This window comes from Cajanus cajan, chromosome 1, assembly GCF_000230855.2.
Source record: "Cajanus cajan strain Asha chromosome 1, NIPB_CcT2T_4, whole genome shotgun sequence".
NCBI lineage: Eukaryota > Viridiplantae > Streptophyta > Magnoliopsida > Fabales > Fabaceae > Cajanus > Cajanus cajan.
Window position 1 is genome coordinate 18,136,346 of NC_138517.1, and position 126,210 is coordinate 18,262,555.

General features: G+C 35.6%; 6 protein-coding genes, 5 long non-coding RNA genes and 1 pseudogene across 13 annotated transcripts; 8 read left to right on the forward strand and 4 right to left on the reverse strand.

The window, feature by feature from the left end:
* Window positions 1-12,943: 12,943 nt before the first annotated feature.
* Window positions 12,944-13,389, forward strand: LOC145950864 (uncharacterized). Its single transcript, XM_083062714.1, has 2 exons — window positions 12,944-12,955; window positions 13,024-13,389. The coding sequence occupies exons 1-2, from the start codon at window positions 12,944-12,946 to the stop codon at window positions 13,387-13,389; spliced, it is 378 nt and encodes a 125-aa protein (XP_082918840.1).
* Window positions 13,390-23,920: 10,531 nt separating this feature from the next.
* On the forward strand, window positions 23,921-27,688 carry LOC145958604 (ABC transporter C family member 10-like; annotated as a pseudogene). Its single transcript, XR_014434353.1, has 4 exons — window positions 23,921-24,247; window positions 26,535-26,598; window positions 26,672-26,909; window positions 27,309-27,688. The product of XR_014434353.1 is annotated as an ABC transporter C family member 10-like (transcript).
* A 17,774-nt stretch (window positions 27,689-45,462) lies between these two features.
* Window positions 45,463-47,392, reverse strand: LOC145958607 (uncharacterized). Its single transcript, XR_014434354.1, has 2 exons — window positions 46,699-47,392; window positions 45,463-45,637 (listed from the first exon to the last, which is right to left on the reverse strand). It is a non-coding gene; the product is annotated as an uncharacterized LOC145958607 (long non-coding RNA).
* Window positions 47,393-50,909: 3,517 nt separating this feature from the next.
* On the forward strand, window positions 50,910-52,301 carry LOC145953902 (uncharacterized). The gene is made up of 2 exons (XR_014431128.1): window positions 50,910-51,217; window positions 52,095-52,301. It is a non-coding gene; the product is annotated as an uncharacterized LOC145953902 (long non-coding RNA).
* A 714-nt stretch (window positions 52,302-53,015) lies between these two features.
* Window positions 53,016-54,038, forward strand: LOC145950884 (uncharacterized). The gene is made up of 2 exons (XM_083062745.1): window positions 53,016-53,237; window positions 53,364-54,038. Exons 1-2 carry the CDS (start codon window positions 53,016-53,018, stop codon window positions 54,036-54,038), a joined length of 897 nt encoding a protein of 298 aa, XP_082918871.1.
* Window positions 54,039-54,849: 811 nt separating this feature from the next.
* On the forward strand, window positions 54,850-56,086 carry LOC145953903 (uncharacterized). The gene is made up of 2 exons (XR_014431129.1): window positions 54,850-55,002; window positions 55,880-56,086. It is a non-coding gene; the product is annotated as an uncharacterized LOC145953903 (long non-coding RNA).
* A 714-nt stretch (window positions 56,087-56,800) lies between these two features.
* LOC145950897 (uncharacterized) lies at window positions 56,801-57,823 on the forward strand. Its single transcript, XM_083062786.1, has 2 exons — window positions 56,801-57,022; window positions 57,149-57,823. The coding sequence occupies exons 1-2, from the start codon at window positions 56,801-56,803 to the stop codon at window positions 57,821-57,823; spliced, it is 897 nt and encodes a 298-aa protein (XP_082918912.1).
* Window positions 57,824-58,634: 811 nt separating this feature from the next.
* Window positions 58,635-59,871, forward strand: LOC145953904 (uncharacterized). Its single transcript, XR_014431130.1, has 2 exons — window positions 58,635-58,787; window positions 59,665-59,871. It is a non-coding gene; the product is annotated as an uncharacterized LOC145953904 (long non-coding RNA).
* A 2,944-nt stretch (window positions 59,872-62,815) lies between these two features.
* Window positions 62,816-64,745, reverse strand: LOC145958610 (uncharacterized). Its single transcript, XR_014434355.1, has 2 exons — window positions 64,052-64,745; window positions 62,816-62,990 (listed from the first exon to the last, which is right to left on the reverse strand). It is a non-coding gene; the product is annotated as an uncharacterized LOC145958610 (long non-coding RNA).
* Window positions 64,746-79,265: 14,520 nt separating this feature from the next.
* Window positions 79,266-79,870, forward strand: LOC145950922 (uncharacterized). Its single transcript, XM_083062879.1, has 2 exons — window positions 79,266-79,279; window positions 79,378-79,870. The coding sequence occupies exons 1-2, from the start codon at window positions 79,266-79,268 to the stop codon at window positions 79,868-79,870; spliced, it is 507 nt and encodes a 168-aa protein (XP_082919005.1).
* Window positions 79,871-87,241: 7,371 nt separating this feature from the next.
* On the reverse strand, window positions 87,242-91,483 carry LOC145958615 (receptor-like protein EIX2). Of its 2 annotated transcripts, none has more exons than XM_083076123.1 (2): window positions 87,993-91,483; window positions 87,242-87,516 (listed from the first exon to the last, which is right to left on the reverse strand). In XM_083076123.1, the coding sequence occupies exon 1, from the start codon at window positions 91,377-91,379 to the stop codon at window positions 88,002-88,004; it is 3,378 nt and encodes a 1,125-aa protein (XP_082932249.1). In that variant the 5' UTR covers window positions 91,380-91,483; the 3' UTR covers window positions 87,242-87,516; window positions 87,993-88,001. The 2 variants fall into 2 exon arrangements, with proteins under 2 accessions (XP_082932249.1, XP_082932246.1); XM_083076120.1 differs by having other exon boundaries at window positions 87,242-87,475; window positions 87,993-91,481.
* Window positions 91,484-101,285: 9,802 nt separating this feature from the next.
* Window positions 101,286-104,176, reverse strand: LOC109788435 (uncharacterized). Its single transcript, XM_083062936.1, has 2 exons — window positions 104,068-104,176; window positions 101,286-102,148 (listed from the first exon to the last, which is right to left on the reverse strand). The coding sequence occupies exons 1-2, from the start codon at window positions 104,174-104,176 to the stop codon at window positions 101,286-101,288; spliced, it is 972 nt and encodes a 323-aa protein (XP_082919062.1).
* Window positions 104,177-126,210: the final 22,034 nt, after the last annotated feature.

The window sequence follows — 126,210 nt, forward strand, 5'->3', positions numbered from 1 at the left end:
CCCTTTTTTTCCTCAATTCTCTACTTGAATACCTGCATATACAAAAGAAACCAAAATGAGAACAATTATATGCAATGATACAAAGAATGGAAGAATTTGATCATTAAATCTTGTATAAGTCTCATCCAAAAAGAGGTAAAATTGAGACTTAACAATTAGTCAGTTAATCTATTATTTCTAAATCAACTATAGAGTCAAAGTTTGTAGCTCTAGAGATGATTGATACTAAGGTTGAGTGGGTTGAGAAACTTATTGGTAATCATTCCTTTAGGAAAGAAACCAACCTTACCAGTGTTAATACATTTTGAAAACCAACTAACAATAGTTATAACTAAGAATAAATCTTACAATGGAAAAAATAGACATATATAATAGAGACATCATACGGTAAAGCAACTGCTAAAAGATGAAATAAGTTTCATTGATTTTGTGAAGTTAGAAGGAAATTTAGTAGATCCTTTGACTAAACCCTTAGTAAGGAAAATGATCTTAGAAATGTTGAGAGGAATGAGACTTAAGCCACTTGAAAACAAATAATGATGGTAATCTAACCTTTGTAATTGGAGGTCCCCGAAAGAAGACTTAATAGGAAAAACAAGTAATTTTGTTAGTTCTGCTAGCACTAAAATTGATTATAAATCCATTTTGGTCCCTCCTTATGATGTGAGAAAGTGCTAGATATTACATTATTGAGAGGATAAGTTTTATAGTTAAGTTTTATGCGAATATGAGAAAGCTTAACAAAATAAAACTTTTAATGAATTTCATATCCTTTATGGGTGGTCTATGAATTATAGTATACATTTGACAAAATTATCTACATGAGTGTCAAGTGTAGCCACTTGTATAAGATTCTAATGAGATCTCTAAAACACTCATGAATACCAGGCAGGTGCATGGCCTAAAAGCCCAACATAGCGATAATGACAAGAATTGTGGGGGTGTATTGTGATTGGTTAACCTCTAACACATGTCTAAAGTTTATGGCTCAATAGTTTGCTACACTGAAAATATTATGTGTTATGTTTTATGAGTTCAATAGTTCAACAACTTAAAACACCAGATTTGATGCATTACATCCTATAAAAGAACCTAGAGTTTTTATCTTTCTTCTTTAAAATGTTTTCCTTACCTTTTGTAATATGTGGAGATTGTTGTATATAAGGTGTTACAAAAGGAAGAAGTCCCACATTGGCTAGTATTGCCTTTAGAGAATGGTTTATATATCAAGTTGTGATATAGGCATTCAAAGAGGCTAGCAAGAATGGTGAGGCTTGTTATTGAAGAGAACAAGCCAATTCGCACATTTCGCTAGATATAACCTCCATACCATAATCACACATTTCGCTAGTTATTGAAGAGAACTGCAAATTGGTTTAACGTCCCAATTCGCAGTTCTGGAACACTCAAATTTGTGCACTGGTTTTGCTGTTTTACTGATCTATGGATTTCCACGTTCTGGTAAGATTTCATGTTTCATTGGTTTTTCAACTTCCAAGCTTTCTCATGTTTCCCAATACTTGTGATGCACGTCCATTCGGTTTTCAGGGCAGAAAAAACTGAATGCGCCCTTAAGTTTTCAAGGAAGGAAAAACTATTAATTATGTATTTTGTTTTTATTTCTACAATATTTTCTATTCGTTATTTTTCTTTTATAGGCATAATTTTAAAAATTAGATCGATTATCAAATCAGTTAAAGTACTAAATTAATAAGTTAGAGGTTGAATCGATGAGTCATTAATTGAATCACATGATCTAGTTTATATTAATTTTTTAAAAAATATTTGTTATATATATCTCTCATACTTATAAATTTTAATAAAATCATATTATATTTTAAAGAATTCTCCAAAAAATATATAATCACATTCACTTGGATTCAATTCCTATCTTATTCAAAATCATCTTTATTTTCATTTTGTATGAAAAAATACATGAGAAAGTTACATGTTGAATTATATAAATTAATACAAATTAAAAATATAAACACTATATGAATATATAATATACTTGTAATTGATGTCACAAAATAATACATGTAATATGTGTATATGTATTATATTGTTATATATATAGTTTAGAATTTAGGGTTTAGATTTTAGGATTTAAGGTTTAAGTAGCTTATATAATAATTAAACTTATTAGTGCAAAGGTTGATAAGTCTCTATTCATGCCCAAGGAACATGGGTTCAATTCTCATGTGGTGTGTTCTCTTTATTTTCTTTTTAAAAGAATCTCCGATGATTGAATCGGTCGGATTCACTGGTTCAACCAAAATATCGATTCATGATACTGTTATCTAACAAGTCAAATACATGCTCGGATCGGTTGGGTTGTTGATTCCTAGTTCGACCGATTGGTCCATATCAGTTTTTAAAACACTATATGAATATTTTAATTGTTAGCAACTTTTTTTATAAATGTAATAGTTTTGTTTCATCTATATCTATATATAAAAAGAGTACATAAGTTTATAACCATTTTTTTTTCTCCACATTTTCTACATGTTTCTATCATTAAATTTTTAAATAAGAAAAGATAATATTACAAATTAACCACTTATATAACCACTTAAATAAGTTAACTACCTCTAATCACTCAAATTTTCTAATTTTTAAACATCTGTATTACGTAACCTCAATTTTTATTTATTTTAAAATTTTTAAATAAAATATAAAGATATGGAGTGTTTCCACTCCACTAATCTTTTAACTAAAATAACAAAATTTTTTGTTTATAATTTGGATAACTACAATGAATTTTATTTATAGTCTGTAAATTTTAATATTAATTTATATAATAGAGTATAAATTTAAACAATGTATTGAAGCGTATGAATACCCCATGTACCAATACTTCATAAGGTTGCATACCGTGTATCATACTTGTACCAAGTACCAAAGTGTATTGTGAATTATGTGACTATGCATCATATATGATAAAGGGAGTACTTTTTGAATCGGGTATAACTCCCATAGTCAACAAAACTTTCACTGCAAATATGTTTAAACTAGATATAACCATTATAGATGACAAAAATTCCTCTTAAATTTATTTTAGATAAATTAAAATAAAAATTCATAATGTGGTCTAAAACGGTAAGGAGTTTGAAATGAAAAAGACATTAGAAAAGAGAAAAAAATTATTTAGATTTCTAAATTAAAAAAAGATAGAATAGATATCCTTTTTATATAGTAGTATAAATTTAACACAATTGTATCCAAAATTAAACTCAATACTATCCGTTAAAACAATGTCTTACTAGTTAATCCATGTAATTAGTGGTGTACCGACCAAATAAATGAACTTAGGCAAATACATATATTACTGAGGTGGTACTTTAAAACAAACTCGACAAGTTAACAATGCAGATGAGGTCCCAGGTATAATTTTTATACACTACAAGAAAAATTATTATTATCTATGGAATATTATTCATGAAATTTTTTCTACAGATAATTTTTAGTTATTTACAGAATATTATTTACAGAATTTTTTCTGTAGATAATGTTTGGTTATCTACGGAATATTACTTACGAAATTTGTTATTTACGGAATATTACTTACGAAACTTTTTTTCGTAAATAATGTTTAGTTATCTACGGAATATTATCTACGAAATTAGTTATGTACGGAATATTACCTACGGAATTAGTTATCTACAGAATATTACCTATGTATTTTTTTTCGTAGATAATGTTTAGTTATCAACGGAATATTACCTATGGAATTAGTTATCTAAGAAATATTATCTATGAAATTAGTTATCTACAGAATATTACCTATGGAATTTTTTTCGTAGATAATGTTTAGTTATCTACAGAATATTACTTACAGAATTAGTTATCTACAGAATATTACTTACAGAATTCGTTATCTACAGAATATTACTTACGGAATTTTTTCTGTAGATAATTTTTTAGTTATCTAAGTAATGTAAATAATATTTGGTAAAAAATAAATATTATTAAAAATTGTCATTTTAAATTTTTTATTTTTATAAATTAACAATGATAAAAAATAACATACTAATATTTGGTTTTAAATTTGATATGAAAATATTATGATATAAAACAAGAATAAATACATTTTTTGAATTTTATATCATAGATTTAAGATGAATAAATATATTAAGTTAATTAATATAATTTATTTAAAATGTTAAAATTTAATTTATAAAATAATTTTTAAAAGAAAAGGGTTATAATAATACCGATGTAACTTTTACTAAGTATTACACCGCTGAATAACTTTATATTAAATGTGAATTTTATAAATTCAACCGATAGATTGAATGTTTTTTACTCTTAGCTCGTATATACAAAATTTTATATCAATTCAAGATGATTTGATACTTCATTCTGGTAAAAAAAAATTCATGTAATATATACATTTCAAAATATATTAAAATATGAACACTTTGATTACCTTCAAGTTGTTGTTCAATTTTAACAAAATTTGATATAAACATATAAAGTGATATGAACTTTCAATCTAACAGTTGGATTTACAAAATTCACATTTAATATAAAGTTATTGAGCGGTGTAATACTTAGTAAAAGTTACACCAGTGTTATTATAACGCTTGTGATTTTAAAATATATAAATTATTATTTAAACTTTTAAATTTATAATAAATAATTTAAATTGTATCATAATATTAATTTTAAATAGAAATAAGTAGATTGTTAATTATACAAGTAAGTATATATATATATATATATATAAATATATAAATAAAGATTAATTAAATATAATATAATTATTATTATTGGTAATATAATTATTATATATATTTTTATATTTTTATAGCGGTCTGAACATACCAAAATGAGAGGGATCCAAAAATAATATAAGTACGTATGAGATTGTATAGTTGAAGATATTAAATGAATTAATTTGTATTTCTAATGCTGACAACATGCATCTGCTTTTCGGTAGCTTATCTCATCAGAACTCTATAGTTAAGCGTGCTTGACTTGGAGTAATATATAGGAATGAGTGACCTTTTGGAAAGATTCCTAGAAAATGTGTAGTAAGGATAAAATACGTTGAAAAGTGAAGTGTCATGAAATAACATCCTTGAGAAGCCAAATATGAGGGTTGTTACATTAATAAATTTATTAAAATTAAACAAAAATTTTCTGAAAGTTATCTACAGATAAAATCTGTAGATAACAACTATCATGGGCTATCTATGGAAAAATTTCCATAGATAACATTATCTACAGAAAAAATCCATAGATAACTTTTATGGGTTATCTACGAAAAAATTTCCGTAAATAATGTTACCTACAAAAAAATTTATGTAGGTAATGTTATTACCTACCGAAATTTTTTCATAGGTAACGTTATCTACGACCTTATTATTACCTACAAATTTGTTTCCGTAGATAATTAACACTTACCTATAGATTTTCATGCTTATCTACAAATTTCTTCTGTAGATAATAATTTTTCTTGTAGTAATCTGTTAAATGAACCTCAAGTCAATATCTTGGAAGATGCTAATAATGTAGACTTGATCTCCTTGCCACCACCTGGACATAATCCCAATAATGCAGATAAATGCAAACATTGTCATTATCATAGAAATTATGGTCACATGGTAGAAGAATGTTGGACGCTAAAGAATCAAATTGAAGAATTGATTCAGGCAGGACAACTCAACCATTATATCCAATGATCTCAATCATATCAAGGTGGTTATCGAGGTTGAGGCTGAGCTCGCGGGTGCAATAGAGGTTTGCAAATTTAGCCAAACCAGTCCTCAAGAGTTTGTTAGATCACTAATAACACAAAGCCACAAATATGTGAGCAAGATAAAGAAGGTACCCATCTCCGTGGTGTAATTAACATCATTGCTAGAGGATTTACAGAAGAGGGGAGCAACCAACTTGGTCCAGAAGAAGAATCTATAAAATATTAATAATGTCAGTTCCACATCAACTACTCCCATCTGATCTACATTGTCGATCACATTCATTGACAATGACTACGTTGGTATCAGCCTAAACCAAGATGATCCAATGGTGATTGCAGTGGAATTGACTAATTAACGGGTGCATAAAACCTTAATTGATTAAGGAAGTTCGGTTGATGTGTTTCATTGGCCAACGTTCTTGAAGTTGGACATTCCAAATACTTTTATCCAATCGTACATAGAACCTTTAATTGGTTTTGTGGGTGAACAAGTGCATATTCGTGGCTCTGTGGAAATGTTGACAACTTTTGGGCCACCACCCAACGCACAAAGAATCATGGTCAGATACTTGTTGGTTGAGACTAACACGTCTGTTGAGTGTCCTTTTTTGTATGTTTTGCACTCAACTTTTGGCAATCTTTATATATAATTGTAGATAATATATATGTATTTCACCCCTTTAATTTATAGAATTAAGTCATACTATAAGAGTAGAGGAGTAGTAGCAATCTTAATGAATTTTCTCATTTTGTGCAGGATCTTTTGGCTAGGCAGAGATCCACAGCCATAGCTGTGGATCTGGAGCTCGAGCTGTGGAAGTCTGGGAAGGATTTAGAGGTCCAGAGACTTGCAGCTATAACTGTGGTTCTGCAGCTATAGCTGTAGAAATCTGGAGTGCTCATTTTCGGTTCCAGAGACTTGAAGCTACAGCTGCAGGGTCCAAGGCTTGAGCGTTGAGGCTTGGGAAATCAAGAGAAGCCACAGAGACTCACAGCCATGGCTGTGGTTCCACAGCTACAGCTCAGGAAGTTGCTTAATAATGAAGGAGTCTCCACAGCCATGGCTGCAGAGCTACAGCTGCAGCGCCAGAAGTTACTTCACCTTGAAGGATTCTCCATAGCCATAGCTGTGGTTCTACAGCTGCAGCGGTGGAGTTAAAAATTTCACTTTTTGCCCAATTTTAGAGCTGATATAAAAGGGAAAAAGGAGGAGAACCTGAAAACGGAATACAGAGCACGAATTTAACAGAGAAAAACAGGGGAAAAGCTTGTGAAGAAGGAAGAACGAAGGAAGAACAGAGACTTGGAAGCTGGATCCTTTGGGAACGAAGATCAACTCCATTTCTTCATCCTTTGCTTTGTAATTTCTTCTTTTCAGTCTTTGATTCTGTAATGGCCATGGGTGGCTAAACTTCTTAAGGATTGGTTAGATGTAACTACTAACTCCTCTTCTTCTTAAATATATGCATTTTGATCTCATTATTTGTGTATTGATTCTTCGCTTAACGCTTATATCGGCTTGATCAACCGTTGTATGAATTTTGGCTTTTGAATCCAGTTGGAAAACGCTTTCGAAAACCCGAACTGAATCTTGCACCTAATCACTTCTTGTTCTAGGAATAGACTTGATTTGGTTAGTCACATTGTTCAAGTTATTGTTCTTAATGCGAAGTGTTAGATTCAAAACATTGAGGAATCATGTTTTGAGCTTAATGACTTTAGGATTCAACCTTGAGGAATCTTGTTGGATTATTTAATGAACGTGGAAATAATGAAATTAGAATTGCATTTATGTTAAGAAGATCTATGAGTTAGCAAGTGCATCTGAGCCAATCCTTGTTTCTTAATCATTGTCTTTACTACATTTGCTTTATTGTGTTGTTTGAATCTGTTTTCACTCAATTGAATTTTTAAACTCATTCTCTTTTAAATCATTTGAGCGAGAATTACTAAACACGCAAATCCCTAAGGACGATCTTTAAATACTACTTCGAAACTTGGTTCACTTGCCAAGTGATAGGTTTGCGAAAATCTTCATCAAGTTTCTGGCACCGTTGCCGGGGATTTGGTGCTATTTAGTAATTCTTAATCTTGTGATTTTGTAATTGTATAGATAATTCATTTTGTGAATATTTATAATATATAGATATTTGTCTTGTTGTGTTTTGTGGACTTACCTTGCTGTGCAGACTTCTTTAAAAGTGTATGCGAGGAAAAACTCCAGCCGAAGAATTGCATTTTAACCCTGAAATTGAAAGAACGGCAAGGAGAAACAACAGTAGAACAAGAAGGCTGAGACAGTTAGAGAGAATCCAAAAATAACAGCAAGATCTTCTGAGTTCTTCTACTTCATCAAATCAACCACACTTCGAAACAGAAATGGCTGAAGAGGGAACAGGTGGACCAGGTAGGCAGCCAAGAAGAACCCTAGGTGATTATGCACAACAACATGGTCCTAGGCATTTCTCTAGCATTGCAGCTCCAAATACTTCTAGGGCAATGGAGATGAAGCCTGCCTTCCTTACCTTGGTTAACTCACAACAATTTGCTGGCCTTGATCATGAAGACCCATACTCACACCTTTCAAATTTCTATGAGTTATGTGGAACAATGGGAATACCTAAAGGTGATGAGGAAGCTGTATATTTGAGGTTGTTTCCCTTCTCTTTAACAGGAAAAGCTAAAGTTTGGTTACAATCTCACCCAAATCAGAGTTTGACAAGCTGGGGTGATGTGGAAAACAAGTTTGTGAACAGATTCTATCCATCATCCAAGTATATTAAGGCCAAGTCAGAAATTACTACTTTCAGGCAAGGTGCAGATGAACCATTTTGTGAAGCCTGGAAAGATTTAAGTCATTGCTTAGGAAATGTCCTAACCACGGGTTTGAAGATATAGCTCAACTCAATTTCTTTGTGAATGGAATCAAGCCTGAGGTGAAGATGTTGTTGGATGCTGCAGCTGGTGGCACTATGATGACTGTGAGTCCAGAGGAAGCCACTCAAATCATAGAATCTCTGGCATCTTCTGATCACCAAGCAGAGCATGGGAGACACCAATCTCATAAAAGAGGAGTTCTTGATCTTAGCACTAATGATGCAATCCTTGCTCAGAATAAATTGTTGTCCCAACAGATTGAAGTATTGACTAAGCAGATGGCCAAGATTCCACAACAGCTTCATGCTATTGCTTCTTCTTCAAATCAACCAAATCCTTCTCTAAAATGTGATTTTTGTGGAGGAGATCATTCCAATGGTCACTGTGCAGAAATTCCAAATGAAGAAGAGGTCAACTATGTGGGGAACCAATAGAAAGGAGGTAATTTTAATTCCCGTAATTATAATACTAATAATTATATGCAGGGAAATCAAGGTTGGAGAAACAACAACAACAACCAAGGATATGGATGGAGGAATGAAGCTGGACCATCCAATAGGCCACCACAACAACAACAGCAACACCAGCCTGCTTATCCTTCTATGCATGAAAGAACCAGCAAGTTGGAGGATACTCTGAACCAGTTCATGCAGGTGTCTATGAACAACCAGAAGAATACAAAGGCATCTATCAAGAACTTGGAGGTGCAGGTGGGTCAGCTAGCTAAACAATTAGCTGACATGTCTGGAGGACCATTCTCAGCCAATACCAAGACCAACCCTAAAGAGCATTGCAAGGCCATAACAACAAGAAGTGGGAAGGTAGTTGGTGCAGATGTTGGAGTGAGTGAGAATAATGAGGGTGTTGAGAATGAGGGAGAAAATAATGAATTGAAGAAGAATGAGGAAAAAAACAATAAGAGTAAGAATGTAAATAATGAGAAAATAAGAGAGAAAAATGAAGCTGAGAAGGAGAAGAATAAAAAGAAGGGCAAGGAAGTTAATTCTGCTGTTCCTGTAAAGAACTTACCTTACCCTCATGCTCCTTCCAAGAAAGAAAAAGAAAGGCAGTTCTTGAGATTTCTGGATATCATAAAGAAGCTCCAGATTAATATTCCTTTCACTGAAGCCATGGAGCAAATGCCCACATATGCTAGGTTCATGAAGGAATTGTTAACTAAGAAAAGGAGAATTCTTGAAGAACAGACTGTGGAGCTTGAAGTAGGATGCAGTGCCATTATACAGAAGTCTCTACCTCAGAAGTCCAGAGATCCAGGCAGTTTCACTCTCCCTGTATCAATTGGTAATCTGTCAGTGGGTAAGGCACTCTTAGATCTTGGAGCCAGTATTAATTTGATGCCTTTATCCATGTTGAAAAAGATAGGAGAAGTGGAAGTGAGACCTACAAGAATGACCTTACAGTTGGCAGACAGATCAATTAAGCTTCCACATGGCATAGTGGAAGATATGATCGTGAAGGTCGACAAGTTCATGTTCCCAGTTGATTTTGTAGTGATGGACATGGAGGAAGATTTGGAAGTTCCATTGATTCTGGGAAGACCTTTCATGAAGACAGCTAGAGTTATCATAGGCATGGATGATGGAAAGCTGAAGGTGAGAGTTCAAGATGAAGAGGTGAATTTCAATGTTTTTGAAGCAATGAAGTTTCCCAAAGGCAATAAGGATTGTTTCAGAATTGATGTGTTAGATGATGTGTATTTGGAAACTCAAAGCAATTTCAAGAATTCATCACCATTGGAAAAAGCTTTGTCCATGTTTGATGATGAGTTGGATAAAGTTATAGATAAGGAAGTTCAGGATGTGATTGATGCATTGAACAAAGGTGAAAGTTCATCAACCAATGTTCAGTCAAAGGAAGAACTGAAGAAGGAGGTGAAAGATCAAGCAGTGAAGTTGGAATTGAAACAATTGCCACCACAGTTAAAGTATGTTTTCTTAGAAGAAAATGGTGGGAAGCCAATCATAATTAGCAGCCAGCTTTCAAAAGAGCAAGAGGATAGTTTGATTCAAGTGATAAAAGCCAATGAAGGTGCTATTGGTTGGACCCTATCTGATTTGAAAGGGATTAGTCCTTCTTATTGTATGCACAAGATTCATATGGAGCAGGATTACAAGCCAGTAGCCCAACCTCAGAGATGTTTGAATCCAACTATGAAAGAAGTGGTGAGAAAGGAAGTTACCAAGTTACTTGAGGTTGGTATGATTTATCCAATTTCTGACAGTGCTTGGGTTAGCCCTGTGCAAGTTGTGCCTAAGAAAGGAGGTATGACTGTGATTTATAATGATAAGAATGAACTGATTCCCACTCGTACTGTGACTGGGTGGAGGATGTGCATAGACTACAGGAAGCTGAACCAAGTCACAAGAAAAGATCACTACCCATTGCCTTTCATGGATCAAATGCTTGAAAGGTTAGCAAGGCAAGCTTATTATTGTTTTCTGGATGGTTACTCAGGGTACAATCAAATTGTTGTGGATCCAGAAGACCAAGAGAAGACAGCTTTTACTTGTCCCTTTGGTGTATTCGCATACAGGAAGATGCCATTTGGGTTGTGTAATGCACCAGCTACTTTTCAGCGTTGTATGTTTGCAATCTTCTCTGATTTGGTGGAGCAATGCATAGAAATCTTCATGGATGATTTCTCCGTGTTCGGCTCGTCTTTTGAAATTTGTTTGAACAATCTCAACACTGTACTCAGGCGGTGTGTAGAGACTAACTTGGTGCTGAACTGGGAGAAATGTCACTTCATGGTCAGAGAAGGCATTGTTCTTGGCCACAAGGTCTCTCAGAAGGGCATAGAGGTAGATCCAGCCAAGGTTGATATCATCTCAAAGTTGCCACCACCAATCAATGTGAAGGGGATTAGAAGTTTCTTGGGGCATGCAGGATTTTATAGAAGATTTATCAAAGATTTCTCCAAGATAGCTAAGCCTCTTAGTAACCTTCTTCTTAAAAATAACAAGTTTGATTTTGATCATGATTGTTTACAAGCTTTTGAATTGTTAAAAAGCAAACTTGTTTCAGCCCCTATAATCACTGCTCCTGATTGGAAACTTGATTTTGAATTAATGTGTGATGCGAGTGATTATGCTATAGGAGCTGCTTTGGGCCAAAGGAAGGATAAAATTTTTCATGTTATTCACTATGCAAGTAAGGTGTTGAATGAAAATCAAATTAACTATGCAACTACTGAAAAAGAGTTACTTGCCATAGTGTATGCACTAGAAAAATTTCGCTCTTACCTTGTGGGTTCAAAGATCACTGTTTACACTGACCATGCTGCTATCAAGTATTTGTTGACAAAGGCAGATTCAAAGCCAAGATTGATCCGGTGGATTCTTCTGCTACAAGAGTTTGATTTAGAAATCAAGGATAAGAAGGGGTGTGAGAATCATGTTGCTGATCACCTATCTAGACTTGTCAATGAGGAGGTGACCAGTCAAGAAGAAGAAATCTTAGAAGAATTTCCAGATGAGAAGTTGTTTGCAGTAAGTGAAAGACCCTGGTTTGCTGATATGGCAAACTATAAAGCAGCAGGGGTTATTCTGGAAGAATACAACTGGCAACAAAAGAAGAAGTTCTTCAGAGATTCTCACTACTATGTATGGGATGATCCATATCTGTTCAAGATAGGTGCTGATGGCTTGCTAAGGAGATGTGTCTTTGGGGCTGAGATTAGAGATATTCTCTGGCATTGTCATAACTCACCCTATGGTGGACATTACAATGGTGAAAGAACAACAGCAAAGGTTCTCCAATCTGGATTTTATTGGCCAACCTTGTTCAGAGATGCATACGAACATTGTAAGAGTTGTGATAAGTGTCAAAGAACAGGGACAGTTTCCAAGAGACATGAGTTACCCCTGCAAAACATCTTAGAAGTGGAAGTTTTTTATTGTTGGGGAATTCATTTCATTGGGCCTTTGCCATCATCTTTTGGGAATGAGTATATCCTTGTGGCAGTTGATTACGTTTCAAAATGGGTAGAGGCTAGTGCTGTGCAAAAAGCTGATGCCAGAACTGTCATAAAAGTTTTGAAGAAAAATATTTTTTGCAGGTTTGGATCACCAAGGGTACTAATTAGTGATGGTGGATCTCACTTTTGCAATGCCCAATTGAAGAAAGTTCTGGAACACTACAAGGTCAGGCACAAGGTCGCTACACCGTATCATCCTCAAACCAATGGGCAGGCTGAGGTATCCAACAGAGAATTGAAGAGGATTCTGGAGAAGACAGTGGCCAGTTCTAGGAAGGATTGGGCCTTGAAGCTAGATGACACACTATAGGCCTATAGGACTGCATTCAAGTCTCCTATTGGGTTCTCACCATTTCAACTTGTCTATGGTAAGGCCTGTCATTTGCCGGTGGAATTGGAACACAAAGCATTTTGGGCTTTGAAGGCCTTAAATTATGATCTGAAGGCAGCAGGGGAAAAAAGGAAGCTTCAGTTGCATGAATTGGAAGAACTGAGGTTGCAAGCCTATGAGTCTTCTAAGTCCTACAAGCATAAAGCCAAGATATATCATGACAAGAAGATTCTAAATAGGAACTTCCAACCTGGCCATCAGGTATTACTGTTCAATTCCAGGTTGAAACTCTTCCCTGGGAAGCTCAAATCTAAGTGGTCAGGTCCTTTCTCAATTAAGTCTGTCAAATCCTATGGAGCCATTGAACTTGAAGATCCTGTTTCTGGAAGGACTTGGTTAGTTAATGGTCAGAGGCTCAAGCATTATTTGGGTGGTGAGGTTGAGAGATTCACCACCAGCACACATTTGAAGGAGCCATGAACAAACAGGATTGTCAAGCTAAAGACATTAAATTAGCATGTTCTTGTTTTAATTTTTGTTTTAGATTCTGAGTTTTAGTTTGAATAGTGAGTAGTTAAGAGTTTTTGTTCATAGATTGCTTGATTTCAGTGCGGATGTTGTTTGATGACTTGCATGTTGTGGAATGTGGTAACATTGCTGATTTAGTTTAGGTTATGTTGTGTTTTGTGTGTTAGGATATAATAAGTTATTTTGGTGCCTTCTTGCAGGTGGTGCAGCTTTTGGGTTTTAAGTTTTAAATATCATAATACTTAGTGTGTAATAGTAGAGATTTTGAGGTGTTTGTTTTTGTTGACTAATTTCATGTTAATGATTGGTGTTTAGTAGGTAATAATATTGCAGTATATTGGTACTATTGGAATCTTAAGACTCACTTAGCTTTATCCTTGGTTTTGAGGACATTGGTAGTTGATAGAAATGCTATGTAACAATGGACAGTTTGAGAATGTGAGGTACAATGAATCTGGTTTTCGTGTTTAAGACTTCAAGTTTTGTGCTTTAGCAATGAATGATATCTATATGTTCTCAATGGGCTTTAAGAAGGAGTGATTTTCAGCTTAGAATTGCAATTCTAAGTCCCAGCGCTGCAGCTCTGAGGCCAACGCTTTAGCGCCAAGTCTCTGGAGCCCTCAATTAAGCTCAAAAAGTCCAGCGCTGGAGCGCCAGGCTCCACAGCCATGGTGCCAACTCTCTGTTTGAGCAAATTACATTTTGAAAGTCCACAGCTGAAGCCCCAGGACCACGGCCATAGCGCCAACTCTCTGGTCCAGTTTGTGATACATTCTAATGCCACAGCTCCAGCGCCAGGCTTCACAGCCATAGCGCCAAGTCCCTGGAGCTCCCCTTTGATTTTGAAACTCCACAGCTCAAGCGCCACAACCCACAGCTAAGGCGCCAACTCTCTGTTGGTTAATTTTGTGTCTAAAATTTCACAGCTCCAGCGCCAGTTTCCATGGCTTAAGCGCCAAGTCTCTGCCAAGCTCTTTATGTGATTTAAATTCCCAGCGCTGGAGCGCCAGTTTCCATGGCTTTAGCGCCAAGTCTCTGGAGATCACCCTTGATCTCAAAATTCCACAGCTGCAGCGCCAAATTCTACAGCTAAGGCGCTAACTTTCTGTTCTACCATCAATTGCTTATGATTCTTCCAGCGCTCAAGCGCCCAATTCCAGCGCTATAGCGCCAACTCTTTGGACCATAGGGAGAGATGTTTCAACTCCAGCGCTCAAGCGCTGGCTTTCACAACTGAATCGCCAAGTCTCTGGCGCCAATTCTGAAACCTTGGTACTCAAGTTGCATGATAAAACTGAACCATTCTCTCTCCACCCCTTCATTTCTCTTTTCTCCCACACACGAAACCCCCCAATCTCCCCACTCTTCATCTTCCTCCTCACATTCTCTCTATAAAGTTTCCAATTTGAGGCATCAAGGTTCCATTTTTCCTCAACCATTTCACCCAAAAATACCAAAGCATCCATCTTTTTGCTAAGATATCAAGGTAAAAGTTTTCATCTTTCTTCCTCCTTCACAATGCTCTTCGTGTTTGTGTGCTTCTCATCTTCTTGAATTCTTTTCTTAATCATCTTCTCAATTTTTGAACTTTTTGATTGGCTTGAAGTACACAAGTGTGAAAAGCACGAATTTTGGTGATTGAATCTTTAATGTAATACATGCATGAGCTCTCAAATTTCGTGCTTGCTTTGTGTTTGATAAAATGCTTGAATGAGAAGGGTTTTCAATTTAAATGCCAAATGCACATTATTCTTATATGGTCATGAATTTTATGAAGCTTTTATGAACTATTCATCTCACATGAACAACATGCACATCCCTCATGCATATTCATCATTTTTGGGTTCTTTGATCATCATGAAAATACAATGTGGAATTGATTTTCTTCTTGAACTGAAAAGTTTAGATGGAGGGTTGTTTTGGTGTGCATGAATGGCTAATTCTCATCTCTGCCTGTTATGTGTTGACAAAATGCTCAAGTCAAAAATGATCTCATTTTTCAAGCAAAATAACCTCTGTGGTGGGTTTCAATGTGTGGCATGCGTTGTGCGTAAGTGATCATGTGTGTAAATTTCAGGCATGCATTGTATACAATTTTAAAGCTAAATGAAATATATTGAGCCTCATGTAGTGGAATGATAGCAATATCTCTTTTGCCCCTTGAAAAATTTTCTGAATCACTTGTGTGCTAACATGGTTGCAAGCATGGTTTGATTTTTCAGATGGTTCGTTCAAGAGGGGCAGGTTCAGGCAGAAGTTCTAAAGCTACTCATGAGATCTCATCTGATAGAAAAAGAAAGAAAGTGGTCACTTCCTCACCAACTTCATCAGCCACCCCTTCTAAGGACGAAGAAGCACCACCCTCACCTCAGCCAACCAGAAAGTTCACTTTTCTGCCAAGCCGATTTCGCACCAGGCACAAGCAACAAAGATTTTTGGATCTAGAAGGCCGCCAGATTATAGCTGAACGTCCAGTGGTTGAAATGCTTCCTCTATTAGATTTCTCGCATGAATATCAAAGGAGGAAGTGGACCAAACTTGGTGAGCCAGAAGAAAAATATAATGAAAGCATCATCCGAGAGTTCTTTGCTAATGCCTTTCCTATCCGACCTGACTGCAAGGATAGAGTCTCATGGGTGAGAGGCAAAATCATTCCTTATGATCCAGTGGCCATTAACACCTACTTGGAAACTGAGTATACTATCCCAGAACAAGATGATTATAGGAAACTCATGAGGACAGCTATGGATGAAGAAATGTCGACTTTGATGCTTGAGACTTTGAGCCTGCCTGGAAGCCAATATCAAACAGGCACCAAGAGCTAGCCTACACACATTCTTCGAGCTGATCTGAAATCACTTGTGCGGTTATGGCAAGCCTTCCTCTACAACAATGTCGTCCCACTCACGCACACCTCTGACATAACCATCTCTAAGGCAAAGCTAATTTTTTGTATACTGCTGCAGAAGGATGTGGACATAGCAACTCTAATATCAAATGAAATTCACGCTATTGTCCTTTCTAAGCCTTCTAAATCTGGTGCTGTTAGACCCCTAGCTTTCCCTGGACTGATTACAGGTTTGTGCAAAGCTAAAGGAGTGGTGATTCCTCAGCCGCTGGTTCCAATTAGGAGGAAGATAGATCATTTGTTTGTCAATGCTCGTTGCTATAATCAACGAGAGTTTCCTCGGGCTTCTCGTAGATCACGCCCACCACCTACCCAAACCCCACCACCAGCTCCCTCACCTCCAGTTCCACCAACTGGATCCTTTGATTTATCTGACATGCAGGCTTGTATGATGCAACAATTTCAGCGCATGGAGGAGCAGCACCAGTTGGAAATGGCTCATCTCCGCCATGTCCAACTTCAACAAGCTGCCAATCATCGAGGGCAGGTGGCTTTGCATTCTTATTTTTACCACTACACTCAGAATCAGGCGAGTACCGGTGAAAGCTTATATCCTTGGCCTACACCGGAGCAATTTCAAGATGTTATTCTGTGGCCTGGGGACAGTCCTGTCTTTTCAGGAGGAGGTGGTGAGCAGCATGAGCAACCTCATGTAGGTGAACAGGGACAGCGGACTGATGCTGAAATTGAACAAGAAGGAAATGATGGAGCAGAGGATAGTGAAAAAGGATTTGGAGATGAAGGGTCGTTGTCACCCACATTCTGAGCTCATTTTTGAGGAAGCAGAGTTTATTTTAAATTCATGCAATTTTAAATTTCTGTCAATTTAAATTCCAGTTATTTAAATTTCTGTTAATCGTTTAAACTGTGGTGGTTTGTTTGTTTTGGGATTAGATGTTTAAACTTTTGGTATTTTGGTTGAATAGCATATTGGTGCAATTGTTAATGTGAATTTGGGATACTAACTGTTTTGTTAGGAGCTTGCACTGTAGTGACTCTAAGAGCAGTAGTGTATATATATAAAAAAAAAAAAAAAAAAAAAAAAAAAAAAAAAAATTGTAAATAGATATATATAATTATATATATAGATATTTTTTGGGAAACATTGAAAATTATTCTTGAGAGGCAGTAAATGAGATGGCTTTTAGATCAACAAAAAGGAAAAGTATGTCTTTTAATTCACTCAAGAATGGTTTGTTTTGTGGCTTATTTTGAGGTTGCACTCATTCAACTTTATTTGATCATGAAATTGTGAGTTATTTGATTAGCATGGCATGAAAAATCATTAATTGAACATTTAGCCAAGCTGGTGAGTGAGAGAGACCAAACAGTGCATATATTATATACATTTCCACTTTTGAGAGCCATCATCATGGTATATCTGTTTGTATTGGTTGAATCTTGAATGATTGTTCTTGTGAGAAGTTTTGGACAGGATCAAGGCATTGTAACCATTCCCTGTGCATAATTGAATTCCTTTAAGCCTAGAACCAAACAGCCAGCCATAATTGAATCCATTTTTCAAAACCTGTTTGAGCTTTAACCTTCAAATCACCTTAAACCTTTCCCAAATACCAACTCATCACCCTAACCAAAACTTTTGAGAGTGAAATGAAAATGAATTGGGAATTAAGTTGGGGTAGTTTGTGAGAGTTGGCAAGTTGAGAGAAAATGGAGAAAGTAAGCCAATGCAATTTGAAGGGAAGAATCACCTCTCTATCATGTTTTTCTGCTTATAGTCAAGTGTGCTTGTTAGTTTCATTTTACCATTATCCTGTATTCATGATCTCAAAAAAAAAATCAGATTAAATCAAAAGAAATAAACAAGCACTTGGATAAATAGTTTTAAAAGAGAGGGGGGTCTCTTAAAATTTAGGCAGCAAATTTTGAGGAAAAAGGGTATGTAATTAGAGGAAGATTTTGGGCTGAGAGATTTGGTTGGAGTTGAATATTAAGAGTGAACAAGGTGGAATGTTTGGGTCATTTTCATTTTACTCTCTTAAGTTTAAACCTTGTTAATCTGAAAAACCACGTCCCCTTGTTAACCAAACCTCAGTAGAACCCTAAAAAAGTCCTTGTGATCTTTAATTTTCTCTCAAAGAGCAGTAATGAAGAGATGATATCAATGCTTATGTTCATAGAAATGATGAGTGGAATTGAGAGAAACACTTACCCTGGAGAGTCATTCTTATGAGAGCTTGTTCAATTGTTGGTTTGTAATGTTTGTGTTATGATTGAGCTTGCAATCTTTTTGGTTAAGCATGATTGATATGTGGGCACCTCAGTGAGTTGAAAATGGTTTGTGATAGTGAATTGATTGAATACTTGCCTTATTGTTGATCCAGAAGAAATCTCATGATGGGAAATATCTTTTTGGTTTTGATTGGTATCTTGTTAGGGACCAACAAGAGATTAAGTTGGGGTAGTTGTTGAGTGTCCTTTTTTGTATGTTTTGCACTCAACTTTTGGCAATCTTTATATATAATTGTAGATAATATATATGTATTTCACCCCTTTAATTTATAGAATTAAGTCATACTATAAGAGTAGAGGAGTAGTAGCAATCTTAATGAATTTTCTCATTTTGTGCAGGATCTTTTGGCTAGGCAGAGATCCAAAGCCATAGCTGTGGATCTGGAGCTCGAGCTATGGAAGTCTGGGAAGGATTTAGAGGTCCAGAGACTTGCAGCTATAGCTGTGGTTCTGCAGCTATAGCTGTAGAAATCTGGAGTGCTCATTTTCGGTTCTAGAGACTTGAAGCTACAGCTGCAGGGTCCAAGGCTTGAGCGTTGAGGCTTGGGAAATCAAGAGAAGCCACAGAGACTCACAGCCATGGCTGTGGTTCCACAGCTACAGCTCAGGAAGTTGCTTAATAATGAAGGAGTCTCCACAGTCATGGCTGCAGAGCTACAGCTGCAGCGCCAGAAGTTACTTCACCTTGAAGGATTCTCCATAGCCATAGCTGTGGTTCTACAGCTGCAGTGGTGGAGTTAAAAATTTCACTTTTTGCCCAGTTTTAGAGCTGATATAAAAGGGAAAAAGGAGGAGAACCTGAAAACGGAATACAGAGCACGAATTTAACAGGGAAAAACAGGGGAAAAGCTTGTGAAGAAGGAAGAACGAAGGAAGAACAGAGACTTGGAAGTTGGATCCTTTGGGAACGAAGATCAACTCCATTTCTTCATCCTTTGCTTTGTAATTTCTTCTTTTCACTCTTTGATTCTGTAATGGCCATGGGTGGCTAAACTTCTTAAGGATTGGTTAGATGTAACTACTAACTCCTCTTCTTCTTAAATATATGCATTTTGATCTCATTATTTGTGTATTGATTCTTCGCTTAACGCTTATATCGGCTTGATCAACCGTTGTATGAATTTTGGCTTTTGAATCCAGTTGGAAAACACTTTCGAAAACCCGAACTGAATCTTGCACCTAATCACTTCTTGTTCTAGGAATAGACTTGATTTGGTTAGTCACATTGTTCAAGTTATTGTTCTTAATGCGAAGTGTTAGATTCAAAACATTGAGGAATCATGTTTTGAGCTTAATGACTTTAGGATTCAACCTTGAGGAATCTTGTTGGATTATTTAATGAACGTGGAAATAATGAAATTAGAATTGCATTTATGTTAAGAAGATCTATGAGTTAGCAAGTGCATCTGAGCCAATCCTTGTTTCTTAATCATTGTCTTTACTACATTTGCTTTATTGTGTTGTTTGAATCTGTTTTCACTCAATTGAATTTTTAAACTCATTCTCTTTTAAATCATTTGAGCGAGAATTACTAAACACGCAAATCCCTGAGGACGATCTTTAAATACTACTTCGAAACTTGGTTCACTTGCCAAGTGATAGGTTTGCGAAAATCTTCATCAACGTCCTATAACATGCTTATAAGATGACAAACATTGAACCAACTCGAGGTTGTGGTATCAATGACTCATCTAACCATGAAGTTCCCAGGCACAAATGGAAGAATAATCTCCATAAAGGCTAACAAAAACCCTACTTGGCAATGTTACGTAGAAAACTTGAAAGTTTCACCTCCAAGTCCTAGCATCGAGCTAATGACTCAACCTCCACCAATGATGGCTCATGTTGCTAACATCGCTAACAAAAAGGTAAGTTGGAAGTAACAAAGATTTTATACCTGGAGTAATAGACAAGAGACAGATTGATGCTCTTCAAAGTATCAACAATGGAAGGAGAAGGATAAGAACAGACAACAAATAAGGAAGAAAGGAAGGAGGTGCGACACGCAAGGGCGTAAATGTGAACAAAGTAAGGACACTGACAATGATTTGTGTTGGCCAAATACATATATTATTGAGGTGGTATGTTGAGACAAACTCGACCATGTAAATCACCAATAACATCGTATGACACATTAACAATGAGGTTTAGTCAAATGGTAGTTCAGTTACATGATAATCAAGACATGATAATTGTGACGATTATCTTATAAAAAATGGATGCCCAATCACAATTAAGGAGAGAGGTATGCATAATATAATACCAAAGAGATATCACGAACACATTAGATAGACTTGATTAGATTGACATGATCGTCAAAATCCTTTTTGCAGATACCTTCCCAGTCTGAAATGGAGAGAGAAAATCTTTCCTTTTGATGTCGGATTATGAGAAGAAGGAAGAATCTCCCTGGAGAGCTATTCCCGGTAAGAACAAGTGGTATTTCCATGATTGGTTTCACGTTATTAAGTTTTATTTTTATTTCAGAATATTAATAATTTTTTAAAATTAGTAGAATCTTTGAAGTACCGACACTTCAATTTGCTTTCATGTATTCATATTCGTATCTGATACGTATCCGATATGATACTATTGGATACTTCACCGATATGTGTCAATGAAATATCTTAGCCCTTAAAAATATTATGAAAATTTTATTCAATTCCGATACTCTCAGATACATCACCAATATTTATTGGTGATACGTATCGATAAAATATTTAAATTTTTGAAAAATTATGAAATATCCATTACAAATAAATAAGATATATAAACATGTTTAATATAGAAACATAGAAATATGGGTCCTTGATGAACTGTAAATGAAAATTGTCTTCTATATAGATAATTTTAAGAAAGGAATGAAATTGGTAATATTATTTCTTTTTGTAAATAATAAAAAGTAATTTATGATGAAATGATTTATAATTTATTTATTTTTAGTAATGTACAATAAGTATATTTTTAATTTGAATTTACAAAATAGCAATTATATATTTAATATTTATGAATTTTGATTAAAATTACAAGTACACAATTATTATATTATATGAACACTGATATATATACGATGACACGTATCTTATGCGAGAAATTAAAATCTGTCATGCAAAATTTTATGCGAGACCTCGTGGTGTGGCAATGCTGTCATCGTCCAACAGTTTCTATGTATCAGCAAACATTATTTTTGCTTCTTCTTCTTTCAACTCTTGGCTTCATTTTCACGTCCCACTACGTTGTCTTCCAAGTTCCAACGGCAAGAACAATATAAGAACACAAAAAATTGACACTCAAGTTTGTTTTTAGTAACACGGTCAACAACCTTTCGGTTTACTATAAGAGAAAACCACGTTTTAAGTTAAAAACACAAAACAAGTGCGTTGAAATTCCACTTTTCCCACCCATTATTCATTATTCATCCGGGTTTCGTGTTAAACTGCCGTAAGTTTCTTTTTTGTTTATCATTATTACATGTTTGTTCCATTCTATATTTTTCAATGCTTTCACTGTCAGTGTCATGTTTATTATAATGAGTTAAACTATGATTTATTTTTCCTAGTACACCCAATAACATTATACAGTGTCCGGGTAAAATTCAACAACATGAAGTGGTCGTTCGTACTTTTTTTTTTTTTTTTTTCAACTCATCTTTGTCCTCTAATTGCTGTCTTACTCTCTTCTTTAGATGTTACTAGTTGGGAGTTGCTTTACAGAGCCAATTCTTTTTTTTGAAGCATTTATTGCCATTTAATGTTCACAACATCTCCTTTTGGTGGGTGCCTATTTTTTCTCTTTCAAATCTATTGGATAATAGACAATTCTGTTTGACACAAATATGAACATAATAAAATTACTAGTTAAATTAAAATAATTCTACGCTAATTGATCTACTCACACATTGCTGATCTTTATCAGGTGCTTATATAGCGTTGCTATAGATTTTTGGGAGCATTTTATGTTCCTATTTTTAGATATTAAAATAAAATGTCACACTATTTTTATTTTACAACAGAACATGAACTTCAAAGTTGTTTTCTCAAACCAAATTAATTTTGATTGTTATGGAAAGGTTATAATTAACTATTTGGTTTAGTTTTCTTTTTACGTGTTACAAGTAAAAACTATCGCCGGCTTGCTAATTACTAATGACTAATTTCGTTGGACAAATCTAACTGATTATGTTTGATAGAATTTTCCTTCTCGAATTTATTATTTTCTATGATGAAATTCAAGCTCAATCTAGCTCCACTCGTACTAAAATAATGTTGATTATTTGGTTCAGTTTATTTTTAAGAAATAATCATTTCTTGTAGTAAAAACCACTTTTACTCTGAAATTATCTCAATCAAACGAGCGCGACATAAAATCAGCTTTTCTTTTTCTACGTTACTCAATGTTTTAGATATATTTTCTCTGTTTTTTTTATTTATAAGAATTTTCTCTCTCAAAATAAGCATCGTCATGTTTGCTAATTGCTGGTGTTTGGTATATGAACCTTCACCAGAGTCTACTATGTAGCTATTAATTATTTAAGCTGTTTAGAAGAATTAGCACTTATCATGATATCAAAACGTTTCTGTATAAGAGGAAGTAATTAAGTTTGGTACTTGCGACTTCCCTTTTTTTGCTCTTGAATTTTTACATAATTAAGTTTCATACAAGTCCGAAAGGTTCTAGTATAAGTGAGTTCCATCAACAATCTCCAAACCAGCGACTCAAGCTTTTGGTAGAGTTGATCTTATTCTGCTTAGTGAGGACCCCCTTTTTTGGTTCATGTTTTTTATTTTATAATTTTTTTGACCAATGTTATCTTAATAAAGACATAATTTGATTGTCCTTCATGCATGTCAGAGGTTGAGCCGCCAAGAGAACCTTCAATGATGGAAAATTTTTGGAGCATGCTTTGTGGGGATTCTGATTGTGCTGGAACTGGAGGAAAGCCACCTTTCTGTTATGATTTCAAATTTTTAAAAGATCCTTCTACATGCACCAATCAGTTCTTGGTCATTTTCTTTGATGTGCTACTACTGATCACACTGGCATGCATTTTGATCCATAAATCTTTCTTAAGACCATTTCAGGGTCAGTTTCAGGTTGAAATATATTCAAACATGCAGCTGATTTCAGCCATAACCAATGGCTCTTTGGGGTTGTTGCATTTGTGCTTAGGCATTTGGGTTATAGAGGAGAAGTTAAGGAAAAGCCACATTATTCTTCCTCCTCATTTGTGAAACACGGGTGGCAAAAAGTGCAATTAATCCTCTTTAAAATGTATATCATAATGTTGAAAAATGACCTCTCAAATGAACTGCATATATAATTTGGCTGTTTATTCCAAGACAGATACGATACAGGCCCAATGGACCACTTATACTCCATGGAATCACATGCACATTCAAAGCAGGCCACAAGATTGGAATTGTTGGCAAGACAGGCAGTGGGAAGTCCACTCTTATAGCTGCTTTATTTCGTCTTGTGGAGCCAGCTGGTGGAAAAATTGTAGTTGATGGCATAGACATCTCTTCTATTGGCCTTCATGATTTGAGGTCACGTTTTGGTGTTATACCTCAGGATCCTACCCTTTTTAATGGGACAGTTAGATACAATTTGGACCCTCTATCTCAACACTCTCATCAAGACATATGGGAGGTAAAACTTTGTGACATTCTATTTATCTTTGCTTTGTGTTGGAACTCAAGAAGAATTAGAAGGCTTAAACTCATATATTTTATTCATACTTGTAACCTTTTAAATACATAATTGAAAGTTGATACAAATTCTGCTCATAAACATAAAATTAAATGACAAATATAATGACTCATAAAAGTGTAACAGCACCTATAATTTCTATAATTAAAAAATCATAACCGTAGGAATTCTAATAATATTCCATTAATATGAAATAAACTCAAATAATAGATGTTGATTCAGATTCTCAACACTCCTCCTTGAATCAGTAGCTATTAACTCGAAGTTTCCCTCTCAAGTTCTCAAACTTTCCTTTTGGAAGTGCCTTTGTGAAGATGTCTGCCAATTGATATTCTGTTATTCAATCTAACTCTTCCTGTCTTTGAATACTATTTATTGGAATTTGTCATATCAAATACATCTTGCTTAAAAGTGTGACCAAATCTTTCATGTCAAACATTACTCTTATCAATTTTAGCAATAAAATCATGATCTTCAATCAAATCAAATTTCAAATAAAAACCGTTTTTGGTCATCTCAATCTTTGCAATCTCTAAACCATGTTCATCCATGATAAAACAATAATTCTCTTTAAAAGAGACTCCATAACCATTCCTTAGCATTTGTGGAACACTAAGAACATTTTGATCCAATTTTGGAATGTAGAGAACATCTTTAACAATTATCATACCTTTCTTGGTTGCAATAGAAATTGTACCTTTTCCATTGGCTTGTACAATTTCACCATTTCCCATCTTGACTTTTGGCTTAATTGATTTGTCAATGGAGGTAAAAAATGATAAATATTTAGTCATGTGACTAGTGCAACCATTGTCAATGAGCCAAGTATTCAATTCATGTGAATTGAATTCTTGAGATGCCATAAATAAATACTCATCTTCATCATCATTTTTTTCTTCAACCACATTTGCCTGTTTTTCTAGTTGTTGTTCAGGCTGATTCTTCTTTAATTTGCAATACTTTTCACTATGACCATTTTTATTGCAAAAATTACAGTGAAAAAGTGGTTTATTTTTAAACCAACAATCTTCTTTAGAATGGTTGGTTCTTTGACAATGAAAACAAGGCAAAAAATTTCCTTTTCTCGAAGAACCTTCATCTTTTCCTTTGTTCTTATTGAAAGTTCGTGACTTTCCAAAATTCCTTCCATTGTGCTTTGCTCGAAAGGCACCTTCAACAGCTTCATCACTTCTAATGGAGACTCTTTGCTCTTGTGCGTGAAGTTTGCTGGTCAATTCAGTAATTGTGAGAGTTTGCAAATCACAAGACTCTTCAATTGCAGAAATCTTGGCTTCAAATCTTTCAGGCACCGAAACCATGATTTTCTCGACAACCTTTTGATCTATAAATGATGTTTCACCAAGAAGTCGCATTTGGTTCACAACATCCATTAATCTGCCAGAATAATCTTTGACAGATTCATTATCCTTCATCTTCATCAATTCAAATTCTCTCTTCAATGTGAGAAGTCTAACAGATTTGACTCTGCTACTGCCTTCAAATTCATCTTGAATCTTGTCCCACACCTGTTTAGGTGTTTCCAAATCCATGATTTTAGTAAAAATATGATCTGCAAGTCCTGCATGTAGACAAGTGATGGCTTTATCTTTCTTCAGCTTCTCCTCCTCATAAGCTTTGATTTGTGCAATGGTTGGATTTTCTCTCAATGGTGGTGGATCAGCTTCAGAAATTACAACATTCCATAAGCCTTGAGATCTTAAAACAAATTTCATCTTGACGGCCCAAATATGATAATTTTCACCATTAAACATTGGAATTGCATGTGAATTGGTGGAAGTAGACATCCTTGCACCAAAAATTGTTTAAACAATAAATCACTCAATTTTGTGTTTGCATTCAACCTCAATGTGTTTAGCGCTCAATAAACTTTTTCTCACAGCCCATAAGAAGCAAGTTCTTGATACCACTTGTTGGAATTCAAGAAGAATTAGAAGGCTTAAACTCATATATTTTATTCATACATGTAACCTTTTAAATACATAATTGAAAGTTGATACAAATTCTGCTCATAAACATAAAATTAAATGACAAATATAATGACTCATAAAAGTGTAACAGCACCTATAATTCCTATAATTAAAAAATCATAACCGTAGGAATTCTAATAATGCTCCATTAATATGAAATAAACTCAAATAATAGATGCTGATTCAGATTCTCAACACTTTGCATAGCAAATGTATCCTAATTGTTGCTCAATATGAAGGTTCTCGTGAAGTGTCAGTTGCCAGAAGCTGTCCAAGAGAAAGAAGAAGGATTAAACTCATCAGGTACATATTCATCATTATAGGAACTATATATGTCACCAATATTAATAATAACTAGTAACAAATTGTTAAACAGTTGTTGAAGATGGATCAAACTGGAGCATGGGACAAAGGCAATTATTTTGTTTGGGGCGTGCGCTTCTAAGGAGAAGTAATATTAGTGTTGGATGAAGCAACTGCATCAATCGACAATGCAACTGATTTGATTCTGCAGAAAACCATTAGGACTGAGTTTGCCGATTGTACTGTGATCACAGTAGCACACAGGATACCAACTGTGATGGATTGCACTATGGTTCTTTCGATCAGTGATGGTAATTGCATTTTTTACAATTGACAACCCCTTTATCTGGTCCAACAAAAAATTTTCAGACTAATTCATAACTCTGTTTTCATTTTCTTATGTTAATACCTAATCAAACTATACTTTCCTCAATATGAGGACAAGTTAAAGAGTGCAAATAGTGCAGTTCATATATTCCTAACTGGAATTCTATAGCACTTGGTTTGACACACCATACATAGCCATGTTGTTTGGAAGAGGACATTCATCTAGTAAAAGGCTAATATAATAAACATTAAGGTAGTTGATTTAATGATACCAAGTAAATTATGATGTAATTGATTTTCACATCGAGTTTTCTTAGAAATAAAGAGTGTATATTTTATCATTTACTTGTTTTCTTCATTGAAAGGTATACTTTTATTGACAGGCAAATTGGTGGAGTATGATGAACCAATGAGCTTGATGAAGAATGAAGGATCGCTATCAAGCAGCTTGTCAATGAATACTGGTCTCATTTTCAATCTGCAGAATCACATTAATGCTGCAAAATGTTGCTTTTTTGACAACTTTGTTGTCTATCTTACCTAGTAAAAGGGTAATATAATAAAGAATAAGGTTGTGTATGAGCTGCATTGGAAGATTTTGTCTTAGACAAGTCCTTACTAATGAAATGGTTTATAATCGTCGGATTATAAGATTCACATTGCAATACGCTATTTCCTACTTCTAGATGTGTGATGTAACTATCAAATATACAATCATATTTGTCGACTTCAATTTTAAAACGTACTCGTTAAGGATCTAAAATCATTCCGGTCAGAGTTGTGCAATAAGAAAATGTTAAGAACAGTACCATTAGAATCATTAGAATTGAAGAGTTAAGTGACCCTTAAAAGAACCTTAGAAATACGTTTCCAAATAAATACAAACTAGACCTTCATTTATGCGTTTATGCTTGCTTTAAATACATGATTAAATTCCACGTGATTTCTTCAAAATTCACACTATACACATGCCTTTTTAAAGCCCATAGAGATACACGTATTTTAATCGATTAAAAACAAAGTTACTGTAGAAAATAAAATGGTAGAGATTTTTTTTTGGTAGAAAATAAAATGGTAGAGATTATTTTTTGGGGGAAGTATATACTCCTATACCATAAATTAGTATTTACAAATATTAAAGAAAATTATTTTTCTTACTTAATTATAAGATTTTCAGCATGTTTAATTTGACTCCCTATCTGATAGTTGAGTTGGTATCTTTTATGTACTATTTGTACTCTTCTAAAAAAGAAAAAAACTACCTTTTTTACTCTTAAAAAAGGAAAACAAGTTGTAAAGCAAGATTATAACTCTCTTGAGTCTCTCATCTAGACATTATAAGCACTTATTTTCTTCTCAAGTATATTTCACACATCGTCTTTGTAATTGGACAAAAAAACATATATCTTTTGGCTATTCTCTTTTTATTTTATGTCAACGTGATTTTTTTAATTGGTTATCCAATTTAATTTTTCAAAATATGTTATTGATACGAGGTATTCATCATCATAAACACTAACCACTACAAGAAAACGGAGAATAAACGGTGAAAAATAAGCGTCAGCCAATAGCTACGCAAATAGTGTCAAAAAAGCCGACGCTATTTTAAAATGTAGCGTCAGCTTTTCCGACGCTAAACTTAAAATATTTAATTTAAATTTATTTTAAGTTTAGTGTCGGAAAAGCCGACGCTATTCTTTAAATATAGCGTCGATTTTTCCGACACTAACTTAATTTAAATTTAAATTAAGTTAGTGTCAGAAAAATCGACGCTATATTTAAAGAATAGCGTCGGCTTTTCCGACACTAAACTTAAAATAAATTTAAATTAAATATTTTAAGTTTAGCGTCGGAAAAGCCGACGCTATATTTAAATAATATACGTGTTTCAAAAGAGATAAAGATAATTTTTTCAATGTTATATACGAATAATGTTCTAGTACACTTGGTTATCAAGTTCACTTAAGACCTCAAGGTTCACGGATCGAGTCCCAGGAATGCTAAAAATACGAACGAATAGATGATAAGCGAGAAAATAAGATAAAGAAAAAAATAAAATAAATTTTGTGTCAACATAGTGTCGGCTTAACCGACAATAAAAAATTAAAATAAATAAATTTGTTAGTGACGGCTTAGCCGACACAAAAAAAATTGTGTCGACTTATTTAGCGTCGGCCAAAAACCGACGAATAACCGACAATATTACATCGGTTTTTATGATTTAGAGTCGGCTTTTGACCGACTCTAAATTAAAACATTCTTGTAGTGAACTAATCTCTATTGGAAATTATGAACAGGCATAAAGTGAAAATTCTCTTCTTAATATAATTCAATTCAATGTAAAAATACTTTTACTACAATTTTAATTATTTATTATAAATCTAAAATATAATTTATATATTAAAATTGATAAATATAAAAATAAATATGACTTATATATTTTTAGTCCCTCAAATTTAAAATAAATTTAATTTTAATATCTCAAATTTAGTATTAGTCTTTTTAATCTTTGTAATTTATGAAAAAATCTTATTTTAGTTCTTATACTCAAATTTTATTAAGAAATTTGTCAAATATTATTGTATAAAATATATTTATCTCTGTTAATAAAACATCACATTTTATATTGCATAACTATCTGAATTTATAGATATGTTATTAATGATTAAAGAACTAAAACAAGATTTTTAAAAATTAACGAGACTAAAATATAAATTTTAAATTTGAGAGACAAAAATAAAATTACCTTAAACTTGAAGAGTTAAAAATATATTTAACAATAAATATTTTTTACTCATGATAAAATATTAGTTACGATGTCTAACTCTCAATTATAATGTACATCCACAAATGGTGATTAAATTAATAATCTTTGAAAGTAATATATTTAATATTTCAAAGTTCTTCACTCTATACTGTTGGAGAACATGCAAGACATGCAAAACAAACTTTTTAAATTGATCACTGTAGCTGTTCATATACTGTTTGCATTAAATAAGTCATTATGCAAATTTACAAACACTGAAACATTACCTTTTGTTTTTAACTCTTTGTCTTTTGTCCCTGGATTCTCAACCTGTCGCCATCCCCTCACCGTTCCGTGAAAACATTGTATTTTTAATATTAAATTGTTTAATATGAACCTAATTTTCATGCATAGTCAATGCTAAGATTTTTGTACTCACAAACTAATATAACAATAAGTCTAGATATATATGACTTGTAAAATAATTAATAGAAAAAAGTTAACAATTTTATCAAACATAGTATGATATAATTAAATAATATTATTTTTTATATATTGTCGATGTATTTAAATTAAATTATATTCATATTCAATAGTATAATAAATAAAACAATATTTTCATAAACTTAATCAACCTTTTTATATTAAATACGCCTTTTTTGTGTAAGAACTTTTTAAATAATTTTTCTTCGAATTTTTAAAGATTCGTTTAAGTTTTTATCTAATTTAGTTGTTTATAATAATTATTTATAAATTAAATTTTAATATTTTTAAAAAAATTATCAATAAATAAAAATAATATTATTTCATAACAAATTATTCATCATAATCAAAAATATAATTTATATGTTTAAAAATATTTAATTTATACAAATTTTATATATAATTTATATAACATAGTATTTATTGGTATATATAATTGAGGCTTAAATGAATTTTTGGTCTCTCATATATAATAGTTGTTGTAACACCCGGTTTTCATACCTATATTAATAATATTTTAGAAATTATTTCCGTATATTAATATATTTATTTTAGAGTTTTAATATTATTTAATTAATTATATGATCTCTATTTTATTTATGAAACATGATTTATTATTATTATTTTTAATTAGTGAAGCACGAGACATTTTATAAAATATAAATCCGTCGGAAATTTCTTATTTTTAATTATTATTTTTAATTTCTTATTTTAATTTATTATTTTTAATTTCTTATATATATTTGTAGTATTAAAAATTTTATATATCTTTTAAAGGTATAAATATATATTATAATAACTTATTACAAGTTTTTTATATCTACGATTAGTATTAAAGATGAAAATAAATTAGGTCACACTTTCTTTTATTATAATTTAGTTGGTTTGAACCTAACTTTCTTTAAAAATATATATTTTAAGTACGACTTATTTATCTATCATAGACATTTTTTAAATGTTTGGGTAAAACTACAATCATAAAGACTTATTTTATAATAATTTAACACTATTAAAAATATAAAATAAATATGTTAAATTTTATAAAAATAAAGTTTAATTTATTTATGATATAAATATGTTTTTAATATCTAATATATATTTTTAGATGATAATTTATTTTAAATTATATCCTATAATAACAATTCTAAATGAAACATAAATCTTATGATTTTTCTTATTTTGATTTTTTTAATCAATGTATACAATTTTACTATTTTGATTTTTTCGATCAACATATACAATAAATAAAAAACACAAAAGATAAACATGTATGCTAAAAATTTTATTTTATCAAAAAATTATTTATTTTAATATATTACATTATATATGTGAATTTTAAGACATATATATATATATATATACATATAAATATTATAATTAAACATTTTTTAAAAATTAATTCATTATTAAGAAAAATTTTTTATCACATGAGAATTAATTTCTGTGACACCCTTACTACCCCAACACATATATAATATAATTTAATTAAGAAGAATAAACTTTCAAAGGGTTCGTAAAAGGGTTCACATAAAACTTCAAAACTGTTCTTTCTTCAATATAAGAAAATGACTGAAAATTAAAACTTGAAAGGTAAAATTTAAGAGTTTACAATTTTAAAATCATTTATTACAATACCAAATCCATATAAATATTTTGTCCTAGAAATCTTCTGCCCCGATGTCACACTATCAGAGCATTCCCATAATTAACTGTTGGCATTTTATGCCACTCGTAGCCGGATCTTCTTCACCTAAAATATCCACAGTTTATACGGTAAGAAAAGAAAATATCTATATGCAAAGTACATACAAACACATCACAATATAATCTCTTCATAATTCATTATTTAATAATATATATATATATATATATATATATATATATATATATATATATCAATCATTCATCATCTTCACATCTCAATTCACATTTAACATATCTCATTTCACATACATATCTCAATCCATCATAATCCACACCAATTATACAATTTACAACATCATTTCCATATCCATAATTCATGTAAATCTTACAAGTAACAATATCATATCCACATCCATAATTCACACCAATCTTACAATTAACAATATCATATCCACATCCATAATTCACACCAATCTTACAATTAACACTATGCCAAGACCTCGCCACATCTAACACAAGTGATACAGGTTAATTGCTTCCCACACCAAACCAAGGTCACGCCCTCCCTGTAGCATCACTTACCCAGGGGCCGTGCCATCCTTAGTCATTAAGGAGTACGCTCGTCCCTGAAGCATCACCTACCCAGGGTTCGTATCATCCCTGATCATCCGGGAGTACGCTCGTCCCTGAAACATCAACTACCCAGGGTTCGTATCATCCTTGATCATCCGGGAGTACGCTCGTCCCTGAAGCATCAACTACCAGGGTTCGTATCATCTTTGATCCTTTAGTGTGAGGAACCACAATCACATTACAATCCACACAATCTCTTGCAATTAACCATATGTCAGGGCTGCCATAATTGACATAAGTGGTGTGTGTTTTAACTGTCTTACTCATCCCACACCGTGCTAGGGTCACGCCCTCCCTGTAGCACCACTTACCCAGGGGCCGTGCCATCCCTAGTCACTGATGTGAGGCACGACAATCACAATCATAATCACATTCGTACAACATCTCATCTCATAATTCAAATTCACATCACGTACACAATTCCACCTCACATACACAACAGATAAGCCCAACAAAATAAAGGTTTACACACCCCTCAAGTAATTCACATCAAGATCATTCATTCTTATAAATCAATACAATAATAACATTCATAAATTAATATAATTTTAACACCAACAATGAAACCCCCAATTGTTCTAAAACCTAACTCACAGGCACTTTTCTACAATTTCGTTCTCCCTCTCAGATCATCATTCTTACAAATTAAATATGTATTTCTAATTCTCAACACATACAAAATCTACTAGGATCATCAATTTCTCAAACAGAAATATTCCAATTTTCCCAAAACCTAGATTACAGGCACTTTTCTATAATTTCGTTCTCTCTCCCAGAGCATCATTTTTACAAATAAATCATACATTCATAATCCTAAATTCATATAGAATCACATAAAACCAAGAATTCTCCAAATAGAAATAATTATAAAATTAGGGTTCTTCCTCTACCCAACTCTACATATAAATAATTCCCTTTTCCCCCGTACCTAGATAAATAGGAACTATGGCATAACCTCCACCTCTCTTTCCTTAAATAGGAACGGGAACTAAAACTGGGGCAGAACCTCATCCTCTTGGTCTTCGGAGAGAAGTAGAGGAAAGGAAGAGAGAACAGAAGAGAAGAGAGAGTGATAATGAGAGGTGTAAAGAAATGAGAGGATTTGATGCCTATTTATAGGATTTTTTGCCCACCTACCACTACAGCCCGTTCCAAAATCAGAACGGCCCGTTCTGGGCCCTTCAAACCTACGAAAGTTTTTCAACTGGAATGGCCCGTTCCAAAACTGAAACGGCCCGTTCTAAAACTCAGCAGAACGGCCCGTTCTCCCTCTGGAACGGCCTGTTCTACAAGGAGAACGCCCCGTTCTCCAAGCAGAACGACCCGTTCTACTTGGAGAACGGCCCGTTCCAAGCTCATTTTGAAGCAACGCAGAATAACATATTTACATCCTTTGGAACGGCCCGTTCCACCTATGGAACGACCCGTTCTGGTAACCAAAAATACCGCTAAACTTTTAATAAATTTACGAAAATACCCATAATAATAATAAAAAAATTGGGATGTTACAATTTCCTTCAAAAATTTGACAGATATCAAATAAATAAACATTTTTTCTGAATCTATATATTTATTTTATTAGAATATAATTTTTATTTTTTAAAATATATTATTTTTTTAGATAAAAAATTATGTATATGTCAAATAGTAGTGGGGGCAAGTGCCCCACTATTCCAAAGGTGCATCTGTCCCTGTATATATATGTATGTATATATATATATGTGTATATAATATAGGGGGTTATAATTATACCGATGTAACTTTTACTAAGTATTATGCAGCTCTATAACTTTATATTAAATGTTAATTTTGTAAATCCAACTATTAAATTGAAAGTTCATATTACTTTATACATGTATATCAAATTTTGTTAAAATTGAACAACAATTGGAAGGTAATTCAAGTGTTCATATTTTATAATTACAATGGTGTAAATTTTACTAAGTGTTACACCGCTCAATAACTTTATATTAAATGTGAATTTTGTAAATTCAACCGTTAAATTGAAAATTGTAACACCCTCTACCCCAACATTAATACACAATAAATATTAACAAAATTTTTTTTCCTTTTTCTTTTTGAGTAAATAAAACCTTTCATAGTTTGATAACATCTTTCATGGATAAAATAATTGTCTCAAATATCATAAGGTAGAAGATTCACATTCGTAATTCAGAAATCATAGAAAGTCATCATGTAAGTATTAAAATTCAAGAGATCATATAAAAGGAAAATATAGATTAATTCCAGCAAAGGTGGCAGTGCCTCCTAGTTAGGAATTAATTTATAACTTTCAAATCATGTAATAAAAATAATATGACAAAGATGTACATTTTGGTTTTTTATCATGAACATTCAAAATTACAAAAGAAAAGAAAACTAAGGCTTTTAAAACAATAATATCCCAACTAAGCCTAGCTATGCCCGATGTCACATCCTATCAGAGCATGCATAACTGAAGCCTTAAGCCTCATCACCAACATCCTCATGATGATGATCACCTGCAACATAATTTAAACATATACAAGAACAACAAGGGAGTGAGAAACATCTCACTCAGTTTCAGGTGAAGAAATAGAGGTTAGATAGCACACACACGCACAACAAATATAAGTCACATGTAAATAATACACATAAATAATCAATATCACATATATACTCATTTATCATACTATGATGTCATGGACTCGACTCATAAATGCATGCATGTGGCGCCATAAGTGTAACACCCTAGTTTTCAAAATGGTTATTATTACTATTATTATTATTATTATGTGGTATTTGGTCATAAATTGGTGGTTATATTTTACTTCAATTGTAGATAATTTACACTCCATTTATGCTTAGAAAGATATGTGTGTTGTTGGGCTTAATTAGATAGTTGTAAACTTTCTTTTCAATAAAACCGTTTTTCGCTGGGCTGATTGGCAAGCCTCGGTGTTTAGGGCATAACTTGGGCTGTGATGGTCCAAATGATGCAAAATTGGTGTCAATGGAAATCTAAGAGAAAAACGCACAACTTTTACAGAAATAGCCATTTGCAAAATCGGTCGTTTAGGAGGTCAAAATTGGAATTTGATTGATACAATTGTTTCTCGCTGGACTGATTGGCAAGCCTCGGTTTGTGGGGTATAACTTGGTCGGTGGTTGTTCAAATGATACAAACTTGGTGGCTATGGAAAGATAAGAGAAAATCCTACAACTTTCATGAAGGAAATATTTTCAGATTCGGCTGTCTATAAGGTCCAAATCAGTAGCTAAAGTCGGTGAGGAAAAGAACATGGCACCCTCCATTAATTCACACCAACTCCATTAATTCATCCCACCAACTTTAATAATTCATCTCACTAATTCATTCCACTTAGTTTTGTCTAAGATTTTTTCATTATTTTCCATTTTTTTAATGTGTCTTGAAGGCTATAAATAGCCCTTCACTTCTCCATTGCAAACCATCCCTCAATTCTCATTCTCTCTTCTCTTATACTCTCTTCTTCTCCTCTTCTTCTCTTTGAAGACCTAGAGGAATCCATAGGAGGTGGTTCTATCCTAGTAGAAGGAGTCTAGAGGAGGAAGCTCTTCTTTAGTTTCAGCGCTTGTCATCCAGGTAAGGGGGGGAGTGAGAAATATCGCTCTGGGTGTGGGATTGTATGCTGGGTAGTGGGATTGGCCCCCAATCCTGTGTTTGTTGTATGTTATATTGTTTGTATGTTCTAATTGCTTGGTTAATATGTGTGTATGAATAGAAATTCTGTTGAGATTATGATTGTGAAAGTTATGAATATGATATGATAATGTGAATGTGATGTTTCTAATGATATGATGTGATGATGAAATATGATGTGAAATGACATGAGATATGATTGACCATGAGATAGATAATGTGATAATGTGACAATGAGATATGAAATGTGATAAAGAGAAATGACCATGGAAAGTGATAAAGTGATATGAGAATGCATAGAGTCTTGTTTGACATGCATCATTTGCATAAAGTGATAAGGGTACGATATGGAATACGCCGCCAGAGAAGGCCCCCTAGTGTAAAAGCTGTGGGGATCAGTCCTTGGGGATGGCTCGGTTTGGAAGTCCCAGTCTCGCCCATTGTGTGCATGGGATGTATCTTGCGCGGCTTAGCTATCCCGACGAGACTCTGGTAGTATGTCCTTCTAGTGAGAGTGCGCAGAGGTTGTGTCCCGGCATGTACTCCTAGACTACTCTTTGTGTATTGCTAGCGGCAATATACTACGTGATAAGTGACTGGCGCCACATGCATGATAAAATGTAGTCCGTGTCCATACATGTGTCTTTTGATATTATATGACAAATGGATATGCCTTGAATGAGTAAGATGTGATATTGTTAATCTATGTTATATATGTTTTGTTTGTGTTTGGCTATCTAGTATATATATTCCTACACTGTGAGCCGAGTGAGATGTTTTCTCACTCCCTTTTTCTTTGTGTTGTTTTTCTTTAACCGTTATACAGGTGATTATCAGCATGAGGCTGAGGATGTTGGTGGTGAAGCTTAGGCTTCTTTATGGGCTATGCTCTGATAGGACATGTGACATCGGGGTATAGATAAGATTAGATTAGGTTGTTAATGTTATTTTAAATTACTTTGAAAACTTTGAGATTTATTTCTTTGTAATTTCCGCTGATTATGTTTGTTAAAAATGTGATACTCTTTAAACATGTTTGATTATTAAAGTTATATTATTTAAATTTATTGATTTATGATATGCGGGGTAGAGGGTGTCACATTTAGTGGTATCAGAGCAAGTCGATCTAATCGACCGTGAGTTATGAGTCTACTATGCTTGTTTGGTAGATTAATAATGTGATGAGTTGATTGATGTGCTAATATGATGATTGATTATGTTGTGTGCATTGTGTTCTCAGGATTTGTTTGATAGACATGATATAATTTGATGATGCTATTTTTGATTGCTCTTTTCATAATTGCTTATTTGTTTGATACTTCTTGCTTACGTAAGAAGTAGTGGTTGAGTAGTATCACTCGTATGGTGAGCTTATGTACCAATAGTACGGATAAAGCCTATTGAGACCTTAGAATTAGGAGAGACATTAATTTGTCAAAAGTTTACGATTAATGAAATTTAGGAATCTATAGTAGTAGCGATTGAATCCAAGGAGGTTGTATATGAGAATTGGAGTTTTGATATTTTGATGAGAGGTTGAAACGTTCCTTGAGTATTGGTGCTTCATGTTAACTTTTATGGTTTAGGTAATATGTGAATATTATTCTCTAAGTCCTTTGCACTAAATATGTGAGCTGTTTTGGTCTAGGATTGTAATGGAAAGCTTGAATATGAGTTTAAGGTGGAAAGGAGTGAGTTTGGAATGGTTGAGGTATTTTGTGAAATGTTAGTACACTATTGCTGTATAATATGGGGATTATTTTCGTTAAAATTTTGTTGTGCCTGTATGAGTATCATATTGACAGAATCAGATTTTATGGTCTTCACAAAAGTAGTAGCTTTGGACGTTATCTTTCTAATGGAACTGGAATCAGGTAAAACGGAGGTATAGAACTCTAGTTATAGCTACTTTGGTGATCAAAGGTCTAGTTATAAGCGCTGAATATATCTGCTGCGGTTTTTGAAATTTGTAGCTAAGAAGATGATCTTTTTAGAATTCTATGTCTTCGTAGGAGTTGTAGCTTATTCTCTTATCTTTATTTTGAGATAGGTTTGAGATCATTTGAATAAGTATAACTCTCTAGGTATCATTTTCTTTAAACATTGTTGAAGGGATATGTATGGTTTCATGATATTTTTGAATCGTTAGGCAATGCAAGGATAAGAATTGATTTTGTTTTGGGGTGTTTGCATAAGGATTGAGAGGTTGTTTAAAGGTTGTATAATGCTATGTGATAAAGTTTGTTCATGTACATGCTTATCGATGGTATATTTGAAGGTTTAAAGTTGGTATTCTAATATGATTTAGTAAGCATGTATGTTGATATGTGGATAGATTACCTTAGGGATCAATTGGTGAATGTCGTGTGGTTAGTGAGATTGATCTTAGGGTGTGATATGATCATATTGTAGTTGAAGGTGGAGATATATTCAAGACGGTTGTATGTTAAGTATTACTATTTTATTTTATCTTATTTGTTGATTGATTGATTGATTTATTTATTATTTTTATTGTATAAGATAAGTTTTCTAGTTCTTGTAAATTCCAGTTAAGGTAAACATGGATATGTCTCAGGTAGAAGTTGTATTTAAGTGGGGAGATATCTAAGCCAATTAGTGAAGATAAGAGTTTTATGATGTTAGCTTATTATTATTGGAGATTTATTGAAGGAATTTCTAAGATAGCTTTGCCCTTAACTACATTCACTAAGAGGAGTATTGTCTTTATGTGGGATAGTAAGTATGAGAGTAGTTCCAACTCTTAAGGCAAGATTGACTAGTGTTAATACTACTAGATTTTAGTAAGTCTTTTGTGGAACATAGTTATGTTTCTAAGATAAGATTGGATAGAGTGTGGATGCAAGAAGGAACAGATAAGTAGCTTATGATTCTAGAAAATTGAGAATTTATGAGAAGGAATTACCTTACCCATGACCTTGATTTGAAGACATTACCTATATGATTCTAAGCTTGAGGTATTTAGCGATCATAAGAGTTTTAAATATCTATTGACCAAAAGAGATAGTTAGAAATTTTTAAGGAATAAGATTTTGATCTTACTGGTTATTTGGCCAAAGCCATTGTGGTAACCAATGTTTTGAGTAGGAAACCTTTATATTTTTCCTTATGATTAGAAAGAAGGATCTTTTTAGGGATTTAAGTCTGACTTGTGAGATTACTCCTAGTGGTGAAAAACTAGGTGTGACTCGAGTAACAAGTGGATCATTGAGATAAATTGGAGAAATACAATTAGTTGATTCATATTGGTAACAAGATATGAGACTATAGAATAAGGTGATGGATAGGGGTTTGAATTGGTTGAAGATGGAGCAGTAAAATTAGTGATTTGATATGTATAACATGCTTAGGTGCTTGATCTTTACAGATGATCATAGAAGTAATATCAATATTATGACAGATGCCTTGATTACGATGATCACTAATATATTTAAGGATTGGATTTGATTGGAGAATTTAGGGACTTATGATTGATGTGTGAGACTACCTTTAGGAACATTGAATTGACTATGGTTGAAAATAACTAGTGAATTAATGGATGAGATTAGAATCTTTTCTAGTGAACCAAGTGGAAAAGATTAGTAGGAATATGATTAAAATTTAAAAAAAAAAAAAAAAAAAAAAAAAAAAAAAAAAATTGGAATTGATGTTGTTTTGAGGTGCAAGAATAAATTTGGGTGCTTAGTAATCTTGAAATTAGAAAGATGATCTTAAAGGGAGGACACAAGAGTACTCTTAGCATCCATTTAAGAGCCACTAAGATGTACCAAGACCTTAGGAAAATATTCCAGTGGCCTAAGATAGAAGAATTTGTGTATGCTTGCTTAGTATGTTAGAAGGCTAAGGGAGAACATCAGAAACCTTCAGGTTTACTGCAACCTTTAGATGTGCCTGTGTGGAAATGAGATAGCATCTCGATGGATTTTGTAGTAGGATTAGCTAGGACATGGAAGAACTTGGATGATTATATGGGTCATTGTGGATAGATTAACTAAGTCTGCCCATTTTATTCCCATTAACATTAGATACCCTTTGGAAAGGTTAACCAAGTTGTACATAGGTGAGATTGTAAGGTTGCATGGGGTTCCTACTAGTATAGTTTCGGATAGAGATCCTAGGTTCACCTCTAGATTTTGGGATGGCACCCTATGAGGCTTTGTATGGTAGGAGATGTAGAACACCTTTGTGTTGGGCAGAATCTGGAGAGAGTGCCATATTAGGAATTGAAATAGTTCAACAAACTACTGAAAAGGTTAGGACAATCCAAAAGAAAATGAGAGCATCACAGAGTAGGCAGAAGAGCTACCATGATAAAAGAAGGAAAGACCTTGAGTTTAAAGAAGGAGATCATGTATTCCTTAAAGTAACTCCTTGGACTGGAATTGGTAGAGCACTTAAATCTCGCAAGCTTACTCTACGATTCATTGGTCCCTACCAGATCCTTAAGAGAATTGGTGATGTAGCTTTCCAAATTGCGTTACCTCCATCCCTATCAAATCTTCATGATGTCTTTCATGTTTCTCAACCTAGAAAATACATTCATCTCATATTGTGGAATCCGACAACATTCAGTTAAAGGATAACCTCACCTATGAGACTATACCTTTGAGGATTGAGGATAAGAGGGTAAAGAAACTAAGAGGTAAGGAAATTCTTTTAGTCAAGGCTATTTGGGGAGGAAACTTTGAAGAAGGCGCTATATGGAAACTAGAAAGCAAGGGGAGAGAAGATTATCCATTCCTGTTTTCAGGTAAATTTCGAGGACGAAATTTCTTAAAGGAGGGGAGAATTGTAACACCCTAGTTTTCAAAATGGTTATTATTACTATTATTATTATTATTATGTGGTATTTGGTCATAAATTGGTGGTTATATTTTACTTCAATTGTAGATAATTTACACTCCATTTATGCTTAGAAAGATATGTGTGTTGTTGGGCTTAATTAGATAGTTGTAAACTTTCTTTTCAATAAAACCGTTTTTCGCTGGGCTGATTGGCAAGCCTCGGTGTTTAGGGCATAACTTGGGCTGTGATGGTCCAAATGATGCAAAATTGGTGTCAATGGAAATCTAAGAGAAAAACGCACAACTTTTACAGAAATAGCCATTTGCAAAATCGGTCGTTTAGGAGGTCAAAATTGGAATTTGATTGATACAATTGTTTCTCGCTGGACTGATTGGCAAGCCTCGGTTTGTGGGGTATAACGTGGTCGGTGGTTGTTCAAATGATACAAACTTGGTGGCTATGGAAAGATAAGAGAAAATCCTACAACTTTCATGAAGGAAATATTTTCAGATTCGGCTGTCTATAAGGTCCAAATCAGTAGCTAAAGTCGGTGAGGAAAAGAACATGGCACCCTCCATTAATTCACACCAACTCCATTAATTCATCCCACCAACTTTAATAATTCATCTCACTAATTCATTCCACTTAGTTTTGTCTAAGATTTTTTCATTATTTTCCATTTTTTTAATGTGTCTTGAAGGCTATAAATAGCCCTTCACTTCTCCATTGCAAACCATCCCTCAATTCTCATTCTCTCTTCTCTTATACTCTCTTCTTCTCCTCTTCTTCTCTTTGAAGACCTAGAGGAATCCATAGGAGGTGGTTCTATCCTAGTAGAAGGAGTCTAGAGGAGGAAGCTCTTCTTTAGTTTCAGCGCTTGTCATCCAGGTAAGGGGGGGAGTGAGAAATATCGCTCTGGGTGTGGGATTGTATGCTGGGTAGTGGGATTGGCCCCCAATCCTGTGTTTGTTGTATGTTATATTGTTTGTATGTTCTAATTGCTTGGTTAATATGTGTGTATGAATAGAAATTCTGTTGAGATTATGATTGTGAAAGTTATGAATATGATATGATAATGTGAATGTGATGTTTCTAATGATATGATGTGATGATGAAATATGATGTGAAATGACATGAGATATGATTGACCATGAGATAGATAATGTGATAATGTGACAATGAGATATGAAATGTGATAAAGAGAAATGACCATGGAAAGTGATAAAGTGATATGAGAATGCATAGAGTCTTGTTTGACATGCATCATTTGCATAAAGTGATAAGGGTACGATATGGAATACGCCGCCAGAGAAGGCCCCCTAGTGTAAAAGCTGTGGGGATCAGTCCTTGGGGATGGCTCGGTTTGGAAGTCCCAGTCTCGCCCATTGTGTGCATGGGATGTATCTTGCGCGGCTTAGCTATCCCGACGAGACTCTGGTAGTATGTCCTTCTAGTGAGAGTGCGCAGAGGTTGTGTCCCGGCATGTACTCCTAGACTACTCTTTGTGTATTGCTAGCGGCAATATACTACGTGATAAGTGACTGGCGCCACATGCATGATAAAATGTAGTCCGTGTCCATACATGTGTCTTTTGATATTATATGACAAATGGATATGCCTTGAATGAGTAAGATGTGATATTGTTAATCTATGTTATATATGTTTTGTTTGTGTTTGGCTATCTAGTATATATATTCCTACACTGTGAGCCGAGTGAGATGTTTTCTCACTCCCTTTTTCTTTGTGTTGTTTTTCTTTAACCGTTATACAGGTGATTATCAGCATGAGGCTGAGGATGTTGGTGGTGAAGCTTAGGCTTCTTTATGGGCTATGCTCTGATAGGACATGTGACATCGGGGTATAGATAAGATTAGATTAGGTTGTTAATGTTATTTTAAATTACTTTGAAAACTTTGAGATTTATTTCTTTGTAATTTCCGCTGATTATGTTTGTTAAAAATGTGATACTCTTTAAACATGTTTGATTATTAAAGTTATATTATTTAAATTTATTGATTTATGATATGCGGGGTAGAGGGTGTCACAATAAGGAAGTTTCACAATTCATCAATAGTGACCCTAAGGCACACCTGGTTACATCACTGGTGACCCTAAGGTACACCTTGTTAGCATGTTACAATTGTCGGTGACCCTAAGGTACACCTTATTAGCATGTTACAACTGTCGGTGACCCTAAGGTACACCTTGTTAGCATGTTACAACTGTCTGTGACCCTAAGGTACACCTTGTTAGCATGTTACAACTGTGGGTGACCCTAAGGTACACCTTGTGAGCATCACCAGTATGCGGCCTCAGCGGCACACCTAGAGTAATATATGCATATGATGCATGTCATACATTCATTATTTCATTGACTCAACATTTGACTTATTACAGAATTTCATTTAGTACATCATGTCATCATTTTTCATATTCTTATAATCACAGCTTGTCTCAATAGTCCATTCTTAGGTCTCATGTCATTTGTCCATATTTTACATGGTCATGTCATAAATACTCCTCATAAGGTCCGCACAGGAATTCACAGAGATCCACAGAAAACATTCTTATTCATATTAAAACTCATTTATTTTTAACATTAATTTCATATTCATTATTACTTCCAACAAGGAACAAAGTAGAGCAAATAGAAAGTAAAACAGAACAACAAGCAAGGGATTGGGGGCCAATCCGACAATCAAACAATCCAACAATTATCCCCACACCCCCGAGCGAGGTTTCTCACTCCCCCCTTACTTGGATAAGCGGAGCTGAAACTAGAGCAGGACCTCCTCCTCTAGATTCCCCCTTTCTCTCCCTCTATTTCTTTCTCTTTCTCTCTCTCTCTTTCTTTCTCTCTCTCTCTCTCTAAGATTTTCACCTTTTCACTAAGTTATAAATTTTTTCACCCTCCTGTCCCTATTTATAGGCATCCTGGTGTACCCGGGACGGCCCGTACTGATTTCGGAATGGCCCGTTCTGGATCCTTCGAATATATGCAAATTTTTCAACTGGAACGGGCCGTTCCAAAATGAGAACGGCCCATTTTCAAAAAGCAGAACGACCCGTTCTAAAATTAGAACGGCCCGTTCTGGGGTCCATGTTAACACGTATTGACCATAGTTGGAACGTCCCATTTCCAACTAAGGTTTTTAGGCAAATTTAGAACCTTGGAACGGCCCGTTTCCCTTTAGGAACGGCCCGTTCTGGGAAAACCCAAATAGGCCTTTTTACATATTTGGAGCGGCCCGTTTCACTTTTGGAACGGCCCGTTCTGCTACCTCAAAACCAGTATATTTTCTTTGTTTGGAACTGCCCGTTCAACTTTTGGAATAGTCCGTTCCGGCGTAAAAAAAAAAAACAGAATTTTATAAAACTTTCACAAATAATTTAAATTGTTACAAACCTCTAAAATATTCTATAAAAACCTCTTTACTTAACTAAAATAACTATAAAAATAATCTTCATAAATATATAAAAATAGATAATAATTGATATTGTAATAGTAGAAATTCCGGGGTGTTACAAAAATCTTTTACTCTTAAATCATATATACAAAATATTATATTAATCGAAGATGATTTCTTATAAAACAAAATTAAATCTGTCAGAAATTTATATTTTCGATGAGAAAATTTTTGTAGGAAAAGCTATATTATTGATAGAATATTTCAGACAAATTTATATTTGTCGAAAATGTAAGAACTGGTTTTAAATTTTATATGAAAAATATTATGATATAATTAGATAAGATTTTAAGTTAGTATTTTATTAATGGTTGATACTTAAAAAATAAAACATGGATAAATAAATTTTTTGAATTTTATATGTTTGATTTAAGATAACTTACAAAATAACACTTGGTAAAGTTATTCCGCTCAATAACGCATGGTGTATGTTGAATTTCATCGATCCAATTAATTGTTAATTTAAAAGTTATTAAATTTTACTAATAATTAATATAAAAAAATTAATTAGTTTTGGAATAAATTATTTGCTAATTAACAATATAATTGAAACATTAATTATTTTAAATTATTTAACTAAAATCTTATTGACAATTTACTATATGATCTTAATATTTTGGTATAACTAATATCTGGTTTTAAATTTGATATGAGAATATTATATATAATTAGATAAGATTTTAAGTTAGTATTTTATTAATAGTTGATAATTAGAAAAAAAATAAGGATAAATATATTTTTTAAATTTTATATGTTTGATTTAAGGTAAATAAATATATTAAATTAATTAATAATTTATTGAAAATATTAAAATTTAATTTATAAGTATGTAATAAATAAATATTTATAATTTTATAAATTATATTATCATTATAAATTATAAAATTAAATAATTTTAATTATAATTTTAAATAGAAATAAGTAGATGTTAATTATAAAAGTAAGTACATATAAATAAATAATAATTAAATATATTATTATTATTATTATTATTATTTGTGACACCCTTACTACCCCAACATGTATATTGTAATAAATCTTTTTATGTTACAGTAAAAGGGTTCACATAAATAACTTCAACAACTACAATAATTGAAATATCAAACATAAAACACAAGATTCTTTACAAATTGTTTTCAAAATAATATTACAGTACCAAATTCACATAAATATTTCATCCTAAAAATCCTTTGCCCTGATGTCACAATATCAGAGCATTTCCCAAAATAAAACAGTTGGCATTCTAGATGCCATTCGTAGCCGGATCTTCTCCACCTAAAATATCCACAATTTATACGGTGAGAAAAGAAGATATCTATATGCAAAGTACATCCAAACACACCATGTTAAAATCTCATCATATTTCTTTATTTAATAAATTATTTACGATCATGTATCATAGTTTATCAATTCATCATAATCCACTTAGATTTTATAATTAACAAAATCATTTATACTTTTTTTCATTCACATCATTAAAACAATTATTTCACCATTCATAACTCATGTCAATCTCAACATCATCAATAATTCGTGCCAATCTCAACAATTAACACTATGCCAAGGCCTCGCCACATCTGACACAAGTGATACAGGTTAATTGCCTCACTCAACCCACACCAGACCAGGGGTCACGCCCTCCCTGTAGCATCACTTACCCAGGGGCCGTGCCGTCCCTCGCCATTTTGGTGTGAGGAAACACAATCACATTACAATCAATACAATCTCTTGCAATTAACCCTATGCCAGGGCTGCCATAAACGACATAAATGGTGGTGTTAACTGTCTTACTCATCCCATACCATGCTAGGGTCACGCCCTCCCTGTAGCACCACTTACCCAGGGGCCGTGCCGTCCCTAGTCATCGATGTGAGACACCACAATCACAATCAAAATCACATTCATACATCCTTTCATCTTATAACTCAAATTCATATCACGTACGCAATTCCATATCACATAGATAACAGATAAGCTCAATATAATAGGGTTTACATACCCCTCAAGCAATTCACATCAATATCATTAATTCTTAACAAGTAATATAACAATAACTTTCATTAATATAATAATCAATAGAATAATTAATATAAACAGTAAAACCCCTCATTATTCCAAAATCTAGCTCACCGCATTTTCCTTACAATTCATTCTTCTTCACAGATCATCATTCCTACACTTAGGCATATTTATAAACCTCAACACAGATAATTCTAATAGAACCAATAATTATCCAAATCAAATAAGTGTAAAATCAATCATAATCCTAAGGAATTCTTCCTCTACCCAATTCCCTCATGTACTATACATATAAATAATCCCCTTTTCCCCCGTACCTGGATGAATAGTAACTTGAGCAGAACCTCCTCTTCTTTTTCCTTAAACGGTAGTCAAAATTCGGGCAGAACTTTCTCTCCTTAAATCGAGACCGGAACTAGGGTAGAACCTCCACCCCCTAAGCTCCTTCCATCAACAGCAGGAAGTAGAGAGAGAAAGAAAAGAGAGAAGGGAGAGAAGATGAGAGGTGTGAGGATTTGAGAGGGAGGAGGGGCCTTTTTATAGGCATTTTCGCGGACCTATCCGGAACGGCCGTTCCGAAAAGTGGAACGCCCGTTCTGGACCCTTCAAATCTACGCAAAATTTTCAACTGGAACGGCCCGTTCTGAAATCAGAACGGCCCGTTCCAAAACCCAGCAGAACGCCCCGTTCTCCTTCTGGAACGGCCCGTTCTGCAAGGAGAACGCCCCGTTCTCCTTCTGGAACGGCCCGTTCTGCAAGGAGAACGACCCGTTCTCCTTTGGAGAACGGCCCGTTCTGGGCCCGTTCTGGACGTCCCAAAAATACACAATTTTATCATTTGGAACGGCCCGTTCCACATTTGGAACGACCCGTTCCAGAAACCAAAAATACCCCAAAAACTTTAACAAAATTACGAGAATGCCATTTATAATAAGTTTACAAAAATACCCTCATTCCTTTATTAAAATTACGAAAATACCATTACTAATTACGAAAATGCCATTAATACAAAAATACTCTTTATAAAAAATTGGGGTGTTACATTATTATTATTATTATTATTCGTAATATTAAATTATTATATATTATTATTATAGTACAAATATGAGATTGTATATTTGAGGATGACTTAGATGAATTAATTTGTACATGTTATACTGACAACAAACATATACATTTCGGTAGCTTACTCATCAGAACTTCACAGTTAAGCGAGCTTGACCTGGAGTAGTAGAGGGATGGGTGACCTTCTGGGAAGTTTCCCAGAAATTGCACAAGTACGGATAAAACACGCTAAACAGTGAAATATTGTGAAATAGAACCCTTGAGAGGCCAAATATGAGGGTTGTTACATTAATAAATTTATTAAAATTAAAAAAAATTATAATTTTCGATGAAAAATTCTATCGAAAATTTCTGACGGATTTTTTCGTCGAAAATTTCTGACAGAATTTTTCGACGGATATTTCTGTCAAAAATTTCAGACAGAATTTTTTGACAGAATTTTCTGTCGAAAAAATTGTTTCCATCGGAAATCAGCATTTTTCTTGTAGTGTATATTAAATACGTCTTTTTTGTGTAAGAACTTTTTAAAGAATTTTTCTTCGAATTTTTAAAGATTCTTTTAAGTTTTTATCTAATTTAGTTGTTTATAATAATTATTTATAAATTAAATTTTAATATTTTAAAAAAAATTATCAATAAATAAAAATAATATTGTTTCATAATATAAATTATTTATCATAATCAAAAATATAATTTATATGTTTAAAAATATTTAATTTATACAAATTTTATATATAATTTATATAACATAGTATTTATTGGTATATATAATTGAGGCTTAAATGAATTTTTGGTCTCTCATATATAATAGTTTTTGTAACACCCTGGTTTTCATACCTATATTAATAATATTTTAGAAATTATTTTGTATATTAATATATTTATTTTAGATTTTTAATATTATTTAATTAATTATATGATCTCTATTTTATTTATGAAACATGATTGATTATTATTATTATTTTTAATTAGTGAAGCACGAGACATTTTATAAAATGTATTTTATTAATATGTATGCTTATGTTTATGTTGATTATTAAAGAGAGTATATTTTAATTATTATTTATTTTTATGAGAAGGGAAGGAGGGACGTGGAGGTCTTTTGATATTTATTATTAATATTTATTTTATTAATTGAGAAAAAAAAGGGTTATGAGAGGTTATCAGAGGTTACCAAATCATTTCATGTATTCACTTCTTCCTGACTCATTTTCTTTCTATGCTTCTGAAGACCATGGAGAACCTGAAGAAGAGAACCAACCGGATTTTGCTCGTGTTTCATCTTTTGTTCATTAAGGTAAGGGAGGAGTGAGAAACCTCACTTGGGAGTGTGGGAGTAATTTTTGGGTAGCAGGATTGGCCCCCAATCCCTTACCTGATGCATGCTCTAGGAACAGGCAGATTATGAAAGTTTTATGTTTTAATATTTGAGTTTTTTGTTGGGTTTTTGGTTGGATGTCATGCATGAATATGTGTTTGATTTTGAATATGGATTCGTGATATGGATTCGTGACAAGAATAGGGGTATGATCTTTTGACAAGATTTTGAGGTAGTTTACATAAAATTGAATATGGATTCGTGATATGGGTGTTATTTGAAGTGTTTTTACCGATTGAATACTATAATTACATGTTTGGTTATGACATACGCAGGATTTCACAAAATTAAGTAATGCAAGTTCGCGTTGGGGCACCGATCGTAGTTCTTAGTGTCGGACGCAATTTTTAAGTCGGGCGTAGTTTTTTTAAGCTGGGCACAAATTTTTAAGCCGAGCGCAGGAAAGCTTTGTCGAGGGGATTTCTCCGCTTTAGGCGCAGGATTTAATTTTCCAGACGCACTCAGGGCGCGTCGAGCGTGATGCTCCATTTTTGGTGCGGCATTTAATGCGCCAAGCGCAAGTTGGGGCATGCCAGGCGTGATCCCGATGATGTTTTACATGTTTTATGTATTGTTTGAAGGTGCAAATTGTGTGGGAATTACCTTATTACTATGCTGACGTAAGTGATGTGTTTTATGAGCATGATAAGGACAAGAATCTCAAAATGATGATCTTATGAGTATGATTATGAGAAATGTGAAATGTGAACAAGTGACATGAGACATGAAAGTCCTTGAAAAGTAAAATATTGAGTCCATGAGTTTGTGAATGTGTGACATGCATCATATGCATTTATGTGACGGGGTATGATATGTAGTACATCATTAGGGAAGGCCCTCCAAGTGTAAAGCATCTTGGAGGAGTCCTAGGGGATAGTGCAATTTGGAAGGCCTAATTATGCCTGTTTGTGTGCATGAGATGTATCTTGTGCGGCTTCGCTATCTCGACAAGACCCTAGTAGTACATCCTTATAGTTGAGAGTGCACGGTTGAGCCGGCATGTACTCCTAGACTACTCCAGGTATGTTGCTTTGGCAACATAACACGTGATATGTGATTATGAGACATGTGACTGGCGCCACATGCATGCACTACTAGAAAAACATTGTTTAACATCGCTATATCTACATCGGTTCCAATAGAAACGATGTAAATAAGAAACACGGTGGCAGTTTTGTAAATAAATAAAAGATGTAAACATATTTACATCGCTTTTGTGGAGAAATGATGTAGATGTGAAAAATTCTACATCGGTTTTGTCATTGACCGATGTAGAAATGGAATCACAAAATTATTCTACATCGGGTTTACATCTAACCGATGTAGAAGTGAAGGAAAATTTTTCATCACACGCAACTAAACCTTTGATAAGTGCCTTACTAATATGATTAAATATGCATTTCAGACACTTATCTAGCACAGTTTTTGTACATATTGATATAAATTTTGGTCTATATACTTCGAATCAAAGAGGGATTTTTGATTTATGTTAGTACAAGGATTGATGAAGCTTTTGATCCAATTTTGTGTTTATTTTGTAGGTTTTGAAATTTGAAGGAAAATGGCTCAACCACTCAAAAGCGCTAAGCGGATTCAAGCTAGAGAGCTCAACAAATGCAACCAAGGAGAGGCGCTCAGCCACTCCAAGGCGCTCAGCGGATTTGGCCCTAGAAGAGAAGGAGTGCTCTCTGCCTCCAAGGCGCTCAGCCACTACCATCTGCGGAGCGGATTTGGTCCAGGAAAAAGAATGTTCTCTGCCTCGTAGGCGCTCAGCGGATTTGAGGTGCCCAGCCCTTTTGAATGCTTAGCAGTGAAGGATTCTAAGGCGCTCAGCGGATCCAAGGGGCTCAGCCCTTTAGGTTACTTCAAGGGGCTTAGCCTGACCCCTGTTCACTAAAACAGTCATATCTGGCGTTATAGACCTCATTTTTCGGTTATTCCAAAACGAATGAAAAGATAACATACAAGGCTACAACTTTCATGCAGACCACTTGACCAAATTCCGCCATCTAGAAGGTCCAAATCATCGTGCTTAAGAACGTGTCCACTAAACCATCCTCCAGCACCACTAATTCTTCCACTAACTCCACCAACTCCACTAATTCTTCCACCAACTCCACTAATTCATTTCATATTACTCCACTAAGCCCATTTTCCTTATATTTTAATGTGTTATGAAGGCTATAAATAGTCCTTCACTTCTCCATTGCAAACCATCCCTCATTTCTCATTCTCTCTTCTCTTATACTCTCTTCTTTCCCTCTTCTTCTCTTTGAAGACCAAGGGAAATCCAGAGGAGGAGGTTCTGTCCTAGTTTTAGCTCCGGTCCCTGTTTAGACGAAAGGAGCCTTGGGGAGACAGCTGTGATATAGCCTCAGTTTCTGCTTATCCAGGTACGGGGGAAAAGGGGATTATTTATATGTAGAGTACATGAGGGAATTGGGTAGAGAAAGAATTTCTTAGGATTATGATTAATTTTATAATTATATTAGTTCTATTGAAATTATATTTGAGGTTTATAGATATGCCAAATTGTAGGAATTATGATCTGGGAAGAAAGAAGAAATTATAAATGTTGTAAACTAGATTTTGGAATAATTATGAGTTTCATTGTTATATTAAATTGATTATTTTATTGATTATTATAATTTATGAATATTATTGCTATATTACTCGTTAAGAATGGATGATCTTGATGTGAATTGCTTGAGGGGTGTGTAAATCCTCATTTTGTTGGGCTTATCTGTTGTGTATGTGATGTGGAATTGTGTACGTGATGTGAATTTAAGTTATGCAATGAGAAGTGTGGAATGTGAATGAGATGTGAATGAGATATGATTGTGGTACTGATGACCAGGGGTGAGCACGGCCCTAAGCTGATGGGTAGCGTGACCTTGGCACAGTGTTATGTCTGGGGTGAGCACGGCCCTAGGCTACTAAAAAGGGTAGCGTGACCTTGGCACAGTGTTATGTCAGGGGTGAGCACGGCCCTAGGCTGGAAAAAGGGGTAGCGTGACCTTGACACAGTGAAATTTGTGTGCATTATGAATGAATTGTAATGTTCAAGTGGATTATGATGGATTGATGTAATTGTGAATTGAGATGTGAAGATGATGAATGGTTGATAAATTATGATACATATATATAGATAAATGCTTATGAATATTTTATTAAATAATGAGTTAGGATGAGATTATATTATGATGTGTTTGTATGTACTTTGCATATAGATATTTTCTTTTCTCACCGTATAAACTGTGGATATTTTAGGTGAAGAAGATCCAGCTACGATTGGCATCTAGGATGCCAACAGTTAAAATTCTGGGAACGCTCTGATAGTGTGACATCGGGGCAGATGATTTCTAGGATGAAATATTTGTGTATTTGGTACTGTAATATTATTTTGAAAACAATTTGTAAAACTCTTGTGTTTTATGATTTATATCTCTATTAATGTGATTGTCGAATTTTTTTTCATGTGAACCCTTTTACCAACTTAGAAAATTTAACCTTCTTAAATGTATTATAATTTTCGATGTATGTGTTGGGGTAGTAAGGGTGTCACATTTAGTGGTATCAGAGCAGGCCGATCCAATCGGCCGTGAGTTATGAGTCTACTATGCTTGTTTGGTAGATTATTAATGTGATGAGTTGATTGATGTGCTAATGAGATGATTAATTATGTTCTTATTTATTTATTTGTGTGCATTGTATTCTCAGGATTTGTCTGATAGACATGATATAATTTGATGATGCTATTTTTGATTGATCTTTTCATAATTGCTTATTTGTTTGATATTTTTTTTTTACGTAAAAAGACCTTAGATTTGGATGATTTAAGAGTTTACGGTTAATGGAATTTAGGAATCTATAGTAGTAAGCAATTGAATCAAAGGTGGTTGTATCTGAGAATTGGAGTTTTGATATTTTGATGAGAGATTGGAATGTTCCTTGAGTATTGGTGCTTGCATGTTAACTTTATGGTTTAGGTAGTATGTAAATTTTATTCTCTAAGTCCTTTGTGAGCTGTTTTGGTCTAAGATTGTAATGGAAAGCTTGAATATGAGTTTAAGGTGGAAAGAAGTGAGTTTGGAATGGTTAAGGTATTTTGTGAAATGTTAGTACACTAATGCTAGTATGATGATTCCTTATGTCTGTTGTTTATTTGATTGTGTACTATTTTCTTAGATTATGGCTGGTAGGAATGATCGTGCCATTGCTGATGCTCTTCAAGCATTAGCACAAGCTGTAAGTAACAACTATAGGACTGAAATCGCTCCTAATTGGTTAGAGCGATTTCAACGAAATAATCCACCTACTTTCCAAGGAGGATATGACCCAGATGTTGCGATGAATTGGCTAATGGAAATCGAAAAGATTTTCAATGCCATGGAGTGTCCTTTCACTCAGAAAGTGAGGTTGGCTACCTTCATGTTGACCGCTGATGCCCATTTTTGGTGGGAAGGAGCACTTCAAAGGATAATTAATGGAGAAATGCAATTAAATTGGGACAACTTCAAGAGGGTTTTTCTTGAGAAGTATTTCCCGGATGATGTAAGAAGCCAGAAGGAAGTTGAATTTCTTGAACTAAAGCAAGGGAATGACACAGTGGCAGAGTATGCTGCAAAATTTGATGCCTTGGTTCGCTACTGTACTCATTACCATGGTGAGGATGGCGAAAGGGCTAAGTGTATTAAGTTCGTGAATGGCCTTCGCCCTGAGATAAAAACAGCAATCAATTATCAAGAAATTTATCACTACCCGACTCTTGTCAACAAGAGTAGAATTTACGACTGTGACAATCGTGCACGTGCTGACTATTACAAGGGAGCTGGAGGTCCTATGCGTACCACAGATTCTAGTGCTTTAGGTAAAAGTAAACCTTACACCAAGTCTACTGGGGATTCAAGTTCTAAGGTGAATAATCAAGATTTGGTGCAACGAAAGAGTCAATCTCCAATGGTTGGACAAACATCAAGAGGGGGAAGTGAGGGTTCTGTTCCACGCGATAATTGCTTCAACTGTGGGAAGCCAGGTCATAAGGCATATGAGTGTTGGGTACCAAGAGTGATAACATGTTACAACTGTTACGAGAAGGGACACAAAGCTCAGGAGTGCCCCAAGAATAAGAAAGAAACAACAGAGGTTGAAGGGAGCGCTAGCAAGTCTAGAGCCACAGGAAGAGTATTTGCCTTGAGTGGTGTTGTATCATAGTCAAACCTCTTCGTTTCGGAAATTCGAGGACGAATTTCTTAAAAGGGGGGAAGTATTGTAACATCCCAATTTTTAAAATGGTAATTACTATTATTATTATTATTACATGGTATTTGGTCATAATTTGAGGATTATCTTTTACTTCAATTGTAGCTAATTTACACTCCATTTATGATTAATTGTAGGTTTTAGAAAGATAGGTGTGTTAATGGGCTTAATTAGATAGTTGTAAACTTTCTTTTTGTTAAAATCGTTTTCGCTGGGCTGACTGGCAAGCCTATGTTTTTGGGGCATAACTCGGTCTGTGGTTGTCCAAATGATACAAACTTTATATCAATGGAAAGCTAAGAGAAAATACTATAACTTTTATGAAGAAACCATTTTCAAATTCCTTCATCTACCATGTTAAATATTCTAAAAACCGCAACATATTTAACTCACGCTGGCAGCCTGACCCCTGTTCACTAAAACAGTCATATCTGGCGTTATAGACCTCATTTTTCGGTTATTCCAAAACGAATGAAAAGATAACATACAAGGCTACAACTTTAATGCAGACCACTTGACCAAATTCCGCCATCTAGAAGGTCCAAATCATCGTGCTTAAGAACGTGTCCACTAAACCATCCTCCAGCACCACTAATTCTTCCACTAACTCCACCAACTCCACTAATTCTTCCACCAACTCCACTAATTCATTTCATATTACTCCACTAAGCCCATTTTCCTTATATTTTAATGTGTTATGAAGGCTATAAATAGTCCTTCACTTCTCCATTGCAAACCATCCCTCATTTCTCATTCTCTCTTCTCTTATGCTCTCTTCTTTCCCTCTTCTTCTCTTTGAAGACCAAGGGAAATCCAGAGGAGGAGGTTCTGTCCTAGTTTTAGCTCCGGTCCCTGTTTAGACGAAAGGAGCCTTGGGGAGACAGCTGTGATATAGCCTCAGTTTCTGCTTATCCAGGTACGGGGGAAAAGGGGATTATTTATATGTAGAGTACATGAGGGAATTGGGTAGAGAAAGAATTTCTTAGGATTATGATTAATTTTATAATTATATTAGTTCTATTGAAATTATATTTGAGGTTTATAGATATGCCAAATTGTAGGAATTATGATCTGGGAAGAAAGAAGAAATTATAAATGTTGTAAACTAGATTTTGGAATAATTATGAGTTTCATTGTTATATTAAATTGATTATTTTATTGATTATTATAATTTATGAATATTATTGCTATATTACTCGTTAAGAATGGATGATCTTGATGTGAATTGCTTGAGGGGTGTGTAAATCCTCATTTTGTTGGGCTTATCTGTTGTGTATGTGATGTGGAATTGTGTACGTGATGTGAATTTAAGTTATGCAATGAGAAGTGTGGAATGTGAATGAGATGTGAATGAGATATGATTGTGGTACTGATGACCAGGGGTGAGCACGGCCCTAAGCTGATGGGTAGCGTGACCTTGGCACAGTGTTATGTCTGGGGTGAGCACGGCCCTAGGCTACTAAAAAGGGTAGCGTGACCTTGGCACAGTGTTATGTCAGGGGTGAGCACGGCCCTAGGCTGGAAAAAGGGGTAGCGTGACCTTGACACAGTGAAATTTGTGTGGATTATGAATGAATTGTAATGTTCAAGTGGATTATGATGGATTGATGTAATTGTGAATTGAGATGTGAAGATGATGAATGGTTGATAAATTATGATACATATATATAGATAAATGCTTATGAATATTTTATTAAATAATGAGTTAGGATGAGATTATATTATGATGTGTTTGTATGTACTTTGCATATAGATATTTTCTTTTCTCACCGTATAAACTGTGGATATTTTAGGTGAAGAAGATCCAGCTACGATTGGCATCTAGGATGCCAACAGTTAAAATTCTGGGAACGCTCTGATAGTGTGACATCGGGGCAGATGATTTCTAGGATGAAATATTTGTGTATTTGGTACTGTAATATTATTTTGAAAACAATTTGTAAAACTCTTGTGTTTTATGATTTATATCTCTATTAATGTGATTGTCGAATTTTTTTTCATGTGAACCCTTTTACCAACTTAGAAAATTTAACCTTCTTAAATGTATTATAATTTTCGATGTATGTGTTGGGGTAGTAAGGGTGTCACATTTAGTGGTATCAGAGCAGGCCGATCCAATCGGCCGTGAGTTATGAGTCTACTATGCTTGTTTGGTAGATTATTAATGTGATGAGTTGATTGATGTGCTAATGAGATGATTAATTATGTTCTTATTTATTTATTTGTGTGCATTGTATTCTCAGGATTTGTCTGATAGACATGATATAATTTGATGATGCTATTTTTGATTGATCTTTTCATAATTGCTTATTTGTTTGATATTTTTTTTTTACGTAAAAAGACCTTAGATTTGGATGATTTAAGAGTTTACGGTTAATGGAATTTAGGAATCTATAGTAGTAAGCAATTGAATCAAAGGTGGTTGTATCTGAGAATTGGAGTTTTGATATTTTGATGAGAGATTGGAATGTTCCTTGAGTATTGGTGCTTGCATGTTAACTTTATGGTTTAGGTAGTATGTAAATTTTATTCTCTAAGTCCTTTGTGAGCTGTTTTGGTCTAAGATTGTAATGGAAAGCTTGAATATGAGTTTAAGGTGGAAAGAAGTGAGTTTGGAATGGTTAAGGTATTTTGTGAAATGTTAGTACACTAATGCTAGTATGATGATTCCTTATGTCTGTTGTTTATTTGATTGTGTACTATTTTCTTAGATTATGGCTGGTAGGAATGATCGTGCCATTGCTGATGCTCTTCAAGCATTAGCACAAGCTGTAAGTAACAACTATAGGACTGAAATCGCTCCTAATTGGTTAGAGCGATTTCAACGAAATAATCCACCTACTTTCCAAGGAGGATATGACCCAGATGTTGCGATGAATTGGCTAATGGAAATCGAAAAGATTTTCAATGCCATGGAGTGTCCTTTCACTCAGAAAGTGAGGTTGGCTACCTTCATGTTGACCGCTGATGCCCATTTTTGGTGGGAAGGAGCACTTCAAAGGATAATTAATGGAGAAATGCAATTAAATTGGGACAACTTCAAGAGGGTTTTTCTTGAGAAGTATTTCCCGGATGATGTAAGAAGCCAGAAGGAAGTTGAATTTCTTGAACTAAAGCAAGGGAATGACACAGTGGCAGAGTATGCTGCAAAATTTGATGCCTTGGTTCGCTACTGTACTCATTACCATGGTGAGGATGGCGAAAGGGCTAAGTGTATTAAGTTCGTGAATGGCCTTCGCCCTGAGATAAAAACAGCAATCAATTATCAAGAAATTTATCACTACCCGACTCTTGTCAACAAGAGTAGAATTTACGACTGTGACAATCGTGCACGTGCTGACTATTACAAGGGAGCTGGAGGTCCTATGCGTACCACAGATTCTAGTGCTTTAGGTAAAAGTAAACCTTACACCAAGTCTACTGGGGATTCAAGTTCTAAGGTGAATAATCAAGATTTGGTGCAACGAAAGAGTCAATCTCCAATGGTTGGACAAACATCAAGAGGGGGAAGTGAGGGTTCTGTTCCACGCGATAATTGCTTCAACTGTGGGAAGCCAGGTCATAAGGCATATGAGTGTTGGGTACCAAGAGTGATAACATGTTACAACTGTTACGAGAAGGGACACAAAGCTCAGGAGTGCCCCAAGAATAAGAAAGAAACAACAGAGGTTGAAGGGAGCGCTAGCAAGTCTAGAGCCACAGGAAGAGTATTTGCCTTGAGTGGTGTTGTATCATAGTCAAACCTCTTCGTTTCGGAAATTCGAGGACGAATTTCTTAAAAGGGGGGAAGTATTGTAACATCCCAATTTTTAAAATGGTAATTACTATTATTATTATTATTACATGGTATTTGGTCATAATTTGAGGATTATCTTTTACTTCAATTGTAGCTAATTTACACTCCATTTATGATTAATTGTAGGTTTTAGAAAGATAGGTGTGTTAATGGACTTAATTAGATAGTTGTAAACTTTCTTTTTGTTAAAATCGTTTTCGCTGGGCTGACTGGCAAGCCTCGGTTTTTGGGGCATAACTCGGTCTGTGGTTGTCCAAATGATACAAACTTTATATCAATGGAAAGCTAAGAGAAAATACTATAACTTTTATGAAGAAACCATTTTCAAATTCCTTCATCTACCATGTTAAATATTCTAAAAACCGCAACATATTTAACTCACGCTGGCAGCCTGACCCCTGTTCACTAAAACAGTCATATCTGGCGTTATAGACCTCATTTTTCGGTTATTCCAAAACGAATGAAAAGATAACATACAAGGCTACAACTTTCATGCAGACCACTTGACCAAATTCCGCCATCTAGAAGGTCCAAATCATCGTGCTTAAGAACGTGTCCACTAAACCATCCTCCAGCACCACTAATTCTTCCACTAACTCCACCAACTCCACTAATTCTTCCACCAACTCCACTAATTCATTTCATATTACTCCACTAAGCCCATTTTCCTTATATTTTAATGTGTTATGAAGGCTATAAATAGTCCTTCACTTCTCCATTGCAAACCATCCCTCATTTCTCATTCTCTCTTCTCTTATGCTCTCTTCTTTCCCTCTTCTTCTCTTTGAAGACCAAGGGAAATCCAGAGGAGGAGGTTCTGTCCTAGTTTTAGCTCCGGTCCCTGTTTAGACGAAAGGAGCCTTGGGGAGACAGCTGTGATATAGCCTCAGTTTCTGCTTATCCAGGTACGGGGGAAAAGGGGATTATTTATATGTAGAGTACATGAGGGAATTGGGTAGAGAAAGAATTTCTTAGGATTATGATTAATTTTATAATTATATTAGTTCTATTGAAATTATATTTGAGGTTTATAGATATGCCAAATTGTAGGAATTATGATCTGGGAAGAAAGAAGAAATTATAAATGTTGTAAACTAGATTTTGGAATAATTATGAGTTTCATTGTTATATTAAATTGATTATTTTATTGATTATTATAATTTATGAATATTATTGCTATATTACTCGTTAAGAATGGATGATCTTGATGTGAATTGCTTGAGGGGTGTGTAAATCCTCATTTTGTTGGGCTTATCTGTTGTGTATGTGATGTGGAATTGTGTACGTGATGTGAATTTAAGTTATGCAATGAGAAGTGTGGAATGTGAATGAGATGTGAATGAGATATGATTGTGGTACTGATGACCAGGGGTGAGCACGGCCCTAAGCTGATGGGTAGCGTGACCTTGGCACAGTGTTATGTCTGGGGTGAGCACGGCCCTAGGCTACTAAAAAGGGTAGCGTGACCTTGGCACAGTGTTATGTCAGGGGTGAGCACGGCCCTAGGCTGGAAAAAGGGGTAGCGTGACCTTGACACAGTGAAATTTGTGTGGATTATGAATGAATTGTAATGTTCAAGTGGATTATGATGGATTGATGTAATTGTGAATTGAGATGTGAAGATGATGAATGGTTGATAAATTATGATACATATATATAGATAAATGCTTATGAATATTTTATTAAATAATGAGTTAGGATGAGATTATATTATGATGTGTTTGTATGTACTTTGCATATAGATATTTTCTTTTCTCACCGTATAAACTGTGGATATTTTAGGTGAAGAAGATCCAGCTACGATTGGCATCTAGGATGCCAACAGTTAAAATTCTGGGAACGCTCTGATAGTGTGACATCGGGGCAGATGATTTCTAGGATGAAATATTTGTGTATTTGGTACTGTAATATTATTTTGAAAACAATTTGTAAAACTCTTGTGTTTTATGATTTATATCTCTATTAATGTGATTGTCGAATTTTTTTTCATGTGAACCCTTTTACCAACTTAGAAAATTTAACCTTCTTAAATGTATTATAATTTTCGATGTATGTGTTGGGGTAGTAAGGGTGTCACACAAATTGGTTCTTGCTCCTCAAAACAACATTGATTTCTACTCAAAAATGGTTATCTATACTTCTACCAATCTTCTCCACTTGGTTCTAAGAAAAGACCTGACTCCTAAGCTTCCCTAATCTCATCCATTAATTCACTAGTTACTTTCAACATAATCAATTCAATGCCCCTAAGGATAATCTCACACATCAAGCATAAGTCTCTAAATTCTTCAATCAAATCCAATCCTTAAATAATCAAAAAAATATTATATCAGTGATCATCATAATCAAAGCATCTGTCACAATATTGATATTACTTCTATGATCATCTCTAAAAATTAAGCACCTAAGCGTTAGTTCACTTCGTATGCATATGAAATCTCTAATTTCACCACTCCATTTACACCCAAGTTACTCTTATTCATCACTTTATCCTATAGCCTCATATCTTGTTACCACAATGAATCAAATAATTATGCTTCTCCAATTTCTTTCAACGATCCACTTGTTTCTCAATTCCTATTTAATCTCACTACTAAAGGTAACTTTATAATCCTATCATAAGTCTCTAATTTGAGTCAAAAGGATTCATCTTTCTAATCATGAGGGAAGATAAATATAAAGATTTTCTACACAAAACTTCGGTCACCACAATAGCTTTATTCAATTAACAACTAAGTTTGAAATATTAATCCTCCAGAATTTAAACTATCTCCTTAGTCACGTAACTAACTGCTTCAGTCAACAAATAATTAAGGCTCTAACGATCAATAAATACCTCAAGCTTTGAATAGTGTCTCCAAAATCTTAGTATAAATATTAAAGCTGCTAACTCAAGGTTATGGATAAGAAAATTTCTCTCATGAATTTTCAATTGCCTAAAATTATACCCTATTATCTTTCCTTCTGACCACAACACTCTTCCCGAACCTATCTATAGAAGCATAATTATATACCTCAAAAGTCTTACTAAAATTTATTAGTATTAAAACTAATCAATTTTTCCTTAAGAGTTTGAAAACCACCTTCTCATTTGTTATCCCATACAAAGGTAACTCTTTCCTAGTCAATCCAATCAATGTAATAGTAAGCCACACAGGGAAGTAAGCGACGAAATGATTTGGGTAGTTAAAATAAACATAGGTCCAGGAATTTATGATATAGGTTAACGTTTCAAACTACTATTGAACTCAGGGGTAGGCAAAAGATAACTTAGTGAAATGAAACATCTTAGTAGCTAGAGGAAAAGAAAGCAAAAGCGATTCCTGAAGTAGATGCGAGTGAAATGAGAGCAGCCTAAACACTCTCTTAAGCACAACTTCTACCTTAGGTAGCTCTATATTATACCTTCGCAAGAAATTACATGGCCTAAAATTTCTCACCTCATACAATCCAAATTCATACTTAGACAATCTAGTCTAAATCTATATTGAATATATCTTTACACTTAATTCTAATATGATGATCTCACATTCTAAGGTCAAAACCTCTTATTAACACAAACATCCACTAATCGATTCATAAGGTCATTTATTCTCATACCCACATACATGCATATCAAATCACATATATCATCCCTAAGCATGTATGAATTGATCACCATGAACCAATCATTTCATTTTAATCAACCTTTCAATGACTAAACCTCAAAACATCACCAAATCCATTTTTATCCTTGTAATGCCTAAAATCTCATAAACATCATGATAACATATATCTACCTTCAACAACTGTCAAAGTAAATGACACATAGAATTATACTCATCCAAATGATCTCAAACCTATCTCAAAAGAAAGCTAAATGAATAAGCTACAACTCTTATGAAGACATAAGATTTCCAAAAAAAAAAAATCATCTCCTTAGCCAAAGATTCAAAAATCACCACAAATAAATTCAGCGCTTACAACTAAATTTTTAATCACCAAGGCAGTCATAACTGAAGTGTTTCATCTTATTCCAGTTCTATTGGAAAGATAATCTCCCAAGCCACAACTTTCATGAAGACCACATAATTTAATTCTGTTAATACGATACTCATACTGGCACAACAACTGCAACGAAAATATCCCCTATACCCTACAATAATAGTGTACTAACATACCACAAAATACCTCAACCATTCCAAACTTTCTCCTTTCCACTTTAAAATCATATTCAAGCTTTCCTAAATCAAAACAGCTCACATATTCAGTACTAAAGACTTTAGAGAGTAAGATTCACATTCTACCCAAAACCATTAAAAGGTTAACAGGCAAGTATCAACACTCAAGGAAATTACCAACGTTCCAATCAAAATATCAAAACTCCTATTCTCAGGTACAACCTCCTTGGAATCAATCGCTACCTCTATAGATTCTAGAAATTCCATTAATCGTAATCTCTTAGTACACTCGACAAAATAATGTATCACCCAAGGTTATAATAGTTCTAGTTGGTTAGCAAAATACCTTATCTTTTACCACTACTAGTACCTATGCTCACAACACGAGCAATTCCACCCAACCACTACTTCTTATATAAGCAAGAAGTACCAAAACAATTAAGCAATCCTGAGAATAACAAGAGTAATCAAAAATAGCATCATCAATTTATATCACATCTATAAGATAAATCCTAAGAACACAATGCACACAAGTAAATAAACAAAATCAATCATCACATCAGCACATCAATAAGTTACATTCAAATCATCACATAACTCATCTACCAAACAAGCATAGTAGACTCATAACTCACGGCTGATAGAATCGATCTGCTCTGATACCACTAAATGTGACACCCTTACTACCCCAACATGTATATTGTAATAAATCTTTTTATGTTACAGTAAAAGGGTTCACATAAATAACTTCAACAACTACAATAATTGAAATATCAAACATAAAACACAAGATTCTTTACAAATTGTTTTCAAAATAATATTACAGTACCAAATTCACATAAATATTTCATCCTAAAAATCCTTTGCCCTGATGTCACAATATCAGAGCATTTCCCAAAATAAAACAGTTGGCATTCTAGATGCCATTCGTAGCCGGATCTTCTCCACCTAAAATATCCACAATTTATACGGTGAGAAAAGAAGATATCTATATGCAAAGTACATCCAAACACACCATGTTAAAATCTCATCATATTTCTTTATTTAATAAATTATTTACGATCATGTATCATAGTTTATCAATTCATCATAATCCACTTAGATTTTATAATTAACAAAATCATTTATACTTTTTTTCATTCACATCATTAAAACAATTATTTCACCATTCATAACTCATGTCAATCTCAACATCATCAATAATTCGTGCCAATCTCAACAATTAACACTATGCCAAGGCCTCGCCACATCTGACACAAGTGATACAGGTTAATTGCCTCACTCAACCCACACCAGACCAGGGGTCACGCCCTCCCTGTAGCATCACTTACCCAGGGGCCGTGCCGTCCCTCGCCATTTTGGTGTGAGGAAACACAATCACATTACAATCAATACAATCTCTTGCAATTAACCCTATGCCAGGGCTGCCATAAACGACATAAATGGTGGTGTTAACTGTCTTACTCATCCCATACCATGCTAGGGTCACGCCCTCCCTGTAGCACCACTTACCCAGGGGCCGTGCCGTCCCTAGTCATCGATGTGAGACACCACAATCACAATCAAAATCACATTCATACATCCTTTCATCTTATAACTCAAATTCATATCACGTACGCAATTCCATATCACATAGATAACAGATAAGCTCAATATAATAGGGTTTACATACCCCTCAAGCAATTCACATCAATATCATTAATTCTTAACAAGTAATATAACAATAACTTTCATTAATATAATAATCAATAGAATAATTAATATAAACAGTAAAACCCCTCATTATTCCAAAATCTAGCTCACCGCATTTTCCTTACAATTCATTCTTCTTCACAGATCATCATTCCTACACTTAGGCATATTTATAAACCTCAACACAGATAATTCTAATAGAACCAATAATTATCCAAATCAAATAAGTGTAAAATCAATCATAATCCTAAGGAATTCTTCCTCTACCCAATTCCCTCATGTACTATACATATAAATAATCCCCTTTTCCCCCGTACCTGGATGAATAGTAACTTGAGCAGAACCTCCTCTTCTTTTTCCTTAAACGGTAGTCAAAATTCGGGCAGAACTTTCTCTCCTTAAATCGAGACCGGAACTAGGGTAGAACCTCCACCCCCTAAGCTCCTTCCATCAACAGCAGGAAGTAGAGAGAGAAAGAAAAGAGAGAAGGGAGAGAAGATGAGAGGTGTGAGGATTTGAGAGGGAGGAGGGGCCTTTTTATAGGCATTTTCGCGGACCTATCCGGAACGGCCGTTCCGAAAAGTGGAACGCCCGTTCTGGACCCTTCAAATCTACGCAAAATTTTCAACTGGAACGGCCCGTTCTGAAATCAGAACGGCCCGTTCCAAAACCCAGCAGAACGCCCCGTTCTCCTTCTGGAACGGCCCGTTCTGCAAGGAGAACGCCCCGTTCTCCTTCTGGAACGGCCCGTTCTGCAAGGAGAACGACCCGTTCTCCTTTGGAGAACGGCCCGTTCTGGGCCCGTTCTGGACGTCCCAAAAATACACAATTTTATCATTTGGAACGGCCCGTTCCACATTTGGAACGACCCGTTCCAGAAACCAAAAATACCCCAAAAACTTTAACAAAATTACGAGAATGCCATTTATAATAAGTTTACAAAAATACCCTCATTCCTTTATTAAAATTACGAAAATACCATTACTAATTACGAAAATGCCATTAATACAAAAATACTCTTTATAAAAAATTGGGGTGTTACATTATTATTATTATTATTATTCGTAATATTAAATTATTATATATTATTATTATAGTACAAATATGAGATTGTATATTTGAGGATGACTTAGATGAATTAATTTGTACATGTTATACTGACAACAAACATATACATTTCGGTAGCTTACTCATCAGAACTTCACAGTTAAGCGAGCTTGACCTGGAGTAGTAGAGGGATGGGTGACCTTCTGGGAAGTTTCCCAGAAATTGCACAAGTACGGATAAAACACGCTAAACAGTGAAATATTGTGAAATAGAACCCTTGAGAGGCCAAATATGAGGGTTGTTACATTAATAAATTTATTAAAATTAAAAAAAATTATAATTTTCGATGAAAAATTCTATCGAAAATTTCTGACGGATTTTTTCGTCGAAAATTTCTGACAGAATTTTTCGACGGATATTTCTGTCAAAAATTTCAGACAGAATTTTTTGACAGAATTTTCTGTCGAAAAAATTGTTTCCATCGGAAATCAGCATTTTTCTTGTAGTGTATATTAAATACGTCTTTTTTGTGTAAGAACTTTTTAAAGAATTTTTCTTCGAATTTTTAAAGATTCTTTTAAGTTTTTATCTAATTTAGTTGTTTATAATAATTATTTATAAATTAAATTTTAATATTTTAAAAAAAATTATCAATAAATAAAAATAATATTGTTTCATAATATAAATTATTTATCATAATCAAAAATATAATTTATATGTTTAAAAATATTTAATTTATACAAATTTTATATATAATTTATATAACATAGTATTTATTGGTATATATAATTGAGGCTTAAATGAATTTTTGGTCTCTCATATATAATAGTTTTTGTAACACCCTGGTTTTCATACCTATATTAATAATATTTTAGAAATTATTTTGTATATTAATATATTTATTTTAGATTTTTAATATTATTTAATTAATTATATGATCTCTATTTTATTTATGAAACATGATTGATTATTATTATTATTTTTAATTAGTGAAGCACGAGACATTTTATAAAATGTATTTTATTAATATGTATGCTTATGTTTATGTTGATTATTAAAGAGAGTATATTTTAATTATTATTTATTTTTATGAGAAGGGAAGGAGGGACGTGGAGTTCTTTTGATATTTATTATTAATATTTATTTTATTAATTGAGAAAAAAAAGGGTTATGAGAGGTTATCAGAGGTTACCAAATCATTTCATGTATTCACTTCTTCCTGACTCATTTTCTTTCTATGCTTCTGAAGACCATGGAGAACCTGAAGAAGAGAACCAACCGGATTTTGCTCGTGTTTCATCTTTTGTTCATTAAGGTAAGGGAGGAGTGAGAAACCTCACTTGGGAGTGTGGGAGTAATTTTTGGGTAGCAGGATTGGCCCCCAATCCCTTACCTGATGCATGCTCTAGGAACAGGCAGATTATGAAAGTTTTATGTTTTAATATTTGAGTTTTTTGTTGGGTTTTTGGTTGGATGTCATGCATGAATATGTGTTTGATTTTGAATATGGATTCGTGATATGGATTCGTGACAAGAATAGGGGTATGATCTTTTGACAAGATTTTGAGGTAGTTTACATAAAATTGAATATGGATTCGTGATATGGGTGTTATTTGAAGTGTTTTTACCGATTGAATACTATAATTACATGTTTGGTTATGACATACGCAGGATTTCACAAAATTAAGTAATGCAAGTTCGCGTTGGGGCACCGATCGTAGTTCTTAGTGTCGGACGCAATTTTTAAGTCGGGCGTAGTTTTTTTAAGCTGGGCACAAATTTTTAAGCCGAGCGCAGGAAAGCTTTGTCGAGGGGATTTCTCCGCTTTAGGCGCAGGATTTAATTTTCCAGACGCACTCAGGGCGCGTCGAGCGTGATGCTCCATTTTTGGTGCGGCATTTAATGCGCCAAGCGCAAGTTGGGGCATGCCAGGCGTGATCCCGATGATGTTTTACATGTTTTATGTATTGTTTGAAGGTGCAAATTGTGTGGGAATTACCTTATTACTATGCTGACGTAAGTGATGTGTTTTATGAGCATGATAAGGACAAGAATCTCAAAATGATGATCTTATGAGTATGATTATGAGAAATGTGAAATGTGAACAAGTGACATGAGACATGAAAGTCCTTGAAAAGTAAAATATTGAGTCCATGAGTTTGTGAATGTGTGACATGCATCATATGCATTTATGTGACGGGGTATGATATGTAGTACATCATTAGGGAAGGCCCTCCAAGTGTAAAGCATCTTGGAGGAGTCCTAGGGGATAGTGCAATTTGGAAGGCCTAATTATGCCTGTTTGTGTGCATGAGATGTATCTTGTGCGGCTTCGCTATCTCGACAAGACCCTAGTAGTACATCCTTATAGTTGAGAGTGCACGGTTGAGCCGGCATGTACTCCTAGACTACTCCAGGTATGTTGCTTTGGCAACATAACACGTGATATGTGATTATGAGACATGTGACTGGCGCCACATGCATGCACTACTAGAAAAACATTGTTTAACATCGCTATATCTACATCGGTTCCAATAGAAACGATGTAAATAAGAAACACGGTGGCAGTTTTGTAAATAAATAAAAGATGTAAACATATTTACATCGCTTTTGTGGAGAAATGATGTAGATGTGAAAAATTCTACATCGGTTTTGTCATTGACCGATGTAGAAATGGAATCACAAAATTATTCTACATCGGGTTTACATCTAACCGATGTAGAAGTGAAGGAAAATTTTTCATCACACGCAACTAAACCTTTGATAAGTGCCTTACTAATATGATTAAATATGCATTTCAGACACTTATCTAGCACAGTTTTTGTACATATTGATATAAATTTTGGTCTATATACTTCGAATCAAAGAGGGATTTTTGATTTATGTTAGTACAAGGATTGATGAAGCTTTTGATCCAATTTTGTGTTTATTTTGTAGGTTTTGAAATTTGAAGGAAAATGGCTCAACCACTCAAAAGCGCTAAGCGGATTCAAGCTAGAGAGCTCAACAAATGCAACCAAGGAGAGGCGCTCAGCCACTCCAAGGCGCTCAGCGGATTTGGCCCTAGAAGAGAAGGAGTGCTCTCTGCCTCCAAGGCGCTCAGCCACTACCATCTGCGGAGCGGATTTGGTCCAGGAAAAAGAATGTTCTCTGCCTCGTAGGCGCTCAGCGGATTTGAGGTGCCCAGCCCTTTTGAATGCTTAGCAGTGAAGGATTCTAAGGCGCTCAGCGGATCCAAGGGGCTCAGCCCTTTAGGTTACTTCATGGTGAAGGGTTCTTCAAATTGCTCAGCCGTTTCAAGACGCTGAGTGGATTCGTCTCTTTCCTGTTCACTCTATTTTAATTTTATCACATATATAAGGGCAGAGGAGAGAGAAAGGACGATCATCTGGAACAGTACGAACAGAGAAAACAGAGAAAGGGGAGAAACAGAACACTTGGGAGCTCATCGGGACGCGATTCTTCGAAGGATTCCTTTCTTCTTCTACCTTTCCTCTTGTATTTGGGTGATTTCTTGTACTATGGATAGCTAAGCCTTAGGGTTGGGATTGATGTAATCGTCAAACTCCTTTGTATTCCTCTTTGATTCATATATATATCATCTGTTACTCTTTGTCAGTGATTTGTTTCTGTTCTTAATGCTTTGATAAACTGATCACTTATTCTGATTTTGAGTTTAGAATTTGGTTGGCAAACGTTTTCTAACTCTAGATTTGGAACGAATCACCTATTAGTTTTGAGAGCCAGGGATGGTCTTGAAATTAATAGTTGCAACAAGTTCTAATTCTTAATGCGGGATATTGAACTGAATGAAGTGAGGAATCATTCATTGAGTTAAATATCTTAGAATTTCTATACCAAGGGACTAGGTTTGAATGAATTTAGAGAGCTCAATGGCAACGAGTAATGGAATATTTAGAAAGAATCAATAGGAATGCATAGGAGGGAGATTGATGAAGTCTAATCCCAACTGTTTCTTATATCTATTTTTCCGCAAGTTAAATTATCTTTGGCTACTTGAATTTAATCAATCATCCATTTCAACTTTGAACATTTGTAATTACCCAAGTTTTACATTCCTAAGCATCAATTAGTATAATAGAAATCATAGCTTATCTCACAAGTCCATGAGGTTCGACAACCTTTTAAATTATACTACAGAGACTTGGGTGCGCTTGCCCAGAAGACCAACAAGTTTCTTGGCGTCGTTGTCGGGGACTTGTGCCAAGACAGTTTGTGATTTCTATTGTTCTAGTTGTAGCTTGTTGTATATATTGTTTCTTTTTCATTTTATTAAATATATTCTTTACCTATTTTTCTAACTTTTCTGTTTAAGTCAGTCTTTGTATGCGAGGTAAAATTCCTGCTGAGAAATTGCTATTTGATCCAGAGATTGAGAAAATAGCTAGGAAAAATAATAGTATTAGAAGGCGACAAAGGAAGCTTGAACAGGAGAGACACGAACAAGAGGGTACTTCCACCTCAATTTCAGCTCAACACTCTATTCCTGAATCAATGGCTGAAAAAGGACCAGGTGGTGATAGACCTCATCATCAGCCAAGGAGACTCCTAGGAGAATACAATCATCAGTTGGGTCCTAGGAACTTCTCCAGTATAGCCAGACCAACCAAGGGGGTGGAGATGAAACCAACATTACTATCTCTCATTACTGCCAATCAATTTGCAGGGATGGACCATGAAGATCCCTACACACACTTATCTACTTTCTATGAGCTTATTGGCACTATGGGCATGCCTGGAGAAGATGAAGAAGCGGTATATTTGTGACTATTTCCTTTCTCTTTGGCAACCAAGGTCATCATTGATGTTGATGATGGCAAACTGAAGGTTAGAGTTCAGGATGATGAAGTTAACTTTAATGTCTTTGAAGCCATGAAACATCCAAGTGATAAGGTAGGTTGTTTCAGAGTGGATGTGATTGATGAGTTGTGTATGGAAGCTCACAGGACATTCTTAGTAGCTACACCATTGGAGAAAACATTGGTTAGTTCAGTCAGTGAAATCAACGAGGAAGATGAGAAAGAAATTCAGAAGTGTTTGGAGGAGTTGGACAAAGCAAAGGAGATTTCTCCTAATTTTACATGTGTACAAGATTTGAACAAGGAGGAAAAGTCTCAACCTCAAAAATTAGAGTTGAAGCAATTGCCAAGCCATCTTAAGTATGTGTTTCTAGAAGCAAATGGTGGAAAAACCAGTTATAATCAACAATTCCTTATCTATGGAGGAGGAAAAGAAGTTAGTTAAAGTTCTTAAGGCAAATGAAGGAGCTATTGGGTGGACTTTGTCTGATCTAAAAGGTATTAGTCCTTCATATTGTATGCACCGAATTTTGATGGAACAAGATTATAGGCCTGTAGCACAACCTCAAAGGCGCCTCAATCCAACAATGAAGGAGGTGGTCAGAAAAGAGGTGATTAAGTTGCTTGAAGCTGGCATGATTTACCCTATCTCCGACAGTGCATGGGTTAGTCCTGTTCAGGTGGTTCTTAAGAAGGGAGGCATGATAGTGGTGATGAATGACAAGAATGAATTGATTCCTACAAGGACAGTCACTGGCTGGCGGATGTGTATTGATTATCGAAAGCTGAACCAGACACAAGGAAGGATCACTTCCCATTACCCTTCATGGACCAGATGTTAGAAAGGTTGTTGGGTCAAGCCTACTACTGCTTCTTGGATGGTTATTCTGGGTATAATCAGATAGTAGTGGACCCGAAGGATCAGGAAAAAATAGCATTCACATGTCCTTTTGGTGTTTTTGCATATAGAAAAATGCCATTCGGATTATGTAACGCACCAGCCACATTTCAAAGGTGCATGTTAGCCATATTTTCTGATCTTGTTGAGAAATGTATAGAGATTTTCATGGATGATTTTTATGTGTTTGGAGCATCATTTGATAGATGTCTGGAAAATCTCAACATTGTACTGAGGCGGTGTGTTGAAAACAAATCTGGTTCTTAACTGGGAAAAATTCCATTTCATGGTGACTGAAGGAATAGTGCTTGGCCACAAAATTTCTGGGAAAGGTATTGAGGTAGATCCAGCTAAAGTGGAGGTCATCTCTAAGCTTCCTCCACCAACAAATGTGAAGGGGCTTAGAAGTTTTGTTGGACATGCTGGATTCTATAGGCGGTTCATTCAAGATTTTTCAAAGATTGCTAAACCGCTTAGCAATCTCCTTGTGAAGGATGTTAAATTTCAATTTGATGACAAATGCTTGTCTGCTTTTTCACTCTTAAAACAAAAATTGTGCTCAGCACCCATAATCACTAGCCCTGATTGGAACTTTGATTTTGAGCTAATGTGTGATGCTAGTGACTATGCAGTAGGTGTTGTTCTGGGTCAAAGGAAAAACAATATTTTTCATGTCATACACTATGCAAGTAAAGTTTTGAATGAAACTCAAATGAATTATGCAACCACAGAAAAAGAATTATTTGCAATAGTGTATGCACTTGAGAAATTTCGTTCTCATTTGATTGGTTCAAAATTACTGTGTTCACTGACCATGCAACTATTAAATATTTGTTAACTAAATCTGATTCCAAACCAAGGTTGATAAAATGGATTCTACTGTTACAGGAATTTGATTTAGAGATAAAAGATAAGAAGGGTTGTGAAAACCACATTGCAGATCATCTGTCAAGGCTAGAAAATGAAGAGGTGACCATACTTGAAAGTGCAATCCATGAGGAATTTCCAGATGAAAAATTATTCTCTGTGCAAGAAAGGCCTTGATTTGCCGATTGTCGCAACCCGAAAATTTTCGATCTCGCGACTAATGGTTTAGACATCCTTTTAAAAGTCTCATTAATTAAAGAATGCCCGGATACCAGACTAATCCTTAATTAATGGTTTTGAAAATAGGTTCATGGAGTCGCCACCAATATTTTACTCAAAACATTGGAAAAAGAAAAGATTTTTAAAGATCCAATAATGGCCTTGATAACCAGAATTGGGTTCGGGGGTCGGTTACGTGTAGGGAAGGTATTAAGCACCCCTACACACTACAAGAAAAATCAAGATTATCTACGGAAAAATCCGTAGATAAACATAAAATTCCGTAGATAAATGTCAATTATCTACGGATTATCTACGGAAAAAAATCCGTAGATAAAATGGTCGTAGATAACGTTATCTACGGAATTTTCCGTAGATAACGTTATCTACGGAATTTTCCGTAGATAATGTTATCTACGGATTTTTCCGTAGATAATGTTATCTACGGAATTTTCCGTAGATAACTCATTTCAGGAAATTTTTATTTAATTTTAATAAATTTATTAATGTAATAACTCTCATATTTGGCCTCTCAAGGATGCTATTTCATTACACTTCACTTTTCAACATGTTTTGTTCTTATTGCACATTTTCTGGGAAACTTCCCAGAAGGTCACCCATCCCTATACTACTCCAGGTCAAGCACGCTTAACTGTGGAGTTCTTATGAGATAGGCTACAGAAGAGCTAATGCATGTTATCAGTATAAGTAGTACAAATTAATTCATTTAAGTACAATCTCATACTTATACTATTTTTGGATCCCTCTCATTTTGGTATGTTCTGACCGCTATAAAAATATAAAAATATATATAATAATTATATTACCAATAATAATAATAATTATATTATATTTAATTAATATTTACTTATAAATATACATACTTGTATAATTAACAATCTACTTATCTATGGAAATTTCCGTAGATAAGTTACCTACGGATTTTTCCGTAGATAACTTATCTAATAACAATATTAAAAATATTTATTTTAAAATACTATAATGAATTAACTAAATTTTAAAATATATTTTAATGAAAAATATATTTTTTGGTCGATACGGTGACTAAAAGTATTATAATAAATAATTAAATTGAAAAAAAAATTAAATCTTATAATGATTATTTTTTTAATGATGCTAAAGTAAATATTTTAATTATTTTACAATAAATTAAAATGAAACGATAATAAAATATGTTAATTGATATTTCAAATAAAATATTATATCTACGAAATTTATTTACTAAATTATCTGCGGAAAAATCCGTAGATAAGTTATCTACGGAAAAATTCGTAGATAAGTTATCTACGGATTTTTCCATAGATAAGTTATCTACGGAAATTTCCGTAGATAACTTATCTACGGAAATTTCCGTAGATAAGTTACCTACGGATTTTTCCGTAGATAACTTATCTAATAACAATTTAAAAATATTTATTTTAAAATACTATAATGAATTAACTAAATTTTAAAATATATTTTAATCAAAAATATATTTTTTGGTGACTAAAAGTATTATAATAAATAATTAAATTTAAAAAAAAATTAAATCTTATAATGATTATTTTTTTAATGATGCTAAAGTAAATATTTTAATTATTTTACAATAAATTAAAATGAAACGATAATAAAATATGTTAATTGATATTTCAAATAAAATATTATATCTACGAAATTTATTTACTAAATTATCTACGGAAATTTCCGTAGATAACTTATCTATGGAAATTTCCGTAGATAACTTACCTACGGATTTTTCCGTAGATAACTTATCTAATAACAATTTTAAAAATATTTATTTAAAATACTATAATGAATTAACTAAATTTTAAAATATATTTTAATCAAAAATATATTTTTTGGTCGATACGGTGACTAAAAGTATTATAATAAATAATTAAATTTTTTAAAAAAATAAATCTTATAATGATTATTTTTTTAATGATGCTAAATTAAATATTTTAATTATTTTACAATAAATTAAAATGAAACGATAATAAAATATGTTAATTGATTTCAAATAAAATGTTTTACCTACGAATTTTATTTATGGGTGAAGTTTTCTACGGAAATTTTCGTAGATAAATTATCTACGAAAAAATCCGTAGATAAGTTATCTACGGAAATTTCCGTAGATAACTAAATATTACCTACGGAAATAATTCCGTCGGTAATATTCCGTAGATAGCTAAAAATTATCTACGGAAAAAATTCCGTAGATAATTTTCCGTAGATAACTAAGCATTATCTACGGAAAAAATTCCGTAGATAATATTCCGTAGATAATAATCTTTTTTCTTGTAGTGACAGCGCCCTCAATCGGTACCCTATGATGAAGTTAATATGATAAGAATTAATAAATTAAATATTGAATCCCCTTTATTAATACTTATTTACATGCTTAAAATATAAATTAAGTGATTAACCCTAAAATATCTACGTTATGACGTTTATTATAAATAAAAGATAAAGATGAGAAATAAAAAATATAGAAAAAAAGATTGATTGAAATACCTCTTAAACGAGCTCTATTGAATCTTCAAATATGGAGAAGGTGTTTTATGGCGACCTTTCACACTACAGGCCTCACAAATCTCAAGAAATACAATAGGAGGGAGAGAGAATATAGAGATGCGACACAAATCTCAAAAAATATAATAGAAGGGAGAGAGATAGAGAATTTTCGTGCTCAAAGGAGTCTTATTCAAAATTTCTCTGGCCGCCTGGAGAACTGTGCCCGAGGCTTCAATTTATAGGCATCAGATGTGGGCCGGAGCGGCCCGTTCCGGATCTGAACGTTATGTTCAAATTCAGCCCCCTGGAACGACCCGTTCTGAAAATGGAACGGCCTGTTCCGGTATTGGAACGGCCCGTTCCGGTATTGGAACGTCCCATTCCGGTATTGCATTTTTAGGTGTTTTAGCCACGTTGGAACGGCCTGTTCTAATATTGGAACGGCCAGTTTCGAGGTTTGGAACGGCCCGTTCCGATTCTGGAACAGCCCGTTCCGGGCTACTAAAACAACCTTATTTGACCTTTAGGCCTTCTGATATCCTGTCTTGTTATTTGCCTACTTCGAGAGCTCCTTTCCTTCATGATGTAGGTCCATTTTCTTGTTTGTGTGCCCCCCGGACGAAATTGGGTGTCTACAGCTGCCCCTCTTTACTTGTCTTTTGGAGTAGCTATGTGTTGCTTTTCCAAAGGCAAGTAAAGACGTAGACATTTCGTCCGGGTATCCTCTTCGTCTCTTTGGTATTGGCGCTTCTACGTTCCTTCTCTTGGATAGGTGTATTTGCTCGTGCCCTCGCCCTTTAGAGTAGTTGAATGTTGGTTGCATACTCTATTGGGTAACAAGGCTGACAAACTGTACACCTGATCTTCGATCTTCAAGTAGATGCTCCATTGTTTCTCTTGTGATAGTGCGTTCTTTTATTTATAGCTTGTTGAAGAGGGAGTATTTTCGTAGCTCAGCTTCTCTCACGGTTTTGTCGTATACCGGATTAGGAGATGGCTACAGTCTCTTCAGACCTTTCCCTCACGGCTTTGTCGTATACCGGAATTGGATGCGAGTACAGTCTCTCCAGACCTTTCCCTCACGGCTTTGTCGTATATCAGATTGGGATGCGAGTATAGTCTCTCTAGACCTTTCCCTCACGACTTTGCCGTATACCGGATTGGGATGCGAGTACAGTCTCTCCAGACTTTTCCTTCACGGCTTTGTCGTATACCGAATTAGGAGGTGAGTACAGTTTCTCCAGACCTTTCCCTCACGACTTTGTCGTATACCGGATTGGGATGCGAGTACAGTCTCTCCAGACCTTTCCCTCACGGCTTTGTCGTATACCGGATTGGGATGCGAGTACAGTCTCTCCAGACCTTTCCCTCACGGCTTTGTCGTATACCGGATTGGGATGTGAGTACAGTCTCTCCAGACCTTTCCCTCACGGCTTTGTCGTATACCGGATTGGGGTGCGAGTACAGTCTCTCTAGACCTTTGTTGTATTTTGAGGAAACTGTCGGTGCCCTCATTAGTTTGCTTGAATTGTGGTAGATATTGCCCCAAGGATGTTGGGCAGGAGGTGTGTCGTGATGCCTCTGATTTGGGTTGCTTTTGTCTTTTGTTCAAATGTTGTCAATTAGAATTCGTGTTTCTTTTTTGGCTTTTCTTGTTGGTGTCGTGGGATGAAAGACTGCCCCTAGGTGGATGGGCAGGAGATGTTTGATGTGCCCCTGTGTTGGTGGGCAAAGTGGATGGGTGACGGGAATTCTGGTGTTGCCCCGTGTAAGTATTGTGATGCCTCTCCAGGCGCTTGTTGCGGAGTCCTTTTGATTTATTGATGATTGATTGTTTGATTGTTGATGGATGTCCCATGGTGAGTATGGATGCATGGATGCACATGAAAATGCAAGACAGGAATGGATTGGATTTTTTATTATATTATTTTATTTTTATTTTTTTGTAAAGTGAAGTTATACCCTTTTGTGCACACTTGTGCCCTATGCACGCTATGCAATGATGCCTCTATGCTAATGCTTAAATGCAAATTGATTTTTCTTTCAAGAAATTAATATCTATGCGCATTGATCAATGACATGGATTGTTAGCCTTTTAGCCGTGTCGAATTTAGTGTTGCTTTTTTGAACCTGAGATTTGTGTAGTTCAGCCCTCTCGCTCGTACCTGATATGATATATTAGCCCTTAGATTAGGTGTACCTAGACTCTGTTCTAGGACACCTCCATCTTCTCCTTGTGAGTGTTCACTGTGCATACTCCGTGTATCTCTCAAATTTATCTTAATGCCATATAGGTCAAGAGGAAAGAGAGGAAGAGGATATATATATATATATATATATATATATATATATATATATATATATATTTTTTGTAAAAGTTTTGGTAGAAAGGATTTTTTTCAAAAATGGTTTATAGAAGAATGGCTGGCCGAGGTAGGCTAGTGGTTTAGGCTGATGAACAAGCACATTCAAAGTGAGGAAATCATTTTCCGCGTTAGCTTATTATTTCCTTCAAAGTTAAGCGATGACTTGGGATTGCATATTGATTAAATGATCTTATCGAGCCGCCTTTCGGTTTTCAGCTCGGAATGCTGCTTTGTCCTAACTTTTGCCTAGGTTACTTGAGATGCGTTCCCTAGCGGACATTTTCTTTTGATCCTTACTTTTGCCTAGGCTACCCTTTTTGTTTGTGGGTCTCCTAGCGGACCTTGCCCTAATTTTTGCGCAGCCCCCTTAGTGGGTTTCCTGCCAGGCTTTTGTCTTTGCAGCATTTGTGATCATCTTTCATTCCTTCATTAAAGGGGGATGCCCCTTGCACTGATTTCATTTGGAATTTTATCCACAAGTCATGCCCAATTTGATTGATCTTTATGTGTTTTTTTATTTTGTATTAAGCTATTGTTTCTGATGATGTCCTTATTTCAAATGTACTTGTTCATTTAAGGTTTGTTGACGAGGCTTAGAGTAGATAAGAGGGAGAAGAGAAACGAAGTAGAAAAATGTATGGCATTAAAATAGAATTTTTAATCTACACGTGCCCATTTAATGTAGCTCGAAGGCCCGGGCATGCCCAGAGTTCGTGATTCATACACAGAGAAGTAGAAGGAGGTTGCCCCTTAGAGAGGCCTAGGTCATCTGACTGTAGAGCTAGTCCTCCACTTGCTTGGATGTGGCACTTTGTGTAGAGGGAGGTCCTTTGGCTTCTTCTCTCGTGAAGGTGTTGTCAACCCATATCCTGAGACTTTCCTGAGTAGAAGTGATGATAGAGCTCTTCATGGAGTCTTGCTTCTCAAGAGGAACACTTAAGCTGTCTCTTGATTTTCAGCTCGAACAAACATTGCCCTTTTTTTGTGTGTGTGTGTGTGTTTTTTTTTTTTTTGTCTAGAACGCCCTTTGCGGGTTTTCATTCTAGCAGCTTCTTAACAAGCAATGCTTATCTCTTGTTGAAATCACCTTTTGAGGAAGCTCTATTCACTTGGCCTTAGTGTTTGAGGGATTCGTCCTCCTCAGGTTCCCTTTATTAGCTGGCATCTCGTTAGGAGTGTGGATCCATCCATTTATGGTCATTTCTCCTATTTCGCTTGGATTTCACGGTTGCACGACACGACTTTATCCTCTTTGGGGTAAGAGTTGACGTCTTAATGATTGTGGAGTTCTTTACCCTAAAGTCTTTATGCATGGCTTACTCTCCATTACTTTCGATTAACGCACATAGGTTAATTTCCCTTTTTATTCTCATTTATTCTTTTACAAGGAGGGATGAATGTAATGCAGAATGTAAAGAAAGTTGAGAATAATGAATATCAGTCTCATTGATTTGTTTATTTGTGAATGCTCAAATAGATTTCGGCAGCATTAAGTGAGAATCTATATTAGATTCTAAGAAGACTTACTTCAACAAACATACCGAAGCAAGGGCCCAACCATAGTATTTTTATTTATTTATTTATTATTATTATATTTTTTTAAAATTGATTTGGGTTTTTCTTTATAGCACAGATACTGCCGTACATTAGAGTATTCACTTTTCTTAACTTTCTATACGTACTGCAGCCTAATCCTCCTTAGCTAATAAAATAAAATGAATGAAATTAATGAGCTAATCTAGAATGCATGTCATTTTTTTTTGCCTAATCTTTATCATGTTTCTACTATCTAAAGGGGAATGATGCATGGTAAAGATGAGATTTCTTTTATTGTTTTTTTTTTTTTTTTTTTACAAAAAGGAAACTACCGGTATTGCATTTTTAGGTGTTTTAGCCACGTTGGAACGGCCCGTTCTGATATTGGAACGGCCCATTCCGAGGTTTTGAACGGCCCGTTCCGATTCTGGAACAGCCCGTTCCGGGCTACTAAAACAACCTTATTTGACCTTTAGGCCTTCTAATATCCTGTCTTGTTATTTGCCTGCTTCGGGAGCTCCTTTCCTTCATGATGTAGGTCCATTTTCTTGTTTGTGTGCCCCCCGGACGAAATTGGGTGTCTACACCGATATGGCAAATTTTAAAGTAGCCGGAGTTATTCCAGAAGATCTAAATTGGCAGCAGAGAAATAAATTCTTCAAGGATTCCACTTACTATGTGTGGGATGATCCTTATTTATTTAAGATTGGTGCTGATGGTTTGTTGAGAAGATGTGTTTCAGGTGCTGAGGTTAAGGATATCTTGGGGCACTGCCACAATTCGCCTTATAATTATGGAGGTCACTACAATGGAGATCGCACAGCAGCAAAGATTCTCCAGTCTGGATTCTACTGGCCTACTATTTTTAAGGATTCTCATGAACACTGCAAGAATTGTGATAAGTGTCAGAGAACTGGAGGAATTTCCAAAAGACATGAGCTGCCCTTGCAAAATATTCTTGAAGTTAAAGTTTTTGACTGCTGGGGAATTGACTTTGTAGGACCACTTCCATCTTCTTATTCTAATGAGTACATTCTAGTTACTGTGGACTATGTTTCTAAATGGGTAGAAGCAATGGCAACTCAGAAGGCTGATGCACGTACGGTGATTAAGTTTTTAAAGAAGAACATCTGTACCAGGTTTGGAACATCGAGAGTGGTCATTAGCGATGGTTGTTCTTATTTCTGCAATACATAGCTGAAAAAGGTGTTAGAGAATTATGGTGTGAGACACAAGGTAGCTACACCTTACCATCCTCAAACAAATGGACATGCAGAGGTCTCCAATAGGGAGTTGAAGAGAATTTTAGAAAAGACTGTAGCCAGCTCAAGGAAAGATTGGGCTTTGAAATTGGATGATACACTGTGGGCTTACAGGACAACATATAAGACTCCAATTGGACTCTCTCCGTTTCAGCTTGTATATGGGAAGGCCTATCATCTCCCAGTTGAGTTGGAACATAAGGCCTATTGGGCTTTGAAAGCATTAAATTTTGATTTGAAGGCTGCGGGTGAAAAGAGAAAGGTCCAGCTACATGAGCTTGAAGAAATGTGGTTACAGGCTTATGAATCTTCCCGGATCTATAAGAGCAAAGTGAAGTCTTACCATGACAGGAAGATTGTCCAGAGAAACTTCCAACCAGGCCAACAAGTGTTGTTGTTCAATTCCAGGTTGAGATTATTCCCTGGAAAGCTCAAGTCCAAATGGTCAGGCCCCTTTGTGATCAAATCAGTTAAGCCATATGGGGTAGTGGAGTTGGAAGAGCCAAATTCTGGGAGATCTTGGATGGTGAATGGTCAGAGAATTAAGCCATACTTGGGTGGTGAGGTTGAGAAACTTACCACTGTTGTTCATCTCAATGATCCATGACTTAAGGAAGTGTCAAGCTAATGACAATAAAGAAGCGCTTTCTGGGAGGCAACCCAGCCAACATGTTTTGAAATTGGTTATGGTTATTTAGTATTTGCTTGTTTAGTTTCAGATATGTGTTGATGTTTTAGAGAGTGAGTTTAGGATTCAATACTTAGGATAACTTGTTCATATGCTTGCTTAATATTATGCATTCTCCTTTTATGTCCAATGTGTGCTTGTTGCATATGAGTGTAGAAGAAGAATTCTAGGGAAATTGGGGTCAAACTTAGCCATATCAGGAATAAAAGGATTTCTTCTTCAAGACCCAATGGCTCAGCCCCTCATATCAGTAAGCAAAACAGAGGAGCCTCTAGGGTCCAGGCGCTCGGCGCCTCTGAGTGGCCCAGTGCCTCAAATGAAAATTTTCAAAGACGGGTCTCTGGAAGCAAGGCGCTCAGCGCTTCTGAGTGGCTGAGCGCCTGGGGTGATAAAAAATTTGGAAAGTCTCTGGAGCCTAAGCGCTTAGCGCTTCCTAATGGCTCAGCACCTTGTGAGAGTAGTTCTCTCTGGAGCTAAATGGCTCAGCGCATTTGGGGCGCCCAGCGCCTAGAATTGGCAAGCTCTCTGGAGCTAAAGTGCTCAGTGCTTCTCAAGCGCTGAGCGGATGAATCTCGGGTTTGGGTCCATGTAAAACTTAAAGCCCATTTTCTCAGAAGTTGAAAGATCAATTCTTTTTAATCTAACTGCTCTTTTCATTTCACATTCAGAAAACTTCATTGAGACTCTCATTCACACTGCTCTCACTCACGTTACACATTGCTTCCTTTTTCTTCTTCGTGCATACAACATCACTCCATATTCCAGGTATCACTAATCACTCCTTCTTGTGCGTCAGTCCATAGCCTTGATGGGTAATTATTTTCTTATCTTCTCTATTCTGGTTAGGGTTTAATTTTTGTTCTGTTCTCAATTCTGTCATCTAAGTGGTTTGTTTTCAATCATACATGTTTAGGGTTTGAATTTCTGCATTAGGGTTCATGGATTACGTGTTTAGGGTTCATGAATTTCTGCATTACATGTTTAGGGTTTTAATTTTTAATGTCATTCCATTTTAAGCCTAAACTGTTTTTCGTGAAAAGGTTTCATGGATTGTAGGGTTTCAAGCTCAAAAGTGACAGTTTTCAAATTCTGAGTAAAAGCGCTCAGCGCTGAGCGAATTAAGGGCAGAAACCCTTATTTCTCAAGGCGCTCAGCGATTCTGAGGCGCTGAGCGGATTGGAGGCAGAAAGTCCTATTGATTCAAGACGCTCAGCCCTTTCCAGGGGCTGAGCCATTTTGTACCCTGCTGAATTAATTACTTAAAGTTGATCTAACAGATTGATCTTGCTGTTTCTTATTTTTATTTGAACATATTGCAGATGGGCAAGACAAGATCTACCCATGAAGTCCCTGCTAGCAAGAAACGAAAGGGGGCCGCTTCCTCAAATCCCCCTCCGCATGATTCTCACAATGATGAACCTACTGCCCCACCTGTGGCTCCAATCCGTTTGGACAGACAGAGATTTATGACTAAATCAAAGCAGCAACGGTATACAGAATTGGAGTCTCGACAAATAATTGCTGAAAGGAGGGTAGAGTTAGAAGCAGGAGAGTATATGGAATTTCAAGGAGAGCTGACTAGAAGGAAATGGAACAAATTGGCCACTCCTGAGAAGAAATATCATGAAGACATCATTAAGGAGTTTTATGCCAATGTTTACCCGCTCCAGAGGACTGATAAGATCAGAAATAGCTGGGTGAGAGGAGCTATGGTCAGCTACTCCAGGGATGCCATTAATGAGTACCTGGGTAACCCTTATAGTCTAGGAGGTGATGGCCTAGATGAGTATGGCCGATTGAAGAAGGCCCGTGCTTTTAATGCTGACAAGATGGCCAAGCTTTTATGTTTACCGGGCTGTACTTACACAGTGGGAGTAACAGGAAACCCAGTTTCATTTCTTCGCAAGAATCTGACCACCACTACACGCATTTGGCAGAACTTCCTATACTGTAATGTGTATTGCATTACACACATCTCTGATTTGAACATGCCCAGGGAAACACTTCTTTACTCTGTTTTGCAAAAGACTGGTGTGGACATAGCTGCAATCATCTTAGATGAAATACACAAGACTGTCCTATCTACTCCTTCTTTGACAGGTGTTTCTAAACCCCTAGGATTTCCAGGTTTGATTACAGGGTTGTGTCTATTCAATGGCTCTCGTCTGCTGAGTAATCTGAACAAATCTCTCTGGCCTCCAACTAATGTTGCATATATCAAGATCCATTGTAAGAGTGAGCAGCAAGGTGATGCTTCACAACCTAGACCTCAGAGGCCATGGCAGGGATCTTCCTCTTCTCTCAGGTAGCTGGCCAGAAATTCATGGCTGCTCATTTTCACCATATTGAGTAACAAAATCTGACAAATCATTTGGCATTGATGTCTTTCAACACTAGTATGTACCATGCTCATCAGCAGCAGTTTCATGGAGGCCCTCCATTCTAATGGCCATCTCTAGAGACCTTCCAACAACAATTCTACTGGCCTGGGGACAATCCACACTTTGAGGGAGGTGAGGATGAGCAGCAGCCACAACTAGAGGAGGAGCAGCCGGAGCAAGAAGTTGGAGCTGAAGATGAAGATGAAAAGGCGAGGATGTGCAGAGAGAGGGTGTTGAAGAAGGAGACGATGACGATGAGGAGGACACCTGAGTGTTCTTTTGCAGTTTATTGTGTTATTTTACAGTATTTTTAGCAGTTCATTTCATTTATTTTCAGTACTTTGAGTTGCAGTTTATTTTGGGTTACATTAGTTGATTGGACTTTAATTTCCTGCTTTGGTTTGATGACTTTTCACTTGGGAAGTACTTTTTAGACAACAGTATTATTAACGTATATAAAAAAAACACAAAATTCTTTTTGGGAACTCAACTGACAATTTTTCTAGAAGGAGCAATTTCATGATTCAAGTTTTCAATGAACAATGTTTTCTAATATGGAAATCTACATTGTTGCACAAATGGTTGTACATTTTTTACTTTAATTGTGTGCTTCAAGTATGTTCAAGTGAAATTGAAATGAGTCTGAAGTTGTTGATGTCTAGGGCACTTAACCAAACCGTGTGAGTGAGTGGGCCAAACAGTAAAATTCAATCTTTGAGAGTCATCATTGATTCAGGCGGTCAGTTTTGTTTGAGTCTCCCATGAGTTACAGTTAAGCTATGCATGGAATTCACTGAGGTAGTTGTTTTATTTAGCCAGTAGCCAAAAAGCCAACCCATGAATTACATTGTCCCTTGAGAAATCAAATTTGACCCTAAACAGAACCCCTAAGCTTACAAAGAAAAACCATGATTGTCCTTAGCCTTGTTGGTAAGAGACATTCTCATGAAACAAGTGGGTTTGAGCCAAGTTGGGGGTAAATGTATGCAGTATTCATGTGGTTAGAACTGTACAGGCAAGGTGTTGTTCTCTGTGTATATATATATATATATATATATATATATATATATATATATATATTATATTATTACTCTAAAAAAAAAAAAGTTAAAATCAAGGTTCCTTGTTACCATTTCATCAATTTGTGTAATATTCTAAAAGAGAAGGAACCAGTAAATTCAATCAAAAGAAGGATGAGACATAAGAGTCAAGAGAATTCAAGCAAGTGCAAGAATTTGGTATTAACCCATATGAGTGAGAATGTCTCTTGTCAAACAGGCCTTTAGATTCCCAAAGAAAAACCAAATCTCTAATAGTCAGGTCACATTACAACCCTCTTAAGTCCTTAGTGATCTATGCTTAGTTTTAACAATAGACTTATGGGAGATGGGTAACAAATCATACTTAGCCTGTTTTGGTGCATGAAATGAGAGAAACACTCACCCTTCACAACATATCATTGAGAGATACACAATTGTGAGGAAAATTTTAGTGCCTTTGATTGAAAACAATGGAAGATGAGTGGATGTTTCCCTTGAGTATGCTTGATGTTCATAATTTTTGTTATTACGTGGGCACCATTTGTAGTAACATGTACTCACTGGATTTTGCAAACAAGTCCTCATTGGAATCTTTGAAATCATGTGAATGCATTAACATATTTTTTGGGTGAAACTTTTAGTATTCACTGGATTGATAAGTTAGTTATATTATACTCTCAATTAAGACCTTTTGTTTGAAGACAAACAAATTTCTAAGTTAGGGGTAGCTTGATAAGTGCCTTACTAATACGCATGATTAAATATGCATTTGAGACACTTATCTAGCATAGTTTTTGTACATATTGATATAAATTTTGGTCTATATACTTTGAATCAAAGAGGGATTTTTGATTTATGTTAGTACAAGGATTGATGAAGCTTTTTGATCCAATTTTGTGTTTATTTTGTAGGTTTTGAAATTTGAAGGAAAATGGCTCAGCCACTCAAAAGCGCTAACGGATTCAAGCCAGAGAGCTCAACAAATGCAACCAAGGAGAGGCGCTCAGCCACTCCAAGGCGCTCAGCGGATTTGGCCCTGGAAGAGAAGGAGTGCTATCTGCCTCCAAGGCGTTCAGCCACTACCATCCGCTGAGCGGATTTGGTCCAACAAAAATAATGTTCTCTGCCTCGTAGGCACTCAGCAGATCTGCGGCGCCCAACCCTTTTGAATGCTTAGCAGTGAAGGATTCTAAGGCGCTCAGCGGATCCAAGGGGCTCAGCCCTTTAGGTTACTTCATGGTGAAGGGTTCTTCAAACCGCTCAGCCGTTTCAAGGCGCTGAGCTAATTCGTCTCTTTCCTGTTCACTCTGTTTTAATTTTCACATATATAAGGGCAGAGGAGAGAGAAAGGACGATCATCTGGAACGGTACGAACAGAGAAAACAGAGAAAGGGGAGAAATAGAACACTTGGGAGCTCGTGGGGACATGATTCTTCGAAGGATTCCTTTCTTCTTCTACCTTTCCTCTTGTATTTGGGTGATTTCTTGTACTATGGATAGCTAAGCCTTAGGGTTGGGATTGATGTAATCATCAAGCTCCTTTGTATTCCTCTTTGATTCATATATATATCATCTGTTACTCTTTGTCAGTGATTTGTTTCTGTTCTTAATGCTTTGATAAACTGATCACTTATCTATGATTTTGAGTTTAGAATTTGGTTGGGAAACGTTTTCTAACTCTAGATTTGGAACGAATCACCTATTAGTTTTGAGAGTCAGGGATGGTCTTGAAATTAATAGTTGCAACAAGTTCTAATTCTTAATGCGGGATATTGAATTGAATGAAGTGAGGAATCATTCATTGAGTTAAATATCTTAGAATTTCTATCCCAAGGGATTGGGTTTCAATGAATTTAGAGAGCTCAATGGCAACGAGTAATGGAATCTTTAGAAAGAATCAATAGGAATGCATAGGAGGGAGATTGATGAAGTCTAATCCCAACTGTTTCTTATATTTGTTTTTCCGCAAGTTAAATTATCTTTAGCTACTTGAATTTAATCAATCATCCATTTCAACTTTGAACATGTGTAATTACCCAAGTTTTACATTTCTAAGCATCAATTAGTATAATAGAAATCATAGCTTATCTCACAAGTCTCTGAGGTTCGACAACCTTTTAAATTATAATACAGAGACTTGTGTGCTTGCCCAGAAGACCAACAGCCTTCTCGACACAACACTCTCACGAGCTTTTTTGGTGCTGACCTTCGACTCATGAAAACCCTAGTTGTAAGTGTTCCAAATCCACAAACGGTCGTAGCTCTCCCAAAACATGGTGGTGCTCCAAATCCACAAATGCTCTTGGAGGAGCTGTCCGAAAATGTGAGCTCAAAGTCGTAGGTTTTTCTATAAGAGAGAATGGTGGAGGCCCTATCTCTGTCATCGGTCTCCACCCTCATGGTGCGGACCTTCATCTTTGGTTGGGAGATTTTGCAAGCGTGCTTCATCTCTTCTAGAAAATTGACGCCATCCCCTTCGGCGGCTAGGGCCTCCAAGGTCGAAGGAGGCGGTGACAAAGGTGCCTAAGGAAGGCATCTTGAGGAAGGTGGAAATGGTGGTGTGCCAGGAGGTAGGGTTCTCGATGTGCAAGAGGATAAGCTCGTCCTACTTGACCACTGCATGGGAGAGGGCGTATTGCAAGCGCCAACAGACTCGCAAGTGGGGTCGGCCACCACCAAGCTCTTACCTAAGTTCATCGACAAAGGAAAAACTAGAAGATTGGTAAGTGCCTTTGTGGTTCCATTTTATTATTCAAAAATAGTTGGCTGGTTTTCAATAATTGCAAATATTTTTATGAATATGTTGCATGCTCATTTCTCATTATGTTTTTACATTTTATCATTGATTTAAAATGGGACTTTGTCTATATGGTGTGGTCAGGTGAGAGGAAAAGGAAAAACGAAAACTTGCTTTTGTTTACAAGAGAGATCTATCTTCTTGTTGGCTGCGTAATTGAATCATCAATAGACAGGTAACTCTCAGCTCCACCAAGATCCATCGAACCCAAGTTCACGGAAGAATGAAAAGAATTTTTTGACATCATCTGAATTGCCTTCTCTTAATGATTCTGCCTGTCTCTCTATAGATGTTGCATCTTGGATCTCCTTTAGAACTTCTGAAATTAATGGCTGCATATGCCCATGGGGCTAAACACACATCAATGCTTTCTCAGCTATTTTCCACATTGATTATAGGTCATAGTCATTCCGCCACAAGGGATCGATAATTCCTTGTATAGTCAGAGTGATGCCAAATCAAATTGTCATTTTTTTATGGTGAATTGTCATTTTGTATATCTACCACATGGTTGTTGGCACAAACATACTGCACATTTCATTTGATAATTTTTTTAAAATTCATAAAATAAAAGTAAAATGAATTAGAAAAAAATTATAACAAAAAATGTTATTAGCCATATTAACTTACTTTTAATGATTTTTCTAAAACTCTCACAAACTTAATTATCTACTAAATGACTTTAGCTATAATGAAACATTTTAACTTTTTTTTTAAAAAAAAATTAAAATAGAAGGATAAAATTAATCTTTTGTCATTTAAAAAAATGAATAAATAGTATAATATATTAATAAATGGATAAAGATTTACATAAATATTTTACGAACATATAATAAATTATGTTATTTATTAAAAATTTTATTAAAAATAATAAATATTTTACAAACATATAATATATTGAATTTATAATAAATTTTTATCCTAACAAAAAAGTTATCTTATTTATTAAAAATTTATTTTAAAATATTAATATTATTTTAATAAATAATTATGATAAATAAAAACTGAATCAGATAAGAAATTAAGAAAATTTCTACAAATTCTTTCACTGAAGAAGTCTCTAAAAAATCTCTCACACAAATTAAAAATTCTTGTTTAATACGTAGGAATCGATAGTCATGACTTAAAAATAAAATAAAATAACATTACATTACAAAGAGATCATACAAAAAAAAAGAAGAAAAAAAATCAAATCTGCAAACCACAATTTTACATTACATTACACTAGAAACATCAATACTATATATCTTACACATTTAACAATCCATGAAGCTTTCATCCCAGATTGAAGCTAATCTGCTACAAACTGCAAGTTTTGTAATATCATTCAGATTACATATATTAATCCTGATGGAGAAAAATTGAAGACTAAGTTTTAGTAACAAAATAAATTAAACTAAAAATCTTTACTAGCCATTGGAGTACAAAAATGTACATAAGTACTGTAACCATTACAAGGTTTAAAAATTAGAGATGTCATCTGAAAACAAGAAAATTTCTCTAAACAGAACACCATCTATAAATCCTTTACAGCAACAAAAGTAATCATTTTTTTTTTTTGGAAAAATAGCAGTCATTTGCAAATGCACGAAGTAAAGAAACAAGGGAGTTGATGAAAGCAAAAATGTATGTGTAATGATGAAGTAAAACAGAACATCTTGGAATCAGCAATAGAATGACTAAAGAATGTAATAAGTAAATTCTAACACTATCAAATTCATGCAAACATGAACAATTGAAAATTATTCTCCCATTCCACGTCAAAAGGAGTTAATGATTTATTTTTTAACTAATAGAGGAGAGAAGTTAAGGGAGTTTCGTACCTGCTAGTGCTAGCTTTCCACCCATCTACAACACTTGGCTATATTCAGTTCAACTGTTACAAGTACATAGTCTGTCACTCTGTTTAAGAACCTCAGATAAGCAATTCTCCATGGTTTCCAAAGTATTATTGGCCCTAATAATCCCCAAAAGCCTGCAAAGAATCCTAACCCCAAACTCATGTATAATGCTTCATTGAAAACTGATTTATCTTCTTCACCATGGACTGCTGGTTCTTCAGGCTTTGCTGTTGTCTTGTCTCCAAGGCAGCTTTTGTTGAGTGGTTTACCGCAAAGATCAAGATTTCCTTCAAACCAAGAGGCATCAAATGTTTCCAAATGTCCTTCCCATGGGATTCTTCCACTGAGATCATTGTTGGATAAGTCTAACACACCAAGCCTATCAATTTTGGAAAGATTAAATGGAATTTTGCCAGAGAATTTGTTTCTTGACAAGTCCAGAAATTCTAGCCAACTTAAATTCTCGATCTCAGTAGGAATTTCTCCATCTAATTTGTTTCTTGATAGATTCAAAGAAACCAATCCAACTAAATATCCAATCTCTTTTGGTATTGCACCCATTAAATCATTACTTGAGAGATCAATGCTTTTTAAAAGAAACTCGGGATTCCGAAACACATAATCCTGACCTTTCCACGTGAATAACACGTTAGAGTCGTAAATATTAGGAGATGCAGCTGTAGAAGTTATTTTTCGAAACATACTAAATTTATGTGGTCTTTCCCTTTCCATCATTGCAGTAAAATTCCCCAGACATGTAGGGATTCTTCCAGTCAAATTATTCCTTGAAAGGTCCAAGAAATGAATTTGGCTCAAATAACATAGGTTTACTGGAACACTTCTGAAGAAGCGATTTACTCTCAAGCTCAAGATTTTCAATTCTTGAAGATTTTCTCCTATCCAGGAGGGTATTGGACCAAACAAAAAGTTTTCACTCACGTCTAATATGTCTAAATTAGAGCAGTTCTTCAATGTGAATGGTAGGCCTCCAGTTAAGCTGTTGTTTCGTAAGACCAAAGCTTGCAAATTAACAAGAGTACCGATGGACTTTGGAATCTTCCCTGACAATTTATTATTGCTTAAATCAAGATATTCTAATGAATTTTTTAGATGTTTCCAACAGTTGGGCAGTTGTCCCGTTATTTGATTATTTGATAAATCCAAAGTAAGCATAGCTGTGGTTGCGCTTTTCGTGCAAAAGAATGAATTTAAATCCGAAATCTTATTTTTGGATAGATCCAATGCAAAAGCTTGTGATAAAAAAGTTGGAATTTCACCTTCAAGTTGATTTGATCCTAGAATTATAACATTATAATCAGTAAGCTTGATTGGTAAATTTGGAATTGTACCTTTGAGGCTGTTGCAAGACATATTCAGCTCATTTAAAGACTGTAATTTGCTCCAAAACCACTCTGGTACAAAATCATTAATCCCAGCATCAGAAATATCTAGAAATCTTAAGTGCCTTTGAGTGTGGAGCCAACTTGGGAAAGTAGGACCCGACTTGCAAGAAGCTAGTCCCAAAATAAATAATTGGAAAGATGGAACCCAGGAAGAAGCAAACTTTAGAGACAAAGAGTTGTCTGTTAAGTCTAACTCCTGCAATTTAGACAAATTTGTGAGATGCAATTCATTGATATCACCTTCCAAGTGATTCCCCTCTAGGTGAAGGTACTCCAGCTGACAAAGCAACCCAATGCTTTTTGGTATTTCTCCGCTTAACTGGTTATAGGAAATATCTAATCTCCTCAAAGATGTCAAAATTGAAAAATTAGGAGGCAGGGCAGTAATCCGGTTAAAAGATAAATCCAGAGTCTGTAACAAGTGTCTCTTGTACTGTGTAGAATTGTGAATGAAGCTTGAAATTTCTCCACTCAAGTTGTTCTCATTTAGGTATAATTCCTGCAATGTGAATATATTCCAAAGAGAAGCTGGAATCTCACCTTGCAGTTTGTTAAATTCAAGGTGAAGAACTTCAAGAGACTTCATTACTTTCCCAAATCCATCTGGAATAAGACCTTCTAACAAGTTTTCAACAAGGTAAAGGCTATGAAGATTGGTGGTAAAGTTGAAAATCCAGTCAAATATAGCGGATGATTTCAGTAAATTATAGGAAAGCACAAGGGTGACAAGAGAAGATGAAGAATTTTTATTGGAAGCAGATGACACAAGAAAACTTTTATCAGTAAGACCGCATCCATCTAGATAAAGTTCTCGTAGTTTGGAGCTGAAGTTGAAAAATCCTTGAGATATTAATGATGTGAGATTATTTTCAGAGAGATCAAGGATCACTAGAGAGGGAAAGTTTGGATAGAAAGAAGATGACAAAACAATATCATTACCAGAAAGATATAGCTGTCGGAGATTAAGGCTATAGTTGAACAACAGTTGAAATGTTGATGATGTGAGCTTATTACGAGAGAGGTCAAGGATGGAAAGAGAAGTGGAAAGGTTGGAATGAGAAGGAAACAAAAATGAAATATCCTCATCTGTAAGACTACAATCAACTAGCTTCAACTCTGTTAAGTTTGGAATAGTCTCACGGATCATTTGTTTCCAAGAATGAGAGAACTCTGTTAAGTTTGGAATAGTCTCACGGATCATTTGTTTCCAAGAATGAGAGGAGCCAAGATAATCAAATGATTCCAGGCCAAGAGTTGTTAATGAAGAGAGAGAAGATAGCCACTTTGCACCATTAATTTTAAGATCCAAATTATCGCCAAGTATAAGAGTGTGCAAGATAGGAAGATTCCCAACTTGAAAAGGGATTGCTCCAGAAAATGAATTTCCTGAAAGATCAAGATACTTCAACTTTGAGAGATTTCCAAGTTGAGAAGGCACTTGTCCATCTAGACCATTGGCACTTAGATCAAGATACTCTAACTTTGAGAGATTCCCCAGTTCATAAGGAATCGTTCCTTCAAAAGCCGACGATGATAAATTGAGATACCTTAAGTTAGTGAAGGAGCCCATGAGTTGCTGATCACCGAAACTCCATATAAAATAATTATTGCTGAGATCCACGTGTTCAATTTTTTGTAAGTGAATCAATGAAGTGATATTGATTGTACCTGTCAAATATGGAGGTTGATAACGTACTCCAGGGAGTTGAAGCATGTGTACGAGACCTGTTTCAGCGTTGCACTGAATGCCTTTCCATGTGCAACAATCTCTCTTATCTTCGTCTTCCCTCCACGTAGACAGCATGCCAAAGTCATCTTGAAGACCTTGTTTGAAGCTGAGGAGTGCTTGTCTCTCTTTCTCAGTGCATTTCACATGTGATGGAGAGTTGAATCCATGAATGGATTGTTGAGTATGCCAAATGCACACTAACATTGCAAACAGCATTTTCAGAAAGTAATTGCCCATTATGAGAAAGACCAATAGCTAAGAATTATGATTTGTGGTGTGCATTCAAAACAGAGCAACAAGACATAAGTACTAGTTGCTAATTGCTATGCTTCTTCGGCTTAATTTCTATGCCTTTATCTAAGAAAATGACGCATATTTCTTTAACACCTTTTTTATATTTTAAATCGGTATAAGAAGCAATAAGAACATTTTAGACGAAAAAAGTCCTTAATTACAATGAAACTTTAATAGATAAATATATTTATACAGAATTTTTAAATACTTATTGATACTATTACTTTATTTTCAACAACTAAAACAGATTGAAAATAATTTTCTTATTATAGTATAAAATATTTTCATGAATCTAAAACATAACTTATTTGTTCAAAATGTAAAGAGAATAGTTATGTATATGTCTAAAAATATTTATTCAATCCAATATTTTAATTATAAAATAGTTTATATTTTCAGAAATATTTATTTATTGTAAATTATGTAAAATAAAAAAATTATCATATATTATACATGTTTAATAATAATTTAATAAAATCTTGAAGAATTGTTGTTGAAAGAGATTGTACCCATTTCGCGCTGCTTATTTCTATTGCTGTATTTTTCAATGACAATAATGGTGGAAAAGCTAAATATCCATTTACATATTGCGAATTTTGATAAATCACTACTTGACAAAGGTTGTTATCAACAATATTGAGAGGTTACATTCTCTCTCTACTATGAATATGATCGAAGAAATCAAATTGTTTTCATATATCACATGTAAGGTTGAGGACGCATAATTTTTGTTATTGTTTTAGTGTGAAATTTCACATTGATTACTTAGACATGTTAAATAATATATAAATGAAAGAGAATTTCACCAATTTCTACTTATGATGCGATGTTAAAGATACTTTTATAGTTTATAATTTATTCACCGAAAGAGCAATAAGTTGATGCACAAAAGCTATACGCAACAAGTCGAGGTCTTGGTTGACTGACTATTGGGTCATCCACTACATTCTTTTAACTAAACAATTCCATGCCAAGCAAGTAACAATATTTAAAAAAATATTCACAGACTCATGGTAGAAAAACTATTCAGTTTTCTGTTACTTTTTTATATATATTTTTCAAATTTCATTATTAATTTTTAAGATTGTACATTTTGTAACTCAATTTTTTAAATAAGAGCGATAAGTTGATGCACAAAAGCCATAGGCAACAAGTCGTGGTCTTGGTTGACTGACTATTGGGTCATCACAACATTGTTTTAACTAAACAATTCCATGCCAAGCAAGTAACAATATTTTAAAAGAAATTTCAGAGACTCATGGTAGAAAAACTATTCAGTCTTCTCCTTCATTGTTATTTTTCCACACTACTTGGACTACTTGACGGATATATTAGCTAATCACTGTCGAGTTTAAAATTTATAAACCAAATAGAGAGATAAATGCCACAAAATATCAAAATTAAAAGGCACTGCGCATTTGAATTTATTAACAAAATTTTATCATTTTATCATTTTTTATGTCCGGTAAACATATTTTTCATCATTTTAATTTAATTTTTACAATTTGTTTACATTTGCTATTATTTTTACAATGTTTTGTGATGACAACATTAATTAGAAATGGGATGGGCTCCCCTCATTTAAAAAAACAAAAGTTATGCAAAGTGTTTTCTTTTTTATACTAAGATAATAATATAAAAATTTATTAACAAGTCTAGTAATTAATTTTATATTTGAGGTTGTTTATTCTACTCCACATGTACCCGTTATTTTGGACACATGTTCTATTAATTAAGTATTTAAAACCTAAAATAAAAGAACACGTTTTGGTACTTAAGTATCTATATTAGATTTACTTAGTTCTTTTTGTCAATTTTTTTTACTAATTTGGTCAATTTAGTAATACGTAACAAGTTGTGAGAATGTCACATGATTTGTAACTAATAATGTTAGTGCAAAATCACAATTCCTTGTTTATCAAAATTCTTTGTTGATAGCTCTTTCTGAGATGCTCAACTAACCATATAGGACCAATGACATATTCCACAGACCAATACAAGACTTTTCACCATACTTTTAAAATTATTTTATCCTTATAATTACTTCAAATAAATTTCATCCTCTTATTACAAACTACTAAGTGTTATTTATTGTACGTTATTTCTATTTATTTTAAAAAACTTATATAAAGACATTGAGTGTCTCATTGAGTTTTTATTATTAAAATGTGTGTCTCCTTCAAACGATGTTGTGAAAACATTATGTAATATGTTGTTACATACTAGTTGTTGAATGACCATGTCTAAGTGTTCTATACAAGGTATTACAAAAGGAAGAAGTCTTATATTAACTAGTATTGTCTTTGAAAAATGGTTTACATATCAAGAATTGTAATATAAAGACATACAAAGAGGCTAATAAGAGTGGTGAGGCTTGTGCCCATGTACATGGACCACGTGGGTCTATTGTATTGCAAAATAGTTGATTTGCCCCCTATGCCCAAGATACATGGGCTTCTCACAAGTTTTTAAGTCATTTTTAATATTATTTTTAAATAATTTAAAAAATTAAGGGTCTTAAAGAGAATAACGATTTTAATTTCTTCTAAAATTAATTACTCCTAATGTCTCATTTTAATGGCTTTTATTTTCTGGTCGTTGTCGCAACCCAAAAATTTTCGATCTCGCGACTAATGGTTTAGACATCCTTTTAAAAATCTCATTAATTAAGGAATGCCCGGAAATCAGACTAATCCTTAATTAATGGTTTTGAAAATAGGTTCATGGAGTCGCCACCAATGTTTTACTCAAAACATTAGAAAAAGAAAAGGTTTTTAAAAGTCCAATAATGGTCTTGATAACCAGAATTGGATTCGGGGGTCGGTTACGTGTAGGGAAGGTATTAAGCACCCCTACAACGCCCTAAATCGGTACCCTATGATGAAGATAACGTAATAAGAATTAATAGTTTAAATATTTAATCCCTTTTTATTAGTGACTTACATGGTTGAAATTTAAATTAAACAATTAACTCTAAAATATCTACATGATTTCTTTTATTATAACAATATTTATCAAAAATAAAAAATAAAAGAGAGAGAAGAAGATTGATTGAAATACCTCGTAGCAAGCTTTGTTAGATCTTCCAATACGAAAATTATAGGTGCTTTGTGGCAACCTTTCACACTACACAAATGCCTCACAAATCTCAAGAAATACAATGAGAGAGAGAGAGAGAGAAATTTCGAGCTCTAAGGAGTCTTGGACGAAATTTTTTAGGTCCCTTGAACTGTGCCCGAGATTTCTTATTTATAGGCATCAGATGTGGGCCGGAACGGCCCGTTCTGGATTCGGAATGGCACGTTCTGGATTCGGAATGGCACGTTCTGGATTCGGAACGGCCTGTTCCAGATTCCGAACGGCCCATTCCGGATCCGAACATTATGTATCAATTTTGAACCCTGGAACGACCCATTCTGAAATCAGAACGGCCCATTCTGAAATGAGAACGACCCGTTCTGGGGTACAAATTAATACTAAAGTCCCCATTCCAGAACAGCCCGTTTCAACCTTGGTTTGCTAGGCCTTTTTAACCTTTTGGAATGGCCCGTTCTGGTCTAGGAACGGCCCGTTCCAAGTCAAGTTTTTTAGGCCCTTTGATTGGTTTGGAACGACCCGTTCTGGTCTAGAACGGCCCGTTCCAACCTACAATTTTTAAGCCTTTTAGGAGCCTCGGAACGGTCCGTTCCAATTCAAGAACGGCCCGTTTCGATTTTGGAACGGCCCGTTCCGGGCCACTAAAAATAGTGTATTTGGCTTTTGGGCCCTCTGATGTCCTATCTTGTTGTTTGTATGCCCCCGGACGAAATTGGATGTCTACAGCTGCCCCTCTTTACTTGTCCTTTGGAATAGTAATGTGTTGCTTTTCCAAAGGCAAGTAAAGACGTAGACATTTCGTCCGGGTCTTCTATTCATCTCTTTGGTGCTTCTGCGTTGTTTTCCTTGGACAGGTGTATTTGCTCGTATCCTCACCCTTTAGAGCAATTGAGCATTGATTGCGTACTCTATTGGGTAACAAGGCTGACGAACTGTACACCTGATCTTCAGTCTTCGAGTAGACGCTCCATGTCATGGCTCCAATTGCATCTCTTGCGATAGTGAGGTGGAGATTTGGTTCTTCAACCTGCTGATGTTGAGTATTGTTGTGTCGGTCTCTCCAGGTCGCTTGCTAATGTTGTGAGTATTATTATGCCAGCCTCTCGAGGCCGCCTACTGATATTATGAGTATTATTATGCTGGCCTCTCCAGGCCGCCTGCTGATATTGTGAGTATTATTATGCCAGCCTCTCCAGGCCGCTTGCTGATGGTGAGTATTATTGTGCCAGCTTCTCCAGGCCGCCTGTTAATGGTGAGTATTATTATGCCGGCCTCTCTAGGCCGCCTGCTGATGGTGAGTATTATTATGCTGGCCTCTCCAGGCCGCCTGTTGATGGTGAGTATTATTATGCCGGCCTCTCCAGGCTGCCTGCTGGTGGTGATGATGTGATTGTCCCTTTTCTATGGGAGGGCGTCTGATGAAGACGGGGATTGTAACGACCCGCCAGGTCCTACACAAACCAATGTACACCGGAAACACTAGGCAGAAAGAACGAGTATATAAGTATAGGTTCTAGAATATAAATATATACAAAGTCCTACTCCGACTAGGGTTGGAGTGCCAAAACAAAATACAACGCTAACCGCCACACCTAGTGGCTACTACTGCAAAACAACAAAAAAAAAACATAGCCAGCTCCGCCTACCAGCTGCTGACTCACCACGAACCACACACCTATTCCTGTTCTGCTCCCGTAAGTAATACGATCATAGCAGTCCAACCACAAGGAAACAGAAAAGGGTAAGCTAGTATAGAAGGAACAAAGTATAGAAAAATTCGAGCAATTTGAACAAATTCAACCGTCAACACAACAACATTCTACTTTCCATCAATTTATACAACAAATCAGCAATTAGATATTAATGCGTCATCACGTGTATCACCTCAGAGATCTCCTACAACAACTCAGCCGTTTTGGCCTACAACAACTCAGCCCTTTAGGCCTACAGCAGCCCTTTAGGCCTACAGCAACTCAGCCCTTAAGGCCTACAGCAACTCAGTCAATACACAACACTGCACAACTATACAACTCAACACATCAACTTGCAACACAACACAACTACACCACTCAACATCAGCTTGCAACACAACACAGCTTTACTACTTATCACAAATCAGTCAACATTATCTACTAATTATCACATATAATCATCCACTTCAACTCAACTCAACATAGATCAGCATAATACAATACAAGTAATATCTCATCTCCGTGCCCGGCGCCCTCGTAGTCGCAGTCAGCACAGTACAACCAGAGAGCCCTAGGGGGCCAGCGCGCCCAGCGCAAGCATGCTCGCGCTCAGCGGGACTTAGCCAGAGAGCACAAGGCTCTCCTGCGCTTGGCGCACTATCCAATGCGCCCAGCGCAGGCCAGGCAGAGACTCCAAGGAGTCTCCTATGCCCGGCGTACCTAACCCAGCGCTCAGCGCGGGGAAGGCAGAGACCACCCCTTGGTCTCGTGCCCAGCGCAACTCAAATTGCGCCCAGCGCCCACAAGGCAGAGACTCCCAAGGAGTCTCACGCCCAGCGCGGTAAGGGCCGCGCTCAACGCAGCCTCAAGAGTCAAAAATCAAGGTACAACTGATATCGCGCCTAGCACGGTCCAAATCGCGCCCAGCGAGGGCCAACCAGAGACCTACATCTCAAGCGCGCCTAACGCACTCATCAAGGTGCTTAGCGAGCTTGGCTAAATGAGGTCCCCTGGTGGCCACGCGCCCAGCGCGATGAACAGCGCTCAGCGTGAAGTTCATCTGCAACCTTACCAAGTTCGAAAAATTTTCCCAAACACCTGCAAAAGTCACTTTCCAGTACATGCAACCCAACCAAAGTATCACATTTTCATTCATGAGTTCAGAAACGACATCTTTTTCAACATGCAATCACAATTTTATCAAAAACCCCAAATTTATCAAAAACTCCGAAAAACCCAAAAACACCATTTTTCAACAATCTCAACTCGAAATTCAACAATCACCAACCAACCAATGAGTTCTGGACTCAATCACAGTCAAACACAACAAAAAATAACCAGCTTCCCTTACCTCGGGTGAAGATTCCGAGCTCTAGGAAGTGGAAGGCGAAGAACGGAGGAGAAAAGGGGTTGGAGAAGAAGAGGAAAGGAGCTCCGCACGGGTTCAACAAGAATTCCAACCTTCAATCAGCACCTTCTGTCACCAAAGCCACAGTTTAAGAATGAGAAGAGAAGAATTGAGAGTAATAGCAAAGAAGGTGAGAGTTGAGAGTTCGGGAAAGGAAAGAGAAAAGGAGAGGGGTCTCACAACCTCCCCAACAACAAGAGTTTTCGTCCCCGAAAACCAACTTACTTGAGAAAAGAAACGGATACCGCTCCCTGCACTGCTGCTCCACCTCCCAAGTAGCCTCACCCATAGCCGCATCCCACAACACCTTCACCAGAGCAATGGACTTGCCCCTCAGCTCCTTCAGCTTATGGTCAACCACTGCTACTATTAACTTCTCAAAGGTCAGATTCTCCTTCACCGGCAGATCATCCAACTCCACCACATGACTCGGGTCATGAACATACTTCCTCAACTGGGAGACATGAAACACATCGTGTAGGTTTGAAAGAGATGGTGGCAAAGCCAACCGATAAGAAACCGGAGCCACACTCTGTATGATCTGATGGGGACCCACAAACCTCAGTGTCAACTTCTTTGCTTTCAGTGCTCTACCCACACCCGTAGTCGGAGTCACCTTCAGAAACACATGTTCCCTTCTGCAAACTCCAAAGGCTTTCGCCTCTTGTCAGCATACGACTTCTGCCTACTCTGAGCAGTCTTCATCCTTTCCTTAATCATCTTCACCTTCTCAGTAGTCTGTAGGATTAGCTCCGGTCCCACCACCACTGACTCATCATCCTGATACCAACACAGAGGAGTCCTACATCTTCTACCATACAAGGCTTCAAACGGCGCCATCCCAATACTAGCATGGAAGCTATTATTGTACGTAAATTCCACCAACGGTAGGACCTCCTCCCAGCTACCCAAGTGGTCCAACACACAAGCCCTCAGTAAATCTTCCAAGGACTGGATTGTCCTCTCTGATTGACCATCCGTCTGAGGATGATAAGCAGAACTCAGCTTCAACTTCGTGCCTAAGGCTTGGTGTAGACTCTGCCAAAATCTAGAAGTGAACCTCGGATTTCTGTCGGAAATAATACTGGAAGGCACCCCGTGCAACCGTACTATTTCCCTCACATACAACTGTGTCAACTTCTCCAAGGGCCACTTGATGTTGACAGGCAAGAAATGCGCACACTTGGTCAACCGGTCAACAATCACCCAGATAGCATCACTGTTCCTAGCTGACCTAGGCAACCCCACAATGAAATCCATAGTAATGCTATCCCACTTCCATTCTGGAATCTCTATCTGCTGCATCAACCCACTAGGCTTCTGATGCTCAACCTTCGCCTTCTGACAGGTCAGACAGGCCGCCACATACTCAGCTATCTCTCTCTTCATACCAGACCACCAGAAAGTCTCCTTGAGGTCCTAGTACATCTTGGTCATACCTGGATGTATGCTAAGTCTACTCTTGTGGCCTTCCTCTAACACAGCTCTTTTCAGTTCAGCATCTTGAGGTAGGCAAATTCTACCCTTGAACCTCAAGATTCCATCTTCTCCTAGCTCAAAGCCAACTGCCTTCTCGGTACCCAGCAAACCAAGAAGCTTCGCCAACTCTACATCTTGCAACTGCTTGAGTCCAACCTGCCTCAAGAACTCATTAGTTATGGTAATTGCCCCACAACTAATGTGATCCTGAGCTAACTCCACACAGAGATTCAAATCCCTGAACTCCTCAACTAATTCCAACTCCTTCACCATCATACTAGACATGTGGATGGATTTCCTACTCAACGCATCTGCCACGACATTGGCCTTGCTAGGATGATACATCAACTGGAAATCATAGTCCTTCAGAAACTCCATCCACCTCCTCTGCCTCATGTTCAACTCCTTCTGATCAAACAGATACTTCAAACTCTTGTGATCACTGAAGACGCTGAACTGAGTTCCATACAGATAATGTCGCCATATCTTCAAGGCAAAAACAACAGCTGCTAACTCCAAGTCATGAGTGGGATAATTCCTCTCATGGTTCTTCAGTTATCTTGAAGCATATGCCACCACCTTCCTGTGTTGCATCAGCACACACCCAAGACCCTGGTGAGAGGCATCACAAAACACGTCAAAAGGTTCACCAGAATCCGGTAACACCAACACAGGAGAAGTAGTCAACCTCCTCTTCAACTCCTCAAAACTCCGCTCACAGGCATCTGTCCAAATGAACGGCTGCTCCTTCTTTGTCAACTGGGTTAGAGGTGCTACTATCTTGGAGAATCCCTCAATGAACCGTCGATAGTAACCCGCCAAACCCACAAAACTCTGAATATCAGTGACAGTCCTTGGACGCTCCCACTGCAACACCGACTCCACCTTAGCCGGATCAACAGCAATCCCCTCAGCTGAAATCACGTGGCCCAAGAACTTCACTTCATCCAACCAGAACTCACATTTTGAAAGTTTAGCATATAGTTGCTTCGCCTTCAAAATCTCTAGCACCGACCTCAAGTGCTCTCCATGCTCTTCTTGGATCCTTGAATAAATCAAGATGTCATCGATAAATACCACCACAAATTTATCCAAGAACGGCCGGAAGATCCTGTTCATGTAATCCATGAACACTGCGGGGGCGTTGGTCACACCAAACGGCATCACGACATACTCATAGTGACCATACCTAGTTCTGAAAGCAGTCTTCGGTATGTCACCTTCCTTCACCCTGATCTGGTGATAACCCGACCTCAAATCAATTTTTGAGAAAATGGATGCTCCCTTAAGTTGATCCATTAAGTCATCTATCCGTGGCAGTGGATATTTGTTCTTAATGGTCAACTTATTCAACTGCCAAAAATCTACACAAAGTCGACTACCTCCATCCTTCTTCTTCACCAACAACACAGGAGCTCCCCACGGCGAAACGTTTGGCCGCACCAACTGCTTCTCCAATAGGTCCTCCAACTGACCCTTCAACTCAACCAACTCAGCAGGAGCCATCCTATAGGGAGCCACCGACATTGGCCCCGCTCCTGGGACCAAGTCAATGCTAAACTCCATCTCCCTAATAGGAGGCAACCCAGACACTTCATCCGGGAACACCTCAACAAAGTCTCGTACTACATCAATCTCCGCAATAACTCTTTCAGTTTCCACACTCATAGCAGCAAGCAGAAGACAACACCCTGCTCCACCCCTCAATAATGATTCAGTTTGGCTAGTTGAAATCAACAACTCATCCTCCTCTTGAGGAAAGATCAACCGCCTATTGGCACAATCTATAAGGACACAATTGGCAGATAACCAATCCATCCCTAAGATTATGTCAATATCAACTAAAGGCAAACAAATCAAGTTTACCTTATACCTCTTCCCATTCACATCTATAGGACAACCAACACACAACTCAGAAGCAACTACTGAAGCAGACGCGGGCGTCGACACTCGCAGTCTCAACCCCAAATCACATACGGGTACACCCAACATGGCAACACAAGCATAAGAGATAAAGGAGTGAGAAGCTCCAGAATCAAACAAAAACACTACATCCTTACCAACAGCTCTACCCTTTCCCTTCACAAGGTCAGAAGAAGTCGAAGCCTCAGCACCTGTCAACGTAAAGACCCTACCAACAGTAGTGGGTCTGTCACCCCTCTGAGCATCTCCTCTCTAAGCATCAGTCCTCCGAGTATTCCTCTCCGGTCTGTTTCCGGTGGGGCAGTTGAAAGATACATGGCCCATCTGTTGGCATCTAAAACACCGATTCTCGGTGTGGGGGCAATCCCTAATCATATGGGACCCTCCACACCTGTAACATCTCAGGGTAGCACCTCCACCCTGGCCTCCACCACCAGCAGTACCAGAAGGTTGCCTGATGACAGGACCCCCTTGATGTAGTTGGGGCCTATCATATGGCTTCCTCTGGCTCCCTCCTTTCTTGGACCCGGATGGCCCCTCAACAGTCTTCACCCCACGGCTACCACCTTCCAACCGCTTAATCACCTTCGCCTTCTCCACCAAGGCTGGAAATTCAGTGATGGCCATAGGCACCACCACCCTCTTCAGATCATATTTCAATCCCTCAGCAAACTTCTGACACTTCCAAGCCTCGGCGATGCCTTGCGAATAAAAACGAGCTAGGTGCTTGAATTTCATCGCATATTCAGAAACGGTCATCCTTCCTTGGTGTAAGCGCATGAACTTAGCTTCCTTGGCATGTCTTACACTCTCAGGGAAGTACTTCTCCAAGAACATCCGCCTGAAGCAATCCCAGTCCACAACCACCCCTCTGGCAGTCAGCATATAATGGGTACCTCTCCACCAGTGCTCGGCTTCTCCAATAAGCATGTACACCGCGTATGCTAGCCTCCTCTCTTGAGAACATCCCAGCACGGTGAAGATCTTCTCAAGTTCACAAATCCAGTGGTCAGCTACCTCTGGATTTGCCTCTCCCTTGAACTGCGGAGGATGGCACTTCTGGAACTCAGCCAGGTCCCGGCTCTCCTGCGACCCAATGGGTCTTGCTGCACCAGCTGCAGCTCTCTCCGCCTCCATCCTAGCAAAATAGGCATTTTGCTGTTGCATAGCCATGACCATCATCTCCATGGCCCGGGCTATCTGTTCGTTGGCTCTAGACATTGTCTACAAAAGCAACAACACTTTTAGTATACAATATCTAAACCAAACAACACTCAACAGCACAACAAAACATCACAACAATCAACACAACAAACAACTCAACAAAACAGCACAACGCAGAGTTCAGCACAACAAAAGCCTAAAGGAACCACCCCCAAAGAGTGTCAACTAGACTCGACTCGCTCTGATACCACTAAAGTGTAACGACCCGCCAGGTCCTACACAAACCAATGTACACCGGAAACACTAGGCAGAAAGAACGAGTATATAAGTATAGGTTCTAGAATATAAATATATACAAAGTCCTACTCCGACTAGGGTTGGAGTGCCAAAACAAAATACAACGCTAACCGCCACACCTAGTGGCTACTATTGCAAAACAACAAAAAAAAACATAGCCAGCTCCGCCTACCAGCTGCCGACTCACCACGAACCACACACATATTCCTGTTCTGCTCCCGTAAGTAATACGATCATAGCAGTCCAACCACAAGGAAACAGAAAAGGGTAAGCAAGTATAGAAGGAACAAAGTATAGAAAAATTCGAGCAATTTGAACAACTTCAACCGTCAACACAACAACATTCTACTTTCCATCAATTTATACAACAAATCAGCAATTAGATATTAATGCGTCATCACGCGTATCACCTCAGAGATCTCCTACAACAACTCAGCCGTTTTGGCCTACAACAACTCAGCCCTTTAGGCCTACAGCAACTCAGCCCTTTAGGCCTACAGCAACTCAGCCCTTAAAGCCTACAGCAACTCAGTCAATACACAACACTGCACAACTATACAACTCAACACATCAACTTGCAACACAACACAACTACACCACTCAACATCAACTTGCAACACAACACAGCTTTACTACTTATCACAAATCAGTCAACATTATCTACTAATTATCACATATAATCATCCACTTCAACTCAACTCAACATAGATCAGCATAATACAATACAATTAATATCTCATCTCCACGCCCGGGGCCCTCGTAGTCGCGGTCAGCGCAGTACAGCCAGAGAGCCCTAGGGGGCCAGCGCGCCCAGCGCAAGCATGCTCGCGCTCAGCGGGACTTAGCCAGAGAGCACAAGGCTCTCCTGCGCTTGGCGCACTACCCAATGCACCCAGCACAGGCCAGGCAGAGACTCCAAGGAGTCTCCCGTGCCCGGCGTACCTAACCCAGCGCTCAGCGCGGGGAAGGCAGGGGCCACCCCTTGGTCTCGCGCCCAGCGCAATTCAAATTGCGCCCAGCGCCCACAAGGCAGAGACTCCCAAGGAGTCTCATGCCCAGCGCGGTAAGGGCCACGCTCAGCGCAGCCTCAAGAGTCAAAAATCAAGGTACAACTGATATCGCGCCTAGCGCGGTCCAAATCGCGCCTAGCGAGGGCCAACCAGAGACCTACATCTCAAGCGCGCCTAGCGCACTCATCAAGGCGCTCAGCGAGCTTGGCTAAATGAGGTCCCCTGGTGGCCACGCGCCCAGCGCAATGAACAACGCTCAACGCGAAGTTCGTCTGCAACCTTACCAAGTTCGAAAAATTTTCCCAAACACTAGCAAAAGTCACTTTCCAGTACATGCAACCCAGCCAAAGTATCACATTTTCATTCATGAGTTCAGAAACGACATCTTTTTCAACATGCAATCACAATTTCATCAAAAACCCCAAATTTATCAAAAACTCTGAAAAACCCAAAAACTCCATTTTTCAACAATCTCAACTCGAAATTCAACAATCACCAACCAACCAATGAGTTCTGGACTCAATCACAGTCAAACACAACGAAAAATAACCAGCTTCCCTTACCTCGGGTGAAGATTCCAAGCTCTAGGAAGTGAAAGGCGAAGAACGGAGGAGAAAAGGGGTTGGAGAAGAAGAGGAAAGGAGCTCCGCACGGGTTCAACAAGAATTCCATCCTTCAATCAGCACCTTCTGTCACCAAAGCCACAGTTTAAGAATGAGAAGAGAAGAATTGAGAGTAATAGCAAAGAGGGTGAGAGTTGAGAGTTCGGGAAAGGAAAGAGAAAAGGAGAGGGGTCTCACAAGGATTGATGGTAGGTAGTGATGTGATTATCCCTTTTCTATGGGAGGACGTCTGATGAAGACGATGATTGTTGGTAGGTGGTGCCATTGTGATTGTGGGCAAAGGAGTAAATGCCGAGTATTATTATGCCTAGCCTCTCCAGGCTTCCTGCTGATGATGATGTGATTCCCCCTTTTCTGTGGGAGGACGTCTGATGAAGACGAGGATTGCTGGTAGCTGGTGCCCTTGTGATGGTGGGCAAAGAAGTAAATGAGTGATAGGGGTTCTGGTACTGCCCCTACCATCAGAGTATTGTGATGCCTCTTCAGGCGCAATGTTGAGTCCTTTTGATTCATTGATGACTGATTGTTTGATTGTTGATGGATGGTTGTCTAATGAAAGACTGCCCCTAGGTGGATGGGCAGGAGATGTTTGTTGTGCCCCTGTGTTGGTGGGCAGAGAAGTGGATGGCTGGCAGGGATTCTAGTGTTACCCCTGCCACGTGAGTATTGTGATGCCTCTCCAGGCGCATGTTGAGGTTTGTTGATTACTGATTGTTTGATTGTTGATGCCCCTAGTTTGGGCTACTTTTTCTCAGGTGATGTCAATTGGAACTTGTGTTTCCCTTTTTCGGCTTTTTCTCATTGAGATACAAAGAATGCTAAATGCTTATTTATGCATGATGGTAGTTTTTTTTTTTCATATTTTGAATAATTCCCCTTTGATAAAGAAAATTTTCTAAGTGTGTGAAATGCTTTTGAGATGCGTGCAATGCATGTTTTGATTTTAGTTTTTTTCTTTTTAGAAGGTGGCTTTCCTTTTCTCCTTCTCATGAATAGACTACTTCGATTGATGCACAACTTTAGTGGTATTCGCCATTCGATGCATTGAGCTACCTTGGGGGTTTTCCCTTTTTCTTTTTGCTTATTCAAAAACCCTAACTTTTTCCTAGGATGTATCCTAACAGGTATAATTTTTTCTCTTATCTTTTGCCCTAATTTTTGCCTAGGATGCCCTTTGTGGGTTTTCATCCCAGCGGGTCATTTTCATTTTTTTTGTTTCTTTTTTTTTTGTTTGAATTTTGACAACCATCAACAATATACGTCATTAAGATTAGACAAGATAGAAAGGAAAGAAAAATACGATTTAGAATGAATGGTTAGTGAAGGTAGGATGATTTAGAATGAATGGGTAATGGAGGTAGCTGAGTGTTTAAGTTTTTTTTTTAAAACAAACATTTCCTTGGATAATTATTATAATCATTCTCCTAATTATCTTGAACTACATATTTGAGTCTCAAGCAGAGTCTTCGCAGAATTTGGCCCATTGTAGAAGTGTTCAAGACGCCTTTTAGCTTTCAACTATAAGAATCATCACTTGCTATTTTTATCATTTTTAGATCCCTAATTTTTGCCTAGGACATGTCCTAGCGGGAACTTTTGATTTTTTTTTTGCCTAAGATGCCCTTTACGGGTTTTCATCCTAGCAGTATTTTGCAAGTGATATTATTTTTGGCATAACATTTCATTGCTTTGACAAAATCTCCTGCCATCTGCGTTTGGGAGGACCAACGTCTTTGATGATTAACACTGCCCCCATTCCCGTACACCAAGGAGAAAGATGTTTCCCCCACCTACTGGTGTTGAAAGAGAGTTCTTTCATGAGCCGAGATTTGTGGTTCCTTTGTTGGCCAAATTGGGCGAAAGTTATTTTTTTTGCAAGACTCTTCTTATGCAATGAGAATCTTGTGTAAGACTCTTCTGATCACTTTCTTATTTTTGTGTGTTTCGAGGAGGTGATCTTTTTATCTACCTTAGACTCAGATAATGCGTTGTAGATGTTCGAAGCTTTGGTCCCTTATATTAATTGTTTGTTTCAATTTAGTCCCACTTTTATTTTTGGTTTCAATTTGGTCCCAAACTAATTAATTGGTTTCAATGTGGGACTTCCGTCCAAATTAATTAATTGGTTTCAATGTGGGACTTCCGTCTAAATTATTTAAACGAAGTTAACTTTTGGCCACGTGGATGCCACGTAGATGCATACGTGGATGCCATGTGGATGACAATTTTTAGCTAAAAGCCTATTTTGGTCCCTTATAATAATTGTTTGTTTCAATTTAGTCCTAATTTTATTTTTGGTTTCAATTTGGTCCTAAATAATTAATTAGTTTCAATTTGGTCCCAAATATATTAATCGGTTTCAATTTGGGACTTCCGTCCAAATTATTTAAACGGAGTTAACTTTTGGCCACGTGGACGCAGTTTTGATCCCTCAAGTATTACAATTGTGTAGTTTTGATCCCCAAGATTTTAATTGGGTAATTTTAGTCCTTAAAGAATTGCAATTGCGTGATTTTGGTCCATCAATTTTTAATTGAACAATTTTAGTCCCTCGAATATCATAATAGTACGATTTTAGTTTCTCCCATTAAAAATTAAGAATTTTAATATATATATATATATATATAATGTTTTAAAATTAAACAATTATTTATATATTCAAATTAACGTATATTATAATTTTCGATATTATATCAATAATATTATTAATATATTTATAGATAAACTAATAATTTGATAAATATAACTTGTTATATATTAATATACTTTTACAAAAATATAAGTATATTAATTAGAAATATATATCTGATCTTATATATTTATATTTTTGTAAAAGTATATTAATATATATTATAAAATATTATGATATTAATTTATGATATTATTGATATTAATTTATGATATATATTTTTATAATATATATTAATATACTTTTACAAAAATATAAATATATAAGATCATATATATATTTCTAATTAATATACTTATATTTTTGTAAAAGTATATTAATATATAACAAGTTATATTTATCAAATTATTAGTTTATCTATAAATATATTAATAATATTATTGATATAATATCAAAAATTATAATATACGTTAATTTGAATAAATAAATAATTGTTTAATTTTAAAATATTATATATATATATATATATATTAAAATTATTAATTTTTAATGGGAGAAACTAAAATCGTACTATTATGATATTTGAGGGACTAAAATTGTTCAATTAAAAATTAAAGGACCAAAATCGCGCAATTATAATTCTTTAAGGACTAAAATTACCCAATTAAAATCTTGGGGATCAAAACTTCACAGTTGTAATTCTTGAGGGATCAAAACTACATCCACGTGGCCAAAAGTTAACTCCATTTAAATAATTTGGACGGAAGTCCCAAATTGAAACCAATTAATATATTTGGGACCAAATTGAAACCAGTTAATTAATTTGGGACCAAATTGAAACCAAAAATAAAATTGGGACTAAATTGAAACAAACAATTATTATAAGGGACCAAAATAGGTTTTTAGCCAAAAATTGTCATCCGCGTGGCATCCACGTATGCATCTACGTGGCATCCACGTGACCAAAAGTTTACTCCGTTTAAATAATTTGGACGGAAGTCCCACATTGAAACCAATTAATTAGTTTGGGACCAAATTGAAACCAAAAATAAAAGTGGGACTAAATTGAAACCAAAAATAAAAGTGGGACTAAATTGAAACAAACAATTAATATAAGGGACCAAAATAGGGTTTTAGCCTGTTTTTTTCTTTTTTCATGGTGATTGATTTTGAATTTAATGTGTGACACAAGAGAGAAAAGAATAAACACAAGATATTTATGAAATGACGTATATCATTTGATGAATGCAAAAAAAACTTGTACAAGCCGTTATTTTTGAACTTGTGACCGTAGGTGAAGTTCATGAGTTTGAGCATTTTTTTTTTGGAAAAAAAGAGCCCCTAACAACTATCGTCCCAAAATGGTTACTCATCTAGTCGTTCCTTGATGTGTGTTGTGTTAGCCTCAAACTTGAGTTGCCTGGCATTGATAAGCTCTTGCACACGAGGTTTTAAAGCATTGCAATTTTCTATGGAGTGGCCTGTTGCCCCGGCGTGATAATCGCATGTTTCCTCGGGCCTATACCATAGTGGGTAAGGCGGTTGCTGCTTTCTTTGTGGTGGAGTTCTTACCAGCATGGATGCCTTCACCAATTGAGGGAATAGCTCTATGTAGCTTATAGGAATTTTATCAAGTTCCCTTTCTACTTTTGGTGATGCTTTGGTCGTTCGAGGAGTAGCGGAAGAGGTTAGAACATTGATTTCATTTCCCCAAAAAGTCTTCTCATACCCTTGGCTTTCAGGAAATTTTCCTATCTTCCCACTTTTTAGACCTTGCTCGACTCTATCCCCGATAGTGACTATGTTGACAAAGAGAGTCGAAATGTTCCCTATCATCTTGTCATAATAGGGTCCACTTAAAGAATTGATGAACATTGTCACCACCTTCTTATCAGATAATGAAGGCTCTACTTGCGCAGCCATTTCTCTCCATCTCTATGCGTAGGTTTTGAAGGACTCGTCGCCCTTCTTGCTCAAGCTTTGCAAATCAGACCTATCAGGAATTAGGTCGATGTTGTACTTGTACCAACGAAGAAAGGCGTCGGCTAACTATTTCCATGTATGGATCTTCCCTCCATCCAGCTGCATGTACCAGTTGAGAGCAACATCTGAAAGGCATTCCTGAAAATAGTGTATCAGGAGCTTTTCGCTGCTAACATAGGTTGCCATCTTCCTATAGTACATTGTTATTTGTTAGATGTCCTTTTGGACAACTGGCTCCGGTGTAGTTTTGGAAGTCAAAGATTTTGAACTTTGCAGGGAATTGGATATCTTGCACCAAGCACATATCGCAGCCTCTTGAACGTCAAAATTGTGGCCTTCCACAGCTCTCAGTCTTTCTTCCCAAGCGTTCAGATGATCTTTGGAAACGTCGCTGACGTTGCTAGTACTATTGTCGTGCTGCAATTTGTTCATGGCCTCAAGCATTATAGCCATTTGTTCCTTGAGCTGTTCAAGCTACTCATTGAGGACACGATTTCTTTCCTTTAGGCCTTCCATAACTTTTATCTTTTGAGCTCGTGTGAGTATGGAATGTTGAAAAGCCACCTTTAAGGGATAAGATAGTTTTCTATCAAGCTTATTTAAATGGTAATGCATGAAGGGAGCTTCTATCAAAGACTTGATGGCTCATCCTTGTCGAGAGGTGAGTTATCGGTGTTCCTCTTCATAATATTTTATGATGTGACAGAGGTCATACTGATTTCTCGTCTTTGATACAAATCCCCTTGTGATCCTAAATATATGATATGCATGTTCTCTTTTTTTTATTATCCTTTTATTTATTTATTTTTATTTTGTAAAAAATGCATGATGACCCCTTTTTTTTTTTAAAAAAAAAAGGAATGTATGCTTCTCACATATCTTATTTTCACACTATGTTTTCTCTCACATGATAATGTATTTTTTAATTTTTTTGTGTTTTTCTTTACTTTAGGGGAATTATAAAAAATAAATGAATTATTTAATTAGATAAAATGCAACAAACCTATGCTCATACAATCCACAAACAATCACGTATAAATCCATGGTTTGTGGTCCCTGTTAAGAAAAGTGCATTGTATAGGACAGTTCTAATCTCACTGGTCTTAAGGCCCCCAAGGTGCCCCCATTATAGGGACCCAGTATCTCTGTCTCCGTCACCTGGCAAACTCTAAGGTCTGTCGCAGTATTTTGGGCTAGAGTAACCGGTTATCACCTTGAGTGTGATTTCCGATAAGGCTCGCAGGCTCCAAGGCCAAACTTGGGCCGGTCGTACATCAACCATTCCTTATGTTTAATACCCTCATGCCCCCGGGTGTAGGGGAAACTGTTGTGTGCAAAGGTTTGTGCGCAATTTATTTCAAACATATGCGAAACTTAAACAAGCAAACAAATATTAAAGCCAAACAAATAAAGGAAACAAAGTAAAGGAAAAAAATATTTAAATTATTATTTTTTTATTTTATTAACTTCATTAATTAAATGGGTCTGACCCTCTTTAAACGTCCCCAGTGGAGTCGCCATCTGTCGCAACCCGAAAATTTCCGATCTCGCGACTAATGATTTATACATCCTTTTAAAAGTCTCATCAATTAAGGAATGCTCGGACACCAGACTAATCCTTAATTAATGGTTTTGAAAATAGGTTCATGGAGTCGCCACCAATTTTTTACTCAAAACATTAGAAAAAGAAAAGGTTTTTAAAAGTCCAATAATGATCTTGATAACCAGAATTGGGTTCGGGGGTCGGTTACGTGTAGGGAAGGTATTAAGCACCCTTACAACACCCTAAATCGGCACCCTATGATGAAGATAACGTAATAAGAATTAATAGTTTAAATATTTAATCCCCTTTTATTAGTGACTATTTACATGCTTGAAATTTAAATTAAACAATTAACTCTAAAATATCTACATGTGATTTCTTTTATTATAACAATATTTATCAAAAATAAAAAATAAAAGAGAGAGAAGAAGATTGATTGAAATACCTCGTAGCAAGCTTTCTTAGATCAATGCCTCACAAATCTCAAGAAATACAATGAGAGAGAGAGAAATTTCGAGTTCTAAGGAGTCTTGGACAAAATTTTTGAGGTCCCTTGAACTGTGCCCGAGATTTCTTATTTATAGGCATCAGATGTGGGCCGGAACAGCCCGTTCTGGATTCGGAACGGCCCGTTCCGGATCCAAACGTTATGTATCAATTTTGAACCATGGAACGACGGGTTCTGAAGTCAGAACAGCCCATTCCAGAAAACCAGAATGGCCCGTTCTGGGGTACAAATTAATACTAAATTCCCCCTTCCAAAACGGCCCATTTCAACCTTGGTTTGCTAGGCCTTTTTAACCTTTTGGAACGGCCCGTTCTGGTCTAGGAACAACCCATTCCAAGTCAAGTTTTTTAGGCCCTTTGATTGGTTTGAAATGGCCCGTTCTGGTCTAGAACGGCCCGTTCCAACCTACAATTTTTAAGCCTTTTAGGAGCCTCGGAACAGCCTGTTCCAATTCAAGAATGGCCCATTCCGGACTTGGGAACGGCCCATTTCGGGCCATTAAAAATAGTGTATTTGGCTTTTGGGCCCTCTGATGTCCTATCCTGTTGTTTGTATGCCCCGGGATGAAATTGGGTGTCTACAGTCGTTAGTGCTTTATTATCCATTATTCTCTTTAAATGTTTTTATTATTATATATTTTTACCTTATGCCCCAACCCCCTATAAATAGGTGTCTTTGCTGAAGGGAAATACACACCGAGCAAAGATGTCCCTCTTCTCTCTCTTGTATATCTCTCTCTTTTTTGCTCTAGGTTCTGAATTTTTTTCTTGTTAATTTTGTAGTATCATAGGAGGGTTGCATAGATATTGGGGATAAATCCTTTAAAACGATGTTTAGTACACCGTAGGAAGTTTATTTGAAAGCTATTTTTACTACAATCTAAAGGACTTATCATGGCTAACAACATGATCCTTGACCCACCTGCCACTCCTCCTCACACTACTTCGATGTATGTTGAGCCTTTGCATGGTGCCTCCAAAATCAAAGTCTTTTTTGGTCAAAATACCTATGTTACTTGACATGTATGGAGTTATGTTTGCCCTTACCTCTCCAAAACCATTTTATGAGGCAACAACAAATATAGATTGAAGATTGGAATCAAGCAAATATACTGCCAATCCTCAAATATACTAACAAGGACATGGTAAGGCAAACGTTCATCGTTACAACTATTATCGTTGGACAATAATCAAAGAAAAATACATCAAAGTTCTAGTCAATGAGTACCACAGACTACTTGACGATTTAAAGGCTAAAAATATTATATTGGATGATGAGTTTGTAGCTGAACTACTGATGACTCATAAACAACAAGAAGATATTGCTACCAAACCTCATCACTCATATCATAATAGGAGAAACCAATAAGAAGGAATGTGCTACTACAATATTTAAGGCACTATCTACAAAATAAAATATTGTGGAAGATAACCACCAACTCAAAAAAGGTATGATAACAAATTTGATCACAATAGAAAAAAGAAATTTCATGATAGTGTCCCACAAAATATTGCATCTAACATCTCCTTAAGAAAAAAAGGAAATTGTTATGTGTGTGGAAAGCCAAGACATTATGCATCTCATTGTAAATATAAAATGATGTGAAATGATAATCTTCCTAAGCCTAGGGCTAGCCTAATTGAACGAGATGGTATTATTGCTATGGTCATTTCTCAAGTTAATGTTATGACCAATATGAGCAAGTGGGTAGTCAATTTTGGAGCTACCAGACATACTATGCTAACAAAAATGCATTTACCTTCTACACTTTTGTAAAAAAATGTAGAAGAATATATGTACCTTAATAACTCTAGTACTATTCTGGTGCTTGGGAAAGGAAAGGTACTACGAAAACTCATATTTGGGAAAACACTAGCTTTAAGTGGTGTGTGCATGTGCCCATTATTAGAGTTAACCTAGTTTCTATAGCACTATTCAATACAGTTGGGGTTAAAATTTACTTTGACTTTGAAAAAATTGTTATGACTAAGAATAATGTGTTTGTGGGAAAAGGATATTGTGATCAGGGACTATTTGTATTGAGCCTTTCAGAAACTATGGATGAATCTACTTCTTTTAAGTATATGATTGATTCGTGTGACATGTGGCATGCTAGATTAGGACATACAAATTCTTCTTATTTAATTAAATTGCAAAGTTTGGGCTTAATTAATTTGCATGATAAAAATATTACAAAATGTGATATGTGTTGAATCAAAGTTAACTACAACGCCTTGTCCTTCTATTCAACATGATTCTAAATTGCTTGGTTTAATTCATTATGATCTTGTTGATTTAAAACAAACTATGTCTAGAAGTGGTAAAAGTTACTTTATAACTTCTATAGATGATTATTCAAGATATACTAAAGTTCATCTTTTTAGACATAAAGTTGAAGCTTTTAATATCTTTTTATCTTATAAAGTTGAAGTAGAAATATCAACTTAAAAGTTTAAAAGGATAAGATTAGATAGGGTTGATAAGTACATTTTGTTTGATTTTTTTTTTTTTTGCGAAAAAGAAGTTATATTCATGAGGAAACTCCATCTTATTTCACTAGAGTCTAATGGAACTATTGAAAGAAAAAATAGAAGTCTTAAGGAAATGATGAATGCTTTAGGTAGTAGTTCTTATTCATATGATAATCTTTTGGGAGAAGCTCTTTTAATTACTTATTTCTTATAGAATAGAATCCCATATAGGATAACTGATAAGACACCTTATGAGTTGTGGAAATGATATCTTCCAAATTTGAAGTACTTAAGAGTGTGGGGGCACTTAGCCAAAGTTTTGTTACCTGATTCTAAGAAAAGAAAAATAGAACTTAAGACTTTCTGATTGCTTGTTTATTGGCTATGTGGAACATAATGTTGCCTATAGGTTTCTTGTCCTCAAAAGTAATGTTATCTAGTGTAATACTATCTTAGAAACTAAGAATGTTGAATTCTCTAAGGGGATATTTCCTTTAAAATTTAGAACTATTGTTAGTATTAGAGCAGATCTTGATAATGGTTATGAATAACCTAGTGAAACATGTAGTGAAAAGATAAAAGAAGGTATTAGAAGGAGTAGAGACAAAGGAAAGAAAAATATTTTGGAGATGATTTTTATACTTTTCTTTTTAGTGGTGATCCTTTGAGTTATCCTAAGGCTATTAGTTCTTTAGATGAAGGTATTTAAAAGAAAGCCATTAATATGAAATTGACTCTATCAAAAAGAACAATACTTGGAAATTAGTGGATTTACCAAAAGGAGCAAAACCTATTAAGTGTAAGTGGATCTTTGAGAAAAAGTACAAACTTGATAGATCTATAGACAAGTATAAAGCTAGATTGTGTCTATAGGGTTTACTCAAAAATTGAACATAGATTACTTTGAAATTTTTTCTCTAGTTGCTATGATTTCCCCTATTCATGTTTTGATAGCCTTAGCGACTATCTACAAGTTAGTAATTCACTAAATGGATGTGAAAATGACTTTCTTAAATTGTAACCTAGAGGAAGGGATATATATTCTCAACCCAAAGGGTGTGTAATTCCTAGCAATGAAAACAAATTGTGTAAATTTCTTAAATCTCTTTATGATCTAAAATAAGAAACAAAATAATGGCATTAAAAGTTTAAGGATTTTGTGCTAAGTGATGGTTTCAAATCTAGTGATGTTGATAAATGTGTGTACACCAAATCTGTGAATGGAAATTGTGGCATAATATGTTTATATGTGGATGACATGTTAATTTTATATACATGCATTGATATAGTTTTAAGAACTAAATCATTTTTGGCATTTAATTTAAATATGAAAGACATGAGAGAAATAAATGTAATCTTGGGAGTTAAAAACATAAGGAAGGGAGATAGTATATTACTATCCCAAGAACAATATGTTGAGAAACTTCTCACGAAGTTTGATTATTATGACTCTAAGTCAGTGAGTACCCCTTATAATGCTAAAACTCTCACTTAATGAAAAATAGAGGAGACCTTGTTGCTCAATCTTATTATGCCCAAATAATTAGGAGTCTACTACATCTTATGAATTTCTCTAGACTTGACATTACTTATACAATAGGTAGATTAAGTAAATATACTCATAGACCCAATCAAGACCATTGAAAGCGCTTGCAAGACTCATAAGATACTTGAGAGGTACCCATTATGGTATAAGTATAGCGGATTTTCTACTGTACAAGAAGGGTATAATGATGTTAATTGGATTTCTGATTCAGATGAGACAAATTCCACAAGTGGCTATGTGTTTACACTTGGTGATGGTGTAATTGAATGGAGATCAATTAGGCAATATATTCTTGCTAGATCAACTATGGAGTTAGAATTTGTAGCTTCAGAGATGAATGGTATGAACGTTGAGTAGTTGAGAAACTTATTGGAAAATATTATAGGAATGAAACTAACCCTATCAGTGTCAATACATTTTGACAACCAGTCAACAATAGTTATAACTAAGAACTGTGACATCTTCTACCTCACATTCATAGATAAATTTAAAACTTCTTAACACATTTATAAATATTAATCCAAAACAAACTCCCTATTAAGCGAAAACACAAAACTAAACTTGAATCCTATCATAAAAACTAATAAAAATATTATTCCTAATCTAAACCTCATTGACACATGTCTTATCAAAGCACTCCTAAAATAAGGATTATGCCTTGTCACTGATATCATCAAGATCCTGATGAGCATTACCTACAACATTCATACAATATGATGGAAACCTTGTTGGAAATCCGGATTGATGTTGAATTCCCTTCAAGCTCCTCCCTAGATCTTGGACTCCTTGATTCTTCCTAGGCTTGGTTAAGGTCTCCTATGGAGGAGGAGGCCTTAAGACCACCACGGTTGGTGGAGAAACTCTCCCAAGAGGCGCCACTCCTTGAAGAAGAGATAAGCCCCTTCAATTCTCACCACACTCTTCTATGGAAGGGATAAAAGAATTGGATAGTATCAAAGCGGTTTAGGGACTTTTGGAAGAGAGAAAATCTGAACTCAATTTTAGAAAATGAATTCTCAATACATCATAAGTGTTTTACAATGAAGGAAAAACGAAAATATAGGAGTAGGAAGCTTAGAGAGCAAGCTAGCCTTAACCATGGTTCACTAGGAACCATGGTAAGGTCTAGCTAACCATCCAAGGTCAAGAGGCTTGGAGAGCAAGCTTCTCTCTTAGCTTGCTTGGTAAGCTTGCTAAGGAAAAGCTTGTGCTTCAAGCTTCCAAGCTTGAGAAGCACCAAGCTATTCGGCCAAGTGTGAACACAAGTGTGAACACATCTAGGTGGGCGGCTCTCTTGGATTTATTTTACTCCATCCGGTTTGAATTTGTTAATTTGGTTTAGTTAGGTTCATCCAATGTGAATGGAACCTAGCTAAATCAAATCTATGAAAAATTAGGAGTAAAATGAGTCCAATATGTGAATTTTAGCCTAGGACCACCTTTTGGCTAAATTTCTAGTAACACTCTCTAGCTTACTAATGGCACTCTCTAGCTTGCTAATGCCACTCCTAATCCTACTACTAGAAAACTAAGAAAAGAGTGTATTTCTAGGTTAGGTTAAATGGAGTCAAAGTGCCCAAGTAACCTACCCTAGAAACAATATACAATAGCTACTAAAAAGGAAATAAAGTGCCTCACAAATACAAAGGCAAAAATACACCTATACAAGTATCTACTATATACAAGGTACAAGAAATCAACTATACAAGTATGTACAATGGAAACTCAAGAGACTAATAAGAGGAATCATAATCAATGCTCATGAAGAGCAAAGGTCTAAGAAGCACCTCCTCTCTAGAAGCCTCCTCTAGCCTCCTAACCATGGACCTAGTTAAAGGCCCAATGGTCTTCAAGTGTGAGCATCCTTGGATCACCCTTCACCCTTCTTGGTCTTACCTCTTCCAAAGGGATCCTTAGGGATTAGATTTCCATCATACCCTCCCCCTTCAAAAGGATTTGTCCTCAAATCCAGTGGTCCTTCCACAAAGATAGCATCACCTACAATGAAAATAAGAAACAAAGCATTAGGGATGACATATTCATATAACATATGTGGAAAGTGCACCCTATGAGGAATTCCTTCTATAGTCCTAGCAAGGGTCCTTAGACTAGGAAGGATAGGTTCTCTACGCATAAGAATAGGATCCTCACTATAGTGTATTCTAAGTATAGAACTAAATCCTAAAAATGTGATAGTGCTAAAACTATAATAAACTAATGAAGTAGTCCTATATACTAAGATATTTTGCCTAAAGTACCCTATGTAGTAACCTAGGCTTCTACAAGAAAACAAAGTGAATATAATAAGGAAACTGCCTAGACAACCCTTGATCATATTAAATGTTAGATACATCATGGAAAAGGGTGTAAAGAGTTTAGAAAAGTCATAGAATCTAATTTGGTCTTGAAGGGAAGTAGTAAAATTAAGTTCAAAGAAGTTTGAACTTCCCTTAAGATCAAAAATAGAAAATAAGACACCATGAGATGTATCTAATAAACAATATAAACCAAAGGTTGGGTGCTTTATTAGAACAACTAAAGTAAGAGAAGTCCTAAATAGACAATGACTGTCTACTTTGGGCACCACCAAAGTAGTAGCATAAGAAGTAGAACTAGGTGAAGTCCACTTCTTCTTCACAAAACTAAGAACTTGAGATCCTTTATTTTCAAAATTATTTAGGTTGTGGATCTTAAGCTCTAAGTCCGTGGCAGCAATAGAAAAAGACTAAAATCTTGGTGAAGAAGAAAAGTCTTTTTGCAATCATTTTGAATTAAAAAGTGACTTTCCTTTTGCACAAGATTTTTGGAGGAGACACTATCCTCCTTACTTTTTTCCAAGAGTAGTGTCTTTTTAGTTTTAAGAAGGTGAAGAGGTTGTTCAACTAGAAGACATTTCTTGATAGAATGTTTTATTAAAAATTGACTTCTAGGAACAACTTCCTTGGAGGAGACATTACCCTCCAACTCTAGAACCTTCTTTTTCTCCTCTTTTCTTTTTTTTTGATTTCATAAATACTTGATCCTCCAACACTTTTGAAGGTGAAAGAGGAGTCAAGGTGTGTTTCTTGCCTAGGTGGACTAGGCAAATTTTGTTTGTAACACCATCATGAATGGCCTTCCTATCATGTTTCCAAGGCCTTCCAAGTAAAATGTGGCTTGCATCCATTGGAATTATATCACATAAAATTTCATCTTTATATTTTTCAATGGAGAAAGGAACATTTACTTGATCCTTAACTTCTATAGGTCCATCCTCATTAAGCCATTGAAGTTTATAAGATTTAGGATGGGCTATAGTAGTTAGGATAAGCTTATCAACCAACCTTTGACTTACAAAATTATTACAAGATCCACTATCAAAAATGAGAGAACAAGTTTTCTTAAAAATTTTGCATCTAGAATGGAAAAGGTTCTCTCTTTGTGATTGATCATTAGGTTGGTTGGTAAGTAACCTTTGGGCAATGAATAGGTCACCCTCACATGGTGCTTCCTCACTAGAACTAAGACTAGCATCTTCTTCACTTGAGGATGATGAAGAAGATGAAGTGCTTTCCTCACTTAGGATCTCATTGCCCCTAAGGATCATGGTCTTTTTTGTGGGGCATTGGGAAGCTATGTGTCCCCTTCCTAAGCACTTAAAGCACTTAATGGAACTAGTTCTAGGCTCATCGGAAGGTTTTTCTTTTGATTTTTCTTTTAGTGGCCTTTCTTTTGAATAGGAGGGTGTACCATCCTTCTTGAAGTCCTTTTTAGGGTATGAGGTAGATTCCTTCCTAAGGGTAGGCTTTCTCTTAAGTTGTTGTTCTACTCTCACACAAAGTTGAACTAACTCATTAAGGTCTCTATAGGGTAGTAGTTCAGCTTTATCCCTAATCTCTAGGTTTAGGCCACTTTGAAACCTAGCTATGGTGGTCCTCTCCTCTTCCCTAATTCTGGACCTCATCATAAGTAACTCCATTTGTTGCCTATATTCCTCAACACTAAGGTGTCTTTGTTGGAGTCTTTGGAGCTTGTCCATCAACTCCCTCTCAAAATATGGAGGAATGTGCCTTCTCCTTAAGGCACTTCTAAGCTCATTCCAATATTGAATTGGAGGCTCATAATGAGTTCTTCTTTCCCTTTCAAGGGAAGTCCACCAATACATGGCATACCCTTGAAAGCTTAGGGTAGCCATGGGAACCTTTCTCTCTTCACTCACATTGTGGCAAGTGAAGAGTTGTTCAACCTTCATCTCCCAATCTAAATAATCATCAACATTATCTTTTCCATGGAAGGGAGGAAGGTCAAACCTAGGTTCTCTAAGAGTAGTTGTATCATGCCTAGGCCTATGATGCCTAGGGGGTCTTTGATAATAGCCATCATCATGGTGACTACTATGAAACCCTTCACTTGTAGATGAGTGAGTGTGTCATTGATGGCTTTTGGGCCAAGATGACCCATCATCATGTGTATGTCTATGGGACCTAGAAGGCCCCTCTCCATCATGTCTTTTGGGCCTAGAAGGCCCATGACCCTCATTGCCATGGGGTTTGCTAGTCTCACCCACCACAAGCTTGTTTAACAACTCCCTTATTGTTTCATTATTCTTTTCATTTTCTAAGTCTTTTTTCCTAATATATTCCCTAAGTTTTCTAAGCTCATCTTTAGTGCTTTTATGACTCTTAGGAGAATGATGACCATGCACACTACTCTCATAAGAATGATCACTCATTTTTGCAAGATAAAAGGTTTTCACAAATCTTTAAAGAATTTTGCAAAGTGAGTGATAAAGATTTTCACAAAGAGTTTTTTTCTTTTTGGTGTAATACTAAGTACTTGGAGGTCTAAGTATACAAGTTGCACTATCAAGGGAGGTGAGCTGTGTACAAGGAGCCACTTAATAACCAAGCCTTTTCCAGTGAAAATTACTAAACCCCCTTATACTTTTCTTACAAAACAAAGTTTTCACACAAGCAAGCAAAGTAGTTGTGTGTGTGTGCAGGAAACCCCTATTAGGCTATGGAAGCCTTCTAAACGAACTTAGAAGTAAACAAGTAAAAAGGAAAGCAAGTAAAGCATGTACTAGTTGTAGGGTCCTAATGTGGAAGTCCAAGTGGCACTTGAAGCTTTTTGGGACACTTCCACAAGTCTAAACGAAGTATGAAAGCAAATAAAGCTAGGCGTGTCCTAATGGAAGCCCAAATGGCACTTAAAGCCTTTGGGGACCCTTCCACATGTACTAACCGAGTCTATGAGTCTTTATTTAGAACTATTTAGGAAGTAGTGGGACTTAAACAATCTCCCAAACAACCACTCCTAAATGTAGGTTTGTATACAATAGCAAATTTAAACAAAACTAACCCAAGTGGGGTTAAAGAGTTACAAGACAAAGGAAACAATCTAAATCAAATTTTTCTTGAAGAATTTCCACCAAGGACAGTGAGGACAGGTCTAGAACAGTCTTGAAATCAATAGGAAACGCCCCAAGTTGGTCTCCACCAAGCCTTCACCAAGTTCTCCAAATCCGTCACTAATGGCTTCAATTCCGTCTCTAAATGGCTTCCAAAATCCGTCTCTAAAATTAACCTAAAAATCAAAATAATTCTTGGCTGCAAAAACAACAAAAAAGTGAGCCTATCCAAGGTGTTTCACCCAGGTTAGGTGTACCTCAATCTCCTTCAAGTATAGACCCCTTTGAGATTAGCCAATATGTCCCAATTAGTCCTTCCTTCCAAGTGTGATGGCTTGAAAAGGGATTATGTCTCACCAAGGCTTAACAACCATACAAGAAAGAGTAGAGGCCAAGAAGTGAAAACTAAAAAGCACAATTTAGAAAGGCTACACTCTAATAGGAATTGATATGACAAAACAAAGAGAGCCAAGAAGACACAAAGCAACAAATAAAGGCAAATTTCAAAAGCTAGCACACAAAAGATTAGACCTAAGAATGGTACTAGAATGGATTACAAAAACCAAAATAAAATTTGTGCTAATGTTTTGAATATTTCAATGTCTTTTTCCAACCACTGGACAGCAAGCAAACCTCACAAAAATTCACACAAAAATTCAAGGCCAAGTGCTACAAAAATTGTTTTGTTTTCACTTTGATTTTTCTAGGTTTTCTCTTTTGTTTTCTTTTCTTTTTCTTTTCTTTTTGTCTCTTTCTTTTCTTTCTTTTCTTTAAACACAGAGAGTAAGCACTTAGAACAGAGGCCAAACAATTAATAAAGAGGTTTCCAAGTGGTGGAGAAAAGAAGAACAAGAAGAGTAGAAGTGTAAGTGTACTAGTCAAAAATTTCAACACAAATTGTTACTAGTTTTAGTACTAGTTTGTTCACTTCTTTTGTACACTTTAATTTTCGTTTTCAATACACTTCTAACTCTGTTTTCTTTTGTCAAAACAAGCACAAGACGCACAAGGAATTTCTGGTCACAAATTGCTAAGAAACTAATAGCAATTGAAGTTCACAAAAATTGACTCTAGAACATGTTAGGTCTAACAACATGCATTGGAATCATTTTATGAGCACTCTAAGATTATTAATGTTCAACCAGCAATGACACAATATAGGAACAGAGATTAACACATTAAGATTCAAAAAAGAAAAGGCACAACAAGGATTTAATGACAAGTAAAACAACTACACATGACTCTAAGACAAAACTAGTAGATTAAGAAATGTAAAAAGCTTGTATTCTTGTTTCTTTTTGGAGTTTCTTTTAAGACCGAAAATTATAGGAGTCCAATGAAAGATAAAAACAATCCTAAAACATTGAAAAAAACATACAAAGAATACCTAAGGCACATACAAGGATTGATTCACAAGAATTTAGAAAAATGAACCAAAACAAGCAAGACAAAGTGAGTGTGTTCTATAGATTTATAGTTGTGACACAAGAACCACTCAAGGCACACAAACACAAGACACAAAAAGGAAATACATGGAGGAACAGTATAGACACATATTAAGATGATATGAAACGAACAAAACAAGACAAAGAAGCATAGGAACAAATTTACCAAGGAGACCTAGCTCTTGATACCAAATGATGGAAACCTTGTTGGAAATCCGGATTGATGTTGAATTCCCTTCAAGCTCCTCCCTAGATCTTGGACTCCTTGATTCTTTCTAGGATTGGTTAAGGTCTCCTATGGAGGAGGAGGCCTTAAGACCACCACGGTTGGTGGAGAAACTCTCCCAAGAGGCGCCACTCCTTGAAGAAGAGATAAGCTCTTTCAATTCTCACCACACTCTTCTATGGAAGGGATAAGAGAATTGGATAGTATCAAAGAGGTTTAGGGACTTTTGGAAGAGAGAAAATCTGAACTCAATTTCAGAAAATGAATTCTCAATACATCAAAAGTGTTTTACAATGAAGGAAAAACGAAAATATAGGAGTAGGAAGCTTAGAGAGCAAGCTAGCCTTAACCATGGTTCACTAGGAACCATGGTAAGGTCTAGCTAACCATCCAAGGTCAAGAGGCTTGGAGAGCAAGCTTCTCTCTTAGCTTGCTTGGTAAGCTTGCTAAGGAAAAGCTTGTGCTTCAAGCTTCCAAGCTTGAGAAGCACCAAGCTATTCGGCCAAGTGTGAACACAAGTGTGAACACATCTAGGTGGGCGGCTCTCTTGGATTTATTTTACTCCATCCGGTTTGAATTTGTTAATTTGGTTTAGTTAGGTTCATCCAATGTGAATGGAACCTAGCTAAATCAAATCTATGAAAAATTAGGAGTAAAATGAGTCCAATATGTAAATTTTAGCCTAGGACCACCTTTTGGCTAAATTGCTAGTAACACTCTCTAGCTTACTAATGGCACTCTCTAGCTTGCTAATGTCACTCCTAATCCTACTACTAGAAAACTAAGAAAAGAGTGTATTTCTAGGTTAGGTTAAATGGAGTCAAAGTGCCCAAGTAACCTACCCTAGAAACAATATACAATAGCTACTAAAAAGGAAATAAAGTGCCTCACAAATACAAAGACAAAAATACACCTATACAAGTATCTACTATATACAAGGTACAAGAAATCAACTATACAAGTATGTACAATGGAAACTCAAGAGACTAATAATAGGAATCATAATCAATGCTCATGAAGAGCAAAGGTCTAAGAAGCACCTCCTCTCTAGAAGCCTCCTCTAGCCTCCTAACCATGGACCTAGTTAAAGGCCCAATGGTCTTCAAGTGTGAGCATCCTTGGATCACCCTTCACCCTTCTTGGTCTTACCTCTTCCAAAGGGATCCTTGGGGATTAGATTTCCATCACAATAAGAGTGAGAAACTTCTCACTCTAGCTCATGACATGGAATAAAAAAAATAGCTAAACCCACTTCAATCATACAATATAATGAGATTAATGATCAACTATCACAAATATTCATTTATCACTACTAACACTATTACTTGTTAATAACCCATCAACCATAACTAATTCAGACACATGCTAGTATATGAAACGTAATGGACACAGACTCTTGATTTGCATACATATACCAATCTCAATATATGTGCAGTGCATGTTAAAAATTTATCGATTTACATGCATGTGATGCATGTCAAATAGACTCTTTCATATTATGAATTCAATGTATACATATGCTCAACTATTTTCCATTCAATGATTTGACACACGTAAGATTTGTAACACTCAAAATAGGTATTAATCATACATACATGTTACCATATACACAATTTTCCAACATTGTTCCATTTGCAACATTCATTCATCATCACATCACAATTTCATATTCACTCATCATACTCAATCATATCTATCAATTAGCACAATGATCATTATGAAACCATCTTACCAAATATGAAACCTTAGCCATAATCACTAAGAGATCATTATGAAATTAAGCACTTACATTAATAACTTAACTAATTAGTAATGTTATTGATACTAGAAATTGATTCGTTAGACATCACTATCATCAAACACCTTAATTAGTCATTAACAATTAACTCACGTTATAACTTATTTACAAATATTCTCTCTCATTATTTATGTTTCTTATACAATCAATTACACAAATTCAATCTCATTTTTACATAATTGCATACTCATAATATCTTCTCATGTAATTATCCAAATGCATTTCCTTAGGATTCTCATAGGAATACATGGACTACTCAAATCATATCAAGAAACATCAATATACGAAATTAACCATAGATATAATCATATAAAAGCATTATAATTGAGATCCACGTGTTCATTTTTTTGTAAGTGAATCAATGAAGTGATATTGATTGTACCTATCAAATAATGCGTTTCTGAGCCACGAAGATGAAGCACGTGTACATGATTTGTTTCATTATTGCAGTGAATGCCGTTCTATGTGCAACAAACTCTATTATTTTCATCTTCCCTCCACATAGACAACATGCCAATCAAAGTCATATCGAAGGCTTTGTTTGAAGTTGATGAGTGCTCATCTCTCTATCTCAATGCATTTCGCATGAGATGGAGAGTTGAATCTATGAATGAATTGTTTAGTATGCCAAATGCACATTGCAAACACCATTTTCAGAAAGTAATTAATTGCCCATAACAATTTTGCAGATATGAAATTTTTGCTATGATAAAAGTGAAAGAACAAACACTACTAATTAATTATGAATTCCTATGTATTGAAAACCCTGCAACATGGTCTAAGTAGTAAGTATAATTGTTGTACCCAGGGCTTAATTTCTACGCCCTTTGTCAAGTCAAGCACGCAAGAAAAGAAACATTTAAAGGTAGATTTATTTAAAGGTAAACTCTACGATGTGAAACCTTGACTTGACGATAGAAAAATGAAATTGAAGAGCTTATGATTGTGAGGTATTTTCTTTTGTGTTTTTTAATGGTCCGTATACCGAATATGTAAACAACCAATGAAGACGAGTTTCTTGCAATAATAAAGGCATATGATTGAGTTATTTTGCTAATAGTTTCTACACTAAAGAAGGAAAGCACCACTGAAGGTGGAAAGCTATTCCTCCTTACTTATTGTAACATATATGCATTTTATATTTCAAAAGCGCCCACAAACTACCGTTAAAGAAATTATATAAAAACTTGCTTCGGACGTATTTGCATTAAAATATTTCTTTTTTCTTTATTACTTTATTCATATGATAACCGTCATAAATAAATAGTAATTATGTAGATATATTATTTTTGAAACGTGTGGGTCAAAACCCCTATTTTATAAGTAATTTTAATTTAAAATAACATGTAAATAATAGTTAGTAAGGGAATTAAGTATTTAAATTATTATTTTTTATTATACTAATGTCATCATAGGGTACCGATATAGGACGTTGTAGGGTGTCTGATACCTTTCCTACAAGTAACCAACCCCGAGCCCAATTTTAGCTATGAAGGCCATTTTTGTAATTTTAAAAATCTTTTCTTTTTTTGATGTTTTGAGTAAAACATTAGTGGCGGCTCCTTCGAACATTTTCAAAAACTATTGATTAGGGATTAGTCTGCCTTTTGGACATTTCTTAACTAATGAGATTTTCAAATGGAGGTTCAAATCATCTGTGGGCAAGATCGAAATTTTTTTGAGTTCCGACAGTTAGTCGCTTGAGCCAAAAGAAAAATCTTTAAAGGTAAAGAAACTAATTTTTGCTCAAGCATTGAAAATTTGCTTGAGCTTTTCTTTAACTGCTTGAACATTGAGATTTTGCTTGAGTTAAATTTTGAGAAAAAAAATATTGATTTTGTGCCTCAAATTAATTCGCTCAAGCTTTTGTTCCAATGCTTGAGTGAATTTAAGGTTATCCCATTTTTATCTTTTTTCTTCCAAACTTGCTCAAGTCTACGATTTTCTTCTCTATTTATCCAATTTTCTCTCTCTATGCATTAAACATATACTTCTAAGTGAGACTAACATTAAATTTCATTTAATTTTTTATTCCTTATCAAATCAAACTAGAAAGAAATGTTGGGAATCTCAAAATTCATTAGAGGAAAAGACAAATTATTTGTAAGAAGCAAAAAGGAAAAATCCTGAATATCACAAATAAAGTAGAAAAAGGCTTTACAAAAGACTGTTATGTGCCGACTCTTCAACTACTCTAGGCTAACATTACTTCTACCATACCCATTTTAGAAGAAAATGATGATAAGTAACCTACTAGATCAAATAAGAGATACAAACCTTATTAAAAGACATTTAATTCTCGCATTAAATGCAACAATGATAATCTTTAGGATCAACAAAGAAGACTGACAAAATAACTCATGAAGAAAATAGTGAGTTGAACTCAAAATTGTCATAATTGTGATCTTTTTTTGAAGCTACTATGAAAGGAACAAGTCTTCACTACTAGAAAAATACTATTCAACGTCGCTATATTTACATCGGTTCCCTAAAAAACGATGTAAAAATAGGGGTGTGCAAAAAATCCAAATTGATCCAAACCGAT

What these genes read in the sequence shown, in the direction of transcription:
- LOC145950884 (XM_083062745.1), top strand. Translation starts at nt 53,016, where the DNA reads ATGGCTGGTAGGAATGATCGTGCCATTGCTGATGCTCTTCAAGCATTA. An exon ending in AGTGTCCTTTCACTCAGAAA is followed by an intron (nt 53,238 to 53,363) that starts GTGAGGTTGGCT and finishes TTTCTTGAGAAG; the next exon opens with TATTTCCCGGATGATGTAAG.
- LOC145950897 (XM_083062786.1), top strand. Translation starts at nt 56,801, where the DNA reads ATGGCTGGTAGGAATGATCGTGCCATTGCTGATGCTCTTCAAGCATTA. An exon ending in AGTGTCCTTTCACTCAGAAA is followed by an intron (nt 57,023 to 57,148) that starts GTGAGGTTGGCT and finishes TTTCTTGAGAAG; the next exon opens with TATTTCCCGGATGATGTAAG.
- LOC145958615 (XM_083076123.1), bottom strand. Translation starts at nt 91,379, where the DNA reads ATGGGCAATTACTTTCTGAAAATGCTGTTTGCAATGTTAGTGTGCATT.
- LOC109788435 (XM_083062936.1), bottom strand. Translation starts at nt 104,176, where the DNA reads ATGGAATTCTTGTTGAACCCGTGCGGAGCTCCTTTCCTCTTCTTCTCC. An exon ending in GCTTGGAATCTTCACCCGAG is followed by an intron (nt 102,149 to 104,067) that starts GTAAGGGAAGCT and finishes AGAGAGCTGCAG; the next exon opens with CTGGTGCAGCAAGACCCATT.